Here is a 137,500-nt window from a genome sequence, read left to right on the forward strand (position 1 = left end):
GCAAATAATAGAAAACTGAGGCGTCTCTCTCTCTCTCTCTCTCTCTCTCTCTCTCTCTCTCTCTCTTTTGTTTGGTTGCCGGAGTGTGTATGAGTGGCAGATTAGTATATGTGTGAAAGAGTTGCAACATAAATGTAAAAGAATGAGTGAGCCAGTGAGAGAGAGAGAGAGAGAGAGAGAGAGAGCGAATATGAGTGGCAGGTTAGTGTATAAATTATATGTACACGAATGAGTGAGAGAGTGGGTGAGAGAAAGTGAGCGAGAGGGCTGGTGTGAGTGGCAGGTGATATGAGTATGTGAATGACTTCGTGAGTTATGTGAGAGCAAATGAGTGAGCGAGTGGGTAAGAAAGTGAGAGAGTGAGCGAGTGTGAGTGGCAGGTGATCAGTAGGAGTGATGGAGTGGGTCAGTAATGGATCCCGGGGTTGGAAGAGAAAGAAGGCAACTTGGAATGAGAGGGCAGTGAGTGATTAGATTGAGAGAGAGAGAGAGAGAGAGAGAGAGAGAGAGTGGAACTAACGATGTATGTTGTGCGACAGACTAGATGGTGTGTGAAACTAGTGATGAATGAGAGAGAGAGAGAGAGAGAGAGAGAGAGAGAGAGAGAGAGAGAGAGAAGTGATCAGGAGAGGAGGGGGTTGTGGGAAATGATAGAATTAGATAGGGAGAGAGAAGAAAAAGAGAGAGTGAGGGAGAAAGAGAGAGGAGAAAAAAAAGCAAGAGGAAGAGATTTAGAAAAGAGGGAGGGAAATGAAGAAGTCAGCAGGAGAGAGAAAGTTGGACGAGAGAGAGGGAGAAGAAAAAGAAAGCAAGAGGGAGAAAGGTGAAAGAGAGGAAGGGAGGGTGGGAGAAGAAAAAGTGAGAAAGTTAGAGGAGGGTGAGGGAGAAGAAAAAGAATGAGGGAGAAAGTTGGAGGAGATGGAGGGTGATAATAAAGAAAGCAAGAGGGAGGAAGTTCGAGTGACGTGGAGGAGAGGAGGCAGCTTAACCCCATCAACAACACAACCTGTATTTAATTTCAATCACCAGACCACCAAGCATTTTTATCCCACAATTTAATTCAATCCGATTATAGAAGGAGTTTATTAATGCTATATTTAACCCCTCCAGTTAAAGATATTTTGCACCTGAATAAAGTTGCATGTAGATAGCAAGGATGAAATGGAAAATACCACATCGGACTGAAGGGGCTAAGGGAGAACGTGGGAGATAGAGAGATGGTGAGTGATAGTGCTAGAAAGTGATTTGGTGATATTGAAGAAGGCAAGGGCAGATGCAGCTCGAAGGAGACTAAGTAGCAGTGTATAAGCAGAGTCGGGGAAAGTCGAATACACAGTAGGATTTACCAGAGAGATAGATATATTGGAAACTGAAATATGTGAGAAAAAATAAGCTAAAACTCAATCGACAGGCGTGAACAGCAACTGGGTCATGAAACGAGAGGCAACTCCAATACACTACGATTCCGTGAAATTGTGTGCATATACGCAGCGAGATACAGCCTCTTTAATGAAATTCAGAGAACGAAGTAGCTGTAAGGAAATGAGACTAGTAATCAGGATACTTTACCTTCGCACGCCCGCGGCAGGTGCAAGAGAGAGGCTTGTATTTCTTCCCCAGGTGTGCGAGCCTCATCACCCGTGTAAGCCGATAAAAGGCCAGGAGATGTCTTGCTCGATATTTCTCAGAGTTTATCCACACACAAATATTAAGTAAAAAAAATATCATCGTAATCATGGCAATAAGACCGACGTGATAACCAAATGGATACATACTTCACATCAGCGCCTTCACGTGGTGGCACCGATGTAAGGGAGCGACTCAACTACTCGCCCAGTCGTAAGAATATCCCTTAACTCCCTTGCCATTCCACGAAAGGAGGATGGTGGGCTTCAGATGAACAAATTCAACCTGTAGTCTACCCGCTTCACGTCCGAAGTAGCCTGAGATCAATACAACAACAACAACAACTCATCTTTATTGATGTCGTCGTACTGAAGGGGCTAAGAGTGAGATGTATTTTTCGGGTAGTATTTTTTTTTTAATCTAGCTGTGGGAATTTCGTAACACCTCTTCCTTAGTGATTTACTCTGCTTTTGGATGTTACTGGTGCTTACTGTGTCGATACTAAAACTTAATGAATGACAAGAGAATTTTACGGCATAATAATCAGAATGAATAGCTAAGAAACAGGCACTACGAAATCTAAGATAGTTATATTATGGTCCTTATCCCTGAGTGCAAGGCCATTACGTCATTATTGTTGCCGTAGCTAAGGTTCATCTGTAACGTGAACCCAGTGGACTGCAGGCTAAGTTTCCCCTTCTCATGCCCTCCACCGTCCTCCTTTTCGGGGATGGGGAGGGCGTTGAGGCGTCTTTGCATAGCCGGGCAGTGGAGCCACCCGGTTGTATCAGTGCTACCACACGAAGGCGTCCCTCTCCAGCACTCGTCACTGCCTTGCTCATATTGCCAGTTGATTTCAATACCCCGGCACTGCATGGCCCGAGGGTAGTGGCTCCCTGCACTCAGGTATATTGCTGCCGTCTCACTCGTCGCTCCCGGAACTTAGGTTTTCTGTATTCCGCTTTTGTATCTTCGTAATCTACAGTATGTCATATTATTGTGGTTTTCATTCTTTACCTCATGCGTAGTCTACAAAATTTTAACTAATAACATTCAGTAGTAGTACTAGTAGTAGTAGTTGTTGTTGTTGTAGCAGTAGTAGTAGTAGTAGTAATAGTGGATGCAACCCCAGACTCCTCTAAACATGAACTCAGTGGCCTGCAGGCTGAAGTTGCCCTTCAGCTGCAGTCCACAATCATCCTATCGGGGGATAGGGAGGGGACTGAGAGACGTTTGTATAACCAGGCAGCTCCAAAGCCCATTCATATCGATGCCACCACGTGAAGGCGTTCCTCTCCAGTACGTCATCGTTGTGGTGGGTTAAAATAAAATGGAGGTCATAGGCAGAGGGCAAGAGAGAGCGCGATAGACTGAGAAAGGCAGATTTAGAGTTGACCAAAGATATATATAAAGGACTGAGAACACTGGTAAAGTCTTGCATCAGTGAAAGTACATAGGCAAAGCAGTATTATTTTTCCAAGTATTTACATTAACACTCATTTGTCTCATTTTTCTGAGTTATAGCTGTAAGGTAAATAATCACACACACACACACACACACACACACACACACACACACACACACACACACACACACACACACACACACACACACACACACACACACACACACACACACACACACACACACACATCTCACCCCCACCCACCCACTCACACGACACAACACAAAACAACACAACACCCCCATAACCACACCCCACCCACACCCACACCCACACTCCACCTCCACCCACAATCCACCCACCCATCCCCAAACCTTCACCTACACCAGTAACTCCAAACAGACAGACAGACTCACACGCATTCAGGAGTTTAGGGAAAATGTAATTGCAATTCCATTCTCGCTCACTTGGAAAATTTCTCATCACTCGGGGTCTCTCTGGGATGCCGGCATGGGATTATAGGGAACTTCTAAATTAGGTTGGGTTAATTTGATTGTCCTGTGAAAATGCGCTTAAATGCTCGGTCCTCCACCCCTTCCTCTCCCTGTCCCTCTCTCTCTTTCTCTCTTTCTCTCTCTCATTCCACATCATCCATAGTGCCGTCAGCCCTAAAATTTCATATATGTTTTTAATCTTACCCTCTCCCAGTGACCTATTCGGCTTGAGGGAGACTTTTCAACCTGGAAAGATAAATTATAATCCTCAATAATCCTTTTAATACTAAAGGTCTTTCCCAGGTTATATAATGGAATCTGAAAGTAGCATATAGTGATTTATTTTTGGATTCGGCCGGCTAATATGATTTTGTACGTTATTTGTGATGAGTATGACGATATCGGAATGACTTGAATAACATAGAATAGGACAGCGAGGTGTAATAAGCAAAATAAATCGCCTAGAAAGAGGTGTTAGGGAGCTTACACTTGAAATAGGCTCTTATAAATCATTGGCCAGGGTGTGTTAAGTTAAATCCAAAATCTGTCTTCAAGATTCACACATTTGTTGGGAAAATGATTGAGTGCAATGATCTACGTATTGTCTCGTAGTTGCACCCTCTTTGTTGCAAATTATATCACGCCCCTCGGACACCTGCGTAATTGCACACACAGCGAGATGTCTACCCGGCGCAAACATACAGTATAGCAGGAAGTTGAGTCACACAGGCACCCTAAGCACATTCAGTCGGGAGTACATGTAATATTTAAGATAATGATTTAGTAGAATATGTTGTACTTAAGCTGAAGAAAGTTATGGGAAGATGGCAAAAACAAAATGAAAAAAGATAAAGGCGTTTTTTTTCCAGGCTGAATACAGTTGTGGGATTATGACGAGAACTAAATGAAACAGATACAGAAGTACATTTTATTTTATGATTTAATTCAGGTTTGGCCCAGTCAGCAATTTTCAATCAACACATTTTGCTCCCCCGAGATCAAGTGGTGCAAATTGAAGGTGGCAGGTGCGGAGATTTGATTAGTTTACCTGATGAACCCACGACAGCTGAGGACCCGGGGGAGGGAGAGAGAGGGGAGGAGGAGGGTCTCATGGAAGGGGGAGAGAGTGTGAGGGAGGGAACGAAGGAAGGGGAGGGAGTGGAAGAAAAGGGACGAAGGAAGGAGGAAAGGGGACGAGGAGGGTCTGATGGAAGAGCAGAGAGTGTTAGGAAGGGACGGAGGAAGGGGAGGGAGTGGAAGGGAGGGAAGGAGGGAGAGGGACCTAGTGGGGTGGGAGGGGGGAGAGTGAGTCTGATGAGGAATGAGGCCAGTGAAGAAAGAGGGATGGAGAGCGGGGCCTGTTGGGGGGGTATTGGGGTTCGGTTGGAAGGGGTAGGGGGCCAGGTGGAAGGAAGAGGGATTAAAGAGAGTTCATGTGGAAACTGGAGGGCGCATGTGGAGGGGATGGGGGCTTTGGTGGAGGGGGAAAGGAGAGAGTGGTGGAGGAAGAAGGCGCTGGTGGAGGGAGGAGAAAGGATTGGTGGTCAAGGTAAGGGTAGCTCAGGGGAGGGGGACGGGTGCCTGGTGGGGGGAAAGGAGGGGGAGAGACCCGGGGGACATGCTAGTTGATAGTAGGGGTGGAGGAGTATGGTGGGGAAGGGGAGGTGGGGTATGTGGGGAGAGGGAAAAAGGAGTGGGATTGTGAGAAGTCAGGAGGAGAGGTGTTGGTAGGAGGTCAAGAATATTAAATACATGAACATTTTTATTTATAAGTGCATTATTCAGTTGTGATGATGGAACATGTCTGTCGTTCCTGCATCCCTGCCAACAAGAGCACATTTGTTCTAACCTGACGAAGATTACGAACTCCTTTAGCGCAGGTGATGGCCAGATGTAGTCAGATGGGAGGGTCGGTTTGACTCAACCAAGGAGGCTCATTCTTAAGGTTCATAGAATTTCATGCAACCACGACTTCAAGTTGTGAGAGTGACCCAGTTCCGTCAGGTATTAAAAAAATCTACACACTCCAGCACATCTAAGAGTTACTGGCTCTCCTTAAAATACCATCAGTAATTGGGGCTTGTTTACATCTTCGCCCTCTCCCTCAGCCAGAAAGAACTCTCTGGTGTCTGGGGTCAAAAATACCCCGGGAAAGCGGTGCATAAATTAGGCTCCTCGGATGAGGCAGGAAACAAGGAAGACGAGGGAGTTCAAAGGTTGTCGCTGATTAGAAGCAATTTCCACCATCCACCACAGCCCAAAGGATTTTTTGTCTTTTTTATTTTTACCCCTTTTTTTCCCTCAGTGTTTTTCCCATTTCAGTCTTTTTATTTCTTTTTCCGTGAGAAGAGTTTATTCAGCTAAAGAGAGACTGGTTACTGGGTTCACGATTAATTTCTTACCTTTTAGTGCTTCTCTTCAGAATATCATACACCATTTGCCCGAGTATATAAAGCAAAATGCGATAATTGAATGAGCGTTAACCATTCCAGAGAACATTTTTTTTTTTTTTTGTCGTCGTCGATTTGATTAGGATTTGGGAAGACGTCTGAACCTGGAGATGTTAGATATTTTTATTATTATTATTATTTTTTTAATGCAAGAGGCTCAGATTATATGCACCACAAAAATCGTCTTGGTGGTTCTAGAAGGGGGCGCAACACCCATCCGCGACCCGCAAAGAAAGTCTCCATAATTTTGTAATAATTCATGGATATCATAGGAGTTAAATGTTGATGCTGGGGGAAAAGCTGCAATCTCTGAATACAAGAATCCTCTCAGGTGGGCAATGGAATCTTCTCAGGTGGGCAATGGAATCTTCTCAAGTGGGCAGTGGAATCTTCTCAGGTGGGCAATGGAATCTTCTCAGGTGGGAAATGGAATCTTCTCAGGTGGGAAATGGAATCTTCTCAGGTGGGCAATGGAATCTTCTCAGGTGTTCTCAGGTGGGCAATGGAATCATCTTAGGTGATCAATGGAATCTCCTCAAGTGGGCAATGGAATCGTCTCACGTGGGAATGTTGTCTAAAATATTATTACACCTATTATCTCTAACGAAAAATTTAATCTCGAAAAAAAAAAAAAAAGAGAATGGAAATAAAGCCAAAAGGGGGAAAATGATAATAGGAGTAAGGAAAGCAGCTTGGTGAGAAAGTGTTTTATTTTTTTCGAGATACGGGATAATAATATGTAATCTATTTTTAAGTCACATTCACAATACAGTCAAGCACCACTGCATAGAGGCGAAAATTTTGAAAGTTGTACAGGAAAAAGAAAAGTGGTCTGTGTTCACTATTTTTTCATTCACATATACAGGAGACTAAACATTAGATTTTTTTTTATATATAGAGTAACCTAAACATCTATGCCACACTACAAAAGAGGGTAAGACTCTATTATCCTCTCGATCTTTTCACTTTCTCATGGTTTTTTGTCAGTAAGATTCATTTTATGGGGGAAACTCAAAAATAACTTAAAAGTGCCATCAGCAAAAATTAATCGGTGTCTTTTTTACCTTTGCTTTGGCCGCGATGCAGTAATAAAGGAGCAAATGAAAATAATTTGCCATATTAAAGGAAAATGAAAATAATAATGAAGCAAATGAAAATAATTTGCCATATTAAAGGAAAATGAAAATAATAATGAAGCAAATGAAAATAATTTGCCATAAAGGAGCAAAGGAAAACAGGCCGTAATAAAGGAAATAAAAATAATTTCCTGAAATAGAAGCAAATAAAAATAATTTGCAAACATAAGGGAGCAAATGAAAATAATTGGCCATAATAAAAGAGGAACTGAAAATAATATTCCATAATAAAGGAGCAAATGAATATAATTTGCCATAGTAAAGGAGCAAATGAAAATATTTTGCCATAGTAAAGAAGCAGATAAAAATAATTAGCCGTAAATAAGGAGGAAACTAAAACAAACTGCCATGATGAAGGAGGAAATTAAAATAATGTCATAATAAAGAACAGCTAGAATAACTTGGCATAACGAAGCAGGTGATGTTAAATTGCCATGATAAAGGAGCAAATAAAAATAATATACTAAAATAAAGGAGCAACTGAAAATAACGAAGGACCAAATTAAAGTAATAGGCCGTAATAAAGGTGAAAATAAGAATAATATGCCACATTAAAGGAGCAAACGAAAAAATAATTGCCGCATCAAAGAAGCAAAAAAAAAAAAAAAAAGATTTGTCGGTATTAAAGGAGCAACAAAAAAATAATCTGCCGTAATAAAGGAGCAAATGAAAGTAATGTTCCTTAATAAAGAAGCAAATAAAAGTAATAATGCCTTAATTAGGAAGCAAAGGAGAATAATAAAGCAGCTTGTAGCCAAATGAAAATAAAAATAGCTAGAAAAGAAGGAAAAAAAAAAAAAAGGCTAAACAAAACCAAAAGAAAAGAAAATAAGATATATATATTTTTTCTCAACCTCTTCAACCCGATGACGTTATTTCTTATTCTTTCTACTTTAAGACGATTTTGTTCATCCTGTGGAAAGAAATCTGGAAAGAATCGAGTTAAAGGACACTGTTATCCCATAGATTTCCTGTAATCCCATTTGTAACCCTATGGACTGTTTGTGTAGACTGTAAACCCATTTGTAACCTCTTCAACTTTGTAACCTCACTGCTACAAAATAAAAATAAAAAAAAGATTCGTCTGTGTAGGGATTAAGGGAGACTCAAACTAACCCCTTCACTAATCCCATCAAGGCTTAGAAAAAATCGTCCTGTAAGAGAGAGAGAGAAAGAATAATGACGTACTTGGGTTGAAGGGGTTTTAGCGTATACAGTCACTCTATCTCACTCCATCCTGTATGGAAGAGAAACTTGTTCCACTCAGACCCCACTCCACCTATCCACCCACGATCCGATCTCTGAAATTCCACAAACAGTACTTTCCACAATCATTACTCTTGCCTATGTGGACGAGGTGAAATTTAGAGTGTTTACCTGGTGGATTATTCTCAGCCCAGTTCGACTCCTTTTTGCTCTACATTTTGCAGATCTTTTTTTATTCTCAGTTCAATAATTGTATAGAGGATCGTAAAAGATATCGCATTATGAGGACGATACTTCATTCTTTCCAAGTTGACAGTCAAACATGCATTGAGACATACAACTGTGTCAGTGCCGTAGACTAATACGAGGATAATATGTAAACTCGCACTTCTTATGAGGGTCAACTTTCAGCATCGTCAGTTTCCATGCCGGTTTGTTTCTGGCATAATTTAGCTGTTTATACTCTTTTGGAAATGCCTAAACGGAAAAAATAGGCTTTCTGAAGTTCATTTAAGTGACGAACTCAAACAGGGAGATTAGCTTGCCTGAATATGGAGGCGTATTATGTTCTCATCTCCCATCAGTTCATCTATTTCTCCCAGCTCTTTAATGGCAGGCTTTTAAAGTGACTTGTTAATCTGGGAGCAGAGGAACTTTCAGGTGAGAGTAGAAGCGAGATAGGCTCTCGAATCCTTCCCTTGCTCTTCACTTCCCACCTAGAACCCAGCACTTCCTCTACCCCAAGTGGAATTTGAGAGAAGTGAAGCTGACAGTAGTAACACCTTAAGTGCAGTTTACCCAGCCACCATCTCCTGTACCCATAGATTTTTTTTTTTTCGCTACAGTTTCTCATATTTTGACGCGGTTGAATAAAAGAAGTGAAGTAATGGTGTCATAAATTGCATGCGTATATTCAGAATCCAGTATCAAAATCACCCAAGCTCTGGATAGAACAGCCTGCAAGTGTCGTGTATATTCGTCATTACAAGTTAAAGAATGAAGAGGGACAAAAGGAAATACACATACAGAATGAAGAAATAACTCTGTGATTCCGATGACGCCTTTTTTTTTTCATTATATTCGTGCTATCTCCAGACGATTTTATTCATTTGAGAGAATGCTTGTGTTGAAGAGGTGGGTGAACTATGTGTGTATCTTCTTCCATGCAAAATAAATCTCCCCTAAACCGAATAAAAGCGACTGAAAGAGGCAAAAATAAAAGGAAAATAATACATCATCGAAATAAATTAAAACAAGAGTGTAAGAGGAAAAACGCAAGAAGCCCAAATAAAGAGGAACAAGTTTACAAGAGATTAATAGCTTCACTTCAGCGTCTAGACTGCCTCCAGGAGCTTGACTTTCTTCTCGTTGATCTCCTTGAATTTCTTGAAGACGTCCTCGAGGGAAGCCAGGTCCGGGGTGTTGGTTCCGGGAATGGCAGCCAGGTTTTCCGTCAGGCTCTCCGTCACCTGTTTGAGTTCCGTCCAGGTGTCGCAGAGTTCCTGGACCTGTTACGTGAGAGAGAGAGAAAAAGGATAAGATTTTTTTTTTTTTTTTAATTCGTCCGACTCTGTGCATAGGTCTAGCAGTTCTCCTAAGTACTATACACCTCCGCACATCGCCACTTCGGCGCTAACACCCGGTATCCATACTGAATACATGCTAGCGCTGTCTCAAATAGGATTGGTGTATTGTTATTAGCGAAGGTGTTTTTACGACATGTGGGCAGACCATGCTGTAGATCGGTAAAGTCAGCAGTTAACGGAATTCAAACCTTTAAACTGTTTCCTGCCCCAGCCGGGATTCGAACCTGCGTCTACTAGAACAGCATACAACCTCTCTACCAACTCAGCCACTCTTCTCCCTCAGTAATTCCCAATCCATCCTTGCTACAATGCCATATATTTTTATAGTCGTCCCCTCCTCATGGTTCCTATAATCTCCACATCTTTAACCTCCACACTATTTGTAATTTCACTCATCTTTACCAACTCCATACCCTGCCGCATCTCCCACAGTCTCCAGCCTTCATCAGTCTCTCCATAGCCTGTATATCTCCCTATCTCATATCTTCTTTCGCGTCTTCACTCTCTCCTCCGTCATATTTCTTTTTATCTCCCTTCCTCCTATTTTTTTTTCTTCTTACCTTCTTCACTCTCTCCTCAGCCACCTTCTTGACCTGGTCCCAGCGTCCGTTCAGCGTCTCCACCTCGTTGTCTGCCTTGGTCTGCTTCTCCATCTGGGAACGGGAGTCTGCCGCCGCGTCCAGCTTACCCTTGTTGTCCTGGCAGGCTCCCTCGAATTGCTGTAAAGGAATTATTGTCGTTAACACCATTGCCATTAACGTTATCTTTACATCTGTCTATCTGTTTATCTGCCTATCTGTATATCTATCTATTTAAGTAAGGTGTAACAAAGAAAACAAGTTGCTTAGGATAAGGTGTTTGGGAGCTTCCTTAACCGACGAAATTAAAGGCCCTAGAGGTTTCGCGACCATGAAAGAGTTGATTAGTGTGATTATAAAATTAATTCTTCATCCACTCACCTTGACGGTATCAAGAAGGGCAATGGCATCTTCAAGCTTCGCCGGCTTGACTAGGGCTGTCTTGGATACCGTCTCAGCCTCGTCCATCCAGGGCTTGAAGTTCTTAACCCCGTGGAGGTAGTCGGCGAAGTACTTTTGGTCCTGCGTGATCGAACCCGCCTCCATCTCCACCTTCTCGTGTAGGTCTTGGATGGTCTCCTTGATGGTCTGGAACTCCTGCATGTGCTTCAGGGCGGTCTCATTGGTCTGGCCCTCCTCAGGTTCTGTGGGGTGTGGGGTAGGTCACAGTAGGTCGCCTTGAATGCCAGATTAAGAAGGTCCAGCTCGATTCGGAATTGTTGTTTCTCTCCAGTAAAAGAACGAAACATTATTTAGAGATAATTTGAAGCTGTTGGTAATATTTAATAGTTCAGAATAATACAGAGATTTTGCTGATGAAACGCCAAATGACTGTAATATTAAGTGAAAATATGAAATGAGGTGAATACTAGTATAATGAGACTCTCCAAATTTTGTCAGTAAAAGATGAAGACGTTTGGAGAGCACAGACCAGGGTAGGAGTGTAAAATTTTGCCAGGGATTCAATAACTGATGAAATAGGTGTAAATATAGAGATTTTAAATGAACTTTGTCCTTGGCGTAATTGTTCAAGAATAATTATTTGACCCTGCTGCATGGTAATTGTCACAAATTGTCCATTGCGATGCTCTTGCTTGAAGTCAATCTTTCTTCTGTGTATCGGGATAAGCATTAAGACCCAAAGTGTGCAAGCTCACCGTATCTTTAATATTTATCCCAAAGTCTCTCTTACTGATCCAACATTTCATCACACAGTATATGTAACTGGAGGTAGACATCTGTGTATTGGTTACATATAATACACTCATTAATGCTTAGTAGTTTAACAAACCTCATTATTAGCTTAACACAAAGGTAATATTAAAGTTACAGCAGGTTATTTGGTATGTCTTGAAAGAAATCATATGTTACGTGTCATAAATATTAAAGTAGCAGTTTTAAATATAGAGAAGCCATGGAGAAACAAAATAAATATGTTTAAATTCATTCAGAAATACTGCATTGCTCATTACGCAGTTATCATAGCAGCCAATTTCTCGGTGTGAGTATGGTTGCGGTGATTAACATTAAGTTTTCGAAATGGTGCATGTAAAGAAAAAAAGAAAGAAGTAAAAGAAGAAATCCGTGGAAATAAAAATAATTGTTCTTCCATTACAAAGCAGTGTGTTGAACGACAGCCAACAGAACGGTGAGGCAACCACGAGTGCATTGCAAAAGCGTCTAACGAAATATATGAACCTGTGTATGTGCAGAAAGAAAACATTATTTTTTTGTGTAATAACCAAAAGGATGAAATTCGATACGTGTGTCCAGAAAGAGAATAAAAAACTGGATTAATACACAGTGCGACGAAGTGAAATATATAAAATGCCGTGTGTGAAAAAGAAAAAAAAAGAAAAAAAATCGAAGTCATTAAGATTTTAGAGCAGTAAAAAAAGGTCACGAAATATACCGTGTGTGTGCTGAACAAAAATTAATATTACTGTCAAAAACAAGGCGATGAATAATGTAATGACTTGTGTGGAAATTATATTAGAGTTTCCATTAATAATCATGGCGAAAAAATATTAAAAATTGTGTATGCAAAAAGCGAATATGAAAGCAAATACATGTTACATTAATATACAGTCCCAGGGAATATAGAGTAAAAGATAACATGCGGAAAAAGCATATTGCATTGGGTAAATATACAAGGCCTCGGAACAGCATAAATGTCAATAAAATAAATGTGAACGTAAGTCACAGAAATTAAAAGTTAGATTTGTAGACATTGCGAAAATTATTAAATAACTTTGTGTGTCAGAACGAAAAACAGGAGCATAAATATAGGCATTAAAACCATCAAGGCGACGAAACACTTTGATAATGTGAGCAGAAAAGAAATTTCAACAAAGCAGTGAATTAGCTTGATGTATAAGCCCCTGCGAGCCTTTGCCTTGTTACCGTGCCTTGCTTGGAATTTTCTGGCCTTATCGGTGTGGTGGAAGGCAGATGCTGGAAGTCGTGGCTGGAATGAAGGAAATATATCGTGAAAGTAACATTGATAGAAGGCAGGCTTTGAATGTGCTCATGAAGTACTCTGAAATCGCCCCTTTCTCTCTCTCTCTCTCTCTCTCTCTCTCTCTCTCTCTCTCTCTCTCTCTCTCTCTTTTATCATTTTTCAAAGAGATGCAAGAAATCAATCCATTCCTTAAAAAGTTGATATCAAACAAGAAAAACACACAATTCTTTAATAACTTACCTTGGTTTTGTATCAGTTATTTTTCTTTTATTTCCTTTTCCTGTAACCTATTTTTTCCTGAAATTGTGAGTCTCTAGCAAGGAAAGCAGTTTTATTATTATTATTATTATTATTATTATTATTGTTATTATTATTATTATTATTATTATTATTATTATTATTATTATTATGGGCCGTCTTACCTTCGCCTGTCGTAGATGATGATGGTGATGAAGGGAGGAGACATGAAGACGTCCACAGAAGCAGAAGCAGCGGCAGGGGAAGGCGGAGACAGTAAGCACATAAGAATATTGCCAAAAAGCACAAATGTATGAAAAAAATAAGGACAAGTGAATGCCGTATATGCACAGTGAGCGTTGCAAAAAAAGAATGAAAAATATACCAGCGCACATGACAAAGAGATCAGAAAAATTAATCGCAAATATACACAATGAAAAATGGAAAGAAAAAAGAGAAACGATGAAAAAAAGAACAAGGAAAAAATTTAAAGAGGTTAATCCAAATATCCATTATGTATCTTAAAAAAAAAAAGTGAAAAAAAAAACTGAAAATTTAATCAGGGAAATGTACATGTAGCATTGAAAAAAAAAATGGGGGAGGGAAGAGGGAGAAAAATATATAAAGTTAATGCTGAGAGAGAGAGAGAGAGAGAGAGAGAGAGAGAGAGAGAGAGAGAGAGAGAAACATAAACAGTACATACGTTGTGGGAAAAACATGAGTTAATTCATTTGTAATATATTCAGCAAAGCGAAACAGAAGTCAGTGAGGGCAAAAACGGTGACATGTGAGGGTGTAGGAGGGCTGCTGGGCCGTAGGGAATGGGCTGTCTCGTCTATGCCCAGGACACGTAAAAAGTAAATAATAAAAGAAATAAGCAAATAAAAAATAGCCATGAAAGGGTTAAAAAATCAACAACATGAAGACAAAAGGAAGTTCTTGTAGATATTTTCTTTTTCGTTTTTCATTTCTTTCTTTATTTATTTATTTTTTTCAGCATCAGTTCAGGAGTTACACACTTGATCTTATAACCTTTCTTCCCGATAAACTTTTTTCATTTTATTTTTGCTCCCTGGACGGTTTTTCTCAGCGTGGAAGGGAGTTCTGTAACTGAAGGGATTAATGGATGATTCTCTAACTTATCTGGTTTTTAAAACTTGATAAAAGGGTCTGACAGGGGTGATGAAAGGTGTAGACAGGCATCTAATTGTAGACAAACATTTATGACACTTTTGTGGTGATGAAATGTGATAAGCCTGAACCTGTAATCTGATCTATGGAGTTTTACTTATTTATATTAATTTCCCTTCATCTTCAGGTAAAAAAGAATCCAGCGTTAAAAACATCAAAGATATATAGATGTAATTTTTTTTATTTGTTTTTCTTTCCTCTACTCATCTTCTGTAAAAAAAAAAAAAAAAAATCCAGCGTCAGCAGTCATCAAAGATATAGGATATAGAAGATTCGTGCGTTTTATCTCGCCTTAGATTTTTTTTTGTAAACGGGGGGGGGGGGGGTTGCTCGTCTTGAAATCCTTGAATTTGGCGGCTTTGTATTGTAATTTTGGTAATTGTAGACAAATTTTTTCAGCTTAAGAAAGATTTTTTTTTTTTTGAGTGGGGGGTTAGGTGGTCTTCATTAATCCCCGTCACTGTTAAAATATTCTCACAGTCTATGAAGGTTATCTCTCTCCTTGTCCAGCTGCTGCAGAGGTGGTCGTTTGCTGAGGGAAGAATTTGCCTTAGAATTGCAATAATGGGGGACAAATGGAAGGAATAACAGAGGGATGGATAGGTAGTCGTTTGCTGAGGGAAGGCTATGCCTCAGAATTGGGATATTGGGGGACAAATGGAGGGAAAAACAGAGGGATGGATATTGAGGCTGTTGGAATAGCAGTGACATGAGCCCTAAAAATGTCCTTCGCGATAATAATGATTGAATATTGGAATTTTTATATACGACTGGAAATTAAGCTTTTAAGGACGGTGAAAGTTAATAGTTTTGCTGCCAGTCCGGAAGGGTAATGATATTAGTGGAGGAGGAAGTTCATAGTAATCAGATCATCATCATCATCATCATCATCATCATCATCATCATCATCATCATCATCATCTTGGCCTTCTGTCCTATTAATTGAGGGCATATAATGTTTAAATTTGAGATGCAAGGTTATACCAGACAACTCCAGTGTTCTTATTCTTGTCAAAACAAAAGTGATTTTGTTTTAAGAAGACAAATGTGATTTTGTTTTGAGACTTTCATACTGTAAGGCGATAAGGATTTTAAGAGGTTCACCTGTTTTTCCCCCATCGTAAATCTTTTAATAATTTATACCTTTATTTAGTTATAGTGAATATTAGTATAAATTACCAGACTTTTGTTGGTGAAAAAATTTCTGGTGGCAGTGTTAAAAATTTGCCTTTGTAATTTTAAAATAATATTTACTGTAAAACACGAGATTCTTGTTCCTCCCTCTCTAACATTCTGTCCCCTCCATCACTGGCAGGCCATCCGGTCGACTTGGAAGAGAATTAATGACAAGATGAAGTTTGCCCCTCCTGGCTCCACTTACCGTCGACGGCTGTATTTGAGGTGAGTCATGATGGTCATTCAATGTAGTGATGGGATGGTGGTGGTGGCGGCGGCGGTGGTAGTGGTGGTGGTAGGTCCAAAGAAAACCAAGGCGAGAGGGAAAAAAAAAAAAAAGAGGGAAAATAATAAAGAAAAGGTCAAACTAAAGAAAGGTAATACTCGCCACTGGTTACCCTGCCAACCCTTCATAATTCTTCGGGGTGAGTTAAAGTATACATATATATATATATATATATATATATATATATATATATATATATATATATATATATATATATATATATATATATTCCTCCTCTCCGTCATACCAGATAACGAGATTTCACATTTTATTCAGCAGTCAGCGCGGGATTAATTTTACTGGGATGCATCACTTCATTACGCTGGAAGTCCCACAACCTCCTACCACAGATTACTGCCTCGCTCCAAAGAATTATGAATAGTTTAACTGTACCCGCTACAGTTATCAAAAATTACATCTACCAACTATCCAGTGATTTTTAGACTGAAAAATAAGTATTAAAGCAGGAAAAAAGTATTATTTACCATCACGGACTAAAGCATAGCACATCAGTTTTTAACTAGTGAAAATATTTAATGAAATCTAAGCAAAACAATGAATTTGCTTTATTGTTATATTGACAAGACGTTTAGAATAAAAATATATGTAAATTTATGTTATGTCATGCAGACGCACAGAAAAAAAAAAATCATCTGCGCGTAAAAATACAATTAAAAAGAATTATGACATTGGAAAAAATAAAAACAAAGAAGAGTAACATAAAATTGATAACATGAGAAATATGGCAGTATGACGTGAACTTGACCCCTTCAGCCTGATGATGTCTTTTTATTATTATTATTATTATTGCAACTTCCTGATACACTTCTGCTTACGGTAGAATTTCAGAGTAACTTGATTAAATGAAGCCTTGAGAATGCGCTCATAAATTCAATATAATCATCTGGATCTGCAAAAGAATAAGCTAGAAAAAGACGTCCTCGCAATGAAGGGGTTGAAGATGGCACTGAATGAGGTCGTGGTGGTGGTACCTGGGCTGAGAGTCGTGTTTGGGACGACCTAGGGCTTTGAGTCGTGTTGGGGGGAGTAAGTTATTTAATTCAGTAAAAACGTGTGCGAGAAGGGTCGTACGAAAAGGGGGGGCTAGTGAGAGGAGGGTAATGGACGAGGGTGGGTGGTGAGGGGGGGGGAAGCAGGGGGAGTGGATAAAAAAATCATGTGGGTCTGTTGTGGGGCTTCATGTTTGGTAACCCTGGAATAGAATATCAGAATTTAGTTAGTCATTATTTGGGAAAGGGAACACCGTAAAGAGAGCACCACATTTCTGGGGTTGCAGTTGAGTGTTCATGAGATATTTAAGGGATTTGCGAAAGTTGCTAGTCAGGAATGCCAGTCAGATGTCCTGGAAATATAGAATTGCCGGAAATAAGTACCATATATTCCGTCGAACTCAGAATGCTGTCTCGTTGGCTTGCGACTTGCCATCTACAGTCTGATGTGGAATGTCTTTGTAAATCTTGAATTGCATCTATGCTTTATAATGGCTCTGTTCCTTAGGCTCAGCAAATGGCTCGGTTTCTTTAAATGCATACAGGAGTTGTCACCCATCTGTGAAATGCAGTTGTCAAAATACTGATGTTGTTGAGTAACGATATGGTAAAACTAAAGACAAAACTGGGTAACTCGGACAAGTAATAAAACTTCCAATTCGATCTGAGAAATCCCTGGATCGCTTTCAATGGCACATTCTTCTGAACGGAGGAAAATTTAATACAGTACTTATTGCAGAGCCCAGAGAGAGCTATAGTAGAGGTGCAAGTAACCAAGCTGTTGACTAAGAGGTTACATTAGATACTACTGTGTTTTGAGTGGCAGAGAATTTCAAACTGTTGTCTTCATTAATTTGTACATGCATTCGTGCATTTTCCATGAAGATGTAAATGCAAACAGTGAATGTGGTAAGTTTTGCTAACAGAGTACAGTATTAGGGTTGTACTGTCGAGTTCAGTATTACCGTCATGCTGTTAATAATGCCTTTGAGGAGTCCAGAAAAGCACATAGTGAGTTGAAATCACCATGCATGACTGTGCTGAGTTCCTGTTTGATTTGACTGCCTAGTGGATGTTAAGAGCGACTTACCCGGAGCTGGAGGCCGCAGCAGGTGAGGCAGGATCAGGAACCAGAGAAAGAATAATGGGAAGTCAGTTAGAGGGTTGTATAGAAGAAAAATTCGGTCGTTTCAATTTTGAAGAAGTATTATTATGTAACACCTTCTGGATATGTTAATTATTTTTTGTTCTGTTCTCATTCATAGTAGCATGTCATTTCCAGTTCTTTGCTTTATTGGTGTTTTGTAAGTAAATGGAATGCACAAAATTTCCACTTGCTGCTAGTTTCTGTAGTTTTTATTCCGACATAATTGTACTCAAAGGCTAGAGTCATTTTTTTTTTTTTTACAGGTGACTCAACATGCAGTTAAGTCAACTGTTTCTAGCTCTATATTGCAATGAAAAACATGATTTTGACACTTACCTGTATCAGTGATATATATATATATATATATATATATATATATATATATATATATATATATATATATATATATATGTATATATATATATATATATATATATATATATATATATATATAGTCTGCTGGTAGATTAATTGAAGTTATAAAGATAAGGTTAGGACGAAGGGGTTATATTAAATGATGCTTTTTACTCCTTAAGACGATTTTTTAATTCTATATCAAGACGATTTTTCTCAGCTTCAGAAAGGCTTCTTGTACTTAAGTGGTGAATATTTAACCTCCATGAATCTCTCCTAAGCTCAGAAAAATCGTACCGTAAAATAAAAGATGAAAATACGTCTTTGTTGTGAAAGTTAAGAATTCCACCTCCTCCTTCCCTCTCCTATTCCTCCTCCTCCTCCTTCGCCTTTAAATTCCTTACCTTTCATCTTACATATTCTTCTCATTTCCTCCTCCTCCTCCTCCTCCTCCTCTGTATTCCTCCCCCCCTTCCTCTGTTATATTCCTCCCATTTCCGCGTCTCCTCCCCTCCCTCCTTCACTCATTCTTTACCTTCCTGTCTCCAGCATTTTTTATTTTTTATCCTTCTTTATCATCCCCCTCTCCTTCTCCATCTAAAACAGACCTCTCTCTCTCTCTCTCTCTCTCTCTCTCTCTCTCTCTCTCTCTCTCTCTCTCTCTCTCTCTCTCTCTCTCTCTCTCTCTCTCTCTCTCTCTCTCTCTCTCTCTCTCTCATTTTCCTCCTCCTATTTCTTTTCCTTACTTTCTTCTTATTTTCTCTCTCCAGTTGTTCTTATGCTTCTCATTTTCTCCACTATTAATGACCCTCAGCTTTTCTTCCTTATTATCATCCCTTCCGTATTTCCTTCCCATCTTATATCATTCTTTTCATGTTCTTGCCTTTCTCATTTTGTTTTCCAGATTTTCTTCGTTATTTCCTGTATTTTAGCATTTTCGTCCTTATTTCATTTTCGTAAGTTTAATTTCACATCTACTTTAAATCATCTTATAATCCCTTTCTCCTTCCCTCCTTGTCAGCATCTTACTTTACCCAATTTCTTTTTCTTTCTTTATTTTGCCCTGTTCAGTAATTTTCGTCATTTTCTTACCTTCAGTTTTTTTTTTTCCCGTAATGTTTAATGTCATTAATTATTATTCCCTTTTTTTTTGGGGGGGGGGCTGTTTTTGGTATAATCCCTTACTGTCTTTTTTTTTTTTTCAAGTTTTTACCTCATTTTCCTTCCTTTTTCCTCATTTTTTTTTCTTCCTAGTTTCCTCATATCCATTTATCCTCTCCCCTCTTTCCTCATCCTTTTCCATTTCCCTCTTTCCTCACCTCCCTTTTCCCTCTTCCCCTCTTTCCTCTTATTCCTCTTTTTCCTCCTCCCTCTTCCTCTTTTCCCTGTTTTTGTCACATAAGTGTAGTAAACTGTGCTTATGGAAGAATTATTTCCCATCCTTAAATTGTGCATATTGTGAGGACTCATTAATTTCAGCCCGACTTGGACTCCGTTTAGGTATAATTGGTATGTCATTCAGTGTAGAGTCACATGAAGGCACCACTACATCAGGTGAGTGGATGATGGGCTTCCTTACCTACCGCGTAATAGTTGATTCTTCATGATAAATAAAGTCTGAATGGGAGTGTAGTTTCTCCTTCCCTTCCCTCTATTCATTCTTGCCTCGGCTGTTGCTTCACTTCTCACTTCCCTCCCTCCTCCCTCTCCTCTTTGCTCCATTCCATTCCACTGCATTCCGCTCTCTCCTTCTCTCTCTCTCTTCTGTCGTCCTTCATGTCTCTCGTGTTTCTGTTTTCTGTCTCCTGTGCTCTCTCTTCCCTACTTCTCTTCTTGTCTTTCTCCTCTCTTTTCTTCCTTTCTACCCTCACGGTCCTCCTATTCTCTTTCCTCTCTCTCATTTTTCTTCTTTTCCATCATCCCTCTCAACCCTCTCGCTCTCATCTGCTGTATTTTATCTCCTTCTCTCCCCTCTTCCCTCCCTCCCCTCTCACTCCCTTCCTTCTGTCTCTTCCCCCTTTTACTCCTCTTTCCTCTTACTTTTCCCCCGTTCTCTCCCTCTTCCTGTCTCTTCCCTTATTCTCTTATTTCCTCTCTCACCCTTCCTTCCCTTCTCCCTTCCCCTTATTCTCTCTTTTATTCTCCCTTCTTTCCTTCTTACCCTCTGTTTCTCAAGCTTTACTCTCTAAGCCGTCATAAATCTCCCACTATCCTCCCTCTCTTCCGTCCTCTCTTCCTCCCATCACTCCCTCCACCTCTTCTCATCTCTCCTTCCTTTCCCTTTTATCTCATCCTCCTCACTTCCCTTCTCTCCTCGTTTCTCTCCTCCCCTCTCCTCCCTTCCCTCTCCATCTTTCCGTCAAGGAGGCGTGTCACTCACTTTTCTCTCTCTTCCCCCTTCTCCATCCTCTCCCATCTTTTCCCTCTTCAGGTTTCCCTCCTCTTTCCTTTTTCCCCTTCCCTCCTCTTTCCTTTTTCCCCTCATGTCCCTCCTCTCGCTTTCATCTCTGCCTCCCCTCCCTCGATCCTGTCTTCCCTCCCTTCCCTCTGATTCTTACCGGCATGGAGGCTGTTTCACTCGCTTCCTCCTGTTTCTCTTCTTTCATCCATCCCTTATCTTTCCGCTCTTCCATTTTTCCTCTCTCCCCCCTTTCCTGTCTTCCCTTCTGTCTTCCGTCTTTCCTATATTCCATCTTCCCTCTTTCCTCTCCTCTGTCGTCGCTCTTTTCTCTCTCTTTCCTTCCTTCTCTCATCTCTTTTCTCCCTTCCCTCCCTTCTACTCTGGGACTCCCTTTTCTCCTATTTTTCTTAATTAATCCTTCCTGTCGTATCTTTCCCCTTTTCCCTCATGTCTCCCAGCTTTCCCCTCTTCCGTCTTTCCTTGCTTCTTCCTCTCCTTTGTCTCCCCACTTTATATTCCCTCTCCCCTCTTTTCTCCCCCCCCCCTTCTCCCCTCCATCTTACCGTCAAGGAGGCTGTGGCACTCGGCTTCCAGGGGTTCCATCAGCGGCAGCCTCTCGTTCACCTGGGAGGCAATCAGGAGCCAGGTGAGCCAGGTGTGTGAAGTGAGACAGGTGTGTGGTGTGAGTCAGTTATATGGGGCGTCAGGTGTGAATTGCATTGATTGAATCGGGTATGTGGTGGAGTGAATATGACTGAGAATTAAATGTAGAAGAAACTGTTTGAATCAGGTGTGTAGATAAATTGGCAGGTGTGTAGGAGAGCCAGGTGTGTGGGTGGATTGGTTGAGTCAGGTGTATGGACGGAGTGGCTTAGTTAGGTGTGTGGATGGGCTTAGTCAGGTGTGTGGAGAAATTTATTGAGTCAGATGTCCACGAGGATGGATTGAGTCAGGTGTGTGTTAACAGGCTGAGTCAGGTATTGAATCGGGTGTTTGGTTTGTGTGGTTTATTGTGCTGCGTAGGTTAGTTGGGTGTTTGGGTGAATCAGATGAGTCATACTAGATTCTCAGTATTTCTCCTTTTCGTTACTTGATTCTCACTTAGTAAAGAAAGGATTCCCACACTTTAACACACACACACACACACACAGCACTTAATCGATTCTCACTCTTTCGACCTTAACAAATTCCCACTCTTCCTTTTCACCTTTAAATTCTCACCTAACAACCAAAGGATTCTCACGCCTTTTAAACCTTCCCTCTCTAATTTTTTATTGTTAATGATTAGTCGATTCTAACACTTTTTTTGGGTGAGTCATACCTAATTCTCATTCTTCCTCTTTTTTCTTTCTAAATTCTCACTTGGTAATTAATATTCTCACACATTTTAGGACCTTTCATCTCTAAATTCTCACACAACGATAAATTGATTCTCACTCTTTTGGCCTTTCCTTTACAAACTCCTACTTAATGACTAAAGGATTCTCACACTTATTAGCCTCTTCATGTTTAAACTCTTTCACAATACTTAAAGGAATATCACATCATTCATGCCTTTCCTCTCAGAACTCCCACTAATTTTGTCTTCCCCTTTAAAAGATTCACATGAAGGTAGGTCGATTCTCACTCTTTCTCGACCTCTCCACCTGCAGTCACTCACCTGGCCCTGTAGGTCGAAAATCTCCTTGACCCTGTCCTCGGGCGAGAGATCGGTCGAGGTGGTGATGAAGTTGAGTTTCTCGCAGGCTGGCATCATCCAGGCTCTTAACTCGGCCAGGGTGTCCACAAATTTATGAAGCCGCTGGTTGAAGTCTGTCAGCTCGACCAGGGTCTTGTCCACCTTCTCAATGATCGTCTTCCTCTCGTCGATGTCCAGGATGTCCTTTTCCATAAACTCTCGCTTGTCCTCGCCCGCCAGGGACACGATGGTCTTGAAGCACTTCTGGATCACCTCGTAGATCTCGAGCCCTTGCCTCTTGTACTCCTCCGCCTTCTTCTTCTTCCTCTCCAGCCAGTCCGTGCCCTTCTTGGGGTCGTAGATTCTCTTGTAGGTCTTGTACTGTTCTTCAAGACCTTCAATGGGGGTGTAGATGGCCTGGCGCTGCTGCTCGTACACATCCCAGTCCTTGAAAGTACCTGACAAAAAATAAATAAATATAAATAGAATAAAAACTAGAACATCTCCTCAAGGACGTCCCTTTTTATCATCCTGTCTCTAAACTTTATCATTTATATCAGGGGTGACTTTGACACTGAGGGGTTGGTTCTACAGTAGACCTCATTAATCCTTTATTATTTATAGGTCTCCCAATAAGGTAAATTAAGTCGTTTAGATAGCTCGATTAAAAGTGCATATAAGCCATTGCATCCTTAAGTAAACGTTTTCAGGAGCTATGGGATAAAAACATTTTCAGGGACTATGGAATCAACGTTTTCAGGGACCATGAGATAAACGTTTGCAGGGACTACTAGATAAATAAATGTTTCCAGGAACTACGAAATAAATAAGCGTTCCAGGGACAGTGAAATAAATAAACGTTTTCAGGGACTATGAGACTAATGAACGTTTTTAGGGACCATGGGATAATTAAACGTTTTCAGAGAGGTAAGATCGCTTCAGCTGGGTTACGAGAAACTACTGAATAACGAGACATGTATAGCCCTATTGAAGATCACCTTTTTTTTTTTTTTTTCATGTTTCAGATTGTGTGGCAAAGACCAGAGAAATTATTATTTTTCTTATTTTTTTTTATTCATTTGTTTTTCCTTCCTCTGTTCTGTTATTAAAAAAAAAATTAAATCTGATGACCTTCTTATTCCTTGATGCTTTAAGACGTTTTTATTCAACTTCGGAGACTTCGAAGTGGAAGGGTTAATTTATTGCCTCATCACAACGTCACTCCGATGATCGCTCCTAATCCAAATCTAATCTTCTGGTAGTAGCAAGATATAAAAGGCACTGACATATGATTTGATGCTATACAAAAAGAAGAAGAAGAAGAAGGAGGAGGAGGAGGAGGAGGAGGAGGAGGAAGGAGAAGAAGAAGAAGAAAATTGAGAAACAGGATTAGATCTTGTGCAACTCTCAAGCCTTACTGTTGAGAAGGGTGATACGCTCCTGGGCCTTCTCGTTGGTGTCCTTCCAAGCCTCCTCCAGCTTCTTAATCTCTCTCTCTAAGAAGGAGGGGGCGTTGGGGTTGGATTTGAGCTTCTGACCCCGCCGCATAAGTTCATTGTAGATGGGAGCTTGGTTCTCTATGGTGCGGAGGACCTGGGGGGATTAATGATGATGACGATGATGATGATTATGATGATGGTTGTAATGGTGGTGGTGGTGGTGGTAGTAGTTGTTGATGTAATAGGGGTGATAGTTGTTGTTATTGTTGTTGTATTTGTTGTAGTTGTATTTTCTTTTGTAATAATAATAATAATAATAATGATAATAATAATAATAATGATAATAATAATAATAATAAACTAAGATAAATGCGTATTGACTGCACAAAAATTATTAAGGCACCCTTTTGGTTCTTTTCCCTCTGTCTGTCTTCTCTTATCTCCTTTATTAGGCCTTTCTCCCCCCCCCCATCTCTCTCTCTCTCTCTCTCTCTCTCTCTCTCTCTCTCTCTCTCTCTCTCTCTCTCTCATGCGGGTGTACCTCCATGCAAGACAAATAGTTCTGTCTCATTTTTCCATTTTCATTTTCCTCCCCTTCCTCATATAATATAATTTCCCTAGTTTTTTACTCCTTTCCTTCAATTTTTTCCTCTGGCTTTCCCCTCCTTCTTCCCTACTTTCCTCCTTTTTTCTGTTTTTCCTGCTTCTTGATCTGCTCCTTACGCATGTCGATATTTCCTTGCTCTCTTCTAAATTTTTTTCCTCCTACTTTCTTTCTATCTTCCTTTCCCTACCTTCCTCCTCTCCCTCTCCCCTCTTTTCCCTCTCACTTTCCCTCTCATTCTCTTACCTTCTCCTGCTTCTCGATCTGCTCTTCACACATGCCCATATATGCTTGCTCCCTCCCCTTCTATTTTTTCTTCTTCCTGTTTCTCATCTACCTTCCCTTCTGTATCTTCCCTCTCTCCCTGCCTTCCCTCTCTCCCTCTCCTCTCTTTTCCCTCCCTACTTTCCCTCATGTTCTCTCACCTTTTCCTGCTTCTTATCTGCTCCTTACACTTACCTATATTTCCCCTTTCCTTCCACTGCTAAAACTTTTTCCTCCTGTTTACCTTCGACCTACCTTTCCCTACCTTCCCTCTTTCTCTCTCCTCTCTTTTCCCTCCTTAATTTCTCTCTCGCCCTCTCACCTTTTCCTGCTTCTCGATCTGCTCTTCACACATGTCCATATTATGCGGGTGGATCTCCTTGCACGACAGGTGACATTGTTCATTAAGTACCTTCATCACAGGGTGGATGTCGTCACCGAAGGCGTAGCATTCGGAGTAGTGGTCAACCTTGCCTGGTGGAGAGATGGAGGGAGGAGGGTGGAGAGATGGAGAGAGAGGGAGAAGGATGGAGAGGTGGAGAGAGGAGAGGAGGGTGGAGAGATGAAGAGACGAGAGGAAGGTGGAGGAGTGAAGCGAGAGAGAGAGAAGAGAAGGGTGGTGAGATGAAGAGAGACAGGAAATGATGGAAAAATGGAAAGATACAGGGAGGAGGGTGGAGAGTTGGAGAGGGACAGATGGTGGAGAAATGGAAAGATACAAGGAGGAGGGTAAAGAGATGGAGAGACAAAGGAGATGATGGAAAAATGGAAAGATACAGGGAGGTGGGTGGAGAGAGACAGGCAATGATGGAGAGACTGAGAAGTTTTGGGAGAAGGGTGGAGAAATGGAGAGAGACAGTAAAGGATAGAGAGACGGAGAGATTTAGGGAAGAGAGGTAGGAAGGGGTGTAGAGGTGGAAAGGAGAGGAGAGGAGGGTGGAGAGATGGAGAAAACAGGAGAGGAGGGAGAGATAGAGAAAGAGGAAGGAGAGGAATATAAAAAGATAGAGAGAAGAGGGGGGATGGAAAGAAGGATGGCGAGTACGAGTATAGGGGTGAAACTTAAACGAAGATGGGGACGTGAAAGAGAGATGTTTGGGAGAAGAGGTAGAGAGTTGAAGTGATGCTTGAAGGAGAAGAGAAAAAGATGGAGAGAAAGAAGAATTTAAGTCGGGAGAAAAGCGGGGTAGAGAGGACTGGGGAGTCGAGAGGTGAAAAATAAAGAAGGGAAGGATATAACCATGGAAGATGTATATGAGGATGCAATAATTAAGAGGATAGTACGGTATGGATTGAGTCTGGAGTATTATTGTATTACTCTTTGATATAAGCAGAAGAGAACCACGAACGTTGGCAGGTTAAGAATTATGCATAGTTAACAAAAAAAAGAAAACTAGTTGACATGAGAGAATAGTAAAAATTGTTATAAAAGTCAGAGAAGCAAAACAGATCAGCCAGCGTAAAGAACTGAGAAAAGATAAAGAAGAATGACGCCGAGTAAGATGTGATCATACCGCGGCAGCCAAAGCGTTAAATTTAGAGTAAAATTTTGCGATGTAAGCATATTACCTCACAGTCCCTGTATCAGTAAAAAAAAAAAGTTGATTAGTGTATTAAATATGTTGCTTTTATGCAGTTGTGGGATAGCGTGTATTGCCAAGAGGTATTAGCGAAGGAAAACAAAGACATGAGGGATACAAGGAAACTAGAAGGGCGAAGACAATTGGAAACAAACACCAACAAGCCTATTGGTCCTTTCGTGGCTGTTTGTTAGTAAAAGACGAGGAAAGCAAAGCAGAAGGCAAAGCAGAAAGGCTTCCCCCACTCATAAAGTGAGAGAGACAGCCACGTAGCACAGAAAAGCCGTCATGAAAATTTTATAGGAAAGTGGTGGGCAGAAGCTTGAAGGGAAGGACACCCAGTACGATGATGTATGTGAAGACGCCACACATACACTGCGAATGACACCACAAGACTATGACGTCAGTGTCTAGTGTTGGCTGGTTGTAGACAGCGAGTGACATCACAAACTATGACGTCCATTGCTAGTGTCGGCTGGGTGTCACTGTGGAGCTTGGAGACTACACGGGTGAGGGAAATTTCGTGGACCCCACAATGAAGGCACAGAGAGGGTGACTGGGTAGGGCTACAGGCTGTGCTCGATACCTCTCTACAGGAGCTACAGTAGGGCCTGACGGGATAGGGCAGGGCAGTGTCGACATTTAGACATCAAACTGTACACAATCTATGCTTGTCCTGAGCTTTCGCATGTATATTTCGATCTTGTGTTGCGTAAACTGGCCAGGGCTAAAGGTTGTACACGATATCTCACAACAGGAGCTACAGGACTTTATCGGGATAGGGGCGTGGCAGTGTTGGATTGTCTTGTTGTGCACAGTTTATTGTCTTGAGCCTTTTTTGTATAGGCCTACCTGGGTCAGATATTGTTAAAACTATATGTATAATAGTAAGAACTTCAGAAGGTATGCTGATCTTTAATGTACTCTCATTTCCACTTGCCTGTGCTTTAGTTTTCTCTGGTGTCCATTCATCATGAAGTGCTAAATTTCTCATATAACACAGATGATTAAGAATTTCATGTGCTATGGTGTCTGTTGAATTCCTGTCTCATTAACACTATTCTACGCTTATGCTTTCTCGTATTGCATGGTTCCTGTATTGTTTAAACTTCTTATAAAGATTATCATTTTTCTTAAGATGTTGTATTCATTCGTGTTCTCGTTTGGATTTGTCTTACGGGTATTCTGTTCCAGTTGGCAGTAATTTTCGTGTTGGTCGTTTAAGTGAAATACGAGATGCAGCCTGGAAGTGCAGTAACGTAAAGCCATACAGACCAGGGGTGGGCAGGATGGTGATGGTGATGACGACACTGGATCAGGGGCTGGACTGCAACTACTATAACCTACCTCAGGCCGTACACTTCAGACACAGAAACTACGTGCATGTACAGTGCAGAATACCTTTATACTGGTATGTCTCACTAAACTATTGCAAACAATGCCAAGGAATTGCTCTCTGGCCAAGGAACTTCAGGCATAGTGATACCCTTTGAGGCAGTTAAGCTGTCAGATACAAGTCGACGTAATGGATGCCTCATATTCACTGGCCAGAGAAGAGGAATATAGTCATTAAATGAACTTTACTCTCTTAACTGCGGTCATGTTGAAAAGAACTTGGGAAGGTTTAAAGAGAATTGTGCTGAATGCCTATTACCTCCCATGCATTTTACCTGCTCTGGAAACACGCAGTGCAATCAAAACATTGAAAGAGCTGTAAGTTTTAAAAATTGCCTCACTGTCCTAGAGTTATTATAGATAAAATATCACACCATGAACAAACAACACACCACTTTTACGAATACTGTGAAATGCATGGGTGTATATGGGATTTGAATATACCGTTATTAATATCAGGGGCCGTAAACTGTATTGGTATATTTGAGCCTGGGGTAACTAACACAAACAAACTCAGGGTCGTACTGTAAACTGGAAAACTGTCAGACAACTATGTAGATACGGTACTGATAAAAACGATGAGTAAGACATAGGGGGTCTACGCGGATTGCAGGTCCAAGAGTAGTGAACTAGGGAGTGAAGTGAAGATGTGTTACTGTCTCGGATCATTTCCTTTCTTCACGGCAGATATCCATACTTTTTGTTGCCTCTTTTTAACGCATATGGCTGCCTTAATACAACTCTCATTTTACAAGTAAAGTTTTGTTTCCCAGTAAAGACATTAGGCTGATGCATCCCAGTCACTTGATGAAAAAAAAATGAATGAATCTCACCTGATGAAAACCGAAGCCCTATATTTTTCGTGCCTAAAATTTCTTCCTCGGTCGTTGTCCATAAAATTTGAGATTGGACGTCGTGACCTAAGAGATGCCTTGAGAGAAAATTACCTCCGTGATGAAGACCTCACTCGAGATGATGATGGTGATGATAGTGGTGGCCATACAGTAATTAGGTTGGGAAAAATCCTCAATCAGGCTCCTTTGTCGAAAATAGGAGAAGGAAGAGCAATTTCTATGGGGGGGGGGGAAACGCAGGCTACAATCACTTTATGGTTTTGTGGAGACGAGGTAGCGATAATGTGATTTCATTTTACCTGTTTTACGTACACTGACTGTCTCTCTGTTTGTCCGTTCGTTTCTGTCCGTTTGTCTGCCTACGTATCTGTCTTTTTGTCTGTCCTTCTCTTTATCTTTCTATCTATTTTTCTGTCTATATATATGTAGATAGATAGACAAATATCTTTTGTGTTGGCGCAGTTAATGCTCCCAGGAATAAAAATATTATCTCAACATGTTATAACCCATGCCCTCGGAACTGTTCCCTTTAATATTTTCTTTCCCTCCTTCCCCTCTCCTTCTCCCTCCCTCTTCTCTGACCCTTCTTCCCTCCCTCTCTCCCTCCCTCCTTCCCTCTCTCTCTTTCTTCCTGTCTCCGAGGAAAAGAGTTAATGACAACAGGGCCAAGGTTAGTTCTCTTCAAAGTTACCATGTTAGCGTTTTTTTTCTTTCTAGTGCTGAAGATGGATGCCTTCATGTGGTGGCACTGATATAGTTGGTTGGGGGAACTGCCCGATTATACAGGCGTACCTTCACCCCCTCCCTATCCCCCGAAAGGAGGATGGTGGACTGCAGGAAAAGAGCAACTTCAACCTGTAATCCACTGAGTTCACACTTAGAAGAGCCTGGGTCTGCATCTACTATTACTACTACTACCACTACATCTACTATTACTACTACTACCACTACATCTACTATTACTACTGCTACTACTACTACTACTACTACTACTACTACTACTACTACTACTACTACTACTACTACTACTACTACTACCACCACCACGATGTTATACAGAATTCTCTATTTTAACACTTTTGGTGATACTGATTTTCGGTACGTCATGATTTTGTGTGTGTGTGTGTGTGTGTGTGTTTGTGTGTGTGTGTGTGTGTAAAGGATATAGAGTCACAGCACTGTCTTCCTCTGTCACTGAGCACCGTGAAAGAACCTCAAAAGATAAGAACCTGGACCAAATTAAACGACTCTTCCACCCGGACCGAAAGGACTCTCATCAAGTCCACGTTCGAATGGTCTGGGTCCGTGAAAGCGAAATCTCACACTGGGAAAACTTGTAGAGATAAAGGGGCTTTCGAGACCAAATATATGGAGGACCAGACCACTTCGGTACTTGCAACAGCTTGGGTTTAAAAGTACCCTAGTATCTTACCCCGCCTTCCCGTGGGCTAAGGAGGCTCCCTAACACCTCTTCCTTAACGATTTATTTTTGGATATGGCTGGTTAATGTCCTTCGGTACATTATGTGTGCAGAGTATGATGATAATAGAATGATTTAAGTTTCACAGAGTAGGATGACAAGGTGGAATAAGCAAAATAAATCCCTTAGGAAATGGTGTTAGGGAGCAAAATAAATCGCATGGAAAGAGTGTTAGGGAGCAAGACAAGTCGCCTTGGAAGAGGTGTTAGGGAGCTTCCGCAACGAGCGAGAATACGAGTCTAGGAAATCAAAGAACCCATAATCCTCTAGTTTTCCCCATCCCCCTTTGTGAGCGGGTAGAGAGAGAGAGACCTAACCTTTTCATTCCCTCTAGACCCTACCTGTTCCCTTTACCCTTGTTAGCGACAGTAAGCGACACAGGCTGTTATTTCCCCAGCCTTCCCTTTCTCCTTGTGCCCTTTGTAGTGAGTCAGTAGGAAACGATTCTCTCTCTATTCCTTTCTTTCCTTTTTTTTTTTTTTTTTTTTCCGTCGACCTAGCCTCTGTAACAACCCTGATGCCTCCTGACCTACGCATCGTCCCCTGCGGAGGAAGTAGCGCCTTGATGCATGTTTCTTCCTGCGTCTCCCATAGCCTGTTTCAGTGTTCCCCTGCGAACGAGGTAGATAGTTTCTGTTTCACCCTGCAACTGAGCCTATTTCGGCGTTCCCCTGAGGAGTAGGTAGCGAGTTTTTGTGATTTACCCTGCGTTTCACCTAGCCTGTTTCACTGTTCCCCTGCGGACGAGGTACCAAATTTCTGTTTCACCCTGCGTTTTACCTAGCCCGTTTCACTGTTCCCCTGCGGACGAAGTAGCTAATTTCTGTGTTTCACGCTGCGTTTCACCTGTTTCTGTGTCCCCCGTGGAGTAGGTAGCGAGTGTGTGCGTGTGTATTTATTGCCCATTGTTTTTTTCAGTCACGTACTCTGTGCCTCCATGGTGGGTCCCATGAGCCCCTTGTGTCGCTCGATCATGGCCTCGAGCTTCTTCTTCTCCTGCGCCTTCATGGCCTTGTCTCGCCCCGATAGGTTGTCCTCGGTCTCGCTGCTGTGGCTGGATAGTTTCTCGAGCATCATGTCCAGCCAGGCCTTCGTCCCCTCCTTGTCCAGGTCTCGGCATAGCGACTGTGGAGGGGAAGATGGAGGATGGGAGAGGGATTGAGAGAAGGGTAGAGGGAATTGAGAGGAGAGAGAATGGAGAGAAGGAGTGGATATAGAGTTAGGGAGAAGAGATAGATAGGTAGACAGAAAGGGTAAAATAAAGAGGATGGGATATGGAATTAGGACAGAGGGAGAGAGAGGGATTGGGAGAAGGATGGAGGGAGAGAGAGGGAATTGGGAGAAGAAGAGAGGGAGAGAGGACGTAGGAGAGTTATAGAGCAGATGAAATAGATAGGTAGATAGATAGATGGAAATGAGTGGGAGGAGGGAGGGAGAGTGGGTGAGGGATTTGGAAGGAGAGAAGTAGAAAGGGAGTTGGATTGAGGAGAGATTGAGACGAGATTGATAGTTGGGTACAGATAGGTAGATGGATAGAAAGATGGAAAGAGAGAGAGAGAGAGAGAGAGAGAGAGAGAGCAATAGCGAAAGAAAAAGGAAAAAAAAAACAGAAAAACGAAAACAGAAGAAAAATTGAGAAGAGAAAGAGGAAAAAAGAGAAAGTAAAAAGAACAGGAAGGCGAAGCGAAAAAAATGAAAAAATGTGAAAGATTGCGAGAACGGAGAAGGGGGAGGGTGAAAATTAAAAAGGAATATGGATGGAAAAAATATTGAGAGGGGGCAAGAAACGAAGAATGATGGGGAGAAATGGGAGTGACGGATTTTTTTTTTTTTTTAGGTAGGGAAAGTGAAGAATGAGAGAGAGAGAGAGAGGGAGAGAGAGAGAGAGAGAGAGAGGTAAAAAATACGAAACGTGGAAAAATATGTGACAAAACACAAAACATGAAAAAGGAAATGTAGGAAAAAAAAATACACATATAAATGCACGGTATTGGATGGAGGGCAGACAGAGAGAAGGGGAGAAAGAGTGATGCGAGGGGAGAGAAGACGGAAGAAGGAAAGGAAGGAGGAAGTGTGTCGTTAGAGAAAAGAGGGAAAGGAGAAAGAAAGAAAGGAGGAAGGGCGTTGTTGGAGGAAGAGGAAAGGAGAATGAAAGGAAGATGAAAGTACGTAGGTAGAGACAGAAGGGAAAGGAGGAAGGAGGGAAGGATGGATGGAAGTAAGGAAGGAAGGATGGATGAAAGGATGGATGGATGGAAGAAAGGAAGGAAGGAAGGATGGATGGAAGAAAGGAAGGAAGGATGGAAGAAAGGAAGGAAAGATGGAAGAAAGGAAGGAGTGTTTGAAATATAAAAGAAGGGTGAAAGATTGTCGTCAGAGAGGAAGGAGAAAAATGGAAGAAGGAAGGGAGGAAGGAAGGAAAGAAAAAAGAAATATCAGACAAAAGGGAAGGGAAGGAAAGGAGAGAAGAAGGAAAAAGAAGGAAGGAAATAAGGGAGGAAGGAAAAATGAGGGAAGGAGACGAGACGAATAATTTTGAAAGGATGTGTATGAAAGATAAAAGGAAAGGAATATGCATCAGCGAATTATAAAAGTGAACGATAATAAAAGGTACGAAGAGAGGCGAAGGAGAACGATAAACAGAGAGAAATGAAGCAGAGGGACGAAGGAAAGTGAGACAAAAGAGGATTGAAATCAACAAATTCCCAAAATGAAAGGAATTTTGGGAGGGAGAGAGAGAGAGAGAGGGAGAGAGAGAGAGAGAGGAGGGGGGAGAAGAAGCAATTAAATGGAAGCCAAGGTAATGCAAGGGAAATGAAAATATAATGCAAATGAGTGGAATAGAAGATGTAAAAGAAAATAGGGGAAAATACAGGAATAATCAGGCAAAAGGAAGGAAAATGAAGAAAGATGCGTGTAGAGGTTTTGAGAAAGTAAATGTGAATGAGAGTAAACAGAAACAAAAAAAAAAAAAAAAAGGAAGGTAAAAAAGAAAAAAATACAAGAGTAGTGGAGTATGTAAAAATAGGAAATTCAGGAAAATAAAGACAGGCAAAGAGGAGGAGGACGAAGACGAGGAGGGAACGTAGGCGGAGGAGGAGCAGGTGGAGAGAGGAGAGAGAAATCAGGAAAAGTTGAGAGTGGAGGGAAAATAGGAAGACATTTGGGCGAGAGAAATGGTGGTGGGGAACGCAGTCGGACGGCAAAGAATGAGAGAATTAAAGAGCAGATGACACAGGGTAGAGAGAGAAGAGAGAGAGAGAGAGAGAGAGAGAAGCAGAGAATAGGGAAAATAAAGGAAGGAGGAGGAGAAGGAAGAAGAGGGAAGGAGAGAGAGAAATAAAAATCAGAATTAGTGCATTAGCAGTAACATAATCAATGAATTAATGTTTAAAAATACTTAATAACAAACACCTTATTTGTCCTAATGTTAGTCTATCTTTCATATCAATTTATCTATCAACATTTAAGCTACAGTTATTTATATTTATCGATCTCATTTTTCTTATTGACGAATCTATCTATCTTATCAACCAGCCTATCTATTTATTGACTTTCATCTATTCATATATATTCATTTAGTATTATACAGCATTTAATTATACAAATAGTAACCTTATGTAACCTTATGCTTAATATGTATGTAAAGTCACACACACACACACACACACACACACACACACACACACACACACACACACACACACACACACACACACACACACACACACACACACACACACACACACACACACACACACACACACACACACACACACACACACACACACACACACACACCAGTGAAGTGCATACACATACCATTTATCATCACAGACAGATAATCAGTAATTCATTCTCTCTCTCTCTCTCTCTCTCTCTCTCTCTCTCTGTCTCAGGGCAGTCCCCAGGGCGAGATGCAAGAGACCAATAGAGAGAGATAGAGAGAGGCGCTAAGGAATGGGCCAGACCAGAGACTGCTCCAAATTGGGTATATACTTCTGCGTGTGTGTGTGTGTGTGTGTGTGTGTGTGTGTGTGTGTGTGTGTGTGTAGGAGGATGGCAAGTGCTTGTGTATGTATGTGCGCGTCCTTTAAGTGTTTTCTGATTGTTTTTTCTTTTTTTTTCTGTTTTTGGTTTCCTTCCCTGCTCCTCCCACGCTCTTGTCTTTTAGTTTTCTCTCCCTTTATTTCTTTTAATTTGCTTTACTTTGTGTTTGCTGTTTTTTTTTTTATATAGCTTCCACTCTTGTTTTTGTGCTTCCCTGTTCTTCCCTTGTTCTTCTGTTCTCTGCTGTTTATGTTTTTCGATTTTTTTTTTTACCTGCGTTGGAGAGTGCTTGTGTTTGGACTAATTTTACTTTTGTTTCGTCCCTTCTGTGTAGTCCGGGGTCGGTCTTTGTACCTGGCTATTTTCTTTTTATTTTTTTATTTTTTTGGGGAAGTACCTGTGTATTACTCAGGTTTTTAATTTTTTTTGTTTGTTTTGTGCCTTTTCTTCTCCATTGTTTTTCTTTTTCAACGTTTGCTTTTTGTCGGTTTTGTGTTTTCGGTAGTTATATTCTCTGGTCTTGTCTTTTTTTATTGTTTTGTTTCTGTTTTTGTGCTCCTTGTTCTCCCTGATGCCACTTTTTTTCCTTGTCTATTTTCTCGTGTTTTTGGTGATGTTGTGTGTCTTGAAAAACAGCATCTCAAAATCATTTCACCGAGAGGGATGATTTTCACAGTTTTTACAAATCGTTTCTTATATACTTTTTTCTTTACTGATAAGTGTGCAGTAAACAACAGACATTGCATAAGCTTCTCTTTGTACCTTGATTTGCTACTTTCCTTATTTGATGCTTTCCTTACCATTTACAATACCACTTATGTGGAGAAAGTTATGGTAATTGAGAAAATATCCCTGTCTTATAAACGGAACTGCCTGTGCTGCAAAATTATGTGGTATTAATAATGATAAACTCAAATTAACATCTTTAGGCTGAAGTGGTCAGTCAAGGTATCTTAAAAGGATATGATACTAAAAAGGTGTATTCTTGCTGGTTTAAAAATCTTTCTCTAGATTATTCCTTATTATTTTATTTTTCCATGTAGGTCTCTGATAATCTAATGTACCGGTATGTTATTTATGCAACCTGTATTGATATTAAGGTAATTTAAGTAATATAAAATGATGTGTAATATCCAGAAAAAATCGCTAAAGAGGATGTCCCACGAAGCTTCCTGTTTCTCTTTAAAATATAACTCTGTCTTCAGTCCACATCATTTTGGGTCTGTACTCTCTCTCTCTCTCTCTCTCTCTCTCTCTCTCTCTCTCTCTCTCTCTCTCTCTCTCTCTCTCTCCGCAGCAGTAGAGGGGGTGGAGGAAGGGAAGTTAGTATAATTTCCATGCCATTAAATATTCATCACATTAGTGGTGTCCTTGTGGGTCCTCAAACAATGATTATCAGTGAGAAGTGGCGAAAGGAAAATGTGGGTGACGTGTTGGGGAGAGAGAGGGAAAGTAGGTAGATAGATAGATAAAGTGGGTATGTAGGTAGGTAGGAAGGTGGATAGATATTCAGGTAGGTAGTAGACTGACACACACACACACACACACGCACACACACACACACACACACACACACACACACACACACACACACACACACACACACACACACACACACACACACACACACACACGCACAGATTCTACCCCTTGCTGGTAGTATGACACTCTTACATGCTTATATAGATTCCCACTCATATTTATTCATACTACACATGGTCTTATGAATCTACTCTCAGTGTAACACATACAGATGAAGACACACTAGGGAGATTTTTTTATTTTTTTTATTTGGAGATGACCTTGTATTTGCTAAACTTGAGATTGGTGATGAGGAAATGATTAGTCAGGGGAGAGAGAGAGAGAGAGAGAGAGAGAGAGAGAGAGAGAGAGACCGACAGACAGACAGAATTAATGATTGCGATGATAAGTGGTACATGTATGCACTTCACTGGTGTGTGTGTGTGTGTGTGTGTGTGTGTGTGTGTGTGTGTGTGTGTGTGTGTGTGTGTGTGTGGAACTTACTTAATGTAGATGCATTGGTGTATTACTTTAGAACACACACTGAAAGAAAGAGAGTCTGAGGTAACAATATGAAAGAGTGACGTGAAGGAAGCAGTGAAAAGAATAAGACAAGGAGAAGTGAGATGCAGATCCAATTCCTTCACATCAGTAAAGTTTGCTTCGTCTAGCCGTGAGATCTGAAGCAATTAGCAAGTGTTTTTACAGACTCACGGACTTTAGCCAAGAATTTTTTCCACTTAAAGTTTCATTTCTTCCACTTAAGTTTCATTTCCTCCACTTTAGTTTCAATTCCTCCACTTTAGTTTCATTTCTTCCACTTTATTTTATTTATTGTTAGACATAGATAATGACAGATAGATAGATAGGTAGCCATATACCTAGATAAATAAATAGATAGATCGATATTGAAATAGATATACAAATGCGCTTCCGTCGTTGTCATTTACCTGTCATCTTAAGAACCAGGTAATTGTAAGTCATCGGCGTGAAGGGGTAGCAGAAAAAAACTCCATGATAACATTCCTTTTTTTTTATTATTATTTTTGCCTTTTTATCAGTTTTATCACATTTTTTTCAGTTACTTTTGTCAATTACGTTTATCAATTTTATCGCATTGCTTTTTCTTTTTTATCAATTTTATCACATTATCATTTTTTAATCATTGTGTTACCTTTTTCTTTTTTCTTTTTTTCTTTTTTTCAGTTTTATCATGTGTTGCCTCTGGACGCCATTTTTCTTCTACCCTTGATACTTTTTTTTTTTTTTTAATGCAAGGAAGAAGGAACCAAAGGCCGAGAAACCGCATGATTATTCCCTCCAAGAAAAAATAAAAACAAGATAACTGAGCCAAATTCACAGGCATTTCTTAGATTAACGAGATGACTGTAATAGAGAGAGAGAGAGAGAGAGAGAGAGAGAGAGTCATTTGTCTATACTTCGTCCACTTTAACTGGGTGTAAATTTTCATCCTTTCTGTGGCATCTTTTTCTCGTAGCACTTCTTCGTGACTAGCACCATATTCTAGTGTCAGTGCCTTCTTATAATTCAGCATTCAAGATAGAGACTTCGCAGTTTTACGCCAGCTTTGAGTGAACAGAGTATAATGACTGTTTATATGACAGAAATCCATGAGGGCCGAAAACAGAGAGAGAGAGAGAGTAACAAAAAAGTGACAGGTAAATGTAAAAACTAAAAAAAAAAAAAAAAAAGAGGAAGGAAGTGAAAGTGAAATTCGAGGACGAGAGAGAGAGAGGGAGAGAGAGAGAGAAGCACTAAAAAGCGAGGCGTAGGAGGAGACAGAGATGAAGAGTGTGGGAGGAAGGAAAATGGATTAAGAAGAAAATGGGGTGAGTGAATTAGAAGGAAAAATATAATTGCTTGAGAGAGAGAGAGAGAGAGAGAGAGAGATAGTTATGCGATCTGGCAGAGGAGAGGGAGTAACTAAGAATAACACTCCCTCTGGTCAGTGGACACATGCCAATAACACACACACACACACACACACACACACACACACACACACACACACACACACACACACACACACACACACACACACACACACACACACACACACACACACGTCCTGATTCTAGAGGGAGTCATTAATCGTATTTTTTTACACATCAGAAAAAGAGAAAAAAAAAGTGAGAGAGAAAAATACAGACTTTTGCACACTCCCTCTCAGCTCTCGTCTGGCGTGCAAAATACAGGGTGGTTCATAAATAGCGCTCCACTAGTAACTCATCTAGCGGTATCTGATTTGTTGTTTGGACGGCTCGGTCTGCTGATGTGGGCGTAGGTGTGGCAGTGGCAGTAGAAAATGAATAACTGATGCAGGGTTGACACTGATAATGTTGACTGGGCCGTCCTTGCAACACATTTATTTATTTATTTATTTATATATTTATTTACAATGCTGCCTGACCTCCAGACATTATATTCATATTAAGAAATTCACTTTGTATTAAACGTATTAATTATGAGGATATATAACACCTTCATCTTTATGTTTTTCTCCTCAAATAATTAACCTTCGATCTGTGGAGTCTTTTATCAGTTTTTTCCTCCCCAGCTCAAGACGATTTTATTCACCTTTGGGATTTTTTTATTTGAAAGGTAAAATATAGGCCAGTTAACCCCCTTCAGGTAAATATTATTCTCAGGTGTTGGCAGTATTAAGTCAGAGATTCGTCATGAAATTGAATGTCAAAAAAAATCTAAAAATGGCTAAAATATGTGTAAAAAGACATCATTATATTCATTTTTTATTAGATAGTTTTCATTTTTTCTTTCGTTTTTCTTTTATTTTTTCTTGGAACAATCTTGCGGTCTTATGGCATTTGATTCCTTTTTCCTTGCATAAAAAAAAAAAAAACTTGCTTCAGAGGGGTAGGAGAAGTTGGGTTAATAAATAAAATAATAGATTATAAAGAAAGACTGTCCCGTATAATTATTCTTAAATATGTCTTCAGTTTTAATTCCTTTTGTAATTTATGTTTTTGAGTTTAGATTAATTTTCTTAGTTTACTGTGATGATTTTTCTGTGTATTTTCACTTTGCTGGAATTTTGTCTTATTTCTCCTTTCATTTTCTGTTTCTTATCGTCTACTGTTATCGTCATCATTATCATCACCATCATCATCAGTACAATAATTCTCTCTCTCTCTCTCTCTCTCTCTCTCTCTCTCTCTGTATCTCTATCTCTATCTCTCTCTCTCCCTCCCTCCTTCGATCGCTTTGCTCTCATCTCTCTTTCTCACCCTCTCTGCTTGCTCACTTCCTTCCCCTCCTCACTCTAACATTTTTTCCTCGCTCCTTCTCGACCTCCTTCCCTCTCTCTGTCTCTTTCTCTCTTTCTCACATATTCCGTCCTTCTCAGTTTCCATTTCGTTTTCCCTTTCTCCCTTTGCCTCCCAGTTCTCTCTCTCTCTCTCTCTCTCTCTCTCTCTCTCTCTCTCTCTCTGTATAGCTATCCATCTATCTGTCAGTCAGTTTATTAGTATGTCTATCTATCCATCTATATGTCTATCCCTTCCTTTCTCTCTCTCTCCTTGGACTCCCCTCCGAAATATTTTCTCAGTCGTCTCTGCTTTCATTCCGCTCACCCTCCCTCTCTCTCTCTCTCTCTTGCTCTTTCTCTGCCTCACCAATTTAACCTCTCATCTCTTTCCTATCTCTCGTCTGTGTATTCCCTTGCATTCCTTTGTACTCCTTTGTATCTCATCATGAATCCCTCTGCTTCTCACTCCTTTACCTCTCTTGTCCTCCTGTGTTTGTATATTTAGATGGGAAGCCTGTTTACAGCTTGATGTGTCTGCTTCTTTATCTGGAGTTAGCCCTTAATAATGGTCCCTACTACTTTAGCTTCCACTCCAGTTACCCAAAGCTATTTTATTCAGCTGACTATAGGGGCCTGAGTGTGCTAATAGTGCCCCAATTAACCTTTTTCATAGTCACGACAACTCTAGTATTTTATGCCCTCTCACGTCAAAAGAATTTATTTAGCTTTGAGGAGGTCAGAGGGGCATCTATGGTGTCTCTAAGTCGATTGATCTGCTTAACACATCAACACAGCCTTATGTGTTTCAAGGCTTCTAGGAACTGCTTTGGCTGTGATACTGATTGCATTGTTGTAGAAGGTCTTGTCTCCATTTCTCTCTCTGTTCTGTATCTTATATTTACTCCATTTCTTTCCCTATCCTGTAACTTAACTGGAATGACACACACACACACACACACACACACACACACACACACACACACACACACACACACACACACACACTCTTATTCTTCGCGCTTTAAATCGTATGTGTTCCACGATTAGGCGACCGGGAGCGTGTTTTCTGGCCATCTCGCATTCAGCCTCAAGATCCCCTCACAAAATGCAGGTATGGATGGAGTTTAGTGACACTTTCTTTCCTGACTTTTATTTTTTGCCCCTGATTTTTTTAATACCTTGTATCACATCATTTTATTCTTTTTCATTTTCTTGTTTCATTCTTTCTTCCGCTTCTTATTCACATTAGGTATATTTTTGGATTTCATATTTCCTGGCTCTTTTTTTGGCATTGATATTCGTGTATAGTTTTCGTTATTAATCATCGTAGTAGTCTGTATCTCTTCTGACTTTCCTTTCCCTCATTTTCTTCCTTTTTCTAATATCTTCTTAGTCACCTTCTTAAGCTTTACTATTTTCTTGCACCTCTTTTGGACATCAAAGTCTTTTATATATAGTAGGGTAGTTGCCATCATCAAAAATCGTCCAGTCTGTATCTCCTTTCACCTTCCCTTCCTTGCTTCCTCACAATTTTCCTTTTCCACCCGAACTTGTATTTCTAGCCCTTCTATTTCCCTGCTCTCGTTTTTGGTATGTGGATCTTTTCATGGTTTTCATGGTTTCTCACGTTTCGTTTTTTCCCTCGTTTCCTCCTTTCTTTCATTTTTCCCTCTTGCTTCCTTCTCGCTTTCATTTTTCCCTCTTGCTTCCTTCTCGCTTTCATTTTTCCCTCTCTCGCTGCCTCTTAGCTTTAATATTTCCCTCTCTTGCTTCCTCCTCTCTTTCCCCTTTTCACCCAGACTTTGTATATCATCAGACTTCGTGTTCCCTTGCTCTCTATTTGGGCATCAGAAGTTTTCAAGCAGTTTTCAGCTTTTAACATTGTACACTTTATCACATACCGTTTCCTTTCCTTGCTTTCGCCTGCCTTTCCCTTCTCACCAAGACTTCGTATATAGTTGGTCTTCTTGTTTCCTTGCCCTCGTGTTTGGTAACTGAATTTTACTCATAGTTTTCCTTGTCTAAAATTGTACCCATGCACTGTTACACATCACACTTTCCCTTTCTTATTTTTTTCCTTTGTTGCTTTATTTTTTTACGTATTTCAGTTTCTATAGTAATGTACCTGTCATCATTTTTCTGTTATTGTTTTTCCTTTTGCCCATATCGTTTGCATTTTATCACGTATATTTTCTGTCTGTTGCCTTTTGCTTGCTTTTTATGCTGCTTTACAACCTGCTCCCTTTTTGTCACCACTTCCTCTCTTTCTTAGCTCTCTTTCATATCTCACTCTCGTCTCCTTGGTTGTTACCCTCCGTACACCGTTTCACATCTCATTTTCCTCCTCTTGCTTCTTCCTATCTTGTCCCTTGTCATCCACACTCTGTATATTAATTTTTTCCCTCATCAACTTTGTGATTTTTTCTTTGTTTTCTTCTGTAATTCTTTCCCTTTTTACCATCATTTTTTTTTTTTACTTTTTCTCTCATAACTTTCCTTCAGTTCATTTCTCTTCTATACAGCCATCCTTATTTATTTCCATCCTTTCCATTCTCCATCTTCGTTTTCTCATCTCTTCCCTAGTCATCCCCTCGTACCATTTTTATTAGTTATTTTATTATGATATTGTCTTTCTTCACTTCCTGTTCCCTGTAAACATCCTTCACCTTTTATCTCCATCTTCCTAATCCCTTTTTTTTTTTTTTTCTTGAGTGTTCTCTTATATTTCAGCCTTTGTTTCATTTTCTTTCATAATCTTATCTGACTTCACTTTTTTTTCCCCATATATCACCTTCCCCGTTTTATCTTCCCCTCTATTCCTTATCTTTCCCCTTTTCCATTTCTCTTCATCGGGTATTCCTCTTCCCATGACTCGTTTTTACTACATATACTTTCATAATGTTATATTCCTCTATACCTCCTTCTTCTCCTCTCTCTCCTGCCTTCCCTTTCTGTCTACATGGCCTGTCTTCTTTTAATGGTCACTTTTCAATTTTTTTATTTTCTCTTTTCTTCCCTTTTTCTCTCTCTTCTAATTTCTTGTCCTCTCTCCTGTGCTCCCTTTTCTTCTCGTTCTTTCTCGTCTTCTCGTTTGAAATCTCTTCTTCTCCTCTCCTGTCTTCTCTCATCTTCCCTTTTCTAATTTCCTCTCTCTTCCTCTCATCTCGCCTTCTATCCTCTCCTTTCCCCTCCTCTCCACTGATCCACTTCTCTCCCCTTTTTCTCGTTCCTCCCCCTCCTCCTCCTCCTCCCATATGCGCGTCTCTCCCCTCTTATCACACTCCCACCCTCATTTTTAGCCGATATCCTTTCCTCTCTCTCTCTCTCTCTCTCTCTCTCTCTCTCTCTCCACACTAAGGGCGCCCCTTGAGCAGGACAGCGTTACACAAAATATATATCTTTTCTCGGCAGGGATCAGGAGAGAGAGAGAGAGAGAGAGAGAGAGAGAGAGAGAGAGAGAGAGAGAGAGAGAGGATTAATTGGCAAAGGCGAAGTTTAGAGAGGAAAAAGGAGAAGAACTGGGGGAGGGGGATTTGCAAGAAGAGAAGCACAAGAGAGTAAGAAGAGCAAAAAAAAAGAGGAAGATGTAAAAAAAAGAGAGTTAGCGATACGATTAATTAAATTTCTATAAAAATTGAGTCAGCGGAAATTAGATTAAGATAAAAATAGAATCAGTGAAAAAATTGGTAAAAGATTGGAAGACATGAAAAGGAGAAATGAGAGAGAAAAAAGAATAGGAATATATCTTTAATAAGACACTGAAGTGACAAGTGAAGGTAGATGAAATTCGAAAAAGGAGAAAAGGGCAAAAAAGGGAGGAAAGGAGAAAGCGAAGCGAAAGGGAAAGAAAGAAAACCAAAAAGAAGAAAATTGGGGCATGAATACGTTAAGAATTTTGATTTTCGGAACAGAAGGAAATTTTGGAAATGTCAAAAAGGGTGCCAATAAAAACGATCATTGGTTATACTGTATGTATATATATAAGTGAAATGAGGGAAACAGAATTTAAAGAAAAAATAAAGAATATCAAGAAAAAGGAGTGAGGGGAGCAAAAATGAATAAAAATGAGGAGTGATAGAATTGAAAGAAAAAGTGAAAAAAAGAAAGCATGCGAATAAATAAAGTTGCAGTGAAGGTGAAAGAGAGTTAGTGCAAAAAAGAGAGTAACACAGGAAAAGTGAGCGAGGGTAAAGACGGAAGGAACAAGGTGGAAGAAAAAGTTGTCGTGGTAGTAGTAGTAGTAGTAGTAGCTCCAGGTTCATCTGAAACGTGAACCCAGCAGACTGCAGGCTGAAGTTACCCTGCTACAGTCCACCATTCTCGTTACGGGGCACAAGAAGGGAACTGAGGGACGTATAACAGGGCAGCTCCACCACACGGTCATATCAGTGCCACCCCGTGAAGGCGACCCACTCCAGCGCAAGGAAAAAAATAGTAGGCTCAGAAATATAAAGAAGTGTAACAAGATAGAATAGCAAAGAAATGTGTAAAAAAAAAATAAGGTAGGAAAAAGGGAAAAAGGAAAATAGGAAAAGGAAGAGGGTAACTGGGTGTGGAAAAAAGTGGGGTACACAGGGGATCTGAAGAGAACGTTGATGGAAGGCTGGAGGTAGGAGGAGGGGGAGGAGGAGGAGGAGGGGGAGGAGGAGTGGGGGAGCAGAGAAGGAAGTTTTAGGTGAGGATGAGGAAGATGGTAGGAGGAAGAGAAGGAGCAGAAGAGATGGAGGGAGGAGCGGAAGGAGAGGGAGGGGAACGAGGAGAGAAGGAAGGTTGGAGAAAGAGGAGAGAGGAGGTGAAGGAAGAGGAAAAGGTAGCAGAGGAGGAGGAGGAGGAGGATAATCGGTTGGAAGGAAAAGTTGGAGGATCCGGTTTATAATATTTTTGGGTGCCAGGGAGAGAGAGAGAGAGAGAGAGAGGGGAGGGGGTTCGCACCTGTACCGCTAGAGAGCATCGCCACTGGACATTAGCCAGCCTTAGGGAAGGGGAGAGAGAGGGAGAAGGAGAGGGGAGAAGGAGGGAGAAGTGGGGGAAAGGGGGAGGAGAAAGGGGGAGAAGGAGGGGCAAGGAAAGAGGGAGGACAGGGAGGAGGGTGAAGGAAGGGGTAGAAGAGAGAGGGAGGAAGGGGTATGGGTAAGGTGCGGGGAAGGCAAGAGAAGAAGCATTGAGAGGAAGGGGAAGAGAAGGAGAGGGGGAAGAAAGAGGGAGAGGGGAGGCGGTGGCTCAATCGGTAGAGAGGTGGCCTGCAGTCCTTACGGACCCAGGTTCGAATCCCGGCTGGGGCAGGGAACAGTTTAAAGATTTGAATTTCATTCAATCAGGCTTTACTGATCTACCAGAAGACCCGCCGACATGTCGTAAAAATACCCCCGCTAATTCCAATACACCAGTCCTGTATGAGACAGCCCTAGCATGTATTCAATATGGACGGTGGGTGTTAGTGCCGAAGTGGTGACATGTAGAGGTGTATGGCATGTAGGAGGACTGCTGGGCCTTGATAGCAGGCTGTGAAGCCTATGCCCAGAGTCGGACACATAAAAAAAAAAAAAAAAAAAAAAAAAAAAAGGTATGGAAAAGGGAGATGGGAAGGGAGAGGGGAAAGGGGAGAAGGATGGGCAGGGATAGAGGGAGGGAATGCGAAGGAGTAGATAAAAGTGGATTAAGGAGGGGAGATAGGTGATGGAGATGGGGAAGGAGAAGGGTGAGGGAGAGGAAGACGGGAAGAAAAGAGAGTACATATGAGAAGAGGGAGAGGTAACAGAAGGAAGGGAGAGGGATGATGGAGATGGGAAGGAGGAAGGGGGAGGAAGGAGGAGGGGGAGACGAGAAGTAAAGAGAGAGCGAGCACATAAGAGAAGAGGGAGGGGGGTAGAGAAGGAACACCGAGGGATCTTATGAAGAGAGAAAAAGAGAGAGGGGATGGAGGTGAGAAGCATCATCATCTTGGCGTCTACTTGTACTGTGTAGGTAATAGCTATCCACTCTTTCTGATTAAAACAGAAAGGGTAAAAAGTGGTTATATCCATCTTCATCAATTAACTTACTTTTGTTTTTGAGGACAGAAGAATTCCAGCAATAATATGACCTTTTGTTTTTCCTTTTATTTCTGGGTACGTGACCGACGAGTTGAGCCACTGTACATTTCTCTCGTAGGGAAGGTATGAGGTATATTATTTTATTAAATTTTACACTACGAGGTGTCTCTCCTTAGCAAAAAATAAAAAATAAAATAAAAATAAAGATGTCGGTAAAAATAGTAAAGTACAACCAACGTCCTCATACTTAAAAGTTAGATTTATATTAGTAAGAATATAAGAGTCAGCAGCTCCTTAGTCTCCGCTTTGATATTTTCCCCTAAATTATGGCGATAAGACTTTAAAAAATTGATGTGGAATAATCGACCGAGGCCAAAACACGCAAGAATTTCACGAATACATAGAATCACGTAAAGAAAGATCCCACGTTGAAGGAAACACACACAGTAGCGGGTCAAAATGCCAAACGTATTCTTGGACCCAAAATATTCAAGAGGAAGCGAGTTACATCACACCAGCAGCCCTGTTCTCACCCAGCCTCCTCACATTTTCACCCTGTATTTTCCATCTTTCCCGTCATTTCCCTCACTTCCTCTCCTTCCTCAGTTTCCCAATCATTTTCTTATAGGCTACCTCCCTTTCTGATCCTTCTCACACTTTCTTCATGATTTTCTTAGCTTTTATTTTTCATGGTTTCTGTTTTTCTCCCTTCCACTAGCCCTCCCTTCTTTCCACACATTTGCATGGTTTATTTTCCATTACTCAGCTCCATTTTCCCTTATGTTTCTATCCCTTCGTTTTTGTCTGATCCTGTAATTTCCTTTATTGCCTGCACACACACACACACACACACACACACACACACACACACACACACACACACACACACACACACACACACACACACACACACACACACACACACACACACACACACACACACATTCCCTATTCCACCTCAATCTCCATTCTGTCTAGTACCTTTCTGTCTCCCTTTAGTACGCCATCCTATCTATCTGCCCGTATCTTCCCCTTACCCTTTTTCCTATTTCACCGTCCTTTCTCGGATTTTCACACTTACTTCCACCTCCAGTTTTATCCTTTTGTTTCCATTCCATCATTGCCTCATTGTCAATCCCACCTCCCTCTCCAGACTTCATTTCATTACGCACAGTGTCTTTTTGTCCAAGTCATCCCTCCACCCCATTCCTGTCTGACCTTCCCTTGTCTTAACATCACAGTATTTCTCATCTTTTTATTTATCTACTTTCCTTCAGTTCCCTTTGGTCTCGGTCGTCACTAGCTACTTATTTCCTTTCATTAGATTTATTTTCGTTTCTTCCAATCCTCCTGTCATCTCCCCTTCCTTCATTTTTTTCCTTTTTCCCTCATCTCACCCACATGGCCCATCCTCATTTTTTCCTCGTTTCCTTTTCACTTCCTCTTATTACCCATCTTCCTATTGCCGTCACATCCTCATTTTTCCTCACTTCCTCTTCACTTCCTCGTATTACTCATCTTCCTATTTCCATCGCATCCTCATTTTTTCCTCACTTTCTCTTCACTTCCTCTTATTACCCATCTTTCCGATCCCTCCAGCTTTTCCCTCCTTCTCCCCTCATCCCTTGACCGACATTGCGTTTACCGAAAATTGTAGTTTATAACGAAGGCGTCAATCACGGACCTGGCCTCTATCAGCATCTAAATTGTGGTCGTTATACCTTGAGACCGAGCAGAAGGCAGACCGCAGGAGGCAGACCGCAGAATAACAACACCCAGGGAAAAAAAATGGAAAAAAAACTGTGCACACTAATTACCACACGGTGTATTTTTGGGCTTTTGTACAGGCTGTGTATTTCAATGGTAGTGTATTTTGAGGAGTACACGGGCAAAGAATAATACTTACATCAGGTAGCAGGCAGGAAAAATACACACACACACACACACACACACACACACACACACACACACACACACACACACACACAAAAGTATATGGAGGTGGCTAGATCTTTGAATTGGCAGTTAGGATTCCGGGGTCTTCAGTGGTGTCTGAATGATTGTCTGGCCCATCTCTCTTCTTTTGTGCATTCTTTTTCATGTTTTCTGGACCCTGTCTCACCCCATCCTTAGGTGAAAAAAAGGTCAGGATAGTGAGGTGATGATGATGATGATGATGATGATGATTATTGTTATTATTATTATTATTATTATTATTAATTCAACCCATGACGTGAAATTTAGCAGGAACTATGAAGGCTTTGATAATTTTTTCGAGTAAAAAAAAAAAAAAGAAGAAAAAAAAAAAAGGCTGCTGCTGTACCTCGGTGTGTGTGTGTGTGTGTGTGTGTGTGTGTGTGTGTGTGTGTGTGTGTGTGTGTGACTAAAATAAGTCCAGAACGCCTTGAAACAGTGATTTTTACAGTTTTTGTGAGATGTATGAATGAAATGCTTGTGTATGTTACTGTACCCATATCTACATGTAATTTAAGCATGTGTACGTATGTTTATGTGTACGTGCGTGCGTGTGTGCGAGCGTGTGCGCCTGGTTGGGCCCTGTCCGCCTTTAATCGTGCTGAGCAAACTTGTTCCCTCTCCGGCCCACAAACTTTTGATTAATTAACTGCAGCGGGCCAAGACAAACGACTCCATGTAATGTTGAACCTTCATTAAACTCGCCTCGCTCACTTCAGTAGGGGGGAATAAAAGTAGAGGAAAGTAGGTGTACAAAGTGAAGGAATACCTGTGTGTGTGTGTGTGTGTGTGTGTGTGTGTGTGTGTGTGAGAGAGAGAGAGAGAGAGAGAGAGAAAGAAAGAGAGAGAGATGGTGGTGGGAGGGGGGCAAACTCACGTCAGTCACTTCAAAGTACAAGGTTGTAGAAGGGAATATAAATTATGCACGAAGAGAGAGAGAGAGAGAGAGAGAGAGAGAGTAGATGTATTAAAGAGAGAGTAGATGATTTAAGTCAGTGAAATATAAGACACAGAAAGGCTAGCTGAGGACAAAAAAAGGAAAGAAAATTGTTGTGATGAAGTAATTTGAAGAGAATCAGGATGGACGTGAAAACAACGCCCCCACGCCCCCCCTGGACCGAGTTTAATCTGTTACGTCGATACGCTAGTGGAATATTGGAGAGAGAGAGAGAGAGAGAGAGAGAGAGAGAGAGAGAGAGAGAGAGAGAGAGAGAGAGAGAATGGCATGTCCACTAGTTGTATCACTAATAAAATTTCGTATTTACTTTGTTCAGAGTATCTTACTGATTGTTCATTTGTTTTCCAATTGCTTTCAGTCCGAAGTCGTATTTTCTATTTTCACTCGTGCTACTCTCAGATGATTTCATTTACTCTGGAATAAACCTTCACGTATTAACTATGTATGTATCTCTGTATTATTTGTTTATTTATTTATTTATTTTCATTGCTCAGTGATACGCAAAAATATCCTGAAATTATTGATGCATACAGTGACGATATTGAAGTCAGGTACGGGGTGGCTCATAAATAGCGCTCCACTAGAAACACGCCTGGCTGTATCGTGTCTGTTGTGGGGTGGGCTCAGTCGGCTGGTGTGGGCGTGAGTGTGACATTTGGCGAAGGAAAGGAAAACAACACGTGATAAATTATACTACGGAATGGAGATGGATATTTGAGCCACCCCATAGAGCATGCAAGAGAAGGTCAGGTATAATCTAGGAACTAAACCGCTGAGGAAGAGGCAACACGAAGCCTCCTATGCTACCTTTTGACCGCTTCGGAACTTGTTTTTGGTCATGCACTCCCGGAAATTCGGTACCTTGATTCGGCTGTTCGTTCGCATTAGAGATATAAACTTGGGCGACAGAACTTTCCACTCTGTCTTGAAGATAAATTATACTTCAACTCTCTCAGGCTCCTGTGACTCACTGATAAATTTAATAGTTACCCACAAGAGCCAGATTTTCTTTTTTCTTTTTTTTCTTTTTTCTTTTTTTTCTTATCAGGACTTGCTAGTGGAGATGGTATTGATTTTCAGGCTCACTCAGTTGAATGAAATCGTCTGGCATTAGCTGGAATACATTGGTAGACTTGTTCCGACCATCTGGGGGTAAATCGTAAATCGTCTGTATAATTTTCCGGTTACTTAGAGGTAGAAACTTGGTCGACTAAGCTTTCCACTCTGTCTTGGTGATGAATGAGGCTTTACACAACTAATTAATCTCCTACAGAACTGTGTGTTAGGTATTCATCACGACAGAGGTGCTAGGCGAGTATGTAGGATTTTGTTTCTCCCTTTCTTAATTTATTTATTTATTATTATCCTGGGGCTCTTCCTGTCTCCTTTCCTCCTTAATAGACGTAGCGTACCGATATAACCAGCAATAATACAATATACTGTAATACACTTCGGCGCTTGATTTCCAGGCATCGTTAAAATGTTGTCGAAATGGTCCCTCTAGAAGAATAACTTTTTTTCTTCAGTTTTCTTTTTTCCCCTTTCCCCTTCCGTCCCATTTATCATTCTGAACAGAGAAATTTTACGTAGTGGAACGCCACCCTTTGATTTGTAATGACTGACTCCACCTTAGCCCATCCACCTAATTTCAGTCTTCCTGACTCTACCTTAATGATGCCACGGAAGAAATTACTCTTATTTACTTTAATCACTAGCTAGCATAATTACCTCAGCCAGCGAAAGTTAGAGGAGAATATTTTTCCACTCCTTTTTGTCTCTCTGTTTGATTGTCCACAATAAAACTCAACTTATTATCGATGAATTTCAGTAAAATTTTGTGGATAGGTGGGTCTAGGGCCAAAGAAGAGTTTATTAAATTTTGGTGGTGATTTGATTTCGAGTCCCTGTTCCGGACTGTTTTGTGTTTGTCCACAGGATATCTCAATAAGATATGGATAGATGGCAATGAAATTTTGTGGATATGTGGTTCATGGGCCAAGGAAGAGTTGATTAAATTTTGGTAGTGATCTGAAATGTCTGGTATAGGCGTTGGCTGGGGTATGCGCTCTCTAAATTCCGTCTATTGTACTGCACTACCTCTCCTCAGCTCCTTTGTAATAACCAAGTATTTGTAATAACCAAGTATTTGTTGTAAAATAAAGTTTACAACAGTATTCTCAAGTATACCAGTAACTGCTTGGGTTATGGACACTGGCTCCTCATCAGTTACTCTTATCGAAACTTATTTCTTTTCATTTACTCCTGCCACCTCCTTAACCTCACCACTTTTCAGACTTAACTCAGATAAGGACCTGTTCTTATACTGTACTAGCTTTCAGTTAGGCCACGTATTCGACGGAACCAAAGACAACAAATTATTCCCACTGTGAACTGCGGCGTATGTTTGTTTAATATTATTCATACACCTCGTTAGCAGAGAACAACGCTGATCTGAGGTAGTTAATGAGGAGCTACAGAGAAAGGGGCGTGGGGAGAGGCACAGAAATTGGTGGGAGGGAATGGGTTTAGGAGAGTTAAGATTGAGAATTAGAAGGAAAAATTACACTTAGAAAAAAGAGAATTGGATGGTGAAGAGAGATGGTGGAGGAATGTTAGAAAAAAAAAAATACTACAGATAACAGTATAATATCAGTTTTCGTTTCCATGATCTGTGTTTTGATTCAACCTTCCATGGATTTTTTTCGTGGCAAAATCTGAGGAAGTTATCTGTGGTTGTGTGAAAATGATATTCTTCTCTGCCAGATGTCTTTCCTACACTGAGTAAAATCGTCTGCTAGTATTAAGGAAGACGCCTCATGTTGTAGGGGTTGATGGTGTTCCTAACCCTTTCACTACTAAATGTCTTCCCTCAGTTACGTCGAAACATCTAATGGTAGCGAAATCAGAAAGTAAAGAAGGAGGTTATAATTTCCTCTCGTCTATGGTGTGATCTTCTTAATCACTCCTGCTTCTTCTCACGTTGTCCACAGGTCACCTTTCCCTCTCTTCCTCACAGACCCACACCTCTCGTTCCCCTCACGTACACATCTGCTTCTCACGCCCACCACACCCCAACCACGGACCCCCCCTCTTTTAATTCTCTTGCCCTCTTATCCTTCATCCTTACGTACTCCTCCTCCTTTAATCATTCTTACGATTGACTAATTTTTTTCACCTTCATTTTATAACGTCAGTTCTCGATAGTCCCTCCCTCTGTGGTTCATTTTTGCCTCCCTACCCCACCTCCATTCCTTCTACAAACACTCTTTATAATTTCTGTCTTTCTTGAGTAATATTCGTCCATCCTTTATGTCATTTTTCCTCATATTATCCTTTACTTTTTCTTCATCCTATATCGTCAATTTCAATTCCTTTAACCTACGTCATTTAGTCTCTCGTTCATTTTCACCCTTTACCCCTACCACAACCACACACCACACGCTTATTATTCTTTTCTTCTACTATGTATCACATTTACAAACTATTCTTCCTACATCGACTTCTGCTACCTGAAGTCATCCATGTAACTTTCTGTTCTTCAAAGTTCCCACCTCCCATAACCTCATTTGCAGGCAGCTCCCCCACAAAATCTACCTTTCTTCCTTCATCCGTCTACCTTTTCCTTAGTCCATCATGTTCTCCTAGGTCATTAGCTTCCCTTACCTTCTTTATCTCTCCTCTCCCATCTCCCTTCAGGTCTTTATCTTGTCATCTTAGGTCTTTAGCCTTCCACTACTCTTTTTTCCCCCTCTTGTTCCTCTCTCCGCTCAGCCACTCCCCTCAGTCCTTCCCCTCTCTCCCTTCATCCCCTTTTCTCCCTCCCCTCAGCCCCTCTCCTGTCTCCCCTCAGCTCCTACCCTCTTTTCCCTCTCTATCATCATTTCCTTCTCTCTTTCCCAGCAGCTCCTCCTCTCTCTTCCCTCATGTGGTCCTCATACCTTATCCCATGATCTTCTCCCCACTCTCGCCCTTCATCCCTTCCCCTCACTTTCCTCATGACATCTACCCATCAGCTCCACCCTTCTCACCCCTCATAAAGTCCTCTAACCCTTTTCTCACTACACTTTCATGTCCTCATCTCAACCCTCAGCTGCATCTCTCTCTTCCTCCATGTGGTTCCCCGCAGGTCCTCTTCCTCCCCTCATCCTTCCCCTTAGGCTCTCCCCCCTCTCCCCGCATCTGGCTCCCCTAACCCACTCCCCTCTCTCCCCTCCTCTGGCCCCCCTCATCCCCTCCCCCACCCTCCTGCCACGTCCACCAGCGAGCCGGCCGGTACAGGTGTCTATAAATGGCTCAGGAGAGGGTGGCCAGAAGAGTCTCACTGGGCCGATGTAACCCGACCAGCCACCGCCAGTCCTATACTCCCTCCACTTTAACCTGGCCTAAAATTACCATCCCTCCGTCGTGAATGCTGTGTGGTAGCAGGATATTAGCTGCAGACTATGGTGCTAGTCACGAATAAGTGCTGTGGATGTGGAGCTGTGGTATTGTGTTTTCTAGCCCTTGACCTGTAACTAGATCAGCACCAGAATATGATGCTAGTCACGAAGAAGTGCTGTGGAAAGAATGTAGAGCGTAGTATTGTCTTATTCTGCCGGAAAGCTGTGTTATTTAATCTGCAAAAGGACGAAAATCATCCGCCAAGTTAAGGTGGACGAACTGAACCTACTTGTCTGACCCCCTCCGCTACTCTCTCAACGCACCCTCTCCCATTCCCCCAACCCTCCACCCCCCAACCCCCTCCCCATTTCTCCAAAGCTCTTTCCCAGCCCCCCAGCCCCCCAGCCTGTCACATACTCACTATCCACGGACCACATTTACAAACATGCTCAACCTCATTCAGCTAGAAGTCAGATTTATAAAGGATGGAATATGATGCACGACTTGAACTTAAACCATTGAATTGTGAGTTTTTTATATTCCTGCTTTTTCAGACGACTCTGTTGAGGTTAGGAGACATTATTGGAACGGAAGATGTTAAATAATTCCTTCATTCCTTTGCTACTAAGGGACTCTACCTAAGGGAAATACAGTTGCGTGGGGGGGAGGGGAGGATATGATGAAGACGTCAGCGTAGTGAAGGGACTGACTATTATTTTCGACAGATTATTGCTATCACTGTTATTATTATTATTATTATTATTATTATTATTATTATTATTACTACTACTACTACTACTACTACTACTACTACTACTACTACTACACTGCTGCTACTACTACTACTGCTGCTACTACTACTAATACTACTAATACTGATACTACAAAACTGTGCAGATCTCCTACTGGGTTCAATTTTTATTCTCAAGTCGACTGACACAATTATGGTTGTGTGTGTGTGTGTGTGTGTGTGTGTGTGTGTGTGTGTGTGTGTTTCGATTTTCTTCCTGTATAAAGTAGCCAAGCAACTGTTCCTTATTTTGTCCTGTCCTAACAACCGCGACCCATAATGACCATACACTTTTGTCGGTCATTAATTTACGGATCATTTGTATGATATAATTAGACTTAAGATGTAATTAGCCTGCATCCCACATTTTTAGTGCAATTACGTACGATATCGAGAAGCCCGGGCTGTCATCGTCAAGTGCTTTAAAAAATATCATAAAAAAAATAAGAGCTGGTTTCCCTTTTGGGCCAAGGCTTTAATAATCTGGCCAATCGACTCTGCAGAAATTATATACAACACGGGATAATCAAGCCTAAGATTCCTTGATACATAACATTATATTTGATCACTTAATTTCCAGTGGGAGGATGGTACTAATATAATCATAAGACTGTCCTTAAAAGAAATATTAATCAATTTTGGACAGGTAATATGGCTTACTTTTTTCACCTTTTTTTTACTGTTTTTTTGCGAATGGGTATTATATTCTGACTGACGCCTATCGATTTGATTCATGAACTGGACATCTATGCCAGTCAAAGAGCTAATCAGCATCTTCATTAGGAAAGGTACGCCTAATTTTTTGTTCCTTGTAAACGAAACTTAGCTTTGGAAGTAGCATTTAAAAAGATATTCTTTATGTTGCACGTCATTTGATATCACTTCACATAATTCGACAAAGCACTAGTTACAATATTCATTCGTTTATTTTGGTTATTTTGGAAGATAGCTAATTATAAAACTGCTTCATATGGTGTTGATTTTAAGTAGGAAAGAACCTCCCCCTCATTCCGAATTTGACATCATGAATGTATCGAGTGACCATCAGACAATTTACTCATTTAAAATACCCCAGTGTCATTTAACTGCATTAACTTTGAGACTAATTGGCTGGATGATGGCTAAACTACTGCTTATTCGCTTCAGAAGGGCAGTTTGGCTAGAGTTGGAACCACTGCCAGCGCGAAAAAGGAACATTAACTTTTCGCGGATTTGGCGTGTGATCAGAAGTGTTGTGGGTGACCCGTAGCCCAAATGTTGTACCGACCCGACCAGGTTATTGAACTGAGAAGAACTGTTTTTTATTACAGGTCTTGAGACGAGATGCTGGGGCGGTGTAAATGAACTTCCTCATCATCATCGTTATCATCATCATCCTTATCGTTATCGTCATCATCGTGGTCATTACCATCATCATCATCATCATCATCATCATTATCGTTATCGTCATTATCGTGGTTATTATCATTATCGTCCTCGTTATTGTTCTCATCATCATATTTATTCTCATCATCGTCATCTCCATCCTCCTCTTCCTCCTCCTCCTCCTCTTCCTCCTCCTCCTCCTCTTCCTCCTCCTCCTCTTCCTCTTCCTCCTCCTCCTCCTCCTCCTCTTCCTCCTCCTCCTCCTCTTCCTCCTCCTTCTCCACATCATCATCATCATTCCACCTTTATTTCATCGTAAAGAGATGGGGTGGTATTATACCTGGTAAAATAAAAAAATAAAAAAATCAGTGACAACCAGGAAGTTACTAAGAACATGGTCAAAGGAGACTTTTTGAACTAGTGGCCTATGTGTTGCAGAAAAATGGAGTTGCAACAGGAAGCTCTACAGTAAGCTGGCCTAATATCCAGCTCTGAAACCGAAATGTGCTCAGGTCATGCAGTACGCTCTCATACATGCCGCCTATGCTTGTCCAACTCAGCCTCCTCCCTCACCCAAACCTCGCCTCACTTCCAGCCTGGCTACTCTCTCTCTCTCTCTCTCTCTCTGAAGTTACATTAAATTTCGTCGTCCTCCTATGCTGGTTATCCCTCAGGTCTCTCAGCTTAACCCTTTCAGCCCGAGAGCGTGTTTTAATTTCATTCTTGTTAGTTCCAGATTATTTTAGATGAGATTTTAGGGAGATGTCGTGTTGTGAACGGGTAAAAGAAGGAAATATCTGACAACTCCAATTAAAGGAAAAAGAAAAGAAAAAAAAAAGGGAAAGAAGAAAGTCTGTCCCAACCTGAAAAAAAAATCGTCTGAGAGTAGCAAGAATTAAACCAAAAAGTCATCGGATTGAAAGGGTTTAAAGGGCAGTTCTCTTCCGCATTACGAATACCCAGTGCACACCTGTCCCCATCGTTAATTGGTCTGGTCTACCCCTCACCACTCATGCAACTCCACCTGTGAAGTTCCCCCCCCCCTCCCCAATATACCTGGCCCAGTCCTGCTCAGTCTTTCACCCAGCTCGCCCTAATTCATCCTCCCTCCCCTCCTCCTCATCCTTCTCCACCCTCCCTCCTCTCCCCTCCACTGTCTCTCCTTCCTTGCCCTCCCTCCGTCCTCTCACCCTTTTCTCCTCCCCCCCTCCCTCTCGTCCTCCCCCTTCTCACTCACCTCTCTCTCTCACCTCCCCCTTACTCATTCGTCTCTTCCCTATCCTAATTCCTCCCACTCCTCACTCCCCCTTCATACCTCCCTTCCCACCTTCCCTCCTTCCAGCTGCCACCTCCCCCTCCTCCTTAACCCCCCTTCTCCCTCACACCTCCCCCTCCTCTCCCACTCCGCTTTCAGTTTTGGGGTCATGTTCAACTAGATGGAAAAAAGAAAACTTATAATAGTCACTCGTTGCTCTGCCATTTTTGTAACATTTAAAACTCGAATTTAGTTTTAGTTTCCAAAGTTAAAAAAAAAAAGTTTTAATTAGTTCATAATTACAGCTGTCATGGCGGAAAATGCACAATTAATTCCTTTGTTGGCTTCAGTTTCGATGAGTTAGGAAGTGTTGGTGGACCGAACGACAGTATAGCATTTCAGAACGAGGATTTATCAGTTCACACACACACACACACACACACACACACACACACACACACACACACACACACACACACACTAAGAATTATAGACATCATGACCTTTAATATATTCGCCCTCCTTTGACTGACTCTGGTAAATAATAATAATAATAATAATAATAATAATAATTGTGGGTGTTTTGGGGATTAAATTCTAAATAAACTGTGACTATGAGGGAATTGATGACCAGTTCTGATCTTTTTGTAACTTATTTAACAAAGCTCAGTGCTCTGCTACCTTCCCATAGCTCTTCTTCGTGACTAGCAGTGTGTTCTAGTGTTAATCCATTGCTACAACTCAGCATTCGGAATGGAGAGATTGCAATTTTAGGCCAGGTTGGAGTGAAAAAGGTATAGCTTTAACACTGAGGCTCCTGCGTTTGAGGAAATATAAAAAATAGATTTGTAACTATGACATGGTAGAAGGTGCTATACTCTGTTCATTTTTACTTGGCCCAAAATTGCCCTCTCCCCATCTTCAGACTTGTATTCTCGTCGGTTAAGGAAGCTCCCTAACACCTCTTCCGTACCGATTTATTTTTGGATACGGCTGGGTAATATCGTTTCGTGCGTTATTCATGCGGAGTATGGCGATATTAGAAAAAGTAACGCAGAAGAGAACGGCAAGGTGTAATAAGCAAAATAAATCGCTCAGGAGGAGGTGTTAGGGAGCTACGGCCTTTGCATCAGTAGCAGGAATAAAATACAGAAGTTGTGACTGTAAGAGGATTATTGAACACTTTTGAACACTGAGGCTTCTATGATTCAGCTGAACAGGGTCTTTGAGCTTTAATGGAAATATAATACTGCATTTATTATGACCAAGGGAAGGTTAATTACACCTGTATTGACACGCTCAGGTAACTATCTCAGGTGAGGAAGATCGTCTGGGATTAGCTAGGACATGATACTAGAGTTACCTTGACCATGAGGGGGTAATAAACTGGGAGTATGTCATTGAGTGTGTGAAGGATATCCGTGAGAGAGAGAGAGAGAGAGAGAGAGAGAGAGAGAGAGAGAGAGAGAGCGTGTGTGTGTGTGTGTGTGTGTGTGTGTCATTTAGTAGTAGTATTTGAGTGTGTGTGTGTGTGTGTGTGTGTGTGTGTGTGTGTGTGTGTGTGTGTGTGTGTAAGTATTCAGTCTATATATAACAGTGGAACAAGGCCATTTCTCTGGCTACCATCCCGGCCACTACCAAAGTCCACTCTCTCTCTCTCTCTCTCTCTCTCTCTCTCTCTCTCTCTCTCTCTCTCTCTCTCTCTCTCAGTGCCATCCCATCTACTCTATTACTTCACCTCCCAGAATGTCATCATGTAATAGCACTGATTATACAGCTGTGTCATACAATCTCTCTCTCTCTCTCTCTCGTATTGAGGTCAAGAACTTAATGGTCAAATGATTATTCTTAAGAGCTTTTTAATCACTTCAGGACGATGACCAATTTAATAATACCCTAGAATGAGGCAAATCCGACCAGTAAAAAAATAATAATAATAATAAAACGTAAATAATAGAAGTGTAAAAAATAAATATACCAAAAATAAAGGTTAGACACTTATTATATTTAACTAAAAATTTTCAAACGGGTCGGATTTTCCCCCTGTGGTCGAATTTCTCCATCTTACGGTACGGTTTTTGTGGTTTCAGACGATTTAATTCATGCTAAAGAAAACCCCTCCACCAGCTCCTTTATTTCTGTCTCCCTAACCTGAATAAAATCGTTTGGTGACAGGAAGAATAAATTTTGTCATCGTACTGAAAAGATTAATAAATTCTGAACCGCAGCTTCCGTCATAAATACCAGTAAGATCAACAATATTATCAGTAGTAGTAGTAGTAGTAGTAGAGTAGTAGTAGTAGTAGTAGTACTAGTAGTAGTAGTAGTAGTAGTAGTTAGTAAATGCAACCCCAGGCTCATCTGAACGTGAGCTCGGTGGACTGCAAGCTGAAGTTGTCCTCCTCCCGCAGTCCACCATCCTTTCGGGGGATAGGGAGATGGCTGAGGGACGTTTATATAACCGGGTAGTGAAGTCGCCCCGTTATATCAGTGCCACCACGTGAAGGCGTCGTCTCAGCACCAAAAAAGAATGATTTATATAGTTAGCTTCTTCATATGACTTCCTTCTTAATTATTGCCTCCTTCAAGAGCGTTTATTCTTCTCATGACAGGCTTTACGAACCGGAGAAGATGGAAATAGTCTCAGTTACTCCCCTCAGTACGAGAGAGCTTTTCCCGATTAAAATAAATCCAAGAGACAGTAAAAATAAGATAAAACAGACATTATCATATTGAAAAAGTGTAATCAAAGTTCATTTCTTTCGCATATCATGGCGCCTGGGCTTTTTTTTTTTTTTTTTCCTTCCTCTGCCCATCTTCTGTTAAAAAAAAAAAAAAGTAGGTTGAACTTCTGAAATATTCTTGCACAACACTCAGACGATTTTTCATACACACCATTAATGGGAAAGAAACTATGCATATAAATCTGTTTCCCTCCCCACAGCTCACAGATATGCTTCCCTATTAACATTGGCATCTTTGTCTAGCTTTTTCTTTTATTTCATGTATATATTTTTTTCTGTGTATTCAGTGTCTGTATCCTCTTTATAAATTTTTACACGCTTGCTTATTTTCTTCTGCCTCAGTTCTCATTCTAGCCATTGTTTTTCGTTTTTCGTTGTCTTTTTTTTGGGGGGGCCGGGCAGTCATTGATTTTCCTTTATTCATTTCTGTTTGTTCTGTTCCACTTTTCTCTGCGGTCTTTTTTCTTCTTGTTTTTAATTAGTTCTCTTTCCATTTGCTGATTTTGTATTTTTTATTCTGCTTTCTTTCCAGGCAGTTTCTTTTTTCTTTTATATTCCTTTTTCAGTACCATCGTTTCCTTGCGTGTAAGTTAATCTCTCTCTCTCTCTCTCTCTCTCTCTCTCTCTCTCTCTCTCTCTCTCTCTCTCTCTCTCTCTCTCGTCAGTCCCCTAAGTATCGATTTACAATATTGGGTCATCATCATCATCATCATCATCATCATCATATCAATTTACAGTACTTCACTTCACTCTCAACCCTCCATCCATTTTTAACATCTTGCTCTCTCTCTTTCACCATCATCATCATCATCATCATCATCATCCCCTTATCGATACACAGTACCTTCCCGGCCTTTCACTATCGGTTTCTCATTCAGTATACCTATTGACTTACACTACTATTGGTTTCTCATCCAATATAGCCTACCTATCGATGCACAGTACTTGGATCCCATTTTTCCTTTTAGTTTATCGTCATCATCATCATCATCATCATCATTATTATTATTATTATTATTATTATTTCTTTTTCTGCCATTCATCATCATCTTCATTTCCTTACTTCCTTTCTCCTTCTTTCATAGTCATCATCATCGTCATCATCATCACCATCATCATCATCATCATCATCACCATCATCATCATCATCATCATCATCATCATTTCCCTACACTGCTTCCTTACTCTCTCACAATCAGTCTAACTCATTAACATCACTTACACCACTTCCTTTCACTTTCATCATCATCATCATCATCATCATCATCCTCTGTCGATATTAGGCCAGTGTCAATCTCTTTCTCGGGCGTGTCTGTGTTGGATAATGTGCTAATTAAGGCTGAGGGACACCACGAGGCCGATTTTTTTTTTTAGTGCAAGAAAGAAGGAACCAAAGGCCAGGCTAGATGACCCAGTAGCCGAAACAAAACACATCTGACCTACATCCCCTGAAATGATGGACGATTAGAGTGATTTTTGGTTTTCTTGTGTAAATATGGGAATGCTGTTGTGTTTTCTTCTGTTTATATGTTTTTCAGGCGATGGAACTGGGTAATCAAAACAGTAAACATCAATAAACATCAGTAAACATCTGACTTACACTTGGTACCAAACAGTGTAAGTGAAATGCCTTTGTTTTTTGTTTTTGTCTTATTTTTCTTGTTTGTTCCACTCTTGCCAACTTCAAGATAAAGAAAATGATGGTGGTGATATAGAGGTGATAGTGAAGGTGGTAGCGGTGGTGGTAGTGATGATGGTGATGATGGTAGTGGTGGTGAGAGTGGTGATGCTAGTAAGTTTGGTGGTGCTGGTGATGGTGGAGATTGTAGTGGTGGTGGAGGTAAGAGAGAGAGTTATTAGGGGATGAAGATGATGGCAGTGGTGATAGTTGTAGTGGTAGCAGTAGTAGTGGTGGTAGTAATGATTATAGCGGTGGTAGTGGTAGTGGTGATGATGGTAGTAGTTTTGGTCATAATGGTAGTAATAATGATGTTATGGTTATGGTAGTGGTCATATAGGTAGTGATGATGATGGTAGTTATGGTAATAGTCGTGGTTGAAGTGGTTATGGTGGCAAAGATAATGGTGGGAGTGGTAGTGGTGGTGGCAGTAGTAGTGGTAGTCAAAATCGTAGTGGGGGTAGTAGTGGTGACAGCGGTAGTAGTAGTAATAGTAGCAGTAGGTGACAATCGTAGTGGTGGTAGTAGTGATGGTAGTGGTGGCAGTAGTGGTGGTGGTAGTGGTAGTGGTGGTGAGAGTGGTAGTTATGATGACAGTAATAGTAGTAGTAGTAGTTGGTGACAATCGCAGCGGTGGTAATAATGGCGGTGGTGGTGGTGGTAGTAGTGGTAGTGGTGGTAGTGGTGGTGGCATCCGGTGTTATAAATTACGCTGAGCTAAATTCACCCAGCAGTGTCGGGTCACCTTTGGCACCCCCTGCTGTCATGGCGCCCTGTAATGCTCGTATTTTTAGCCGACACCTGTATTCTCATTTGTGGCCTTCATAACACCTTCACCTGAGCGATTTATTTTGTCAGCTAAACATAATATTCTCTCTCATTTATTTTATTTATTTAGTTATTCTTTCATTTGTTATTCACTTTTCCACTCTTAATCAATCGGTTCCATTTTGAGTGAAAGGCACTGGATGAACAGCTGAAGTGACATACCTAAACAGCTTATTTTTCTTCATTGTTTAAGAGCGTCTGGAAGAAATCAAAGGGGATCTTAAGGAATTTGAGAGTTTCTTCAAGGGGAAAGGAGTGAACCTAAGAACGACTGGCTTAGATTTCGCAGCACATCCTTCTAAGTGATTTATTTCTCTACTGTTTATTGCTATTCTCTTGTATATTATCAATGGCGCCCCTGTCGATCTTAGAACGGTAAATTAACGTACGAGAGAACATTAAAGCGTAAGGTGGAAGATAAATCGCAAAGGAAACGGTGTTACGAAGCGTCCCATGCCAAAGAAAACACGGTCATCTGTGTCATGTGAGCCTTCGCCTGACCCCTTTCATCCCCCTCCCCATGCCCTCCAACCCTCCCCTCCCGTCCATCACCCCTCCCCCTCCAACATCACTTTTTCCCTCTTGCACCCCCCCCCTTCTCCCTCCTCCAACATCGTCTTCCCCCCTACCCCATCCCCCATTCCTAGCCTTCCCCCTTCCCCTCTTCTTCCTCCTCTCCCTTTCTAAACCCCCTCCCCATTTCCTCCCCCTTTCTGCCCTCCCCATTCTCTCCTTTCTCCCCTCCCCATTTCATCTCCGTCTCCCTCCCCATCCCCTCCCCTCTCTCTTCTCTCCCCATCCCCTCCCCTCTCTCTCCCCATCCCCTCCCTTCCCCTCCCTTCAACCCCCCACTCTCTCCCTCATCGGATGCGGCATCACGTTGACATGCAAGGCTATTCTGAAGTAAATATTTGTATCATCCATCACGCGTGCAACAATGATGGCAATGGGAATATGTTGCACCAATTTACTGTGCCTGGGCTTAGAGCTATACCCTGTTTTCGTTCTTGTTGCATTATTATTATTATTATTATTATTATCATTATTATTATCATTATTATTATTATTCGTAGCGGCCGTCAGCGGGGAAGATATGTTCGACTGATCTGTTAATTTGTTTATTTTTTTGTTTGAGTATTGAAGCTTGATTATTAGTGACCTGTTGTTGTTGTTAATGTTGTTGTTGTTAATAATAATGTTATTGTTGTTGTTTTATTATTATTATTATTATTATCAACATCATTACCCGGTATTAATATTACTGCTACCACTATTTCTACTATTACAACAACTACTACTACTACTTCTACTACTACTACTACTGCTACTGCTACTGCTACTAGGTTCAAAGACCAAATAATGCAATAGCACACTGTGATGTATTCCATATATCAGCCAGAAAGCGAAAACACCTAATCTAACGTAAACCTAACTTTCACTAACTTATCCTAAACCTACTTAGGGTTGGAGTAGGTTTGCTTGGGTAGGTGTTTTAACATTCTGGATCTTAGAGAGAGAGAGAAAAAAAAAAACACGCTGTTGCACTTTTCGGTCACTGAGCCAGGCACACACAAAGATTTTTTATGAATGGAGGACACCTGTAATCTGGTGTATGGATTTTTTTTTAATTTGTTTTTCCTTTGTCTGTTCATCTGTTCAAACAAAATGTAATGCAAATATGAATATCTCTGCAAGCAAGTAATATGTTATCTGGTATATGGATTTTTTTATTTAATTTATTATTTCCTTCCTCTGTTCATTTCTCTAAAAAAATGTAATGCAAATATGAATATCCCAATAAGCAAGAAATATAGTCACGTATCTGAGATAAAAAATTAAATGATTCATACCAGGGACTTGTCATGTTAGAGCAGAATCTCTGTCGCCTCAAGTCAGAGCCATCAATCAAACGCATTATCAGAAGCGGCCATCATATTACCTCCAATCAGATATATGGACTTTGATATCAGAGTCAATATAAGTGACATCACAAGCAGAGGACGTCAATCACTCCTATTAGACGGGGCATAAAAATAATCCATACTCAGTTAGACCCATCAATCAAACGAAATGTCAGAAGCAGTCATATCAAAAGCAACTATCCATATACGTTTCAAGCCAAAATTCTTGAGTGAATGTAACTGACGGCACGAATAAGAGTATCAGTCGGCCCTCCTGATAGATGCTGTAGAAACAATACCCCCTGTTTAATTAGAACCATCAGTCTATTAATCAAAAGCAGTTGTTTTCATATCTTTCATTCAGTTATTTCAGTGTAGATATTGGGTAATTCGTATATCGCTTTTCGAATATCTGGTGTGTTGTGGGGGCTGCTCAGTCTGCTGGTGTGGGGCGAAGATATTTTTGCTATTGCTTGATATTACTAATCAGCCATGGAATCAGTGGACGTAAAGGAGCAGACACTCTAAAGAATGAACAGGACTATGGCAAGAAAAAAAATATGTAAACACTGGTAACGCTGACGGAGCCGTTCCCGCAACACAAGAGAATGCATTTAAGAAGGCAAGCACTATAAAGCAAGGGTAGGGTTGTGGAAAGGAAAAATAAATGTAAAAAAAAGAATACATAATCACACTGGTAACGCTGACTGAACGGTTTCCGCAACGCACCAGAATAGAGATGCATAGGATATGAAGCAACAAGGCATAAAAAAGGGCAATAGAAAGTGAAATATAGGACAGGTTAGACACCGATAGCGCTGGCAGAACGGTCCTCGCAACACACCATAATATAGCCGCCTCATTTTATGTACCGCCCATATATGTGACAACGCAAGCAAAGGGCATCAGTCACTCTAATTAGACCAGGTGCAGAAATAATCCGTACCCAGTCAGTAGCCCGCCATTGTTGTCACCTGAGTCGTGAAGGGGAAGGTAGGGTCGTTGGTGGTGATGACAGAGAGACGGGGAAACCTTATAGGTGAGATTATGTTGTTGATATTACGTGTGTGTGTGTGTGTGTGTGTGTGTGTGTGTGTGTGTGTGTGTGACGGAACCATATTATTTTGTAAGAATGAGAGGGTACATTTTTAGTTTGTAATTGGTTTTTAGGGAGTGTCTTTTCGTATTTTTCTTTTCTCTTTTTCTTTCGTGATGCATAAAAAGTCGCAGTCTCTTCCTTCTTTAACTCTCTCTCTCTGTCCGTCTGTCTGTCTGTCTGTCTCTCTCGTGGTGCGTATGTTGTCATTTCAGTGGCTTCCTCAAGGAATCCCAAAAGCCTATAGAAGAGGGAGAAAGGTATGTCCCCCCAGCCACATGCCATTATGACTATCACACGCACACACACACACACACACACACACACACACACACACACACACACACACACACACACACACACACACACACACACACACACACATTCTTTCTGTATATCCGTACTTACCCACGCATCACTATGGCACTTGGATGGGGAGGAAGAGTCAGACATGCCAGTCAGTCTATCTATCTATCTGCCTATCTGCCTATCCATGTTTGTGTGTTCGCCTGTTTTTTGAACACCGAGAAAGAAACTGAACAATTACCATGAAAGTGTGTAGGCGCAAGATTCACACATTTCGATAAACCGTACCAATTTTCCTTTACAACGGACGTGGTTATGAAAGATTAATAAGAAGAGGTAAAATAAGAAGGGGAAAAGAGGGAGGAAGAAGACAGCAAGTAGACTTTTCCCCTCTGCCCTCTCTGTTTAGTATCCCAGTCCCCTCTTCCTAGTCCCTCACATTTAGCAACACAAGAGGGTAATGTAGCGAGATGAGACCTAATGTTGACAGTAATGTGTGGTCTGTATTACCCACGGTCCCTGATAATGGCTGTAACTTTGGCTAACGTAGTGGAAGAAGGGGACGTCTACTTACTTATGATCGGGACAACTCTTTTAATATGTTCCTTTCCGCCACACGTTTTTGAGAGGGAGTTACAGGTGCCTTAGACTAGTAATACTGTCACTGTTTAGCCCTCTGTACGTCGGGAGAACTCTTTCACACACACACACACACACACACACAGGATCTTGACAAGTGATACCGCATCCTTGGTACCATACCCAGTGTCGGTGTGGTAAAAACAGTAACTTTAGAGGGCGTGGTGGGAGTGTGGAATAGGGGGAAGGTAACAATCCCTATTAGCTCTTTCATGGTCGGGACAACTCCACTGTTCTCTTCCAACTATTACCAAACTGTGTCTTTGAGCTGAGTGAGTCATAGGAGCTTGAGGGTGATGTCGTTGTGATATTGGCAGTAACTTTAGCTAACGAAGTGGAAGTGTGTGATAGGGGGAAGTTAACTTGTCGTGGGTTTATGGGTAAGTGGTCCACACACACACACACACACACACACACACACACACACACACACACACACACACACACACACACACACACACACACACACACACACACACACACACACACACACACACACACACACACACACACATTCTCTAATCGTTGTTAGAGTCTGTGAGTATTTATCGTTCGTTCGTTTGTTTATAAAGGGTTGCATGAGTCGGCCTTGGTTACCTAATGGCGGGTAGTCCACGCTGCTCGATCTCTAGCAGCATCTCTGTTCAGTCCCTTATCCATTGTCCCAAGTCAGTCTGTGTCTCTTACAGTTCTCTCAGCATTCATACCTCTCACCCTCAACACCCAGTTATCATCCTTCATCCTTCACCTGCCCAGCCCATCTCAGTCTACCCCTTCTCATCACATCATTAATACATTCACGTACTGCAAGAAGCTTATATGCATTACCAAGAAGGAAAACAGTGAGAAATACAGTAAATATTATTCGAAACCGTGCTGATGTCTCGAAAATGATGGTAAATGAAGGAAGGTAAAATAATGAAGCCCAGGTGAGATTGATGGAAAGATGGTTCCCTTGATATTGAGGAAAGCTTGATCTAAAAATATTACTCGGAATAAAGAGAATTTTTATTTATTAATTTATTCGTTTATTATTTTTGTTCTTTACCTTTTCAGTCCGATGGCTTTATTATTTCTACATTCATACGATTTTTTTTTATTTTTTATTGTTTTCCAGTTAGAGGGGTTAGGAATAGTTTTGATTTTTCCCTTCACATTTAGAGTTCTGTGTTAAATTGAATAAATCGCCTGTAAAATAGAAATACGTCGTCGGATTGCAAGGGAATCTTATCAATATTCGAAATAAACAGGAGTAAATACATAAGAGAAAGTGTAAGCTAAAAAATTACTCTAAATTATACGGTCGTTCCTCTGGCGGTAAAGTGAGCGAAAATATTTTCCTGGGAAGTCTGCCAGGGATAATTAATCTTAAGGAGCTGCCTCTCGAGATAAGCAACACCCCCTGACTCACCTGACGAGCCTCACCTGAAGGGGCGGGAGAGCCACGCCGAGCCACTGTAGGTGCGAATAATTAAAACAAGGTACGCGAAGGTGTGGACAAGTCAGTATTTATTTTTATATATTTTGTGATGGTGTTTTTAAGTATATAATGATCACAAAACACCTTTGGCCTTCTGTATCATTGCTAACTGCGCTTTGTAACTTGGGATGCAGGCTAATCACATTACAGTTACAGGTGTTCTGTAACTGTCCATATGTGATTACTGTAGGACCTAATCATGTCCGCGGAGCTTGAGTGATAGCCAGAAGCAACCCTTCCTCATGCTGGCAAAGTATGAATGGGGAAGACATGTCACTAGGAAGACTGATGGATGTGGAAGTCGATGTGTTGTTATGGCTTTGTTTGTATATGCCAGGGCCTGAATATAATATCAGCAGAACCAACAATCTGTCTGTCTTTCCATCTGTCTGTCTGTCTGTCTGTCCATCTATCTATCTGTCTATCTATCTATCTGTCTATCTGTCTACTGCCAGACGCCTTAATCCCGTAATGGGTGGCCACAAACCAATCGCCTCAGCGTCGGCCAGTCCCCAGGCATTTGGCGGCACTCACTCCATCTCACATACCCCTTTCTCCTAAATCTCTCCACTCAGTCCCCCCATCTCATCCTTGGTCTCTCCCTCCCTCCTGTCTCATATGCACTTTTCGAGTCGTCAAGATGCAGACGTATTTAAACACCCACTGTAAATAGGCTATCCTCTAGAGTTTCAGTTTTACGTCCTAGACACGTGTTTCAATTTTAAGCGCGAGATGCGGGGCAGACGGAGATCATGAGTCAAACACGTTACCACCAGGCCACCGTGGCTCCATGATCTATAAATGACTGTAAAGAATATATAGGGGCTTCCTTACACCCTGGCGCGCTGTGTTTAGATAATACAAATCTTAGTGAGTCAAACATAGCAGAACCATCACCCCATCTTATCACCAGCCAGAGGACACACCCCATCTCCCTCCCCCATGACGGACGAGGCAGGAGGGGTACGAGAGAGAGAGAGAGAGAGAGAGAGAGAGGTGGGGGAGGGAGGTTTGAAAAGAAGTATTGGTGAGGGTCCAAGAGGCAGGTGTGAATGTGGGTTCATTTGTTCCCAGGTGAGGTGTTCGGGCACTGGCAGGTGTAATTAAAAACGATGGGGAATGTGGGTTTTATGTCCTCCTGCTTCCCATTCCGCACAGCTACGTATTATTATTATTTTTTTCATTTTCTTGCCAGTACCTTGATGACAGTTTTTCTGATAATTATAAAAAGGTGCTAAAATGCGAGCTACATATATACAGGGTACGCTTCAGTAGTGTGGTTGTTTAGATGATTTTGTGTATGATATCACCGTTAAAGAACTCATATTTAAGGCATTGGTGCTTTTCCAGATAATTTTCAGATTAACAGACATTAGGCGTGAGTGGAAAAAGAAAGAGGGGACCTATATCTTGCAGTGAATTAACACGAACTGATGATGATGGTGATGATGATGATGATGATGATTTTTTCCTCTGTAGTCGATGCCTCTCGTCGTGCAGGGGTTTTAACAGCAATAAATATCTCCCATCCATTGTTATCAGGTCTAATGAGATAGCCAGCATCACGTTGTTTGCGCCTCAGTGACCCCCCCATCGCCTGCAATAACAAGGTAGTTTTACGCAATCCCTTTACCATTAACAATTGAAGAAAAAAATCCAGCTCATGGCCTTTGTCTTGCCTCTGGGTAAAACAGGTTAATGAGCTGAAAGAACAGGTTAATGAGGCCGATAGAACAGCCCTGATGAACTGCGAATCCACCTTGACATTTTTACATCTAGCAACCTTATTTTTTTTAACTCTGTATGACGGGTAATATGAAGCGTATAGGTGAGTGGGGTGAGGATTCCAGGGGCTTGGATAGTGTGTGAAGAGCCACATAACATCCTTTAACACTAAACAATCTGCCTGTTTTTCTACTCTCTTATAGGTATGAAGCACTTATGTGTGAATGGTTTTGCATGTTAAGTGGAGTCAGGATTCCGAGGGCTTAAAAGGTGAGTGAATGAGTGTGTGGCCCATTTCATTAGGCATGATTCTGATTAGTTCTCTCTGTAATATTATTTTGTCTTGGTCTTTCGACCCCTGTCTCACCAAGCTTCTGAGTGGGAAAAAACGGATGATGATGATGATGATGATGATGATTGCAATGGTGAGAGTGATGATGATGTTGAAGGTGATGGTGATGAAGATCAAGATGAAGACGCAGACGATGATGATGATGATGATGATGATGGTGGCAGTGGTAGTGATTATGGTGATGGTGATGAAAACGCAGACGACGACGACGACGATGATGATGATGATGATGATGATGATAATGATGGCGACGACGACGACAAGCTTCTCTTGGTCGACATGTGTTCCAATTACTGTTAGGAATTTACGGTCGGTGTCATGTCATGTTAATTAAGGCAAAAATCCAATGGACACAGTTTATGTACATCGATTCATAAACATATATATATTTTTTTTTAGTTATCGTGTTAGTGTTTTTGACAGCTGTGATAGAAAAAAAAATGGAGCGATATTTGACTACACACCTCTCGATTTCACTCTTTCGTGTGTTTTCATGTGAGGGAACTGGGCCGCTCTTACCACATTAATACTAGGGCTCGTATTCCTGTCGGTTCCGTAACACCTTTTCCTAAGCGATTTATTTTGTTTATTACACCTTACTGCCCAGTTCTGTGATACGTAAATCGTTCCAGTATAGCCATATTCGGCATTAATAACGTACAAAAGGATATTAGCTAGCCATATCCAAAAATAAATCGCTAAGGAAGAGGTGGTAGGGAGCCTTCTTACTCGTGGAATGCAACACTGGAGTTGTTCCCACCGTGAGAGGGTTAATATATTATAAAGGTTTGGGATCCTATGACTCACTTTCTGCTGAATAAAATCCTCACTGACATGAAGAGGAAGAAAACACCATCCTCTTCACACACACACACACACACACACACACACACACACACACACACACACACACACACACACACACACACACACACACACTCAGCTGAATAAAATCGACCGGAGTGGCAAGAATAATGTATGAAATCATCTTACTGAAGGGGCTGAATTTCTCAGGGCTTCTAAGCATTTTATTCGGGCTTGTTAACTGCTTCACCCTGATAACGTTTTATATATATATATATATATATATATATATATATATATATATATATATATATATTGCTATGGCTACCACCCGACGATTTTATTCAGCCCTGGAGAGAATTTTCGGACTGGGGGATTTAGATATAGCCTTCATTAACCCCTTTCACTACGAGAGGTGTGCCCCAGGTCAAAGAAAAAAATGGGTTTGGTGGTAAAGAAAATTAAGTTCAAAACACGTCATAGCAGTGAAGGAATTAAGAGAAATATATAAACATCTCACCGAATAAAGCATAATATATATCAGCTTCTCAATAAAAATCCTCTCAAGTCCCCCCTCGACACTGCCACAACACAACACAGAAAACTTGACAGGGGGGGGGGAGCCAGTCCGCGAAGGATATATTTACACGAGCACGACATGACAGAGCTTAGTGTGTGTGTGTGTGTGTGTGTGTGTGTGTGTGTGTGTGTGTGAGTGGTTTATGTACGTGTGTGCGTGTGTAGGGTGATAAGTGTGGCGGCACCGTACATGGCAAGAACTGGTGGTATGACAGCTCGAATGGTGGGCAACATGACACCGCCCGTCACTCATACCGTTTTCTGTTCTTGAAGGGAGAAGGAGGTGGGAGGGGGTACTCGTGGATAGAGGGGACGCTGTAGACACCAAGTTTATTTATTTACTTATTTATTTTACGTCCTTTATCCTATTCTAGCCTAGATTTTCGTCCATTTGCAGATTATTTCACGTAGATCACAATATAGGACAGTTGTAGACCCAGCGTTTATTTTTTAGTGGATTTCTTTTACCCTAATTTGGCCCCGATTTTCGTCCATTTGCAGCCCACTTACTGATAATAAGCAATATAAAAAAAAAATGAAATAAATCGCTTAGGTAAATGTGTTCGGGAGCTTTCTTAACTGAAGAGAATATGGGCTTCTGAGATACTCTTATAAGGTCTCATCTGAAGTGAATAATGAGCGAGCGAGCGAGCGAGAGAGAGAGAGAGAATCTGCACCCTTTGACCTTTGACCTTTATGAGTGACCTTGACGTACAGCCCAAATAAATCACCTTTTCCGATCCTTCTACCCAGCGTTTGTATGGCTTTGAGTGAATAGGATTGGGCATTGAAGGGTTAATATCAATACTTATATAGTCCTAGATACATAAAACCATCTTGATCACGGTGGTTATATCTTCAGTACCACCTAAAAAAAAAGAAAGAAAGAAACAAGAAAGAACGCTATGAAAGTTTGAGGTAAGACCAAAAGAAAACAAAAACACAGTGAAAGATTAACTGAGGTAAGAAAAAAAAAATGAAAAATTCACTAATATAAGCCAAAAAAAAAAAAAAAAATATGGTTAGGCAACGCAAAAAAAAATAAATAAAAAAATAAATAAGGAAAGAAAACACAATGAATGGGTATCTGAGGTAAAGCCATAAAGACTACAAGAGTCAGCCTTATTCTAGATGGCATTGTACTGTATGGAAATCTCCTCTATTTCCAAACTTCTCTCCAGAGTTTAATAAACTAATCTAGACTTAGCCAAAAATATATGTGGAAAGATATAATCGTGCTGAAGGTGTTAATATTTTTGGATGTCCTGCGGTTGTTTACAGCACTGGAAAATTGTCTGTCGTTAATAATAATAATAATAATAATAGTAATAATAATAATAATAATGCAAGCGAAGTAATCCTTAAAATCAATATATCTAGTGTCTTACATTTTTTAGGATTTAGTAAAGTTTCTGAGGTGAACAAGAAAAAATAATCAGGGTAGATAATTCTCAGGTGAAATGGTAACTTCTGGACTCTGAGGACGCTTTCTTTATTTCTATTTTATTTTATTATTTTATTTTTATAATCAGGGATTTTTGTGCTTATTGGTAGTGATGAGATAGTGAAAAATATATATAAATTCTCTCGTAGATATCTCCAATGCAGAATATAATTGACTGATGATAACAGAGATAAAGTATAAAAGAGATGTAATTGTAGGTAAGGGATTTAACATTTTAGGTATTTAGATTTTATAGAACACAGTGATAGCGTCTGAAATGAGCCAAAGAAAAAGAAAAAGAGAAGAATTAAAGATAGATCATGCTTCTTGTATCCTGAGCTTTTTTTTAGTCCTTAGAAAAATTGTTTGACGTTAGCCGGGAAAAAAGAAAACACTGCCAGGTAGATATTTCTCAGGTGAAGGGTACTCCATTCGTCTCCCTCGCGTCTAAGAGAGGGTTGTAGAAAATGACCAGACGCTAAGAATAACGGCAGACTTGGCAACATTACCACCACTACCGGCCTTACCCCTTTCACTCCCCTCCTCTCCTTTCTGCCCTCCCCTCTTCCTTGACCCCTTACCTGCGCCCTCCCCCTCCGCTTTATTCTCCCCTGCTCCTCACTCGTCTCCCCTCGCCCCTTTCAGCCCCTATTCCTTTCATCTCTCTCCTCTGACCCCCTCTCCACCCCCTTCCCTCTGACCATTCCTTCTCCTCTTCTCAATCCTCCAACTCTTCCCCTCTCCTCCTCGTCCTCCTTTCATCTGTCTTCCTCCTTTTCTCTTCACCCTTTTGTCCCCCCCCCCTATTCCCCACTCCTCTAACTTCCCCCCTTCCCCCACCACTCCGACTTCCCCTCCCCTCTACACTAACCACTGTGACCCCTCCCCATCTCCATTTTACCCTCCCTCCCCCATCTTTCTGCCCTCTGACCCCCTCCCCTACATCCCCTTCCCTTACCCCTGTGAACCCCCCTCCCTCTCTCTCCTTCTCCCCTTCCCCCTACACCCCTCTCTCTCCTCCCCTCCCCGTATACCCCTCTCTCCTTCTTCCCCAATACTCTCCTCTCCTCCTCTCCCCTCCCTCTCTCCCCTTTAGGAATAAAGCCACCAATCCACTCATCAATAGCTGGCTTAGTTGACTGGCTTGGGATTCACACAAACATAGTATCTACTTAACCCTATCTATAGCTGGGAAAATGGGGCATAACGATGATGATGATGATGATGATGACGACGATGATGATGATGATAGTGGTGTTGATGATGATGATGATGATGATGATGAGTAAGAGATAGATACACTATAACGTTAAGTTAAAAAATGAATTGAGTATTTACGAAATGGATTTTTTTTTCCAGCAAGTAACTGGAAATGAGTTCAAGATTAAGCAGGATTTCTCTCACACACACACACACACACACACACACACACACACACACACACACACACACACACACACACACACACACACACACACACACACACACACACACACACACACACACACACACACACACACACACACACACACACACACACCTGTATCTCCTTACCAGACCTCATGTTTACTGTTTTTAGCGTCCCATATTTCTTTCTTTTTTTATGCCTTTCCCCTTCTCATTTCTTGCGTCGCGAGATGCCAGGTATATGAGAGCGTCGCGTGCTTAGGTTTTTTTTTTTACTACACAGCTGTCTCCCATTCCCGGACTATGTGAATCATTTGTTATTCTTGACTCATATTATCTAACTCGTCCAGACAGTTCGAAAATTCTCTCTCTCTCTCTCTCTCTCTCTCTCTCGCTCGCTCGCTCGCGCGCGCGGTCATTTTCATCTCTTTATCATACCTACAGATGCCGTAGACTTCATCATAAAATTTCTCTTCTGTTAAAACCTTGGGCATTTATCCTCTTTATGTATTTTTTACTTAGATTCTTTATTTATCGCTGAAGGCCAAGCAGGAAGGGTACATGAATGCAAAGAGGTACAGTGACACATACAGTAAGGAAACAGAGCATTTTCATTCTGTGTAAGTCAGCCCTTTTCATTACTACGTTTTCTACTATTGCAGAAAGTCTACGGTTCCACAATCCGTCTTTCACTAAAACACTACATTATTTTTTTTTTGCGTTATATTTCGTGGAATTAAGGCATCCCTATTTTTTTTTTTTTTTACTGTTTGATTGCGTTTATTATTATTATTATTATTATTATTATTATTCGTCGTCTCTGCTATCCAAGCCGCGTCTCGCAGATTCTCCGTTTTTGTCTGCTTCGTGACTATTTTTTTGTCTTCGTTTCCTTTATCGAAAGTTTTGTTGTTTTGTGCATTCCCTCCCTCGCTTCCATCAAGTCCTCAGCTTTCTACGCATTCTTCTCTCTCTCTCTCTCTCTCTCTCTCTCTCTCTCTCTCTCTCTCTCTCTCTTTCTCTCTCATAGTAAGGTTTTTAATTAGAAAAGAGTAATAAAGAGAATTCTGTAGAAAACTTCAAGAAAACAGGATGTGGTGGAAAAAGAAAGAGTAAGACTGAGAGAAAAGGAAAAGAATGTTGAGAAACTGATGAGAATGAAAGAAAATCGAGAGAGAGAGAGAGAGAGAGAGAGAAGGGGGAGAGTGAACAGGAGGCAGAGGCAGGTAGGTCTAAACGAAAAAATATATGAATAAACAAAAGCAGCAAGAGACAGAAAAGTGTTTTTGAGGTCTGCAGAATAACTAAAGTAGAGAGAGAGAGAGAGAGAGAGAGAGAGAGAGCAGGCAGTGAAAGAAAATGGGGAATACGCAAGAAGAAACGAAGAAAAAGTTGAGAAGAAAAGAAGACGAGTAAAGGACAACAAGGAAGGAGGGAAACAAACACTAAGTCGACAGCCGTAATGGAGGAAGAAAGAAGTGTATGAAAGCAGAATGAAGGCTAGAGAAGAAGAGGAGGAAAGGAAGAGGAAAGGTAGAGATGAACGGAAGAATACACAGCCAGAAGAAAGCAAGGAAGATTTGAAAGAACAGGATTGACCGGAGTTGTTAAAAAAAGACGGAAGCAGGAAGAAGCAAAAGGAAAGCTAGAGAAGAAGGGAAAAAGAAGAGAAAGATGAAAAATAGGACAAATCTAATGATGGAAAAAAAAAAAATCATTCATACCCCACAGGTTGTTTACTGTCTGTCCTTGTCCTCTCTTTAGTACAGTTAGGGACCTTAATGTAACATTGACTGGTGCGGGTCGCGTTCTAGGGGAATTTTGAGACATGGAAGAATTTACTGCCTCCCGTAATCTGTGGTTCACAGGCATCAATTTAAGGCCGCATCCACACCTGATATTTGCTGGTGCGGGTGATGGGGAGGGGAGTTCCACATCACAAACCCACAGAACTCTCTCCCACACCCGCCCGCGTCCAGTAGGACCACGTATATGAGTTAATATTGATGCCAGAGTCTCGCCCTGACCCGCATGCATCTGGTGTGGACGAACCATAACCCTAATCATTCTCGCACATAGCTACGTATTACCTACAAAGGCACGTAAACTTCTGAGATCATACATGGCCACGTATACCTTCATTCAGCATATGATCACAGGAGTATAGTCTCACTGATGATCATACCAGAAGGAAAAGACAGAACAGTGCTCGTTAATATTGTAAAAGACAGGACAGTGCTTGTGAAGGTTGCAACAGCCTCCTATATCAAGTGTACACGAGGCGCACGTGTTTTGAGAGAAAAGTATGAGAGAAAAGTTGGGTGGAGAAAGTGTTGGCAGTATTGTGTGGGTTTATTGGAAAGTAAGCTTCCGGCACAGTGATGTCATATATTTGGTGCTGATGTCATTTATTTGGTGCCAAGATTTTTCGGATTTACAGTCTGACCATCAAATATTTTCATAATTTTCTCTGAAGGTACGGGCAGGCGCAAAAGTTAGTTGAAGTGTCTGGCCATGAACTGTTTTCATTTTCACAATTTTCTCTGAAGTTACAGTCGTGGGCAAAAGTTGGCCGACACTTCTCTGCTGGCTGTGGAAAGTGCCAGACGAAATATAATTGCAATATTCACCGTACAGCACAAGAGTACGGGAAGGAAGGATATTCTCTGTCGTCTGGGGAGCAAGGAGACATGTGGAAGGCAGGGCATAGTTCTAGCAGACGATTTACGGTACTTTTGTTCATGACTGTAAATAACCCCTTCAGTCCGGTGACGTGGACTTTTTTTTTTTTATCATTACTATTGCTAGACGATTTTACTCAACTTGGCCGAACCTCCTAGTAGTGAGTTAATGAAGGTTGTATATAGTCATCCCTGTTTGAAGAGTCTTGCCCAAGCTATAATAATAATAATAATAATAATAATAATAATAATAACAATAACAATAAGTAAATAAATAAAAATCACCTGGGCACATCAGGATTTAAAAGTATATATACATCCTCGTTTTGAAGAGATCAGAACCATCACAATATACCTGGAGTCTTATATCTAATTTAACACGTGTCTCAGATGGTTTTATTTTCCGACAAGAATTCACTACACCCTCAGAAGATGATTCCCTTAATGCACAGCGTCATTCATGAGTAGGGATACAAATCTACTCGTGTTGCCTAGTGTAGTGTCCCCTGCTGGTGAGATCTGTTAAAATTAAGGAGAAGGAAAGACAAATAGGGGACAGCGAGGAAGAATGGAAGCAAAGTTGACCGAAGTAATGGAGAAAGAAAGCAGTGTTAAGAAGGCAGAAGGAAAGGTAGACAGGATGAGAAAACGAAGAGGAAGAGAGGAGCAGAAGCCAGGTGTATCAGTGGCCAGTGCACCGGGAGGGAAGTGTAATAATTCCACATGTGTAGCTGTGTATCGCTACTTATGAACGCGACTGTACACTCTGAAAAAATAAAATCCTAACAGCTGGGTACCATGGATTTCTGAATGGGCACTGGGGATTTACTTGTCGTCTCAGTATGGTTCGTATATCAGATTACAGATTGCCCCTTTAACCAATTTTGAAATAGTTTGTGTAGCTCTCCCTTTTCGGTTTTACAATTGGAAAACACTATTACTTAAAGATATATTAATTGGTAGAGTCAGAGGGCGATTTTCCCACCTTTCGTTCGTTCCCTTGTGCTGTACGAGGTATAAATATACGAATATTCCTTTATTTTGGTATTTATTTATTTATTGCATGTTTTACACTAATTTTCCCCTTGCGGTTTCAGATAAACATATGAATTTAAAATCACTGGCCGCTTCACCTGCCGGGGTTGATTGTTTTTTCTTTTTTCTTTTTTTTTTCTTTTTTGCTATTTTCAGCATGGGCTTATGTATTTTTTATGGATTCTCAGCTTAAGTGTGGATTTTAACGTACATGGTGGGAGAGTGAATATATATGTACGTGATTTCAAAGGGTTAGGACAGTCTTGGTTGGTGCGTGTGGTTCCTACTGCCTCCTAAGTACCACACACCTTCATATGTCACCCCTTTGGCCCTAGTACCCACCGTCCATACTGAATTCATGCTAGAGCGGTCTCATTCAGGACCGATGTATTGGTATTTTCAGGGGGTGTTAATGATATGTTGGTGGGTCGTGTGGATGCCCAGTAAAGAGTGTATTTACGAATTTCATAGATTGTTCCATACCCTAACTCGGATCGAATTTACATCCTTTCATGCAGCAAACCAGCTCTCCAACCACATGACCACCATCCGAATTTTAGATCAACAGAGTTCCTTGCCCCAGCATGAGATCGAACTCGCGTCCTTTCATACAACAGACCAGATTTATACCCGCTTGACCACCACCTACAGGAGATAAATCGAACTCGCGTCCTTTCATACAGCAGGCCAGCTCTCCAGCCACTTGACCACCGCCTACAATAGCTGTGTACGGTACTTAAGACATTGGTACGTACAGTGAAGGTGTCCTTGATAATCTTGAACTCCTTGGCGGTGTACTGGGTATTGGCCATCACCTTGCCGATGATCGCCTCGATATTGTCCATCCATTCCAGGTACTTGGAGCACCGGAAGTCGTACACCTCCTTAACGAAGCCGTAGTTCTCCTGCCAGAACGTCATCTTGGCCGGGAGGAGTCGAGGGGGCGAGTGAGGAGCAAGGTGTAGAGTGAGTCGCGAGAGCTAGAGTGACTCGCGAGTGATAGAGTGAGACGCGATGGCTAGAATGCGGCCACGAAGATGCCTCCCTTTGGCTGGCCCTTTATGAGCGGCCGTCAGGTCTGGGCGGGGCCACCCTCACCACCCAATCACGGCCACCCTACATGCCCCACCTGACACCTGTTCCCTGGCACACGGCCACAGGTGAGGGGTGGCCGCCCCCCACCACCCACCACACCCACCCCTGCCACCCCTCGCTACTCCTACCACCCCCAACCCTACTGCCCCTCCTCACCCACCACACCCACTCCAACCCCCCACCTCACCCTGGCCCACTGCCACCCACACCACCCCCCTCCGTAATGCCGTATTCTAGATGGACTGAGCATCTCCTTTTTCATAACTATTTTTTATTAATATTGCCCTTTTATATTCTCATATATTTTTATAGCGAGGGGTTGCCGCCCCCCACCACCCCACTCTAGCCAGCTGCCTTTCACTTCGCCCTCACCCTAATTATGTATTTTTCGTGACATAGGAGATATAATAGTGTATTTCTCTTAGCTCTTTATTATGCACATTATCACATCTTAATAGTCTCTTCGACGGTATCTACATATATCATTTACGACATACCGTGTTTTACTAACATGGAAGAAAATTAAAAGATGTAATATGGAAAGTAAATCGATCCTGTGCCAACCAGACTCATATTCATCTCAGCTTTGGAGACTTTTAAGCAACCCCTCTTTATCATTGTTTTTTTCTTTTACATTCGGTTAATGTTTTCTTGTTTCGTATTTCTGCAATCTTTGTCAACATTAAAAAGACATGGCTGGCATAAAATAGAATACTAAGCTCTTACATACAGGATAAATCGCTCAGGGAGAAGTGCAAGGGAGCCACGAGAATACAGCCTCTAGAATACGTGACCCCATCCACTCAGCCCTCTCCATCCCCACCTGTCCCTCCCTCCCGTAACGCCACCTTCGGCCATGGCATCGTTTTTTTCCTGCCTCATAAATTACCCTGCACTCGTACCGCACACGTCTTTTTTTGGCTCTTTTTTTAAATGCTTATATTTTACTGTTATCTTTTGGGGGGTTTGGTCTCGAGCTGTGGGACTCATTGCACGGCGTTCGAGCTTTAGGCGGCTCACAACGATCGACCCTCAGTGAAGTGTAAATCGATGTGTAAATAAAAAAAGTAAATAGATGTGAGACCATACGAGCTAGTCTTAAAGTGAAGCATCATATGGGATGTCGTGATAGTGAAGAACGTGTGTGAAAATCCGTAGGGAACTAATGTGAAGCACCATTTGGGGATTCACTGGTGTTTCGTGAGAGTGAAGCACGTGTGTGAAAATCCTTAGTTGAGCAAATGTGAGGTGCCGTTTGGGAATATGCAAGTTAAACACATTGCCTGTGAAAATCTTTAGGGTGAGACTGACTGATTTGGCAGTTCCTTGAGATGCTCCCACATGTAAAAATATCGGTGCATTAACCTTGACTTCCGTTACTCAATGCGTTGAACGTTTGCCGAGATTCTGTCATACTCTGTTTAACTGCATGGTTTTGACACAGACATCAGATGCTGGCGCTTTCTCCTCCTCCTATCACATAGACTATCATCGTTCAGTTTAAGGGGTGAAAATAATTGGATAACTTTCTTAGTAATATGAGGTTTATTTCTGAATTACGCGTCGTTGGTGCTGGGGAGGAACTACATCATGTGGTGGCACCGATATAACCAGGTGACTCCACTACCCTGCTTCACTGCCTGGTTATACAGACGTACCTCATCTGCCACCCTGTCCCCTGAGAAGAGGACACTGGACTGCAAGGGGGGGGGGACCAGCTTCTGCCTGCAGTCGACCGGGTTCACGTTCCGATGAGTCTGGGAGTACGACGAAAGTAACATTACGTATAACTTTCAGGTAGGGAATGCAGTTTGGATATTATTTCAGAACAAGAAGTCCGCAAATCTCGACTAATGTGTATCTGTCAAGCTGTCTGTGTCTGCCTGTCTCTCTGTATGTATGCTTGTATGTATGTATGTGTATGTATGTATGTGTCTGTTTCTTTATCTATCATTAATCAATCTTTCTCTTGTCACACGCGTTAATCTCGGAAGGCGTGACTACAAACGAATCGCCACCACGTCACTCTATCCTCGATCATCACCCTGCCCGCTCTCCAACTCACACACATCCTTTCACTCATATACCTCTGCATCTCATCCCTGCCCCTCCCTCCCCTCTCATCCCCATTATTTTGTTACAGGATGATGGAGGCACAAGGAGACAAGCATTACCCATCCTGCCTTCACTACCGCAGCGGGCCAGGTAGCCAGTACTCACAAGGTAAATCCTATTAGATGTTTTTGTGTCCTTTCTCTAATGGTCCTAAGAGGGAGCAGGAGAGACGTGTTCACAGTACTCACATAAATCCTAAACAGTCTTTTTGATGGGATTTTTTTTTTTTTTTTTTTTTTTTTTTGAGTGGCTTTATGACTGATATATATGTACTCAGTGTATGTATAGAAAGAAATAGTGATTTAGATAGATGGATTTTGTGTGTGTGTGTGTGTGTGTGTGTGTGTGTGTGTGTGTGTGTGTGTGTGTGTGCGCGCGCGCGCAAAGTGATGTATGTATGCATGAACAGTATCTAATATCCCTCTATAATCTCTTCTTAAACTGTGAAAAAAACATATATATAAATGATATATTGGAGATCAGATACATAGGGTGGTCCATACATAACACCTCTCTTTCACTCCGTTGGGCGAACTTCCATGTGTGAGGGGCAGGGATCAGTTAACGTTATTTGTGTCTACCTTGCATCATTTATCCACTTCCTACACCCATTGCCACTGCCACGCCCACACCAGCAGACTGTGCCGTCCCCGCAACACAAGGTAGCGCAAGGTATTTAGTGGTGCGCTATTTACGAACTACCTTGCACGTGACTAAATCAAAGAGGATATGGTGTTAAGGTCCTCTGTGGGTATTTCCTTTGGTCACAGGACAGTTTTCTTTTTCTTTTTTCTTTTTTTTTTTGAGTCGTTAATGTTATCTGGATGAAGAATAACCCATTAGCGTCGTTTTTTTTTCTGTTTTCAAAGGTTTGTGTCAGGTCGTTTGGAGAGAGAGAGAGAGAGAGAGAGAGAGAGAGGGAGAGAGAGAGAATTGTAAAAGTGACAGAAACCACATTTAGGGACAAGAAAAGCGTGAGCGTTGTAAATAAAAAGAAGGTGAAGAGTAGAGAGAAAAAGTGAGAGAAAGCTGGAGACAAAATATATCTATACGTATATTTATAACTATCTATCTATATATAAAATGTGTGTGTGTGTGTGTGTGTGTGTGTATTGTGTACGTGTGCGCGCAGGTATGTGTGTAAGATCGTGTATTTGCATGTGTGTGTCTGTGTCCGTGTGCGTACAGTATATGTGTGTGTGGAGGGGAAGGTTGGAGTGCTCCCTCTATCTCTGGCCTCCTCTGGTCCTACCCAGTGGCTCAGAAAATTGAATATGTTACTGTCAGTGGAGCAACTCAGCCGCTCTGTGTGGCTCCCTTGTTATTTGAGCCCGGCGGCGGCTGGGGGTGGGGAGGGGAGGCGGGGAGCAGGCTGTGGAAAGGATGGGGGCGTCTGCGATTGATGGTGGAGAAGTTTGAGAGAGAGAGAGAGAGACGTAAAATTGCCACCTTTCCCTCTTGAATATTGAGCTGTAACAGAAGATCACTAAAATATGGTTCTAGTCACGAAGAAGTGCTGTGGAAGGGATGCAGAGCCGTTGCATTGTATATTCGTTCATTGTCCTACACGAAATAAACAGCAAAAAAATGAATCCCTAAGCCAAGTTAAGGTGAGCGAACTATAGTATATTTTTCGATACTGCATGTTAGACTCTTGACTCATCTTGTATATTCAATTCGTTCAACGCTGTAACCTTCAGTCTGTTTCTTCACTTTTTTTTTTTCATCTTGAGGTAGACATTCTGTTGTGAAAGTTCTATGGGAAGGAAGGTGTGAATGAAAAGAAAATGGGGTAAAGGGAGGAGTGCAGGGAAACTTTAGAAAAAAAAATTATAGTGGTGTACAGGTATATAATAAGGAGGGGCACTACATTTTCTATATATTTGGGAGAGTAAATAGCCTAAAGAAATTTGAGGATAAGCTAGATGTGTGTGTGAGAGAGAGAGAGAGAGAGAGACGGGGGGGAGGGAGGGAGGGAGGAGTAAATGGTGAGTGTCGAAATGAGGGGAAGATATGAAAGGGCATAAAAAAAAAAAAGAGGGAGAGAAAAAGAGAAAAGAAAACGGCGGCCGGAGTGCGAAGGTGTACTCAAACAAAAAAATCTTGAGTATATAAGAAATAATTCCTGATTTTTTTCTCTGTATTCAAGATGTTAAAATACCTCCTCCCCCCCAAAAAAAAAATCAAACCAGAGAGACACAGTAATGGGTGAGAGAGAGAGAGAGAGAGAGAGAGAGAGAGAGAGAGAAAAGTAAAGGAGGTATGTGTGAGAAAGGATGTGAGCGAGAGGCGATGAAAAGGGCGTAAGAAAGAATGTGGGAAGAAGAAACGTTTGAAGGACGGAAAAGAAGATTAAAGATTAAATTCATCCTTGAAGAGAGAGAGAGAGAGAGAGAGAGAGAGAGAGAGAGAGAGAGAGAGAGAGAGAGAGAGAGAGAGAGAGGTAAAAGCAATACACGGGAAGCGGAGGAGGAAAAGCCTATTAAGCGATGAGAGAGAGAGATGAGAAAGCGAGAGAGAAGACAGGCATGAAGATTGCTTAGTGGAAAGAGGGAAGGGGAGAGTGCAGTAACGATAATAGAGAATAGAAGGTGAATGGGAGGTAGGAATAATTGAGGTTGTGAATTAATTACTGGGATACGAGATGTTTAGGACAGATTTATGTGAAGGAAAAATAAGGGAAAGTGTGTATTACATGAACTGGAGAGGGTGCTCAGGTACGCTTGATCAGAAATTTTGCACAGGTGATTGGCGTCTCGTTTATAAAGGCCTTGGTCACCTAATGGCGGCGCTTCATGCAGCTCGATCTCTGGCAGCCACCCTAGTCAGTCCCTTATCCCTGAGGTCGCACTCTATGATCTCGTCCCAGGGCTTCTTCGGTCTGCCTCTCGCAACCCAACCCCCAATGTTCACACTTCTCACTTTCTGCACACAGTTGTCATCCCCCATCCTTTCCACATGCCCAAACCATCTCAGTCTACTCCTCATCACAACAGTACAATCCGGCATGAAATTATTCTAAAGACTGCATTTTTAATACATTTTTTAAAAGTAATATTTGTGGACACCCCGTATAATACAAGGGATCCTCGTGGGGAAGGGGTTTAGAGGAAGGCGTTAGGGTGGGGATGAGAGTATAAAGTAAGCGTAAATGGAGAGTGTGGAAGAAATAGCATGTTGGCTTAAAAGGTGGTAAACTGTGTGTAGCTAAAGTGTAGACGAGGGAAAATGCAAAGTGAGACTGAGAGTGGCAAAGCTTTAGAACATAAGGAAAGGATAACAGCAGTAGACCAGTTGGTGTGATTAAACTACTGGAATAAGACAAGGATAACAAAGAAAGCTCTTCCACGCCCACCAGATCCTCCAACATTTTTTTTTTTTTTATAGAAGATGAACAGAAGAAGGAAAAACAAATGTTAAAAAATCAGTGCATCAGATTACAGGTGTCCTCCATTCGTAAAAAATCTATGACACATTGAATGACAGGTTTTTAATGGATAGTGATGGCATTAGCAATTCGAATTTGACGGAGATAACTATCATGACGAAAAAAGAGGTATTGAAAATAAGCGCAGCAAAAATGGCACGAGAAAAGTATTTTAAAAAACTTCAGTGCGTGAAGAGAAAGGTCTTTTTATTATGAAGAAAGGGAACAATTATACACCATAAATTTAAATGGAAGTTCGTTTCATTTAGAAGCGTAATAATTTAACGCAGATTTTAAGAAACATTTGTTGAAATAAAAAAATAACATCTGTATGAAATATTGTCTCAGATATAAGTTAGATATGAGTAAAAAAGACAGTGAAGGTTTAAAAGATAAATATTGGAAGTGAAGTTGATGTACAATACGTAGATTAAAAAAAAAAAAACGTTGGACCAACAGGGTAAAAATAAATCACAGGTGAAAGGCAGCAAGAGCCACCATAAATAAAAAAAAAAATAAAATATAGATGAAAACGGAGGGAGGATATAAGGAAATGTTTGAAAGAGGAGGGAACCAGAAATTTAGAGGAAAATGGTGAGAAAACATATGCAGAAACCACTGAAATAAATCGTGAAGGGAGAGGAGGTGAAATGATTGACTTGAAATCTGGAATTCACGAAGGGATAGGAAGGAAAGAGAGAGAGAGAGAGAGAGAGAGAGAGAGAGAGAGAGAGAGAGAGAGAGAGAAATATAAATAGATGCAGAGATAGGAAACTCAGGCGGAGGATGGCATACATTTGGAGATGCAAAACCTGGGGAGGGAAAGTGAAGGATAGGGGAGAGATGTGCAAGTGAAAGAGCTGGGGAGTTTGTTGGAGTGGAGGGTGATGATGGAGTGTTGGTGATGGTCTTGGTGAAAAGTATTGGTGTTGGAGTGTTGGTGATGGTGGGGTTACGAGTGTTGGTGACGGTGGTGATAGTGTTGATGCGAGTGTTGGTGATGGTGTTGATGGTGATAATGCTGGTACTGGTGGTGTTAGTGTTGGAATTGGTGGTGATCGATTGTTTGTGAAGGTTTTATGTGCTAGCATGGTTGTGAGTGGTAGTGATGGTGAAAATAAAACATAAAATATCCTTTACTGTTTCAGTTTATGCAAAGTGGTAGTAAAGCAGTATTTATCAGTGCATGTGGGTTAAAGATGAATGCTGCCTGATGTCTTTAACACCTTCCCACGAGAGATCATACCTAAAGTGACCTGTAATGGATAGGAGCAGTCCGTCGAGCATCGTTAATAAAGACTCATTCTCTTGCCCAGGGTTATACGAGAGCTGTAGTTCACCGTATAACCACACATCCATTCACTGCTGGATAGAATTTATGTTTTTCGCCAGACTCTCCATTGATTCTCGTAACCTTTATCCCTACGAGCACATCATGAGGCTTCAGCATCCCTTCCACATCACCTCACTGCTTCAAGTCTCTTGTGGGTGCAGTCTTCCTCCTCCCTACACAGAACTGGATTTTGAAGGCAAGCGGCTGACTGGAACTTCATAATCCTCGAAGAAAAGACAGAATACCAAAAGAAAACACGACAGACTGGCACCTAAATATCGATGTACACACCTCAAGTTTTGCGGGAACACTTGCTACACCCAACACTTAATAATAGAAAGTTTCAACAGTACACAGACTCTTATTTCTTTCACTGTATGTATTTTGGTACGTCACTCATGTATATAGTGGGATGATGATTGTTAGTTAAACCTCCTTTAATTAGAAAATAGTTCAGAGCTAGATTGTTATCCGTTGTATTTATGCTTCCGACCAGCTATCTTTGTATCATATATATAAAAAAATATATACATATTACATGACTCTCGTGTTGTCCCAAGGCAATAATACTAAGCCTTCTTTTTTCCTCTTTTTCTCCCCCTGCCTCATTTTCCTCATTTTTCCTAGTCTGCCTTCTTTCCGTCATGTTTTCCTCTCCTGCCTCATTTCCTCTTTTTCCTTTCCTCCTTGTTTTTCCTCTTTTTTCCTCTCCTCCCTGTTTTCCCTCTTTTTTTCCTCTCCTGCTTTTTTTCTTTTTTTTTTCCCTCTCCTGCCTCTTTTTTCCTCTCCTCCCTCTTTTTCCTCCCCAGTGTCAATGAACCACGTAGTTAGGCCAGTACCCCCTGTAGCGAGGAAGTTGAGATAGCATTTTTGGGTGACTCTACGCTGCCCGCCCTTACGTTCCCCTTTGCTGTTAACTGCGGCCGTCTACGTGACTTGGCTTTTATCCTAAGTAGTCCTAAATGCCGCTGTCCTACTCGAGAAAGAGGAACCCGGACCGCTCCACTAAGGACGTCCGTGGCTTAAGTGTCCCGTGTGTGTGAGGGGGGGAAGTGTGTGTGTGTGTGTGTGTGTGTGTGTGTGTGTGTGTGTGTGTGTGTGTGTGTCTGTGTGTGTGTGTGTGTCTGTGTGTGTGTCTGTGTGTGAGAGAGAGAGAGAGAGAGAGAGAGAGAGAGAGAGAGAGAGAGAGAGAGAGAGAGAGAGAGAGAGAGAGAAATTTTTAAAGGGGTGTGTGTTAAAGCTGAAAGAAGTGGTGAGATAAGGAAGGGAATGTGAAAGGAGGAAGAAATTGGAGGGGACAATGGAGGTAATCGAGAGAATGGAGAATTTAGTGGAGGGAAAATTTGAAAACGAGGGATCAGTAATTTTTAGACCCAAATAAAATAGTAAGGCATCGCGATATGGAGATGGGGGAACTTTGGAAATCCTTTTATCCTCCACTGCGAACTCACCTATCGGTATTGTAGAAGGACGGCTCATTGTGCGGGTGTGGGTGTCGGAGAGAGAGAGAGAGAAAGGAAATGAGTAGATGAGCCGTCCCCGCAACACACAAAATTGCTTGACAGAGTGGAAGGAGGGTGTTATGTATGGACCATCCTCTGTAATAATAATAATTTTTCATTCATTCATTGCCAGACGCCATGTATCCCAGACAGGGTGGCCAAGGGCTTAGAGTTAATTGTTTTACAGGGAGGGGCACTAATCCTCCACCAACCCCACTTGACGTAGGGATGCCAGCAGCGTCTGGTGTTCCCAGGCGGTCACCCATCCAAGTACTAACCAGACCCAACGTTGCTTAATAATAATAATAATAATAATAATAATAATAATAATTCTTTACTAGTATTTCCAGTATGATATTAAAATCCTTTAAACTTCTCAGTAGGATAATTGACTTTTTTAACCATATTCTTTATCTCCAGACGATTTTGTTCATCTTACAAGACTTATGTGGAACTGGAAGGGTTACATGCAGATTTGATTAACCCCATCATTTTGAGATGTCGTTTTGAAGTTGGAAAAAAGAATATAAGGAAAATATCACTCTACTCAAGAGGTTAATAGTTGCTGTACCTGTGTATCCCCTAAGATGAAGAAAATCGTTACAGAAGGTGAAGGGATGGAGTTGAGAGGTATATGAGGGAGGGGGGTGTGAGCTGGGGGGGAGGGCAGTCAAGTGGTGGGTGACAGAGCGACTTGGAGGCGTTTTGTCTGCGGCCACCCTTTGCGGGATTAGGGCGTCGGGCTATAGGTAGATATATAGACTTGTGGAATTTAACCCCTTAATTTCGTGGGTTCCTTACTATGATTACAAGTGTCTGACGGTGCATGAAGGGGTGTAATACCAAGACACACTGAGTATTTTCTTTTATATGCAGAACACTAGATTTGTTCATCAGAGAGGTTACATTAGCAGTCAGAGGCTTAAATGCATAACTAGACCTGTGCTATACCAAGATAACGCTACAACAGAATCCTAGTCATGAAGAAGTCCCATGGAAATGATGCCAAGCCTTAGTATTGTCTTTTTCTGCCACTGAGCTACGTGAAATAAGCTGGGGAAAAAAAAAATCCTCACATATAAAATTAATAAACTATGGTAAAATATAGCAAAACTTCCACTCCTATCTGCATAGAATAATTGCACTGTGATTTATATGCAATGTTTCCCCATCAATAGTACATACCATGCCCATTTATTTCCCACCGTCATTTTCCACTCAATTACCTGCACTGTTTGATGTATTTCCCTGAACCTGTGCATAATGGCGTTCGGATTAATAACATGGTGAGTCTTTTGTGTGTAGGTGCGTCTGGTATGATATATATAAATTCTTCCCTCCCCCCCTGCAAAAAAAAAAAAAAGGGGGAAAAAGAAAAGGACAAAGGGAAAAAGGCTGTAACTTTTGTCTATAGGTGAATAATCTAGTTGCTGGTGACAAAAAAATACGACTAAAATAATTGAAGAAGCATGGAAAGAGAAAGTAATAAATGAGAAGATAAGAAAGGGAAATGGGAAAAGGGGGACGAGGGAGTGACGGAATGAGATAAAGGAATAAAGGAGACGAGAGGAAAGGGGAGATAAAGGGGAGATAAGAGGAAGGGACGAAGAGGACTGAGAGAATATGAGATTAGGGAGACTGGGAGGCTGACAACAAGAGATGAAGCAAGATTGAAGGCGAGGCAGGAAAGGGAAGGTAGGGCGGGAAAGGGAGGGTAGGGCAGGAAAGTGAAGGGTAGGGAAGGTAGGGCTGGAAAGTGAAGGGTAGGGAAGGTAGGGTAGGAAGGAAAGGGTAGAGGAGAGATATTGAGTGTGTAGAATGTCCCAGTTTATTTTGTTTCTCTTTTTAATATAGATTTGTCTTTTTATGTATTTTTTGTTAGTGTTCCTTAATTCTCTCTCTCTCTCTCTCTCTCTCTCTCTCTCTGTATCTATTTATCAGGGGTAACTTCCTCACGTCGTCGCTCAACTCTCGCTCCTCATTTAAACTTCCTCCTCTATTCTTCCTCGTGTCTCGGCATTTTCTTTCACCAAGTTCCCTTCACACTCACTTTCTTCGCCTTTCTCTCTTTCTCACTCGCTCCCTCCTCTCTCTGTCTCTCTCTCTCTCTCTCTCTCTCTCTCTGTCTCTCTCTTTCAGGCCTGAATTCTTATCAGTAAAGGAATACCCTAACACCTCATCCTTAGCGATTTATTTTTGTATATGGCTGGGTAATATCGTTTTTTACTTAATTTATGCATAATATTGTGACATTAAAGTGATTTAAGTAACACAGAAGAGGACGGCAAGGTGTAATAGACAAAATAAATCGCTAAGGAGGAGGTGTTAGGGAGTTTCCTTAACCGAGAGTACAAGTCTAACTGTGCTCGGATAACCAAAACAGAATCATCACTTGTTTTTGCCAATAATTTTATATTTACACAGAAACTAAATTCCCTGGATATGTGATTTATGCTGTTGATTTATTCTTGCTAATTATGGGGTGATTAGGCACTAAAACTTCCACGAAAATAAAAAATCACTTCCATCTGATGACAAGAACCCTTAAAGTTTTTTTTTATTTTTTTTTTTGGCAGCAGGTATCCCTAATTATTGATTCAGGTGACCTCTTTTTTTTTTTTTTTTTTTTTTTTTTTTTTTTCTTGCTAGTTATGAGATGATCAGATATTGCAATTTTCTTGAACGGTTAAAATACCTGACCAGATATTTAGATGATCCACTGTGACGGGTGGAAATGTTAGGTGGGAGAGAGAGAGAGAGAGAGAGAGAGAGGCTAGAGTTTGAATTCCTTATTTTCTGTAACGTTTCCGGCTACAAAGTCTCTGAAGATGGGTTCTCTGTGGCCTGAAACGTTAAAGAAAATAAGGAATTCAAATAGCCCGAAACGTTAAAATAAGGAATTCAAATAGCTCGAAACGTCAGGGAAAATAAGGAATTCAAATAGCCCGAAACTTTAGGGAAAATAAGGAATTCAAATAGCCCGAGAAATAAGGAATTCAAGCCCTAGCCTGTGTCTTTCTCCCACCCAACATGAGGAAATATTTTACCTCCCACGAACGCTAAAAATAACTTTCTTCGAAGCTTCCTTACACAAGCTTATCCTGAGCTATGTCACATCCAGGAAGACTCACCTCCTTGAAGACAATTACCTGCTTCCGCTTACAGTACGTATTTTTATCTTCACCTGCGATTTTCTTTTCCAGCGTCTTAGTGTATACGGTGCTCAGACCTAATAGTTTCCAGGAAGACTAAGAATAACTCACATATAAGCGACGCAGACTCCTTACCCGAGCACCACGACCTAAACCAGAGGCGGATTGCGGAGTGAAAGGGAGTACTAGGCTCATCCGGACGTGAACCCAGTGGACTGCAGGCTTAAATTGTCCTTTGCCTGCAGTCCGCCACCGCTTTCGATGAAGAAGGTTGGAAAAGAGGGACAGAAAGACACAGTATCTTCCCAAAGTTTGACAAATGCATAGCGGAAAAATCGAACCTTCTGAAACACGTACAAATATAGATAAGGTTTTCAGTGTATTTCGCAAGTTGTAAAATTCCTTCAGACGGAACTGGGAGGATAGTTGTTTCTTCGACTGTATGATTGTGTAATCGGGGAGTTCCACCGTCCGGTTATGTCGGTGCCACCACGTGAAGGCGTCCCGCTCCCCGCACCAAAAGGGGTAAATTGCCGGCATGAGAGAATTACCGGTGTTTGCCCTGCCATTCATGTTCCTCACTCGTACTCTCACCTCTCACTCCACTCTCCCTCGGTTCATCTCCTCCACTTCTTTCTCTCCCCAAGCCCTCACTTCACATCCTCGCTCTCATATCCCACTCCTGGAAAAATGACTTGAGCCCTTTAAGTGGTGGGGATCTTCAGTCATAGCCCAGCACTCTAGTTTCTTTCTCTTTTCTTTATTTCGTTTCTCTGCTGTCCAAAGGAGAAGCTAGAAAAATACTGAGCAATCATTTTAACGGGCATTTTTGTAAAGTATACTGGATCAAAAAATTATCCTTACAGCCTTACGTCTTTCCATGTAGAGGCTAGAAAAACGCTGAGCAATCAGTTTCCCCGGCAATTTTTCTAAAGCACACTGGATCAGAAAAAATATTGTTACAGTCTTCCGTCTTTCTTTGTTGAAATATTGGACGACAACTTAGATAAATATTCTCCAGGAAATTCTGAAGTGTGTGAATGCCATCTGTTATTCTCAACAAAGCCATGAACAAGGAATTAAATGCAGAGTGGTTATGAAGAATCTACTCATAAATATCTGCTCATAAAAACGCAAATAGCCACTAAAAAATCTATCAGATGAGTAGTTTTTGATCGGGTGTAAAATTTGTGCTTTAGGTAAGGGCAAGTTTTTCATTTTTTCTGCCCTCCCCCCCCCCCTTTTCTTTTTACTTTTCGTTTCCATATTTTCTTCTTATCTCGACTAGTTCTCCATCCCCTCTCCTATCTGTCTGACCTCCTTTCTCCTCCTCTGTTTCATTCCTTTCCTCTTCTTGCCTTTCCTTTCTATTTCCATGTTCCCCTATCTCTTACTGCTCTCCTTCTCCTATCTTTCTGACCTCTTTTCTTGTCTTCCTCCTCTGTCTCTCTCAATTCCTCTTCTCTTTTATTTTTTCTTTCCTTCGCCTCTCGTCCTCCTTCCTCTATTTTTCCTTCCCTATCTTCTCTTATCACTTGCTGTCCGATTTTCCCTCTTTCTAGATATCTCCTTGACCGTCTTTCCCATATTCCTCTCCCTCGCTTCTCTCTTCTCCAATTCTTTGCCTTTCCTCTCTTCCGCGTTTCTCTCGCCCCTGTTGCACGCTTTTCTTTTACTGTTCTTCCTTTTTTTATTCACTCTGTCTTTCCCTTCTTCCTCTTCCTCCTCCCATCTTGCTTTTCTCCTTTCTTCGTCGTCCTTTCTCCCTTTCGCCTCTCCTGTCTTCCGCCTTCACTTACTTCTCCTCTCCATCTCTTTCCTCTCTTTCCTTCCGTCAATCCACTGTCTAATCTACCTCGTTTCCCTCCCTACTCCTTCTTCTTCCGCCTCTCACTTCTTCTCTTATTCCCTAATTATCTCTTATTACCCAGCTTCCCTGTTTACTCTCTCTCTCTCTCTCTCTCTCTCTCTCTCTCTCTCTCTCTCTCTCTCTCTCTCTCTCTCTCTCTCTCTCTCTCTCATGTGTATGTGTGTGTGCGTGTGTGTGCGATTTTCCTTGTTCCTTTAGTGCTTCTCTCTCCCTCAACACTCTCTCTCTTTTGTTTTTCTCTCTTTTTTTTTTTTCTCTCATATCTCCATCTTTCCCTCCTCCCTTTCATCCCCATTTTTACCAATTATCTCTCACGCTTTCTTTCCATCTTTCTTCTGTAATCCTTCTTTTCTTCCTCTCTCTCTCTCTCTCTCTCTCTCTCTCTCTCTCTCTCTCTCTCTCTCTCTCTCTCTCTCTCTCCATTAATCTGTCTGTCTGTCTGTCTATCTGTCTATCTATCTATATCTATTTATCTAGTCTCTCTATATCTATTTCAGTGTAAGATAAGAAACAGGAACAAAATAAAATGAAGTAGAGAGAGAGAGAGAGGGAGAGAGAGAGAGAGAATGGGGGAAGGGGAGATAAGAGGGGAGTTAAGGAAGGGGAGACGGCTTTATGGGCTATTGAATGGGAGAGGGGAAATGGGGGAGGAGGAGGAGGAGGAGGAGGAGGAGAAGGGGGAGGAGGTGGAGGAAGAGGAGGGGGAGGAGGAGAAAAATATCGTGTTGTGGTTGCAAGAATAATTATTTAAAATATTACGTCCTTTTTTTCAAATGAACAAGAAAATTGAAAGAAGATTTAATGAGGCGATGCAGGAAGATAAGAGAGAGAGAGAAAGAGAGAGACAGAGACAGAGAGAGACGGTTGAGATTATAGGAGAGATAAAACGAGATATAGCAGATAATAAACTTGTTAGGAAAGAAAATTTGAGATAACGGAGATTGGGAGAAATGTAGAGACCTGAATGGAGAGAGAGGGGGCTGGTAAAGAGAGGAGGAGAGATAGAAAGATAGGAAGATAGTGAGAGAGAGTGATGATACTGCTTCGAGAGGAAAGATCAGAGGAATTTTTCTTATCTTTTCTCTGCTTAAGGAGGAAAGAAGTTAAGTGAAGGAAAAGAGTATTATTGAGAAGAAAAATATGATAAAAAGAACAGAAATGACCGGAGAAAAATTTAGTGATGAGGGAATAAAAGAAGGAAGAAAGGAGAGAGAGAGAGAGAGAGAGAGAGAGAGAGAGAGAGAGAGTCAAATCCTCAGCCTTATTGTACAGAAGAGTGGGCCATCCATCTCTCTCTCTCTCTCTCTCTCTCTCTATCTCTCTCTCATCATTGCTCTTTTTTTTTTTTTTTTTTTTTTTTTTTTTTTTTTTTTTTAGCCTCCCGTCTCTTCTTCTTATGTCCACTTTTTCCTCCTCATCTCTCCTCTTTCTCTCTCTCCTCCTCTCCTACTTCTCCCTCTCATCGTCTCATAGCCAACATAATCCCTGAACAAACTTTTCTCTGTATCTTTCCTTGCTCTCTCAGGCTTTTCCTTCACCCCACGCGTCTCTCTCTCTCTCTCTCTCTCTCTCTCTCTCTCTCTCTCTCTCTCATAATCTACGGTAGCTCCCCTCCTCTTGCCCTCAACCATTTCCCCGCTTCCCCTCTCTCCCATTCCCTCTTGTCCCTCACTCCCATCTCTCTATGTCTATCTATGTATTATCTATCTATCCATCTATCAAGAATATCTGTATCAAAACCCAATATTTCCCTTTAGCATTTCGTCGTCAGTCCCATGCTTGCTCCTCCTCACTAATATTTTTATCCTGGAAAAAGTTCGTACAGTTTCTTGCACATAAACCAGCAGTGACCACCATCCCTTGGACACAGGCCCTCCCTCTCAGTGATATATTTCCTACGGCTAATCTCACTGCTTATCTTCCTGTCAAACTTTCTCCTTCCCTTCGATCACAGTTTCATCTCAGTAGCTTACCCTGTCGCTCCGATGTAGATCCTTCGACTCCCTCCAAGAAAAAGTAATTCGTTTGGGCCCTAGTTTCTTTTTCTTTTCTTTTTTCTCTGAATATGGAAAATTTACGTTTGGCCTACTATTTCAACTCTTTTCCTCTGTTTCCTTTGCTGACTGATATTCCCGAGCTGAGAGAGGCTTGGTGTGTTTCTCGTTGATACAGTGCATCAGGGTGGAAATTGTTGGACAATATCTAAAGACTGAAGTAACCGTGGTGAAATAGTAGGCGAACTTTTGTCACAAGCTCCATTTTACCTCCTACCCATCCCACCAATCATCTCCTCGCCTTTCCCTCCCCTGCCCCCCCCCCACCCTACCCGTTCCCTCCGTTCTCCTTCCCTCCCCACCATTCCGTTCCCATTCACATTCCTCCCCTCCATCCTTTCCTCCCTCTCCACGGCCACACCCACCCCTCCCTTCCCCTCCCCTCCCCTTTGCTCATTTCTTCCCATCTCTACCCTCTCATCCTCTTCCTTCCCCATTCCTTCCCTCTTCCCTTTCCCCTTTCCATCCTTCTAATACTCTTTCCTTTCCCCTCCTCTCCTCTCCTCTCCTCATCCATCACTTCCTCTTCCTCTTATTGCCATCCCGCTGAGGAATACCTGGAATCTGTGAATACGCTTGTGAGTATCAGTGACATAATCATCTCAGGCATGCAGTCATACGTGATGTTGAATATTCCTCTGAGTCATGTGAGGAATATTGTTTTACGCACAGTTTTTTTTTCTTTTTACAGTATGTGAATAGAGGAAGGAAAGACAAATTAAATCTTAAAAATCATACACTGAATACAGGTGTCCTCCACTGCTTAAAAAATCGGTAACAATTAATTGGACTGAAACTGCTGTAGGTTGAGGTTTGGGAGGAAACTGATCTGGGGAAGCGAGTTCCAGAGAGAAGCAGTTCGTGGAATAAAGGAATTCTGACAGGGAGAAGTTCTGTAATGTGTTCTGCAGTTATTGTGTTCTTTGATAGAGTTCCGATGCTAGCTAACCATGTCTTGAATTTCGCTGTCTTCAGGTTCTGCTCGGAGATTAGATTATACCATATGTAATAGTAAAATCGTCCATCTTTAGTCAAGGAGTGAAAGTGATCAGCCAAACATCGTATCAATTTGCTTTATACAGGTTTACATTAATTTGTTTCTTGGTAGTAACTTGATGCTGTCTTAATTCTTGCATCTTGGCGTCTTCCTGGCTTTGGTTCGAAAATAAAAATGTACCTTTATATAATAATCAAATAATCCTTCCTCATTTTAACATTGAAGGAGATCAGCCAGATGTAATACCAGTTCGTTTGTTTCCTTTTATTTTTTGATGGCATCCTTGTCTAGTTTCTCCCATAAAATGTACCTCTTTATGGCTAATTTGTCTTTCTTTTTAACAGTGGAGGTGATCAGTCAATCATTTTATCAGTTCGGCTGTTTCTCATTACTTTCTCATAGCTCTCTTCCATAGTTACTCCGACAGCAGACAGACACAATTCCTACTGTCATCTTTCTTATGCTGTCTTATCTTTCTCTCATATAGACAGCAATAAGTACCACCAGACTCTTTAGACATTCTCATCCGCCTTGCCATTTATATAAAAGTAAATCAGTTGTCTACAGAAACTAAGTCTTTTCAATAATCTCTGTCCTTCGTGCTCTCTCTCTCTCTCTATTACAATCATTTAAACATTTTTCTTCTTAACAACGATTATCCAAACATTTCGAGGAATAAGGGGGTAATCTCTGCCATTTTTTTTGGGGGGGGACTTTTTTTTTTTTTTCTGCCTTTTGATAGAGAGGGGAAAAATGTATGCCTTTCTTCCTCATTTCCCCTCACTCTGTATGACATCAAAGTCCAACCCAGCCTTTCATCTCCACCGCATATCCCCCTACGTCCCCTCAAGCCCACATCCTCTCTCTTCTATTTCACCTCCTCATTTCCTTTCACTTGGGGGCTGGGGAAATTACGTAACACCTCTTCCTTTGCGATTTATTCTATTTCATTTTCACTCTCTCTCTCTCTCTCTCTCTCTCTCTCTCTCTCTCTCTCTCTCTCTCTCTCACCCCTCTATGTCGCGTAATCCCCGAACAAACTTTGCCGCACATCCGGGATCAGTGCTAATGTGAGGATTATATCGAGGGTTTGTCTAGGGTGAGAGAGAGAGAGAGAGAGAGAGAGAGAGAGGGAGGGAGGGGGGAGGAACAGATAGATGGGCAGACAGAAAAAGTATAAAGAAAGAGAGAAGAGAAGATGATGCAGGAGAGACTAGGGGAGAGATAGAGGCAGAAGTAAAATGAGAGAGATTGAGAGATAGTGAAGAGGAAAGGGGTAATGGAGAGAAGGAAGGAGAGTATGGTAGTAACGAGAGATAGGATTGCAAAAATTTGAGAAGCGAAGTAAGCGAGAGAGAGAGAGAGAGAGAGAGAGAGAGAGAGAGAGAGAGAGGTCTAAATAATCAAAGATGTGGGTTTTAACTTATTTTTTAATTTTTGTCCCTTAAAAACAGTACTGGGAGGCTGTGACCTTCCTCTGTTAGCTGATCCTTTGTTAACTTGTCTTTCGTTGTTAGCTTTTCTTAACCCCTTTTTAGTAGCTTTTTCATTTAGCTTCCCATCTGTTAGCTTTCCGTGATTAGCTTGTCCTCTGTTAGTTAGGGGCCAGTGAAAGCTATATCTAATCTATCCAGCTAAATGTTGCCTGTAAGCTGAATGAAACTGTCTGGCACTAAAAATTGAAAAAAAAAAAATAGCATCACGTTTCGTTAATGATGCGATGAAACATAAACTAAAAAAAAAACGTTATTAAGATGAAAAGAGACATTCGGAAGCAACCAGAATAATAAAACATGATTCGCTTAGTACAAATAAAGAGTAATAAAAGAGCTTCCTATTCTTACTGCAGTTACTGAAAAAATAAGTGCAATAAAAACAGCAGTATTGATGTGAAAGCAGTGCAATGCGCCATGGCAACTCAAAGGAAGTGAAAGTGACACTCGCCTTCAACGAGGAATTATTGCAAAGACCTTCCTTCCCATTCTGTATGTAAATAAGTAAGTAAATAATAAATAGATAGATAAAAATAAGTGATAATGTGAAAGGAATATAGTGTTCCGAAGAGACTAAGAAAATCATCCATTTCAGGGGAGCATTTCAAAGACTTTCTCTTCTTCCATGTAATTGCGCAGTTGATAAAGTAATAATGAAGTTCTCTCGTTCTTGCCAGTACTCTCAAGCAAAGGTAAAAAATAGACAGTGATAATATGAAGGGAATACAGTGTTCAGAGGGGGAGCTGCAGCAAAAATTCGTCTATTACAAGGAAGCATTTCAAAGAGCTTTCCCTCCCTTCCCACAAGTGCCTCTTGCCTGCCTTCCCCCTTCCATTATCACCAGCACTCTTCTCTTTGTGCCGGAGGGGAAGGGGAAGAGGAGGAGGAAGATTTGACGAGAGGAAAAAGAGGAATAGGAACACATGACGAGAGGAGGAAGAAGAGTTGACGAGAGGAGGAAGAAGGGTGATGTGAAAGGAAGGTGGAGGAGGGGGAAGCAAATGAACATAGGCTGAGAAGAGAGAATATGCGGAAGAGAGAGAATGGGTGGAGGAGAGAATAGGTAGAGGAGAGAAAAGGTAGAAGTAAATAGACAAAAAGAGAGTGTACGTGGAGAAGATATTATGCAGAGAGGAGGAGATGAAAAGAGGACAGAGAGGGTTGAAGATGCGGAAGAGAGGAAGATGCGTAGACGAATAAATGTGAGGAGAACGGAAAGTTGAGAGAGAGAGAGAGAGAGAGAGAGAGAGATGGTGGATGAGCGTATGCGGTAAAGGACAAGGGCGAGAGGAAAGTTGAAATGAGGAGGTTTTCTGAGAGAGAGAGAGAGAGAGAGAGAGAGAGAGAGAGAGAGAGAGAGAGAGGAAAACATGCAGATTCGGAAGGAAGAAGGAAGATTGTAAACGAAGAAGGAGGAAGATGAAAGAGGCAGATAAAGGAGGTAGAAAAACTAATGCAGGAAGAAAGAGACGAGGGAAAGATGAAACAGCAAAAGTGAAACAAGAGTCTTTTCTTTTGTAGAGAGACGGGAGGCCATTTTTTTTTTTTAATTCAATTCGAAGACATATTTTTGTTTTGCTGTCTGCAGACGATTGGGTTTATATATTTGTTTGTTTATTTATGTATTACTATCATTATTATTATTAGTAGTAGTAGTATATTTTATTTTATTTTATTTTTTTCTAGGGGAGGCTGTGGTGGATTCTCTTCATCAGGATAATATCGTCTTCCCTTAATTGGAATTCTGAACAAAGCCTTTAATTCTTGGCCAAAGCCTTAATGATGGTAATTTTAAGCCTTATTGTTTTTGTTCTGAAATTGATAAAATCTGACGTTAGCTGAGAGAGAGAGAGAGAGAGAGAGAGAGAGAGAGAGAGAGAGAGGTTTTCCTGTTTCGAGTGGAGGCCATATCTTTTCAATTTTGTTCTTCCACTCCGAGGAGGTACTCTCTCTCTCTCTCTCTCTCTCTCTCTCTCTCTCTCTCACACACACACACACACACACACACACACACTTTTTTCACGTATAAACACCACTCACATTATATTCCAAAGCAGTTTCCTCCCAGTTTATATTTCTGTCGGCTTGCTCTTTCTCTCTCTCTCTCTAATGTTTTTTTTTCCTCAGCGCGGAAAACAGAACAATTTTTTGAGAGAGTTTTATTTTTCGTTTTAACACCAATTTTTCAGGAGCCTGTCTCACTCATGCGATATTTTTCATGAGCTCTCGCCTTTTGCTGTTTCTTATTTTTGCCCTGGTTTTCTTTCAGCTTTCTTTTACTTTCTGTCTCTATCTCTCTTTTTTTCTTTATTCTCTTGTCGCTCTCTCTTTTCACATGTGCGTTTCTTTCTTTTTTTTTTTTTTTTGGCTTTTTCCTGTCGCCTTCTCTGTCACACCTCGCAATCCCTTTTTCATTTTTCGTTGTCCTTGTCTTTTTACATTTGTTTTGTTCCTCTCTTTGGATTTTCATTATTTTTTCCTTTCTGCTGGCCTTGGGTGTGCTTATATTTCATGGCCTTGATAAATTTTAAATCATATTTTATCTTCAGCTGTGATTTTTTCTCATCTCTCTCTTAATGTGTATATATATATATATATATATATATATATATATATATATATATATATATATATATATATATATATATTTATATTGTTGGGTAAGGAAGCTCTCTGACATCTTTTCCTAAGCGATTTATTTTCCTTATTACACCATACTGTGTAATAATTGCCCAAGAACGAATCACGGGTTTCCAGAGAGGAGGCGGACGAGGAGGAGAAGGAAGAGGAAGATGGGGACGAGGAGAAAGATGGGAAGGAGGAGGAGGCAGAGGTACAAGGACGAAGCGATGGTTTCCAGGAAAGAGTGTGAGATATAAGCGTGATCAAAGAATAGGCCAGCTGGTGGGGCTTCAGGCTGGCGACCCTGAGTGTGTGTGTGTGTGTGTGTGTGTGTGTGTGTGTGTGTGTGCAGAAATAGACAGGTATTCATAACAGACGGAAGAGCGAATGCAAAATAAAATGCTTTATTTCTCCTACTTTCAGACATCCTCCCTCGCTGCCATAGTAACGAAGAAAACACCGTGAAAGGTAAGTCACCGTGATCATAACATTTTCCGATATAGCGGTGTAATGAGTTGTTATACGCCAATATCCAAGAAAAACTGGGAACTCTTTCGTGCCTGATTTACAACAATATTTTCCCGATATTGTGAAAATGTCTTGAGAATCACAAAACTTTACTGATATACGGTAAGATGGGGTAATGTTCAGGGGGGTATTATGATGTTGTGGTTTGTTGAATAGGATGGGTATTTCTGCTGTAAGTAATGATAATGTTGCAGTTCTGTGTGTGTGTGTGTGTGTGTGTATTGTGCAGAGGTGTATGTACAATGATTACTGCTAACTAGGATGTACACGATTTCGCAAAAGTACTACGCAAGCACCGATGGTCTTTGGTCTTTGTTTATATTAAGATGTTTGGGGTGCGGACATGTATTTATAAGTGGACGAATATTGATTTATAGCTTTATTTATTTATTTATTTTTTTTTCTGATGTGTGTCGGGGAGATTGAGAGTCGTCATCTTAGTAATACAACACAAAATATATTCTGTGATTATCAGGTCAGGTTATTTGTAGTCTTTATGTAACGTCTCTTTATAAAACATCTCCAGAAAACAGTAGCCTTTTTGAAGATTAATTATGCAGTTTTATTGCCTTACTTTCCCCCCAAACCTCATCCTACAGCAGTTCAGGTCCAAATGTTAGATTTTTTTATGAGTGGAGGACACCTGTAATCTGGGTTATAGATATTTTTTTTTTTACGTTTATTTAATTTGTTTTTCCTGCCTCTGTTCATCTTTAAAAAAATATATATATATATATATATATATATATATATATATATATATATATATATATATATTATATGTATATATTATATATATATATATATATATATATATATATATATATATATATATATATATATATATATATATATATATATATATATATATATATATATATATATATATATATATAGTTTGAATCAGTAAACTAAATGATCTAACCAAAAGGCCTCACTTAAAGATGCAACTAATAGAACGGACCAAAAGACCAGACCAAAATACGAAACTCAGTAGAAAGCTCATCCCCTCTCAGAAAATTAATAAAATGAATCTTCAAGACCAGACTCTTCAATAAAAGCAATGTAGCCGAAAGACCAGACTTAACAAAACGAGTACGTCAAAAGACCAAACGCAGTCAAGAAGACCGAAACCAGCCAGTAGGACCAAACGAAAAGACCATACGAACAAAGTACAACGAAAGACCAAACTCTCGCATCTAGAAGACTAAATTTCATCCAAAAGACCAAATTCAGTCAAAAAGCCAAACTAGAAGACCAAAATCCCCTAAAAGATCAGACCAGAAAGACCAGATCCCCAAAGACCTTACCAAAAATCCAAATTTCCCCCAAAGACCAAACCAGAAGACCACATCCTCAAAATACCGTACAAGGAGACCAATTTCCCCTGCAAGACCACATTATTCCGCCCGTAAGACCAGACCGAAAGACCAAAATTCCGGTGCATTTCCCGCCTCTCAGGGGTGATTGTCGAGCGAGGATTTTCTTAAAGACTTTGATGGCCTATGAAGCGAGAAGTTTGGGGCTTGATAAAGAGAGACGTTTTTTCCTTGTAGTTTTCTTGGGAAGTATTAAACGTGTGTGTGTGTGTGTGTGAGAGAGAGAGAGAGAGAGAGAGAGAGAAAGAGAGAGAGAGAGTGAGTTATACAGTAGTGTGTGTGTGAAACAGACAGAAACGGCAGAGAAGTTGTGTGTGTGTGTGTGTGTGTGTGTGTGTGTGTGTGTGTGTGTGTGTGTGTGTGTGTGTGTGTGTCCGTGCGTAAGTGACAAAGAGAACGAGGATGAGAGCTAGAGCGAGAGAGAGAAAGAGGAATGGAAAGAGAGCGAACGAACGGGGAAGTAATGAAAGCGAATGAGATTGTGCGAAGACTGAGTGGAGGAAGTGAGTGTGTTAAACAAATTGGACTTAAATGAGACGCGGGCTAAAACACGGCCTAGAAGAGAGAGAGAGAGAGAGGGGGAGGGGTTGATTTTGCTATATGAACGCTGCTACCATTAAAACAGTATCTAGATTAAAACAAACATGAAGACGTGAGAAAAAACTGAAGAAAAACAAAACACCAAGAAAGAGATCCACAGTGCACACCTAAAAAAACAGCACACACACACACACACACACACACACACACACACACACACACACACACACACACACACACACAAGGAAACTGGATAACACGACGAGATCCGAATACCAAGGTTTAAAAAAATAGAGAAAAAAATATCGAGTGCAACCAAACACCTGCCACCCTCACCCCTCTCATCCTTCCTACCCTCCCCTCTTTCCTCCCCTCTCCTCTCTCCTACCTCTCCTCCTCTCCCCTCCCTCTCCACTCCTTTCCCCTTCACTTCCCCCCCCTCCTTCCCTCTTCCCTTCCTTATCATCTTCCCTCTCCCCCACCCCTTTCAACTCACTTCGCCTCTTCCGATACCCCGCCCCTCCACACCCTCCTCCACCTTCGTTGTCATTATCCCCATCCCTCTGTTACACGTACATCTTCCCTCTCCCCCTCACCTCCTATCGTCTTCCCCCTCCCCCCTTCCCTCCTATCATCTTCCCCCTCCCCCCTCCCCTCCTATCATCTTCCTTCTGCCTCCTCCCTTCCCCATCTCGGATATATGTCCTCTCCTCCCATCACCACGACCCACGCTTTGCCACCTTCTCTTTTTATCCCCGCATCTTCCCCCTCTTATCAGTGCTCCTTCATCCTCCTCCTCTTCTTATCAGTGCTCCTTCATCCTCCTCTTCTTCTTATCAGTGTTCCTTCCTCCTCCTCTTCCTCTTATCAGTGGTCCTTCCTCCTCCTCTTCCTCTTATCAGTGGTCCTTCCTCCTCCTCTTCCTCTTATCAGTGGTCCTTCCTCCTCCTCTTCCTCTTATCAGTGGTCCTTCCTTCTCCTTTTCCTCTTATCAGTGCTCCTTCCTACTCCTCTTCCTCTTGTCAGTGTTCCTTCTTCCTCCTCTTCCTCTTATCATTTATCCTGTTCTCTCCTCAGTTTCATCCCCTTCTTCTTCTCTTCCCCATTCCCTCCTCTTCCCTTTCTCTCCTCTTCCATTCCCTCCCTCTCCTCTTCCCCCCCTCATCCCACTCTTCCTCTCTCTCCTACCCTCCGCTTCTTCTCTCATCCCACTCTTCCTCCCTCTCCTACCCTCCTCTCCTCTCCCCTTCCCTCTCCTTTCCCTCCCTACCTCCTTCTTACTTGAAAATTAGCTTTGTAGTGCAGGCGTGAGTGATGCCAGCTGGGTTCGCAGAAAGAGAAATTGACAGAGGCCAAGAGAGAGAGGAAATTGCACTTCTGAGAGAGAGAGAGAGAGAGAGAGAGAGAGAGAGAGACAGACAGACAGACAGACAGACAGACAGAGAGCTAAATTGAATGTTGATTAAAATGGGAATATTCCGTACTTGACAAGAGACAGAAAGTGTGTGTGTGTGTGAGAGAGAGAGAGGGGGGGGGGAGTCATGGTACGAGGAAAACCCAGCAAACAAAACACGTGCCATTAAAAGCTAATTATTACAAATTATTTCAGGCTTTATTGCAATTACCAAAGTTTTCACCGGCCCGGGAGAAAAATTATTATTATTTCTCTCTCTCTCTCTCTCTCTCTCTCTCTCTCTCTCTCTCTCTCTCTCTCTCTCTCTCGTTCGCTCGCTCGCTCGCTGCGTTTTTTTTCTTTCTAGTTGAGCAAATACTACTAAGAAATTTTTTCAGTGTAAATCTCTTCATAAATGTTGAAGTAAAAATTATTATGATAAAGATTATTATTATTATTATTATTATTATTATTATTAGTAGTAGTAGTAGTAGTAGTAGTATTTTCATCATCATCATCATCTTCATCTTCATCATCATCATCATCATTATTATTATTATGTTAGCTGTTATTTGATACTCGTAATGAAAGGGTTAATGAAGGCTATATCAAACCCCTCCATATCAAACAGTCTTTCTAAAGCTGAAAAAAATGATCAAAAAATTACAAGAACTAACAAACACACACACACACACACACACACACACACACACACACACACACACACACACACACACACACACACACACACACACACACAGAGAATATGGTGTTTTTCCCACTTTCCTAGCTAATATAGAGGCTGGCTCGTAAATCACACGCCTTTCGATATTCCAGCTGCGATTTCTTTATGACTTCAATAAACAGAGGGCAGGGAGAAGGAAGGGGGAAGGAAGGGAGGTGTGTGGGAATAGGTTATTGAATTGGCCGATATATTTTTCTGTGTTTAAAGGGGTAATGGGACGATAGGAAGTGCTGAAAAAGAAAAAAAAAAAAAAAGGTAGGCGTGAGAAATAGTGAGATTGGAGGGTCGGGGTTACTATCCTCTATTCACTTGACCTTGGCCCAAACTTGCCATCCCTCCGTCTTGAATGCTGAGTTGTAACAATAGATTAATGCCAGAATATGATGCTAGTCACGAAGAAGTGCTACAGAAAAGATATAGAGCCACAGTACTGTCTTTTTCCGTCATTGAGCAACGTGAAATAAGCTGCTAGAGGACTAAAACTTGGGCCAGGCTTAAGTGAATCGACTATAGTACCAAGTGAGGCAAATTTCATATAACCCATGTTCTCGTTGGCTGCGGAAGCTCCCTAACACCTCTTCCTCAGCGATTTAGTTCTGGATATGGCTGCTTAATATTATCCTTCTGTACGTTATTTATGCAGAGTACTGCGATATTGGAAGGATTTACGTAACACAGAAGAGGGCAGTAAGGTGTAATAAACAAAATAAATCGCTAAGGAAGAGGTGTTAGGGAGCTTCCTCAACCGACGAGAATAAGGAGCCTTAATATGGTATGGGATTGACTCAGTTCCGTCAGATGAAAGCAAACCAAGTGTATAAAAAAAAATCTGTGGCTGACATTCCCTTTGAGGTGGAGTCAGGATTCCAGGGGCTTCAGTGGGGAGTGAATGAGTATGTGGCCCATATTATTACGCATGCTGTTTATTAGTTCTTCTTCTATAGTGTTTTCTCTGTCCTTGCCTCCTGAACCCTACCTCACCCAGTTCTAAGGTAGGAAAAAGAGGTTAGGGTGATGATGATGATGATGATGATGATGATGATGATGAAGACGGCAATGAAGACATTAATGATGATGATAATGCAGCGCGAATTCCAAAACATTTAATCATGTATTTTATTCATCACGTTTGCTCTCTTAATTAAGACTCGGATGAACACAAACACCTGCACAGAGATGATTTATTCGAGATATTCATTTAATTTTCCATTGTTTTATGTAAAGGGAATTTTATTAAGAGAGGAGACAGCGTGTACTCTTTAATCCCTTCGAGAGAGAGAGAGAGAGAGAGAGAGAGAGAGAGAGAGAGAGAGAGAGAGAGAGTACAAAATGAATAATAAAAAAGAAAGAGTAAAAAAAAATGAAGTAAAGGAGACTGCTGATGATAAGAGAGAGAGAGAGAGAGAGAGAGAGAGAGAGAAATATCAGGGGATGAAAGGGCAAGAGATCAAACTCCCACTTGAGCACAACCTTGAAACAGATGACAGACTCGGCCCATCTCTTGCTCTCTCTTAGTGAGATTGTGTGCAAGAGAGAGAGAGAGAGGGAGAGAGAGAGTTATACCCATGCTTTGTTCATTTTTCTTTGCCTCGATCCCATCCACTAAGCTTTACTCTTGTCACTGTGCCTCGCTTTATTGAGTCTTTATGTGCCGTAGTGGAGCTTTCGACGTAAGCTTACTTCCTCTCCTCCCTACACACACACACACACACACACACACACACACACACACACACACACACACACACACACACACACACACACACACACAAAGCTTAAATTCAAATCGTAACATTAATTAAACGTGGTTGGAAACATTTTTCGTCCTCCGCCACATTAAAAAAAAAAAAAAAAAGGAATAATTACAAGTAGACACCTCATTTTTACATTCTCTCTCTCTCTTTCTCTCTCTCTCTCTCTCTCTCTCTCTCTCTCTCTCTCTCTCTCTCATTTTTTTCCTTATAGAAAACAACCTTGTGGGCTTCTAGTCTTTGGTTCCTTCTTCCTCGCATTAAAAAAATAAATCATACGACAAAAAAGAAAAAAAATAAACAAAAATAAAAATAATTACCCATTAGACGAAATCCGTGTTGAAAATCATGAGGCAACAACAGTATCATTTTTACTAATATGGCGAATTTTGGGGATTGAAATATTTGCATCATTTTTCCTTCAGGGCATCAAAAAACAAGTAGGTGAAGGTCAAAGTTCATGAAGATAATGGAATGGGAGAAAGAAAAATTTTTGTTGATATAATAGTGTATTTTTTTTAAACTGAATTAACTTTTTTTTTTTTACCTAATGACAATCCCTAAAATCTTGAAGCTTTATTGATGGTCAGGTGTAATTAAATTGAAGGATTGAGTTTGCTTTCATTCTCTTTAATTAGGCGTAAAACTGCAGGTACAGCACATTTGTTCTAACCTGACGAAGATTCCAAACTCCTTCCAGCTCAGTTGATGGCCAGGTGTAGTTAAATTGGGGGGTCGATTTGACTATACTCTGTTCACTCTAACCAGGCGTAAAATTGGCATCACTGCATTTTCACTGCTGAGCCGTAACCAGACTTTAACACTAGGATATGGTGCTGGTCACGATGAAGTGCAATGGGAAGGATGTAGGGTCATAGTATTGTCTTATTCTGCTACTGAGCTACGGGAAATAAGCTACAGAGAACGAAAAACTCCAGAAAAGGTAAATAGATTATAGTTAACAAGGAGACTCATTTCCACCTCACACAAAAAGAGAGAAAGAAAATATCGTCCATGTGGATCCGTCAACCCATCAACCCAGCAATTTTCCCCTGTAATTATCCCCTGTATTTTTCCCCTTTATTGTTCCAAATCCTAATTGTTCCAGCCACAATCCTTCTTCGGCTCCCTCATGTTGTTCTGGTACACCTGGCTTCACTAACACACGATAAAAACTGTGTCGTAACTCCAATTATTTTTCCCAGGAGGGCGAGGAATGTGCTGAATCTTCCTATATCTCATGTTCTTCCTCTGAAAAAAAAGGGTATTATACTCTTTTGTACTCTAACTTGACCTAAAATTCCTCTCCCTCCATCTTGCATGCTTAGTTGTAGGATTAGACTGACACTAGATTAAGATGCTAGTCATAGATAAGTGTTATGGAGAGTATGTTAAGTGATGGCATTGTTGAGGACGAAAATCTGAGCCAAGTTTGAGGGGGGAGAGAGAGAGAGAGATTAAGTAAATATGCTTTGCGGGAAGGAGAGCAAAAGACAATCAAGAATTTTCCCTTGTCTTTACTTCTTCCTGCAAAAACAATTCTTAAGTTACAAGATATCGATCGGAGAGAGAGAGAGAGAGAGAAAATGGCATCGACCCCCACTGACTGATATTCTGGATTTGGCAAAGTTTAATCAGAACTTCTACTTTTTTTTTCTTTTTTTTTTAATCCTTTTCTCGTTTTTTATTCTTCGTTAGGCGGAGGACGGAAAATATCAGTCCCCAGTCACGTTTAATTAAAGTTGTGATTTGAATTTTAGCTGTGGATGTGTGTGTGTGTGTGTGTGTGTGTGTGTGTGTGTGTGTGTGTGTGTGTGTGTGTGTGTATTTAGCTCTGGATGTGTGTGTGTATGTGTGTGTAGATTGAGTTTTTTTTTTTTTTTTTTTCTTGTTCTCGTTGACAACAGCTAATGAACTAGAGATTTTAAGGTCAGTATTGCACATTCTTATTACTTCTGTCTGTCTGTCTGTCTGTCGGTCGGTCTGTCTGTCTGTCTCTCTCTCTCTCTCTGTCTCTGTCTCTGTCTGTCTGTCTGTCTGTCTCTCTCTCTCTCTCTCTCTCACACACACACACACACACACACACACACACACACACACACACACACACACACACACACACACACATATCCCTCTCTTAAGTATCTTCACCTACTGACAAGAAAATAAAAATACCTGTACACCTAAACACAAGAAATAATATATACTCACAAGAAACTTCCACCGTCTTGAGCCAGTCTTAAGAATCTGTGGCCAGGCAGTGAGGAGGCATTTAATATTCATAGAGTTTTTTCTTCAAACAGTTTAATTTATAGGGAGGAAAATGAAGGACACCCCAGGGACTTATTCTCACCCCCGTCAGTTAGTAGGGAGAGCTTAGCATAGGGAGATGAGCTGAGTATAGGGTGAGCTTAGCATAGGGAGATGAGCTGAGTACAGGGTGAGCTTAGCATAGGGAGATGAGCTGAGTATAGGGAGAGCTTTGCATAGGGAGGTGAGCTGAGTATAAGGAGACGAGCTGAGTATAGGGAGGTGAGCTGAGTATATGGAGGGGAGCTGTGGAAGGGGTGGTGGAAGGAGGTAATCAGTTCGTTTTGTGGAGAGAAGCTGTATCTGTGTGGAGGTAGACGGTAGAGGTGGACAAACTTCCCTAAGGTGGAGGGAAAGTGGATCGAGAGTGGAAATCTGTCATCCACTTTGAAGGATTTTTTTTTTATAGGTCAAACGAGGCAAGTATTTTCCAAGTAGGCGAGAAGAAACTTGAGTGGAGAAAAGCAGCCTCTTCTCTTTGTGGATCTTAGTGGATGAAGGCAGGGTGGAAGGAAGAAGTCTTTATCTGTAGGTGGAAAGGGGTGATTGGCACTGTGGGTGGAGGGAAGTAAGAAGGAGGAAGGCATTCTTTCTCTCTTGGTGAAGGGGAGCAAGATGAAGGGAGTTTTTTTTTTTTTTTTTGTAGGTGGAAGGAAGCAAGGTGAAGGGAGACAATTTTTTTTTTTCTAGGTGGAGGGAGGGAGTCTGTTCCCACCGTGGAGCAAGGATGTTACTTATTTAAAAAGGAGCTTTCCCACGCCACCCAGGTAGCAAGATCTACCTTCGAACCTGACAGAATAATTAACAAGAAACGTCCCTCAAATCAGACCCGTGATTAGACCTGAAAATTTAACCACTAGCTTTTTTTTTTTTTTTTTTTTTTTTAAATAACTTGCCTACACGTTCCTCTTGTTGACAGCCTAGCGTCTGAACACATAACACGTAATAGGATCAACGTTTGTGGTCACTATAATAATAATGATAATAATAAAAACGATGATAATACTAATAGTAGTAGTAGTAGTAGCAGTTGTAATAATAATAATAATTATAATAATAATAATAATAATAATAATCAACTAGAATTCTGTTACTAGTCTCCATCTACTGTTTCTTACAATGACCCACTGGGGGGATCTGGATATTTGTTTTCCTGTCAGCAAGGGCCCATGCCAGGACACATAACCTGGGCCCTTCATATTCCTCGCGTGTTCTCCGGTTCTCCTGGAATCATTGCGAGACCCTTAGGCGGGAATGATGATAACACCAGCGATAACAGTAGTCTCCACCTAGGTAATGGGTGGAGACTAATAATAACAACGTGGTCGTCCGTAATTCCACCATGACGAGCATCGGACATGACGGGAGGATTACTGAGGTAGAATGGTCATCAGCGGGGATTACCTTTGCCTCTCACTCTCCTTCCTCCCTACCTCCCCATCTCCCCTTTCTCTCCTTTCCTAATCTCCCCCTCTCCCCCCTCTCTTCCCTCCTAATCTCTCTCTCTCTCTCTCTCTCTCTCTCTCTCTCTGTATCCCACTTAGTTCTAACTCCTTCCTCTCCCTTTTTCCCACTCTCTCTAACCACTCTTCCTTCCTGTCTCTGTATCTCCTCTTCCCCTCCTCCTTCTCTCTATCCCCTTCCCCTACCCACCCGGGATCAACTTACTCCCTCCCCCCTCTCTTCCACCACCCCTATCCTACACACATCCCCCTCCTCTTACTAAACACGAGACCTAGGAAGATTAATTTTGCCATACGCCAAATTTTGGTGCCTTGCTGAAAAAAAAAAATAAAGAGCGATATTCTACTTTTTTTTTTCCATATTATAGCGGTAACTTAGATTTTTTTTTTTTCCAAGTGATTTCTGGAAGCCTGTGAAACCCACCGACTTTGAAACCTGTCCCCTCCTCATCCAGCCTCTACCCAGCATATTAAAAAAACCACGATATCCATTTCAGGGCCACGTAGACGTCTCGAGCCCAGTGGGGGTGACTACAGTCGACTTCCGTGTTACCCTGTCCTCTGCCATCACGCTGCCCTCTCTCTGGCTTACACACCCCTGTCGCATCTACTCCCCATCTACTCCCCATCCCTCCATCTCATCCTCGGCCTCTTCGTTCCCCATCCCTTTCACTTCTCGATCTCGTCCTTCCATCTCCTCCTCCTCCTCTTTGACCCTCTCGCCATCTCCGCCTCACTGATATACACTCATACATACACCCTACATGGCATACTAATAAATACAAAGATACACAACATGCCTACACCTTCCTCACTAACTCACAGGAATATACGCAATAATAAAGTATACATACAGTGATATACAACCCCTTCAACTCCCACCCAGCGTACTGAACACAGCCCAGTATCAGCTTACGAATATTTCCACACTAGGGATATTGTGCTCAGTTAGCTCCATAGCCTCTCATTAGTGCCGCATGTTCGCTTCCTGTGTGTGTGTGGGTGTGTGTGTGTGTGTGTGTGAGAGAGAGAGAGAGAGAGAGAGACAGAGACAGAAAGAGACAGAGGCAGCCAGACAGACAACAAACTTTAATTTACAGTCTTTCACGACCAAATGTTGAAAAACTAAAAAAAGTTAAGGGAGACTGAGGATGATGGAGGGTGAAGAAAGAAGAAAAGACGGCAAGAGAGAGAAGAAACGAAGAGGAGGAAGTGAGGCAGGGAAGAAAGTCCGCAAAAGAGTGAGTAGACGAGGAGGAAATGACAGTGAGGGAGGAGTGGGAGGGACATGGAGCCAAAGCGAGTGAGTGCTGTGGGGAATGAGGCATTGTGTGGGCAAAGCCTGAGCCAGCTTACAGTACGGATTTGTGGCGAAATACACTCACAGACACACAAACAGATACCAGTAAAGTTTGTGTGCGTAGAGAGAGAGAGAGTGAGAGAGAGAGAGAGAGAATATCAACAGTGACAACGTCCAACGAAATCAATGATATCTTGTGCTGTCTGTAATTAATTAGAAATACAGTGGAGTATATATATATATATATATATATATATATATATATATATATATATATATATATATATATATATATATATATAATGTGTGTGTGTGCGCGTATATATATAGATACATAGACAGATATAGCCTAATTATAAATAGAGAAATAGGTAAAGATAGATAAGAGAGAAAGAGAAAGAGACAGAGAGAGACACAATATTATCACTAGCATCTCCAGCTTTTCATAACGAATATTAATTGCACTGGGGGTCAGTATGATGGCCAGATTTAATAATGGATCGGAGAATTATTAAGCCGCGAGTCTAGCCTTGTATTTTTCAGTGGGAATCCCGTCGGAACCTTGTGATGGTTAGAAATTCCATGAAATATTCGTAGTTATTTGACAAGACTCGAATTAAACTTTTTTTTTGGGGGGATGGGGTTACGTAAGCCGTCGGAGTGAGTGTCTTTTATAAGCTTTTTTATATAACTCTGGATAAAGAAAGTTTTTGGCTAAATTGGTAGGTTGAAAAAAAAGACTGGATATCGTTTTGACTTTGGCATAAGAGTTGAAAAAGAATTTCACTGCATACATAATAAGCAAGTCTGTCTCTATATTTCCCCAGCACCTCTCCCTTAACGATATATTCTCCAGACTACCCATTAATATCCTCCTTTTTTGCTTCATAGATCATTTTAGTGTCTACTTAGATTGCATGAATAAAGCTCAAGAATATATGAACGGAGCAGAATCAGAAATAAACCGGTAAGGAAAAGGTGTTAGTATGCTTCCTGATCACACGAGAATATTTCCCCTTGTCAATTTACTTTCCCCTCAGCCTCGACTCCTTCTCCCCTCAAGCATCTCTCCAACACCATATGCCTTCCTTTCTCGCCCTCCCCTTCCCTTCATCAAACCTCCAACACCAAAGACACGCTAGGGGAAGGAAATGAAGAGAGTGGAGGTGTGTGTGTGTGTGTGTGTGTGTGTGTGAAGCGGGGGAAGGGGGGCGAAAGGGTAGGGGAATGTGTGTATGGTGGCGTGAAGGAGAGAAAGGGGAGAGAAGAGGGTTAATGTGTGTGTGTGTGTGTGTGTGTGTGTGTGTGTGTGTGTGTGAGAGAGAGAGAGAGAGAGAGAGAGAGAGAGAGAGAAAGGGATATCAGGAAAAGGAAGTGGAGGTTGTGTGTGTGTATATATGTATGTATGTATGTATGTAAGCATGTTTGTAACCCGGGATAAAGTCCAAAAACAAGAATACAAGAAACAGTATTTTATCTTCCCCTCGACGTCCCCCTTCACAGCGTCAAAGGGCTTCTGTTGACGTGGCTTTTTATGCTCTTTAGTAGATATTCTTCTGCTCCTCCTCCTCCCTCCATTATGGGAGAAGGAGGAAGAGGGAGGAAATAGGGAGCCTGGGGAGGAAAAGGGTCGAGGGAGTTGGGAGGATATTGTGGGTTGGGTGAGAATATTGAGGAAGTGTGTGGTGGTAAGAGAGAGAGAGAGAGAGAGAGAGAGGTGATAATTTGGGGTGAGCTGGAATATTGAGGAAGTGAGTGAGTTTTTTTTTTTTTTTTTCTGTAAAATGAGACCAGAAAGGGAATGAGAAGGGTAAGGATACGTTGGACGGTGAGGAACGGAGACTGTGATTGAGAAGAGAGAGGGGAAAAAAGCGGGAATATTAAGGAAGTGTGTCGTTTCCTGAGGGAGAGAGAGAGAGAGAGAGAGAGAGAGAGAGAGAGAGAGAGAGATGACTGCAGTAAAGTGAGAGGAACCAGGAAAGACTTTGATCGCGGATGCAATATGACTGAGAAAAGGAGATTTGGAAACGTAAAATGAAGAGCACTACCAAGAAAAAGTGACTGGCTATTGAATGAAAATGGGAGATCAAAGGAAGGAATGCAATACGAATAATGAAAAATAAAAAAAATAAAAAAAAGCGAGGGAAGTGATTGCAGCGTGGCAGCAGTAAAGGAAAAGGACTTGAAAAAAATGACAAGATGGAGAAATATGAGTGAGAATATCGGGAAAGACTAGATGTGTTGGTGATTGGAAATGAGAGAAGAGGAGGGATGCAGAGTAAGAAGATAAAGAAGACTGGGAGAAAGAGGGAACATGGTGGTAGAAGAGTAAGAGGACAGTAAGAGGAAGGAATGAAAGAGGTAGGTGGACAGACGTGAATTGGGAAATGAATATGATATTGGGTGAATACGTGGATTGAGGGAAAAGTGGAGGAAGAGGACTGAGACAAAGATGTATGGCAGTGGTGGAATAGAGAGAGAGAGAGAGAGAGAGAGAGAGAGAGAGAGAGAAAAGGGGGGGGGATTTACCAGGTGAGCGGGAGGGGAAAGGTCAGGTCAAGGTTAACTTAATAACTCTTAAAGCGAATGTACGGCAGTGGAAAAAAGTGATCCATTCGGCCGCACATTCTTCGTCGTAGGAAATTTCGTAGCCCCTGCCTTTCAGCGATTTATTCTGCCTTAACACTCCTAGGCTCCAAAGCTGAATAAAATTACCTGGTGTTTTGTAGAAGAAAATACTATATGCCTTTGCTTTTAACTTGGCTCAGATTTTTTCCGACCCTTTGGAGCTAATTTTGCGTAACCAGAGAAGTAGACAATGTGGTGGCTCGACCTCCTTTCCACGGCACTTCTTCGTGACTAGGAGCCTGTTCTAGTGTACATCTTCTGTTACAACTCGACACTTAGGATGGAAAGATGGTAATTTTAGTGCAAGTTAAAGGGGTAAAAGTGTAGCTTTTTCACGAGTTTAAAAAGGTTGACCGTATGTATTAACAGTAAGTACCAGTATTATGTTAGCATTTAAAAAGTAATTATTTAAGTATTAAGAAGTAAGTAATTAAGTATCTAAGTAAATATGGAGTATTAAGTAAGTATTAACATTCGCAGGCTCCTATGACCCACTCAGCCGCATAAAATAACTTGATATTAACTAGTATTATGTGGCCTAAGAAGACGCGAATATGTGAAAGTTAATATTTTCTTACGCATTACCGATGCTGCTGGAGAGGGACGCCTTCACATGGTGGCACTGACATGACAGACTGTAGGGCTGCCTGGATATACAAACGTGCCTCAGTCCCCTCCCTATCCCCCGAAAGGACTAGGGGGATACACGTCTTGGTTTGGCTGTAAAATATGATCATGATTTTAACATTAATACGACGTTGTTTCGTTTCCTTTACTACCATAAGCATGACAGCTTTCTGACGAGGGGAATCGTAAAGTGTGGGGGAGCGGGAGAAAAGGAGGGAGGGGAAAGGGAAAGGGAAGGGAGGAGAGGGGAAATGGGGAAGGTTGAAGGTGAAAGTAGGGGAGAGGGGAAGAGGGGAAAGAGAGTAAGGTGAGGTTGGAAGCAGGAGAAAGTGGAAGGAAAGAGGAAGAGAGGGAAGAGGGGATGAGGGAAGGAAGGAGGGGGAGAGGGAAGGGGGAAGGAAGGAAGGGAAAAGGAAGAGGGAAGGAAGGAAAGCGTTAAGGGCATGGGGGGAGGGGCGGAGAGAGAGAGCGTTGTGAGGCATAGGATTTTTATTTTTTACTTCCATCACCCTTAGTTCATTGTACGACCATCATCACTGCCGCTTTAATTAAATGATGCCATATGAGAGGACCCGCCATTATCTAGCCCCTTTGGCCCTGGTACAAGCACAGGGGAAGGGGAGGAGGACAGAGGCTGCTGAAGGAAAAAAAAAACAGTACTGGAAATAAAAATGCGTGGAGGAGCAGATGTGAAAAAGATTACAGGGACAAAAATATCAAGCCCCTCTTATTCCCTCGCTTCCTTCTTTTCACCCATTCCTGTCCCTCCCCCTCCTCTCCCCTTTTTTCTCCCCTCTCCTCTCCCCTCTCTACCTTATTCTCTGAGAAGAGCAATTTAACCCTTTTTCCCTTAGGATCCTGGAGAGGGTCGCCTTCTTATGGTGGCACCGATATGACTGGGATGCTCCGCCGTCTTGCTCTAAAAACATCCCCCAACTCCCTCCGTATCTCCTGAGGGGAGGATGGTAGACTAAAGGATGACAACTTAATATGCCGTCCATTGAGTTCACGTTCAGATGAGCCGAAAGCAACAACAACAACAACAGCCTCTAAGATGTTATTATCTCCTTCTCTCCTGCTTTTCTCATGTTTAGCCTAATCGCGTTCATCTCTTCCCTAGCTCTCTCAAGCACTCCCATTCCCTCTTATATCTCTGCTCATTCTCTCCCCTCGTCTCATAAACAGCATAATTCACAGTGCTTTAAAACTGTGAGGATATAGAGAAACATAATACTGTGTGAAGACCATGATGTGCATTTTTCTGCCTTGCTGTATCGTGGAAGGCAAACCACACCCTCCTTCTTGTCATCCTTCTACTTTTATCCATTTTTTTTTTTAATCATCTCAAAATGTCGCTCCTTTTCGTCCTTACTGATTATTTTGCTCCCATTCATCCTTACTGTCCTTCTGTTTCCCTTATTTCTTCCCTCCTTTCAACTGAGAATTTCTGTTGCTCATTTAGTTGACAGTGATCCCTAACATGTTTCAGCCCACTGGAGGGTTGACTTGACTAGCAACCAAGGAGACTATTTCCCACCACATAGCTAAAACTCCAGGTAGGACGGTTTTGCGTTCAGGTTGAGCGGGTAGCCTAGTTCCGTCAGATGAAAACTAATCGACAATACTCTGTTCATTTTATCTTGGCCTAAAATTGCCATCCCTCTGTCTTGAATGCTGAGTTAGAGCAATAGATTAACACTAGAATATGAGGCTGGTCACGAAGAAGTCCTAGAGAGAGTATGTAGAGCTTAGAGTAACACTAGAACATGATGCTAGCTACGAAGAAGTGCCACAGAAAGGATGTTGAAGCACAGAATTGCCTCTTTTTGCTACTGAGATACGTGAAATAAAGCTGCAAAAGCATGAAAATCTGGCCCAAGTTAAAGTGAACGAACTATGCAGTGGTCAAAGGCTTAAAAACTGTTACAAGTAGTCAGTTCTAAAGTTTACCTGCCATTTATTACACCTGGAAATCAAATCTGGATGAAAGTCAAATAGATTTTAATTTACGAGAAATGCTTGCACCCAGGCAGGTATTCTCGTCGGGTAAGGACCATCCCTAACATCTCCATCTTGGCGATTTATTTTTGGATATGGCTGATGAATACCCTTTTGTACCTTATTTATGCAGTGTATGGCAGTTTTGAAGGATTGTTATAACACAGACTAGAACAATAAGATGCAATAAGCAAAACAAATCGCTTAGGAAAAGGTGTTAGGGAGCTTTCGTATCCGGGGAGAATAGTAGCTAGGGTCACTTCACATCCCTTCTCACCCCTTACCTTCCCTTTAATCCTTTCAGTACCATGACCTCTTCCATAATTTATTCTCGCTGCCATAATACTTCGTTCTTAAGCTTAGGGAGAGACCTGGGCCCGTATTCTTCTCGGATCATGAAGCTCCCTAACACCTCTTCCTAAGCAATTTATTTTCCTTATTATACCATACAGTCGACTTCTGTGTTTCATAAATCCTTTCAATATCGTCATACCTTGCTTAGGTAACGTGCCAAAGGATATTAACCAGCCAAATCCAAAAATAAATCGCTAAAGAAGAGATGCTAGGGAGCCTCCTTAGTGAACGAGAATACAATCATGACTGTAGTGAAGATAATAGGATCAGAGGTAGAATCAGATTGTAAGTGAGTCGATAGGGGAAAATATAAACACAGTTGCTGTTGAAAAAATGCATATAGTATCTGAACAATGGCTTCTTCTATGTTTTTAGTTTATTTTATTTATTTTTTTTTTTTAAGGACCTGTCGTAATTAAGGGATTTATATTGACACATAACCCCTATTTTGGAAAGGCTACCCAAAAATTTGTAAAAAAGAAAGAAAGAAAAGTAGGAGCAGAAAATAACTAAGGCAAAACAAACGAAATGGTGTTACTTTTTCACCTCAGCTTCTTGCTTTTATCTTCCATCTCTCTCTCTCTCGTCCTAATCCTCTCTCTCGCCTTCCCTCTTGCCCTCTTCCATATTCTGTTTTATCTTTCTTCTCCCCTTTCCTCCTCGCTGTCGCTCTCACTATTCCTTGCTCTCAGACCCACTCACTCCAAGACGCCTTATTCTTTCAACATGCTTCTGTAATCCAGGGCTTATGTTTCTCTCTCTCTCTCTCTCTCTCTCTCTCTCTCTCTCTCTCTCTCTCTCTCTCTCTCCATTTTTTATATCTTTCCCCATTGTAATTCTCCTTAGTCATTCATTTTCCTCTTTGCCATCTTTCTTCTCCTCCCATCTTTTTCTTCCTCTTTTTCCTTCGTTTTTCCAGTCTCTTCATCTCTCCATTTTCCTGTTCCTCATGTTTTTTTTTCCCCCTCACTTACTTTCTTTCGTCCTCTGTATCTTTTTCTTAATATTTTTTTTCTTATCTTTTCTCCGACCCATTTTCTGCAGATGAGCCTCTGAAATTACATCCGCTTCTGTACTTTCATCCTCTCTCTCTCTCTCTCTCTCTCTCTCTCTCTCTCTCTCTCTCTCTCTCTCTTTAACCATATATTTCATTTATGTATCCTTCTGCCTCTCTCTCAACTATTTATTTTTCTTCGGCCTTTTATGATTTCGTGTTGTAATACTTTTTTTTTTTTTTCTGTTTTTCTTCTGCCTCTTCTTCACCGTTGTCTTCCTGCACATTGTAATCACCACCATTCATCGTCATCACCATTACCTTATCATCATCATCATTCTCATATTTTCCTCCTCCTCCTCCTTCTCCTCCTCCTCCATCTCTTTGCATCATCATCATCATCATCGTCATCATCATCATCGTCGTCATGATCGTCATTGTTAGTATCATTATTATTATTATTATTATTATTATTACGATTATTATTACCACAAGTAGTATTATTACCATTATTATTATTATTATTTTTAATTATTTTTTATTAGTACCTCCTCCTACTCCTACTCCTACTCCTCTCCTCCCTGGGTGCGCCTCTTCCCGGAATGTCATAGTCTACCCAGTGCCTTTGTTCTCATTTTCTCTCCGCATTTTCCCGTGTCTCGTTTTTTATATTTTTCTTTTTTCTTTTTTTTCTTTTTTTTTTTTGTTCATTTTTCTCTTGATGAAATGCGGTGCAAAACTCAAGGGCTTCTTTTCTCTGCATCAGTGTTCTCCAGTTTCTCTCTCTTTCTCTCTCTCTCTCTCTCTCTGATTTCTCCTTTCCCGTGCATTGATTGTAGTTTTTCTGATTACAGCTGAAAAACTAAAGAAAGAATCTGTTTTCTTGAGTAAAAATCTTGAGAGGTGAAAGATATGGACCAATTGGGAAAAGAGACGATGAGAAACAAGAGAGAATTGGAATAAAGAAAAAGTTTGTGAGAGAGAGAGAGAGAGAGAGAGAGAGAGAGAGAGAGAGAGAGAGAATGATCAGGAAAGAATTGGGAAAGAGAGAACGTTTGCAAAATTGTGGGGAGGGAACGTGTGGGCGGGAGTTTAGACGAGAGGAATACCGATAAGAGATGAGGCTGAGGTAGATGAGGAAGAGGAACCTTGAGAGCAATATTCAGCCCCTCCATTACGATAGCGTATTTAAATTGATATGGATATTGCAATACGGTTTTGTTCACTTTTCAATAATGGCCTTTGACGTATTTCGCCTTTCAGCCTGTAGAGGAAGAAATTATTATGGAGATTTTTATGCAGATTTCGGTAGTGGCGATATTAATTTTGGAATGTTCTGCAATACGTTCAGTTCATACAGTTTGATCTAGACAAGAAATAAAAAATAAATCTAGATCGTTAAGGGAATAAGTTTGTCAGGTTTTTTTCTAGCATGTCAACAACTGATGGAAAATAAACCCCATTTTCACCCATTTATCAAGACAATTTCTTCGGCAACTTTTATTAAATCTATTTTGATTCCCTAAACATTGGAATCTTTCTCTGTATGGAGGAATACTTGTGGGTGGATTTTAAGGGTAACAGAGGAATATTTTTGATGGATTTTAAGAGTAATATTCCTATGCTTCCCGCCAAAGTATTATTTCTTGAAAGCAGATCGGATAGTCTTGCTTGAAATACCTCTTCCAGGTGAAAGAAAATGTCACCTGGATGACCTATAAGACTTGCCGTGGGGTGAAGCCGAGAGCCTGAAGCAGTGATGGCACTCTGCTGTTATTAGCCATCGACCAGCTTTGACCAGGTTGGCAATGTGTTGCCTGGTGACATCTAAAGCCTGGGGACGAGGAGTGTGTGGAGTGACAGAGATCCTCCAGGCATTTTTGTCCCTATTAAGTAACGACCCTCCTCCCAACCACTTTCCCTTATACACTCCTCTGATTTGCCCCTTCATATTGTCCTTTATTTATGTATTTTTTATTCAGTGGCCCTATTTTATACACACTTCACTTTTTCTCCTTTTTCCTCTCCTAACATAGCCTAATTAATAATTAGAATGTGTGACTGTATGTTTGTGGATTTTAGTGCTGTTAGTCGTTTCTTTTAGTCTGCTAACTTATGATTACATAGCGGCCAATTACAGCATTCACTTAGCTTCTTCCTTCCCATTTTTTGTCACCGCAATATTTGTTCAGAAATAGGCGTCCACCCTTTTGCCATGAGAACATATTTTCGACCATAAAGCTTCACCTGTCTTCTCTGTTTACAAGTCAGCGAAGGTGTGTGTCCGTATTTTTTCCCGTAATCCGTCCGTAACAACAACGCGAAACCATCAGGATCGTACCCATGTGTGCATGTGAGTCAGCGTGGGCGAACTTCCATTACTTTTTCTTCCTCAGTTCTCGGAAAACCCTGAATCGTATGTTTGTTTGTTTTGAGAAATGTTGCGACCAGATGTAAGTTTTTACAGCTGCATAACAGCGAGTGAATATGTAGGATGAGATGTACACAAAAGAGGAAAAACAGCAGAGACTGATAATGTGTGGAAAAGCAGAAGAAACTGATGGGAATGGAGAATGAAAAAGCAGTAGGTGTAAATGAAATATAGACAAAAAATACAGTAACTTTAAAAAGTACAGTAGTTGCACATTAAGTTGATTGGCTCTATATTTCCATTAACCAGTTCCCTACAAAAGGTCTCCCCTAGGCTGAATAGAATTTCTGGCACCAACAAGAATGAAATATGAAGAACGTCAAAATGCTGAAGAGGTTATCAGGTAATGTTTTTAGCCTAAAAAAAAAAAAAAAAAAAAAGTAATATAGAGTAGCGGTCGTAACGAAGGGCGTAAATCAATCAGACGTTTCAAAATAAAACTCATTCATAAGTAAGCGAGGCTGGAATGAGTAGAATTCGAGCAAGAGTTCCAGGGCAGTGAAGATGCAAAAAAAAAAAAAAAAAAAAAAAATGGCATCGCTTTCAGTTCTGTAACCTAAATGAATAACATCACTTTTCAGCAGATGAATTTGGCTCTCTGTTATTGTTTTTTTCTTTACGGGAACAATTTTGTGGGTGTCTAGCTTTTGGTTTCTTCTTCCTTGCATTAAAAATAACACAAAACACAACACCTTCGTAGAACAGAAATGATACTTCAAAACAAACCTTGTACACGAGCTAACAGAGATGAGTGTGGTTGCACCCAAATTTCCAGGGGAGTGAAACCGCGAAAACAGGAAGCAGAGTACAGCACAGAGAGTAGGCTCGTCAAAGCAGACCTCATTAGGCAGAAAGACACAGAGTAAAGCCCCTGAAGCACACACGTCTTTTGGCTCATTGCATTTGGGGCGACAAAGGAATCAGTCCCTCGCTTTTGCCTGTGTGTCATAATGAAAGGGACTTGGTGTTGGCTTGGAGTGAGTTGGTTTGGGTGTGTGTGTGTGTGTGTGTGTGTGTGTGTGTGTGTGTGTGTGTGTGTGTGTGTGTGTGTGTGTGTGTGTGTGTGTGTGTGTGTGTGTGTGTGTGTGTGTGTGTTCCGGTGTCCCGTTCTTTTCTTTGGTCTTTCTCTTTTTAGCCTCTCATCATCCTACCTCATTTCGCTTTATCTTCAAAGTTCTTTCTCTTCTCTGGTGTTCATGCTTGTGCTTCCTGCTTAGCTACACACACACACACACACACACACACACACACACACACACACACACACACACACACACACACACACACACACACACACACACACACACACACACACACACACACACACACACATATATATATGCATCCATGTATGAATTTTGCATTGCGTATTCTAATTTATGCATATAGTATATTATGTATATAATTATGAATAGTTATTCCGATACCATATGCGGTATATTATATTGTACGAATACATAGTTATTCCAGAAACTCTCTGATCATCTTTTCCTCTCACCTCTTCTCAGTTTTAACTCTTTTAAATTCTACTTTTTCTGTTTACATTCATTTTTTCAGATTTATTAGGATTCTCCATTATTCTTTTCCCTTTGTCTCTTCTCTCCTCTTTTCTCTCGTCCTTCTCCTCCTCCTCCTCCTCCTCGCGGCTCCTTTCCTCTCCTTTGTTCCTGCTTCAGTTTTTCTCCTCGCCTTCCATCACTTCATCTTTTCTCCTCTCCTACCGTCCTTCACCTCTTTCCTTACTCTCTCTCTCTCCCTTCTTTTTACCAACATTTTTCCTTCATTCTTCCTTATTTCCTTGTCCTTGCCGCTATCCTTTCTGTCTCTATCTCATTCTATCTCATTCTGTCTCCTTCTATCAGACATTTTGCTTACGAGTTCTTTATTTGTAGTGTGGCTTTTTGGATTGCTGTTTGCATATCTCAGTGTTTATTTTGATATTTGGTTCAGTAGATCTCTCTCTCTCTCTCTCTCTCTCTCTCTCTCTCTCTCTCAGCTGGCCACATTCAATATACGCCCCTTTAGCTTCCCTCCTTCACCATCTGCCAGTACTTTCAATATTCCCTGGCACCCGCTGGAGAGAGAGAGAGAGAGAGAGAGAGAGAGAGAGAGAGAGAGAGAAAATAATGCAGGAGAGACTAGGAGTGAGACAGAGGCAGAAGCAGAATGAGAGAAAGAGAGATAGTGGAGAGGGAAGGGGTAACGGAGGGGAGACAGAGAGACAGACAGACGGACAGACAAACCCGTATTCTCGTCGGTTAAGGAAGCTCCCTAACACCTCTTCCTTAACGATTCATTTTTTAATATGGTTGGTCAGTATCCTTTTCTAAGTTGTTTACTCAGAGTATGTCGATATTGGAAGGATTTATTTAACACGAAAAAGGACAGTAAGGTTTAATAAGCAAAATAAGTTGCTAAAGAAAAGGTGTTAGTGAGCTTCTTTAATGACTACAAGGCGGGGCTGAGACTACGCATAACACACACACACACACACACACACACACACACACACACACACACACACACACACACACACACACACACACACACACAGGATCGATGGGTAATAGAGTCGGCAATGAGTGTAAGGGAAAGAGCTGAAAAATGGAGTAAAGTGTGTGAGAGAGCAAACTGTTGAAAGTAAGAAAATGAGAGAAGTTCGTGAGAGAGAGAGAGAGAGAGAGAGAGAGAGAGAGAGAGAGGTGAAATTAAGTGGAGAGAAATGCATAAAAAGGCCATTACTGTGAGAATCAGAATTAGAAGTACGAATGTATAAGTAAATCAATGAATGAATGATTGAATATGAAAACAGGATAAATCTGAGTGAATAATAAAGTCAGGGTACGTGAGAGAAAGTGAGTGAGTGAGTGTGAGTGAGTGAGAGAGGGTAGGACGATGCCATGAGTATTTGTAAGTAATCTGAGAGAGAGAGAAAGTATGGAAAAATAAGTGAATGTGAAAGTGAGCAGAAGCTGAAAAGAAACGTGAGTCAGGTGCGCAAAATTAAGTGAGAAAATGAACCAGTGTGCAAGTGGGGAGCTGAAAGTAAAAGCGAGTTTGTGTGCCAGAGCGTGCGAGTGAGGCAGGGAGAGAGAAGTGAGTGAATGTAGAAAGGAGTTTAAAGCAAAAGTGAGTTACGTGAGCAAGAGTGAGTGAGTGAGAGAGGGTGGATGTGGGAAGGAGTTGAACGTATGTGAGCGAGAGTGGATATGTGAGCAGAAGGGAGCGAGTGAGTGAGTGAAAGTGGGTGAGAGAAATATCAACATGACAATGCGAGTGGAGAGAGTCTTCTTTCCCAATATCGCAAGGCACAAGAGGAGGAGGAGGAGGAGGAGGAGGGTCATGCTGTACAAGAGAAGGGAGCAGAAGAGAGAGAGAGAGAGAGAGAGAGAGAGAGAGAGAGAGAGAGAGAGAGAGAGCAAATAAAGGAGGAAGAGCAGGAAGAAAAATGAGGAAAAAAGTAAGACGTAAACAGGCAAGACAAAGTGAAGGCGGAAGAGGAGGAGAGGAGGTGAAAGAAAGAGGAAAGAAGAGAGAAAAATGTGAGAAAATTAAGGACCAGGAAGAGGAGAGAGAGAGGGAGAGAGAGAGAGAGAGAGAGAGAGAGAGAGAGAGAGAGAGAGAGAGAATAGTAAAAGCAATGAGTCTGAAAGGGATAAGCACAGGATAAAGAGGATGAGGAAGGGATGTGAGAGGATGAAAGGAATGAGAGTAAGAGGACAGGGAGGAGGAGGAGGAGGAGATGGAGGTGGAGGAGGAGGTGGAGGTGGAGGAGGAGGAGGAGGAGGCTGGGAGGTTAAGTAATATGTAAGATTTTTCAAGAGTCGTATAAAGTGTTTCTCGTTTACTACTTTCTCTCCTCCTTTTACGACTTTCTCAGCTCTTTTTACGACTTTCTCTACTCTTTTTTTACGACTTTCTCTACTCTTTTTACTGCTCTCTCTACTCTTTAACCCTTTCCCTGAGATGACGTGCAATTTTATATCTGTGTCGTATAAAGCCTTCCAGATGAGAGTGTCCCGTGCTAACCGTATTATTATCATTATTATTATTATTATTATTATTATTATTATTATTTATCACATACATTTCCTCCTCGCATTCTTAGCATTTTTTTCTCTTTTTTTTCCTATGTCTTGCAGTGACATTCCAAACATCTATACTTATTTCTTGGACCTTTTTATTTCATTTAATTCTCTTTATTATGCTTCTAAACCTTTTTTTTTTTATATTTCCATATGTCCGCCAGTTACCTTTCCAAATAGACTATTTTTTAGGCTCTTATTATTGAAATTTTCTTCCCTTGTCCCATTAAACTTTTGAGCTTTTTTCCTTTTTGTTTTTGTTTTTTTACGTTTTCCATTTGCATTTTGAGACAACTGTGCATATTTTATTTTTAAGGCCATTTTTTCGCTGCACATCCATGCCATCCCTTCCATTTTAGCAGTTTTTTCTTTTTTTTTCTTTTTTTGATTCTTTTTACATCAGCCAATAATACCTCTAAAAGTCTTCGCTTATCTCTAGTTTGTTATTTCGAAGATCTCTCCTTCTCCTTCCCAATTCCTTGACAATTTAACCACGAGTCAGGAGTCTTCTAGGTCGTTACTCCCTCTTCGTACACTTCTACTCTCGCCTCTGTTGCAACTCCTACTATCTACCTCCCTTTTTTTTCTTTATCTATTTTACCTGTATATATATTTATCTATTTTTCTATCCACTCGTTAATTGGAATTTAAATATGTCAGCATCTTTTCCCTCCCCAATATACACCATTTATAATTTTCCGTTTCTTAGTCTTGTTTCTTTTCATTACATTTCCAGATATATTTTTTCTTTAACATTTTTTCTTTTACAATTTTCCTAGTTTTTATTTTTCATTCTTCACGGCACTTCCATTCTCCTTTCCAACCTCGGTCTCCTTTTCCTCTTCCGAGACTAATACTCACGCCTCTATTGCCACTCCTCCCATGAATCTCAGCCGACCTTTTGCCTTGTTACATAGAGATGAGGACCTGTGTTTTCTCGTGGATTTCGTTCGTGTTTTCATTCTTAATTACCCATCTCATCAAGGTGAGCCTCTCCACTCTGATCACCAGTAATTTTTCATTTTCATTTTCGTGTTTTTTTTTTTTTTGTACATTTCTAAGCATTTTTCCATATTTTTTCACTTTTTTCTAATCACTTTTTCTCATAGTAGTTCAGTCATTCAGTTTATCGTATCAGTGTTTCATTTTCTCTCCTTTTTTATGTTTTTTTTTATCATCACAATTCGAAGCATCTTTCCATTTTTTTTTTTTCACTTTTTTCATAGCATTTCAGACGCTAAATAATACCATCTCAGTGTTTCTTCTTTTTTCGTGTTTTTTTTTTAATTATAATTCTAAGCATTTTCCCTTTTTTTCACTTTTTTCACAGAACGTGTCATTCAGTATAATTATCACCTCAACAAGTCTTCCTTTATTTGCTGGACCTATTTTCACATCTTTTCGTGTGTTTTTTTTTTAAATTCATTTCCTGCCCAATTTTGTAATTTTTCTGGCGTTTCTTCAAAGCTTCCATTCTCTCTCTCTCTCTCTCTTCCCCCCCCCCTTTGGTCTTCCCTTCCATTCTCTCTTCCTAATTTCACCACTATCAGCGTATCACTAAGGCCGTTTTTCCCGCGTCCAGCCATCGTACTCTCGCCTCTGTTGACATTTTACCCCGTTAGAAACTGATGAGGATCCGTATTTTCTTTCTATTATTATTATTATTATTATTATTTTCGTCCAAGTCATCTTTAAGGCACCCTCCTCACCTTGATTTTCCTTGTCTTCTTCATATTTCCTTCAAATATTTTCTCTTAATCCATTTTTTCTCCCCCTTCCTCCTCGTGGGGTATGAAAGCTCCTTGACATCTCGTCCTTAGCGATTTATTTTTGGATAAGGCTGGTTAATGCCCTTTTGTACGTCATTTATGCAGAGTATGGGTACAGTGAAGGGATATTTGTAACGCAGAATAGGACAGTAAGGTGTAATGAGCAAAATAAATCGCATACGAAAAGGCGTTACGGAGCTTCTTTAACTGACTAGAATATAAGGTCGCTTCCTCGGCTTCCATACTGCTACTCTCGCCTTTATTGCCTCGTCTCGTTTACCTTTAATGATACAGCAATTTTTTTCTCTATTTTTGTTTCTTTTTTTTACGTAGAAAGTAGTTTTTTTCGGATTTTCTCGGTTCAGTCATTTTTCGGTCATTAAATTCTCTTCTACATAATGTCTCCCTTTCCAGTATTCAGTGCTTCTCTCTCTCTCTCTCTCTCTCTCTCTCTCTCTCTCTCTCTCTCTCTCTCTCACACACACACACACACACACACACACACACACACACACACACACACACACACACACACACACACACACCTTTTTCCCATTATATCTCAACATCTTTTCTTTCTTTTTTCTTCTTTCTTAGTACTCCCATTCCCCTTTCAACCCATTTCCAAACGCTACCACAATCTCCGGGTCGCTAAGGTCGTTACTCCCGCCTCCAACGCTGCTACTTTCGCCTCTATTGCACCTATAGTTTCCCCGCCCGTCCAGCGTGCCGGGATTATGTTAATGTTGCGGTATTTGGGAATGCTACTAAGCTACATGGTTGGGATGGGATGGGATGGGATGGGATGGGATGAACATAGGACTGGATGGGGTAAGGTATAATCGTTATGATGTGGCAGGGATGAGATAGGGTGGGATGGGTTGGGATGGGCTAGGGTGGGATAGATATGGGATGGGATGGAGATAAGACTGGATGGGATAGGTTATAATGGTTGTAATGTGGCAGGGATGGGATAGGGTGGGATAGATATGGGGTGGGCTTGAGGGAATGGGATGGGATGGGATGGGGATAGGACTGGATGGGAAAGGGGAAACTGGGATGGGATGGGATGGGATGGGGATGGGACTGGATAGGATAGGGTGTAATGGTTGTGATGTGGCAGGGATGAGATAGGGTAGGATGGGATGGGATGGGGTGGGATAGATATGGGATGGGCTTGAAGGAATGGGATGGGATGGGATGGGGCAAAGATTGTAGATAGATAGAATGATAGATAGATAGATAGGGAATTATGGATCTTGAGTCTTGGATAGGGGAGCTGAGGAACTTGCTGGCTGGAATAGCATAAAGGAAGAAATTGTTATTGTTATTAGCTCCACCTCACCGAGAGAGAGAGAGAGAGAGAGAGAGAGAGAGAGAGAGAGAGAGAGAGAGGACACAAAGCTTGCAGGGAATTGCCGACGATTTTTCTTTTCTTTTTCTTTTTTTTTTTTTTTTTGCTTATGACTGCCACAGATCCTGGAGATAATTTTGATAAAACGAGATAAGCAAATAATTAAATAATGCTGCAGAATACAATAGTCTCTTATCAGTAAAGTTACAAAAGTAGAATAGAAGTCCATAATAATGAAAAATAGATTACTACAGAAACAGAGTGTAGTATTTCAGGTTCAGGGTTGGAGTAAAACAAAGGGCCTTCCTCAGAGACTCGGGGCTGTTCGGCCAGACTGCCTAGGGAACAACTACCACTGCTACTACAAAGGGAGTGTTGAGGTTGGAGTGAAGCAAAGGGAATGTTGTGGAGTGAAACAAAGAGAGTGTTGACCTTCTTGTCGTCACCTCTTCAATATTTAATTTCCGCTGCCTCACATGCCACCAACCTTGCTTTCAGCCCTTTTTTTTCTTTTTGAGAGAGAAAAATAGGATATCGATATTTGGATGAATGTACATTACTTTTATCATGGATATGTGTGCATTTATGTATGTATATGAATGTATGTATGTATGAATGTTTGAATATATGCACGTTTATGTATCTATATACCATTCTGTATATATGTATGTACGTATGTTTGCATAGATAACGTAGATAGATACGCATACCGATAGGTAGTGTGTGTGTGTGTGTGTGTGTGTGTGTGTGTGTGTTAATATGCAGTTACACTGAGTAAATTTCCTTTCTTATTCAGTGCCCTAATCAACGCATCATTCACTAATACCGTACTTATAACTCCCTATAAAGCAGCTTCATTTGGCAAAGGTATCCTAACATGTAATATATCAGGTAAACAGTGCGTGATAACACTAACCCATTTTCGCCTATTCCATCAACATAATTAATTCTCGGTATACGGTATGTGCATTTTCGAACAAGATTTTTTTTTTTATTATTTATTTATATATATATCTTTTCTCTACCAGTCTTTATACTTGCATTGTTAGTAAAATGTATTCAGTATGTGGTTTGGAAAAAGTTATCTGCATCTCTATACTCATTATGCTCTAACTTGGCCTAAAATTACCATCTCTCTGTCTTGAATGTTGAGTTATAACAGAGGATTAACACTAGAATATGATGCTAGTCACGAAGAAGTGCTATGTAAGGATGAAGTGCTAAGGTATTGTCATTGCCGCTGATCTTCGTGAAATAAGCTGCTAAAGGACGAAGATCTGGGCCAAGTTAAGGTGAATGAATTATAGGAGCCCACACCAACGCCCACACCAACACCCACACCAACACCCACACCAATACCCACATCGACACCCACATCAGACCCACACCAGCGCCCACACCAACACCCACACCACACCCACACCAACACCCACACACACACCCACACCAGCGCACACACCAACACCCACATCAACGCTCACACCAACACCCACACCAACACCCACATCAGCGCTCCCACCAAGCCCACACCCACACCACACCACACCCACACGAACACCAACACCGACGCCAGCTTTACATTTGACCAACATTATATGGAAAAACTTTTGAAATTCCTCCTGACTTTAAAACAAACGAAATGAAATGCATGAAGGTCATTACGAAGCATAATTCCACGTAGAAGTTGTGAATTCCTTGATGTGTGTGTGTGTGTGTGTGTGTGTGTGTGTGTGTGTGTGTGTGTGTGTGTGTGTGAGAGAGAGAGAGAGAGAGAGAGAGAGAGAGAGAATGAAGGAAGATAGACGTATAAAAAAAAAAAAAATGGAGAAAAAAAAAAAAAAAGAGAGAGAGAGAGAGAGAGAAATGGAAATAGTAAGGGTGAGAAAAGAAGTAAGTCAGGCAGATATGAACTACAGTAGTGTGAGAGAGGGAAAGGAAGTGAAAAAAGAGCAGTAAACGATAGGCAAAGTAAGAGAGAGACTCGCCAATTACTTACACAGAATCGTAACATAAATATACGGAGTAGGAGAAAGGAGAGGGAAATAGGAAAGAAAATTTGCAGTAGAGGACAGCGAAATGGGAAAAAATTGCGGTACAGGACAATGAAATAGGGAAATGAGCTTCTGGAACGGGAAGAGAACTAAGGATATATAATACCGTAAGAGACAGTCCCTTATTACCCCCTTGAAGGCGTAGGGTCCTGTGGCTAGGCTGTCTTAATCCAGTAAAGTTCGAGAAATAATCACCTTCTCCATTCCGTCTGAAGAAAATTAACAACTGGCTAAATGCAGTGAAAACCCCATCTCTAGTAGTGTGTGTTTCAGATGATTCGATTTTTCCGCTATGTATTCGTCAGACTTTGGGAGGACAATTATGCCTCTATCTTTACACTGAAGAGTAGATGAGCAGCCTACGTCCCGTGGTGGTATTAGGTGATCGAAAAAAACTTATAGTCACCTTTCGGGGATCGAATTTATGCGCGACCGTCACTCCAGCAGGGACGCTTTAACCATTAAACCACCGGAGAAGAGATGGTAGTTGTAACCCCTGGATCATCTGAAAGTAAACCCTGTGGACTGCAGGCCGAAGTTCCAGGTCCTCCTGCAGCCCACCATCCTTTTTTAATTGGAGGATAGAAAGGGAATTGAAGGACGTTTGTATAACAGGGCAGCGGCGTATCTCGGCTCTCTCATTGCCACCACATGAAGGCGTCCCTCTCGAGCACCAAGAGAGGGGACGAGAGCAATATAATTAACACTAATAATTTCAGGACTTCGTATTCCCCACGTCTGGCTTTTTGTGGCTGTTATCTGGCTGGCTTGTGTGCAGGTGGAGTGGCTTGTGTTTGGTTAGGGTAATATGAGCACCTTAAATGATCTGGGTGGAGTTCAGACAGATGTGTTCATTTGCGGTGTGTGTTGAAGGGGGGAACGTGTTTAAAATAGATTTCTTTTTGCGCTCGCACGGTCGGGGGTAGTCTGGCTTTTATTCCAGATGAGTCATTGGAACCTGCGAGTGTTCATCTTGTGAGAAATAACCCTCTCATGATCGGCACAGCTCTAGTATTCTTTTCTTGCTAACACCTGGGTATCATGTTCACCTGAGCATTAATTACAGGAGTCCGAAATATTTAATCCAAAGTGTGTGTCTGGAAATGAAAAAATTATATATATGGAATGTTGTGGGCTGTGTGTGTGTGGGGGGGGTATGTAAAAATAAATAAACCACACATTTTAGCATTATATATATTTCTTTCCATAAAAATCCACAGTGACTCACATAAACCTTGGCGTTAAATTATAATTATCAATATAAGACTAAGTTGCTGAGTTACGTTAATCCTTCATCATCTCCTTGACAGGGTTATTTGCCGGGATGCGACATGAAACCAGCTGAAAAAGAGAAATAAATGTTCCTCTCTCTCTCTCTCTCTCTCTCTCTCTCTCTCTCTCATGAAAACAGCTGAGAAAAGAGATAAATAAATGTTCCTCTCTCTCTCTCTCTCTCTCTCTCTCTCTCTCACACACACACACACACACACACACACACACACACACACACACACACACACACACACACACACACACACACACACACACACACACACACACACACACACACACACAAAACCCTCCCCCCCACACACACACACTCTTCCTCCTCTTGCCCAGGCGACAGAAACCTGAGACCTCTTAAACATGCCAGGTCTTTGAGGGTAAAAAAGAAAATTATAATGACAGCACCGTTTCATAATTTCACCCCGTTTGAGATAGTGTCAGTGAGCGAGGGTGTGGAGGAGGGCGGTGTGTGTTTCAAATATGACTGAGCCAGAGATTTGGGCTAATGGGGGCGATGAATGGGGCGTTAATGGGGTGGTTAATTGGGCTGTAAAATGGAGGGTAGTAGACGAGGGGGAAGGGATAAGGGAAAGCGTGGGAGTAATGGGTGCTGTTAAGGAGGAATGTGAATAAAAATACGGTGAGCAAAATGAAGAAAGGGGAAAAATGTAGCAGTGTATGAGGTGATTAATGTAGTGTAGTGTAGTGTAGTGTAATGTGCTGTAGGTGAAGGTAGAGTTATAATGAAGGACTTGGTGTTGAGTGTTGTTATAAAGGTAGGAAGATGAGTGAATTAAGAGAAAGAACTAGTAAAAGAGATAGAGATAACAGAAGATATCATGGTATTGGTCGCTTTTGTGGAAGAAATAGGAATACGTATAAATATAAGGTGATAATAGGAGGAAAAAGACTAATGAACGAAGTAATATTGTAGCAGGGAAAGATGGTGGACTATTATGGTTCCTAGTAATGGTGCGTGATGTCTTGGAGGGAAGAAAATGAAGAGGTTAAGATCGACTGTATAAATTGGGATGTATGGTGAAGTAAAAGGAGAGGTAACAAAGAACGAGTGTTCATTGTATTAGATGAATGAAAATGAATAACAGAGGCTTGGTAGTGATGGCTCTTGTAGACGTATCGTGGAATAATACGTAGCAGTGTAAAAAGATGAATTATATAGTAAGGAAAGGAAAGGTATGTTCGGGGATAAAAGTTTGCCTAATAATTCATTTCTGCTTCATTGTTCCCTCTCCTGGCTAATAATCTTAAACTGGGAGAGGCTTCGTATGTTTCTCTGTTCGTAGGTGATTCTCTTTAATATGATGCGTCAGGAAGGAGAGTGACGGACATAAGTGTGAAGCAGAGGCAGTGAATTAGTAGGCAGACATTTTACCTTGACTGTACAGTAGTAATCAATAGGCACTGTTGTAATAATATGAATTGTTAATAGGTACTGGAGAATGGATATGAAGAAATGTAGGGCCCTATGGATATGAGGAATTAATGAGAAGTTGGAGTGGGATGTATATTGAGAGAGAGAGAGAGAGAGAGAGAGAGAGAGAGAATCATATAACAGACCACGACTGTTAAGGAAGGAGAGACTAAAGAGAGGTCATTGTTTGCAAAAGGGATGAGATATATAGTAAAGGTTAATGAGATGAAAAGGTACAATAGGTTAAGGAATAATAGTCAGGAGAATAACAGTGCAGTTCTAAACAATTTCAGTTGTATTTGGCGTAGGAGAGAGTAGAGATGCCATTGTTTACAGAAGATATGGGATGTATGGTAATGGTGGAGGGAGTGCGAGGGGGAGAGTATGGGCTGTGTGAATAATGGTTATGGGAATGGCAGAGATGGTAATGGGGGAGACGCTGAGGATAATGTATTTACAGTTAGCTCAGCACTTGAATGGCTGAGAGGAAGAGGGGGAGACTGGGAGCTATATTGATGAAAGTTATTATGAGTAGAGAGTATTATATAAATCGTGATGTGTGTGTGTGTGTGTGTGTGTGTGTGTGTGTGTGTGTGTGTGTGTGTGTGTGTGTGTGTGTCGTATACGTTTGCTTTCTTTCTGTGACGCGTTAACTTTCTCTGGTGTGTTATTAGTTTGAAACAAAAGGACATAAAATATCAAAAGAGACTGGCAAGGTGTGGGGAGTTGTGGTGTGGTGTGGTGTGATACGATGTGGTGTGGTGTGGTGGGTGGTATTGCATGACGTGGTGTAATGGAGTGTAGTGTAGCAGTGAGTGGTGTGGTGTTGCCTGGCGTGATCTGGTTCCGTGCGGTGTAGTATTGTGTGGTGTGGTGTGGTGTTTTGTGGTGCGGTGTGGTGTGGTGTGTGGTGTGTAAGGGCAGCTGGCATGGCCGTCTGAACGCTGATCACGGCGGTAAGGGTGGACGGAAAATAGATCGTGAACGTATGTGAGAGAGAGAGAGAGAGAGAGAGAGAGAGAGAGAGAGTTAAAGGGAAGGGATTCTGAGGATGACAGGAGTAAAACAGGAAACGCGTGAATATGAAGCCAGTGTGAATGTACAAGTGTGAGGGAGAAATGTGAGAAGAGATGGAGAGAGAGAGATGTGAATGTTGAGCCTGCGCCGATGTCATTCCTATTAAAAAGGATCCGGATCCGGACCCGTGGAGTTAGGATCCGGATCCGGATCCAGGTCCACCCCCAAATTTAATCAATTCTTTCTCGGCCCATGGCCCACCCTCCCACAAAATTTCACTGAATTTCATTGACAACTTTCGGAGATAATGTGCAGGATACTCTGGATCCGGATCCGGATCCACCCCAAAATTTATTAACTTCTTCCTTGGCCCTTGGCCCACCCTTCCACAAAATTTCATTGAAATTAATTGAGAACTTTTGGAAATGTCGTCTGGACAAACAGACAGAGAGACAAACATAGGTGAATACATAACTTCCTCCAACTTCGTTGGCGGAGGTAAAAATATACGGAGAGAGAGAGAGAGAGAGAGAGAGAGAGAGAGAGAGAGGAATGTAGATGTTCCTCGCTATTTTTGTCTCTTGCCAAGACGATGGTATGGGGGGCTGGAGGTATATTCGCCCTTACGACCCCTGGTGCATAAAGGTCGTATTACTCTGAAGGGTCGTGCCTGCAAGAGAGGGAGCTGCCCCTTTGGCTTAGCCACTCGCTTAGTCCACTACCACGACCACTGCTACCACGACCACTACAAGCGCTACCACAACCATTACTGCCACCACCATTATCCTTACTTTCACCACTATCAGTATCCTCACTTTCACCTTTACTACCATTACCATCATGCATATGTATATAAACTGATATCTTAATCACCCCTACCATCAGTACCATTACAATCACTACCACCACCAACAACAACCATCAGCACCACCACCACCATTACCACCACCACCACCACCACCACCACCACCACCACCACCACCACCACCACCATTACCACCATCCTTATCACCAAGTACTACCACTACTACCACCACTACCAACATTGTCACCACCAGTACATCTACTACATTTACCACCACTACAACTCCTACCACCACAGTCACCATTTCCTACATTACCACTACGACGACCACCATTATTACCACCATCACTGTCACCACTACCCCTTGTACGACCATCATTTCCTCTGACAACTCTGACAACAATACCACCATTAACAGCAAGATATCCACCATTATTTTCATCACTGCAGTCCGCTGGGTTCACTTTATAGATGAACCTGGGGCTTCAGCTATAACTCCTATACTCATTTTACTCTAACTTGGCCTAAAACTGCCCTCTCTCCATCTTCCAGGCTGAGTTTTGGCAGTAGATTAGCACTCAAATATGGTACTAGTCACGAAGAAGTGCTGTGGAAAGGATGTAGAGCCATAGGATTGTCTTTTCCCATCTCTGACCTGTCTGAAATAAGCTGCAAAGGGGAAGAAAATCTGAGCCAGGTTAGGATAAACGAACTATATCAACTCCTTCAATGGAAAAAATATCCGATAACTTCAAGAAATTCGTCAGGAGGCTGCAAGAAGGGGAGAAAAAAAATGGCATCCCCGTATTGAAGGTGTTTTGAAGCTGACCTACTGCGCCACTAGACTGTCCACTATATTTACACCCAGCCACGGACGGCACCTCTGTACTTTGCCACGGACCGGCCAAGATCAGCGTTCTGGGGGTCCTGTGTTCTAAGTCTGAAATGTGATAGATAGATAGATATAGATAAATAGATATAGATAGATAGATATGGAGAAACAAGTAGATAGGTAGGTATACAGATTGATAGGTAGGTCGGTAGGTAGATAGATAGACAGACAGACAGACAGACAGACAGATAAATAGCTAGACGGCTAGATAGAGAGAAAGACATAAGGGATGTTTGGCTGGATTGGGTTGGGTTGAGTTGGATTAGGTTAGAATAGGTTGGGTAACAATATACGTCGAGTTAGCTAAGGCTGGGTTGGGATGAATTGCACTGGGTTGGGTTAGGTTAGGCTGGATCGTGTTAGGCTAGGTTTGGCTTGGCTGGGTTAGGTTAGTTTAGGTTAGGTTAGCTTGGTAAGGCTGGGTTGGGGTAGATCAGGTCGTCAGAAATTTTGCAGGTGTATTAAGCTAAATGTACTTTGACACGGATTTCACATACTCACGATAAGTTCTTTGTCGTAACTTTAATTTGTTTCCGGAGGATGAACAAGAGTTGAAAATTCTCGCCCATTTCCTTCTTCCTGCAACACAGATAAAAAACTAGGATCATTTCCACTACCATTTTCTTGCCCATCCTAATCATAATAACTTAGGATAATATTTGGTCCTCCTGTAAGTGCTGTTTTGTCTTTTTTTTTTTTTTTTTTTTTTTCCAGGAAGAACAAATGGCATGGGAAAATTCTGAACTCTTCTAGTCCATCTTACGAAAATAAAGTCGAAAACAAAGTCATAGGTAGAATAGAAAATCACTGATACGTTTGTTATTCCGATGGCTGGTTAGTATAGCTGTGTGGGTGACTGCTACCCTTCACATTCTATCGGTCAAAAAAAAAAAAAAAAAAAAAAACGAAAAGAAAAAAGTCTTCAAAGCCGAGTCGTCTGAACGTAATCCTCTATTTTTTTTTTTTTTTTCATCACGTACAATTCGTTTTTGCAGCACTTCTGTTTCCACCTTTACTCTCTCTCTCTCTCTGTCTCTTTCTCTCTCTCTCTCTCGTCTCAAAAGTCAAGGATTTAACAAGGCGGAAATAAAAATGTACCTTTTATATATTTCCTCAGACTCAGGATTTTCCCGCAAAAAAAAAAGAAAAAAAAAAAAAAGAAAAAGCGAAATTCTACCCTCGAGGCCTCTGGGTACACCTGACATCACTAAATATTTCTTCTTGGTGAAATAATTGCCTTAGAAAAAAAATGTGAACTCAAAGGAGGATGTTAATTAAGCTTTCCATTAGTAACTATAAATTTCTGGAAAGAGGTAAATGAGAAAATTTAATAAATGTCGCTTTACTGACAAAATTCATCCAATTTAAGCTAAAGTCATATTTATTTATTAATTTTTCATTTATTTTTTTTATTTCACCAGGTTTTTATTAAACTTAGGAAGAATTATTATAGTAAAGGGGATGATTAAGACCCTGCTTTATCCTTCAAGCTAGAAACGATTCTCCTAAGCTGAATAATACTCTAGAATAATCAGGAAAATTATGAGACACGCCACAGTAATGATGAAACTAATTGGTGTAAACTAAAACTTCTTTCTAGCACGTCTCGTAAATTGAATAAAGCTCCTTGTTAGTTGTAAGGATGATTATAAAAGACACCATCCCCCCTCCGCCTCCCTTCCCTCTTGCCCTTTCCTCTTCCCCAATTTTCCCCTTCCCTCTCTCCCATCTCATTTCCCTTTCCTTATTGCTCCCATCCCTTTCCCCTTCCGTATTTCCCCCCTCTCCCCTTCCCCTCCTCTCCCACTTCCTCCTCCCCTCCCCTTCCAGACTGATATTTCGCGTGGCTCGAATCCCGCCTAAGATTTGGGAATGCTGTCTGCGATCCTCCGCCGTGCTTCTGAGGGGATGGTGGGAATGGGAATGGTAGTGAAAAATGAAGGTTTTCACTGCTATCCTTGTCTTATTCTAGTAGTTTAATTACTCTTGTAGGGGCTGCCTAGCATGAGCCAACTGGACTACTGCAGTTATTATCCTCTCTTCTTATTTTCTTATGTGTGGGAAGAATGCTTGTAAAATATATATATATATATATATATATATATATATATATATATATATATATATATATATATATATAAAATGGAATTTCAGAATGTAAAAATTTACCCCCAAAAAAAGATTTAGTACAATGAGGTGTCATAGGAGAGGGTGTAGAAGAAATTAAAAAATATATATATCAATAGCCGCCAAAAAACAGAAAAAATATATACGTGGCTAAGATGAAATCAAAATTGGTCCAGAGAAGAAAAAAAAATTGTATAAAAAGATGTCAAAAGAGAGAATGTAGGAAAAATAGATTAAAAAAAAAAAAAAAACAAACAGCCGCTCAAAAAAATTAGAACAAAAATATAGATAAAAGGATAAAACGAAATCTCTAAATTGGGCCAAAAAGTGGAAATTGTATAAATAGGCTTGGGAGGGGAGGCGTGGGAGGAATAGCCACACATGCACAGAAATGTTTGAACCAATGTTTTTCTTTGCATTTTCCGAAATTTTTGCACACGGAGCCCCCTGCTAATGAAGATATGTTTATCCTGCATGTTTATACTAAATATTTATCCAGCATCTGACACGCTGCAGTAAATTATGTAACGACTGCACTCCGGGTCATGGGAAAATATGATTGATTTTTTTAATGGATTTATTTTATTATTATTTTTTTTATTATTTTTTTTTTTTGGTAAAGGTTGGTGCTTTGAGGAATACTTTTTTTTTTTCTGTAGTTAATTGTGTTAAATGAAATGAAAATGTGCTGATGTAGTGTGTGTGTGTGTGTGTGTGTGTGTGTGTGTGTTGAGACAGGCATTTAGAGCTCAGTATTTTTCAGTCTGTGTGTGTGTGTGTGTGTGTGTGTGTGTGTGTGTGTGTGTGTGTGTGTGTGTGTGTGTGTGTGTGTAACAGGAACACGATTTGATCTGACATGTATTTCGTTTGATTGTCAATTTCCCTCTCATCTTTTCACTCTTGTATTTTGCAGTGTTGTAGATTTACGAATACATGCCCAGATATTCGCGTTCTTTATCGAATGTAAGGCTATGTTAACTGGTGACGCCTGGTGGTTTAGTGGGTTACGGCGCTTCTGTGGAATGGTTTTAGTAAGAGTAGGCTATATATTTAAAGGATGGTTGTGGTATACTGCCTACATAGACACTCAGGGACATGCAAGACTGGTTTTAATTATTCTTACCTTATATGTCAGGACAGTGTAGCCTAGCCCTGGGCCCCTACGCTTGTGATGGAGAAAAAGGAGTAGATTGATAGATAGGTACGTAGGTAGATAGATAAAGAGATAGATGGGTAGATGAGTCTGTGAGTTGGAGTGAACATCAACAGGAGTTTAATAAACTCTTCTAATGGTAACAGGAGTAAAGCATAAGGTACGCCATCGTAGTAAAGTAGTAGTAGTAGTAGTAGTAGTAGTAGTAGTAGTAGTAATAATAATAATAGTAGTAGTAGTAGTAGTAGTAGTAGTAACAAAGCCTCCTATACCATCAAGAATACGACTCTGTAACACACGAATATAGAGATGGCGAGATAAAACTCTACGCTGACAACTCTCCGTCTTTCACAAATCCTTAATTGATCGTAGGACACAGGTGTATATAAAGACAAAACTCTACGCTGATAACTCTCCATCTTTCACATAACCTGAAGTGATCGTGAGACTGATGTGTGTGTGTGTGTGTGTGTGTGTGTGTGTGTGTGTGTGTGTGTGTGTGTGTGTTTCGATATTTCCTGTCTGTATCAACCTCATTGCTCTTTCCATCTTTCTTTTGACTTCGTAAATTAGTCACTTATTGTTTCCCAGAACGCATTTTGTCCGATAAAATGTGGAAAAATTGTTCGAGGTAAAAAAAATATATTACCTGATTAATTAGCCTGATTAATGAGCTTGTAATATGAGCAAAAAAATTTACCTTCGTCATGTTTTTCGAAATAATGACAAATTAATGGGAAATATTATATAATGAACATATTTTTGGGTCAGAGAGGGAGATCGAGGATGAGGTGTGGGGATGGGGTGGGGAGGTATATGAGTGAGGGTTGTGTGGGCTGGAGGAAGGACAGCCTGATGGTGGACAGGGTGGCGTGGAGGCGATTTGTTTGTGGCTACCTTCTCTGGAATTGTGGCGTCTTTTTATGAATACAGACAAACAGATAGATAGATAGGTAGGTAGGTAGGTAGGTAGGTAGATAAATAAATACTTACCTTTCTCCCTCATTACAGACACGTCTACACCTAGTCAGTAGAATCAATACAGAACCGAAATTCGTATGTGAAATAGGTGTAGAG

The 137,500-nt window shown here is 41.2% G+C and overlaps 1 protein-coding gene across 1 annotated transcript; it reads right to left on the reverse strand.

Moving 5' to 3' along the window:
• Positions 1–9,652: 9,652 nt before the first annotated feature.
• Positions 9,653–77,269, reverse strand: LOC145400121 (muscle-specific protein 300 kDa-like). The gene is given in 9 exon segments (XM_080272632.1): positions 9,653–9,826; positions 10,465–10,623; positions 10,864–11,159; positions 21,309–21,369; positions 22,406–22,881; positions 23,842–24,016; positions 25,053–25,204; positions 30,966–31,164; positions 77,105–77,269. Coding segments are annotated over 9 exon segments (1,857 nt in total).
• Between the last annotated feature and the right edge of the window lie 60,231 nt (positions 77,270–137,500).

This window comes from Coenobita brevimanus, chromosome 51, assembly GCF_032717465.1.
Source record: "Coenobita brevimanus isolate Jiangsu-jjx chromosome 51, ASM3271746v2, whole genome shotgun sequence".
Lineage (NCBI taxonomy): Eukaryota > Metazoa > Arthropoda > Malacostraca > Decapoda > Coenobitidae > Coenobita > Coenobita brevimanus.